At 33.9% G+C, this 144,179-nt stretch overlaps 1 protein-coding gene across 3 annotated transcripts; it reads right to left on the bottom strand.

Annotated features, from left to right (window-relative positions):
- Nucleotides 1-24,741: 24,741 nt before the first annotated feature.
- Prkacb (protein kinase cAMP-activated catalytic subunit beta) lies at nt 24,742-134,373 on the bottom strand. 3 transcript variants are annotated; one of them, XM_026406143.2, is made up of 10 exons: nt 134,097-134,373; nt 54,933-54,994; nt 53,135-53,263; nt 47,915-48,013; nt 46,890-46,972; nt 43,990-44,116; nt 42,204-42,299; nt 38,942-39,064; nt 32,352-32,516; nt 24,742-28,063 (listed from the first exon to the last, which is right to left on the bottom strand). In XM_026406143.2, exons 1-10 carry the CDS (start codon nt 134,140-134,142, stop codon nt 27,938-27,940), a joined length of 1,056 nt encoding a protein of 351 aa, XP_026261928.2. In that variant the 5' UTR covers nt 134,143-134,373; the 3' UTR covers nt 24,742-27,937. The 3 variants fall into 3 exon arrangements, with proteins under 3 accessions (XP_026261928.2, XP_077647294.1, XP_026261927.2); XM_077791168.1 differs by lacking the exon at nt 134,097-134,373 and adding an exon at nt 111,505-111,540; XM_026406142.2 differs by lacking the exon at nt 134,097-134,373 and adding an exon at nt 86,275-86,488.
- Nucleotides 134,374-144,179: the final 9,806 nt, after the last annotated feature.

Below are 144,179 nucleotides of genomic sequence, written 5' to 3'. Positions count from 1 at the left end.
GAGGACATACAATCAATCAACAAGTACATGAAAAAATGCTCACCATCTCTAGCAAATGCAAATCAAAACCACCCTAAGATACCATCTCACTCCAGTAAGATTGGCAGCCATTATGAAGTCAAACAACAACAAGTGCTGGCGAGGATGTGGGGAAAAGGGTACACTTGTACATTGCTGGTGGAACTGCAAATTGGTGCGGCCAATTTGGAAAGCAGTATGGAGATTTCTAGGAAAGCTGGGAATGGAACCACCATTTGACCCAGCTATTCCCCTTCTCGGTCTATTCCCTAAAGACCTAAAAAGAGCATACTACAGGAACACTGCTACATCGATGTTCATAGCAGCACAATTCACAATAGCAAGACTGTGGAACCAACCTAGATGCCCTTCAATAGACGAATGGATAAAAAAAAAATGTGGCATTTATACACAATGGAGTATTACTCTGCATTAAAAAATGACAAAATCATGGAATTTGCAGGGAAATGGATGGCATTAGAGCAGATTATGCTAAGTGAAGCTAGCCTATCCCTAAAAAACAAATGTCAAATGTCTTCTTTGATATAAGAAGAGTAACTAAGAACAGAGTAGGGAGGAAGAGCATGAGAAGATTAACATTAAACAGGGACAAGAGGTGGGAGGGAAAGGGAGAGAGAAGGGAAATTGCATGGAAATGAAGGGAGACCCTCATGGTTATACAAAATTACATACAAGAGGAAGTGAGGGGAAAGGGGGAAAAAACAAGGGGGAGAAATGAATTACAGTAGAGGGGGTAGAGAGAGAAGAGGGGAGGGGAGGGGAGGGGAGGGGGGGATAGTAGAGGATAGGAAAGGCAGCAGAATACAACAGACACTAGTATGGCAATATGTAAATCAGTGGATGTGTAACCGATGTAATTCTGCAACCTGTATATGGGGTAAAAATGGGAGTTCATAACCCACTTGAATCAAAGTGTGAAATATGATATGTCAAGAACTATGTAATGTTTTGAGCAACCAACAATAAAAATAAAAATAAAATAAAAAAATAAATTTTTTTAGTTGAAGATGAACACAATACCTTTATTTTATTTGTTCATTTTTATATGGTGCCAGGGATTGAACCCAGTGCCTCACACATGCTAGGCAAGAACTCTACCAATGAGCCAAAAACCCATACATGTGTTCTTATAATTATGAAAAAATTGTGAAGGTAACTTTTTCTCAAGGTAGGTAGGTTTGTTATATTCTTGCTTGGCTGCATTTTGTCTTTCTGTACTAAATTTACATTACCTGTGTATTAAAGAATACATGTTCATTTGTGTACAACCAGAGAAATAGTGTCTACCGTCAGCGCAAAAGGCAGGTGTTTTCTTTCGTTTTTGTTTGTAAAAATAATGCCTCTATCCCTTATAATAAAGATAAGGTCCAGCAGACTTAATACCCAGTATATACTTCTTTTCTTTTTTCTATTACATGAAATATATATTACATGAAAGAAAGAAAGTTATGGAACTTCTCATCAGGGTTTATAATTGGTAAGGTGCTTATATTGCCCATCAGAATGCATTAAGGTAAAAACACTGGACTTCGTAAAATGGGATAAGCATAGAAACAACCATGGAAAGACTGCCGAACTGAAAATGAACCCTCATCCCAGAAGGCCTACAATAATAAAGTCAAATGCTAAATACATGAAGATTTATATGACATACTAGCACATTATTACCACAAATTCTATTACTAAGTCAGCCATGGGAAATCAGCTCAGGGCCAAAACGAAGTCAATCTGCAGACAAATTCAGCTTTTAGTTTGAAACTCTGCCACTTGCCATAATGAAAGGAATCTTTCAGGCTCTGAATGAGTCAACCCCTATTGGACATTAGGGTTAGGACATTAGCAAATGTTGGCTTAGCAAGACCTTAGTGAAAATTTTCTACTTGCCTAACTTGTCCAAGGTTTGTATCATTGTCTTTGTAATGCTACTGTTATTAACTTTTTCTGTTGAAAAAAATCATTTGATGGTGTTGGTAAAATAGAACTTTTCTGAAAAGTTTTCAGAGAACAGAAATTCCCTAAATATATTTAAGTGCAGAATCTGGTATTTGGTATCTTTCCCCTTCTCAGGGATACTTCTGGCCTGGAAGAGCAAATTCCCCACCCCAGGCATGGCAGGAATATTTAGGCTTGTGCTCTGTCATTCTTAGGTCCAAATGGAACCAACTAGATAGAAGCTCTAGCAATCACATTGACTGCACTTCCTCAAATTCGCCAGTTCATTAGTTCTTCCAATTTAGCAGCTCTGTTACAGGTGATAAGTTCTTCCTTCTTCTATATTCCCTGTCTGTTTTGTATCTGATTCATTAATCTGAAATATGTTTCTAATACTAGGATCTCTCCAACCAGTATCCCTGCTGCCTCAATGAAGTCTATCTAAGGATTCGGGGAGTCTTCAACCAGCTCCTGGGTTTCTTGTTCTGATTTGAGGATTTCTGACTCTCCAGGTTACCTGCATCCCAGGTGAGACATAGCATTTGTGGTAAGTGTAGTTCCACATGACTCACAAGTCCAAGTAAAACACTCCTATGCAAAAAGCTATTCTTTGCTCCAAAAATATGATGGGAGCTCACTTGAGATGAGACCTATGTCCCAAATGAATGTGAGACATACAGTGTAGTCCAGACAATCAGTGCTCACCTGGCCAGTCCTCAGTCCTGTGAACTTTGGTAGGGACCTCACATTCCAAGAAATAATACCAGAATCCCCAACCTTTTTCAACTTTTTTTTTTCTCCTTTACTGCATTGGTTCTTTTAGTTTTCTTTGGATTCCATAGCTGTGGGCTTCTTGGGTGACATAGTAATCTACTGCTTGGATGGGGCTCTTTAAACCCTTGTGTTAGTTTCTTTTTGGCTGCTGTAACGAAATGACTGAGGCTGAATACTTCATAAAAGAGAATAGTTCAGCTTGCAGTTTTGCAGACTCAAAGTCCAAGATCACACAGCCCCATCTCTTCAGCCCCTGGTGAGAGCCTTTTGATGGATGGCATCAAAATGGTGAAAGTACAGCAAAAGAGATCACAAATTTGGAGTGTAGGCTCACTCTTTTCATAACTGTTCACTCTCATGGGAAATGAGTTCTATGATAACTACATCTATCCTTCAGAAGGCATGCCCCAAATGACCTAATCACTTTCCACTAGACCCCACCTTTTAAAGGTTCACCACCTCCATATTGCTGTTCCAGGATCATGCTTCCAGCATATGAACCTTTGGGTGACACACTCAAACAGTATCAAAACCTTAGTAGCCCCTGTTCAGGTGCCTCCTGTGTTGTCATGGACATGCTTTTTGATGAAATGCAAGCCCCGTATCACTCCATAATCCAATTTTTTTCTGAGAAAACATAGAAATTCAGTTATTTATTATTGTAATAAAATACACATATTCCATATCATACTCCATTCCCCAGGATTTGGCTTCTAAGAGACTGTAACTTGATATAAGTGCTGGCCTCTTTTAAAGGGGGATTTAAACACTTGGGCACTATAGCACAGTTTGCCTACAATACATGGGCAAAATTTGGGGGAAAACAAACAGGTTACAGAACAAGAAAAATAATGTAAATAAAGATTGGGGACCATAAATAAGAATATCATGATTCCCTGATGTGTTTCTACTTCCTGTTCTAATTGTTTTCTGAGGCTTGGCTATTTGGTCCATTGATTCTTTAAATCCCCAATATTAAGCCTTTTTCCCCTTTAAATATATAGATCATAAAATTTTCCATTTTAACAATTTTTTAAAATCTTTTTTTTAAAAGAGAGAATGAGAGAGAGTGATAGAGAGAATTTTTAATATTTATTTTTTAGTATTTGGCGGACACAATATTTTTGTTTGTATGTGGTGCTGAGGATCGAACCCAGGCCGCACACATGCCAGGCGAGCGCGCTACCGCTTGAGCCACATCCCCAGCCCCCATTTTAACAATTTTAAGTGTACAAATTATTGGCATTAAGTACATTGACACTGTTATGCAACCCTCACCAACATCTACCTCCCTAACTTTTTCATCTTTCCAAACTGATACTTTTTACACATTAAACAATGACTTCTCATTCTTCCTCCTTGGGCCTGTGGCAACCATCAATCTACTTTCTGTTTCTATGAATTTGACTAAGAACCTCAGATAAGTGAAATCATGGAATATCCATCTCTTTAATGGCTGTTTTTTCCCCCTACTTAGCATGTGTTCAAGGATCACAGTTCAAGGTTATCGCTTGTGTCAGAATTTTCTTTTTTAAAACTAAATAATATTCTGTTGTATATATGTGTGTGTGTGTGTGTGTGTATATATATATATATATATATATATATATATATATATACACACGTGTGTGTGTGTGTGTGTGTGTGTGTGTGTGTGTGTGATGCTGGGGATTGAACTTTGTGCATGCAAGGAAAGCACTCTACCAACTGAGCTGTGTCCCCAGCCCTGCATATACCATATTTTGTTTATCCATTTATCTGTTGATGGACATGGGTTGCTTATACATTTTGGCACTTGTGTATAATGACACTATGAACACCAGTATACAAATATCTGAGACTCTGTTCTCAATTCTTTTGTGTATATGCTGACAGGTGAAATAAATTTCTAATAATTGCACATTTTAATTTTTTTTGGAGGAGAGAGGGTTCCAGGGATTGAACCCAGGAGTGCTTAAGCACTGAACCACATCCCCAGTCCTTTTAATTTATTTCTTTTTATTTTGAGATAGGATCTTGCTAATTGCTTAGGGCCTCAATAAATTGCGGAGGCCAGCTTTGTTAATTCTATTTGTAACTCCCAGTGGCACTTTACATTCCCATCAATAAATCAGTGTTCCAATATCTTCATATCTTTACAAACACTTGTTATTTTCTATTTTGTGCTTTTGTTTTTATTTTCTGTTTTCCCCCCTAATGATTAGTAATGTTGACATTTTTTTCATGTGCTTATTGGCCATTTAAGTATCTATTTGGGATATATCTCTGCTCATTTTTTAATATTATTTTATTTTTTTATTTGTTCTATTTAGATAATCTCTGCTTATTTTTAAATTGGGTTGTCTTTCATTGTTTACTTGGTTCAGAAATCTGATTTTTGATCATGGTCTTTCCCAAATGTTAAATATTGATTACTAATTAAAAATTTTTAAAAATACAGTGGTGGAGAAATACTGGGGAAGTCAAACAAAGCACAATACCTGGGTGGCTCTGGCCTGAGTGCTGTCAGTTCACCCCCTACCTTTCTTAGGTACTAAGGAGGGGAGTTGTCCAGAAAAGCAAGCGTGATGGGACAGACCAAATGATGGGTATTGGCTCTGTGGTCTTCCTTGTTTAACACATGTGTCACTTTCTCATGTCATATTTTCTTCCCCTTTAATATTAAAACCGAAATCCAAATACCTAAACTGTGCTTGCTTTAGCAATGGAAGCAAATAACATATTTGGCTTTATTGAAGGGAGGGTGTTTCCTAGTAGCAGGGCTTCAGAGAAAACTTGCATCAGTTGAAGGAGAGATATTGAGCCCTTTGCCCTGACTGTACCACTTTTCATCAAAGAATATTCCTTTGCAAGACGTCCATTGACTCGCTCTATATACAGGAAGAGGAAACAGCACACTGATATAAAAGTTTATTAACTAGATCATTCAAAGAGACAGCAGCTGACCTCTACACTGATCCCTTCCAGTTGCAAAATGGGCTTCAAGCAGGCTCGGTGGAAGCATCCTGATCAGAAGGGCCTAAGGTTGATTTCTGCCCCTGCTACCATATTGCTGTGCAAAATTACTGCTCTGAGCTTAGTTTTATCCCCTATAAAATAGGTTTAATAATATTTCCCTGGTGGGCGTTATGGCAAGAGTAGGAAAGCTATTTCTTTTTTCCAACAGTGGAACTGGTTTTAAATGTAATGTTCTCTGCAGCATTGGTCAACCCTCCTTTTTACAGGTCCCCCTAGCCTTGGGGCAAGCATGGGAGTAGGTGACATTTGTAGTGGAATTTTGTCTGAGTGTGAGTGTCATACTGAAACTCTGAGGTCTGCCCTGATCTTGCTCTTTGAAGACTAATGAAGCTTTTCCCCCTGCTATAACCATTGCCCTTGACATCCTCCTCTGGGCAGCCTGTGTCCCTCCTCCTGTTGCCTCAACCCACCCCTGGTAAAGGCACTACTGTGATTAGCCAAGGTGGCCCCTGTCCCTTGTGCTCCACATTACAGCAAGCTCAGTTCTTGCTCCCAAAGTTCCTTTATGCACCTGTTCATGGTAAATGTGGGTGTCTCCCCACATGTGAGTCCTATTCTCCAGGTCAGAGGCTTAGAAAAGCAAGTACAGGCTCTTTAAAGGAGAACATTTTCACAGACCTTAAGGATATGTTGGGAGGGCTTTCAGGAATCTTTGCATCCTAGTTTAGGGAATAGTGTTCATTCTAGAACCCTTTTCTGGATATTCTATCATGGGAATCTGGAGGTTATTTGGCAGACAAAGCAATGGCCTTTCTACACTCCAGCCCTTCTCCTGGCTGACTGTCACCTTGGGCAAGTTTATGAGCATATTTAGCTTCTGTAAAATTAGGGTAATAGGGGGCTGGGGTTGTAGCTCAGTGGTTGAGCGCTTGTCTCGCATGTGTGAGGAACTGGGTTCGATCCTCAGCACCACATAAAATAAATAAATAAAGCAAAGATATTGTGTCCATCTACAACTAAAAACAATTTTTAAAGATCAGGGTCATAGGAGCTTAGGGATGGTCAGCTCTTTGACAGCAAACGGATAGAGAAAAGTTCAAAGGGCAGGGCTGTGAAGGTTTTCCCAAATGCCAGCCAAAGCCAAAGGTGCAGCCTGAGCATTCCTCTTCTCTGAGATGCCAGGGACCATTGAAAATGGAGGCTGTTTATTTTTCTACCTGTGGAAACACATAACATGGAGGAGTGAGCACCGTCTTTGCTACCACATGAATGTGATTGCCTGAAAATGAAACTAACAGGAAACCTAAAAGAAAGAAGAAGAGAGAGACAGAGAAAGAGAGAGAGGTAGCAGGGAAAGGAAGGGGTAGGTTCAGGGAGAGAGAGAGGGAGGAAAAAGAGGGAGAATCCTGACAATATTTTGCTGAGTCTCTGGTGGCAGGGAAGCCTGGTTTTTTTTCAGTTATTTTTCTCTCTTGAGCTGGCTGGGTTTCTGTTATCTGCAAATAAGAGGACTGAAAATACACGGTCTTCTGGGCTGTCCGTGGCACTAGGTGAGGATTGTTATCTGTCTGTGCTTTGCATGGCTGGCACTTAGGACAGTGCCTGCCACATCATAGATGCTTGATAAATATTTATTGATGAAGCCCACCTGTGACTGTGTTGGTCCCGTCTCTTTGTTTCTTTATCAGTTCATTTCCTGTGTTTTAAGTCTCTCCCTTTCTCAGGCCATATAATTGCTCAAGTCCCCTAAAAACAGAAACCAGCAAATGATAACCAAACAAAAATTTTCTGTTGTTATGGCTATTCTTTCCAGCACCCTGACCTACTTTCCTATCTTATCTGAGATTTTCAGAAGCATATTCTTAACCCACTGCCATTGGCTTTTATTCCAACTCTTTCAACATTGTCACAGTTGTTCCTGACATCACTGATGAAAGCACACAGCACTCTCTGACAGCCACTCTTCTGATTATCTGTACAATTGACCCTCTTTCTCACAGGAGGCAGGATGTCCTTCAGAATTCTCCAGACTCTGTCTCCCATCACGGTACTAGGAATTGAACCCAGGATGCTCTGCCACTGAGATACATTCCTCATCCTTTTAATTTTTTTTTATTATGAAATAGGGTCTCTACGTTTTCCAGGCTGGCCTTGAACTCATGATCCTCCTGCCTCAGCTTCTCTAGCTGTTGGAATTACAGGTGTGTACTATGGCACCAGCCCATGGCTCTTTCTTTTAAATGAAAGTTCAGCTGAGAATTTTAGCCTTCCATTAACATGGGGATTTTTTGCTTGCATTGGAACTGCAGCAGCGTTACACCCTCTCTCTTTGGCCTTGGTAGTTTGTCCAATGGCAAAGTAGATCAGTGTTATTGTTTGGATGTGAGGTGTCCCCCAAAAGCTCATGTGTGAGATGATGCAAGAAGGTTTGGAGGAGAAATGATTGGGGTATAGCCTTAATCTGATCAGTGAATTAATCCCGATAGGGATTAACTGAGTGATAACTGAAGTGGTAGGGTGTGGCTGGAGGAAATGGGAACTGGGGTATGGTTTTGGGGTATATATTTCTATCTGTCGAGTGGCATCTCTCTCTACTTTCTGATCATGATGTAAACTGCTTCTCTTTGCCACACTCTTCCACCATGATGTTCATTCAGCCTTCACCTGGAGACATGAGGAATGGAGCTGGCCTTCAGTAGACTAAGACCTCTGAAACTGTGAGCCCTCAAATATACTTTTCCTCCCCTAAAATTGTTCTGGTCAGATCTTTTAGTCACAGAAAAAGCTGACTGAAACAATCAAGAATCCATCATCTACCATATCTGTGGCCCTACAAACATCAAGTTTGGCACATGCTAAAATTGAGGGTGGCTACTGTGGCTTGGTATCCCCCAGACTTGTGCACTCAGCTCCACAGGTGTCACAGGCCAGTCTCTGAGGTTAGCTTGGAACTGGCAATATTCTTTGCAGCATTCAGGATTAGGAGAGGTGGATTTCATTTTATCTAGGCTAAAGTATTACTACCAAAGGCAACTTCAGGAATGGAACTGCAAAAGGAAGTGTCCTGTCACACTGATCCTAGAGCCCCTCTGGGGATTAATCCTGGCTGGTTCTGATAAGCTGACAAATAGCAGAAGATTCTAGGCATCTAAGCAGAAAATTAGGACCCCACCTGCATAACAAGTGGATGTGAATAAGTAATCAGAATTACTTAATTTGCAGAGGCTTTAGAGAAATGATCTCTGCTCATTCTGCTAGCTTTGGAAAACAACAGAGTTCTCAAGTAGCTATATTAATTTTATTTATGGACTCAGCAAATATTTAGCAAGCATCTACAACCCGCAAGGAGTTTATTATCTACGTAGGCACAAAAACCATGCAGATAAACAACTTTAATATAATGTGGACATTAAATTCTAAATGAAATTTCTTCAGTTAAATAGCTGTATGGGGCCTTAAAAGTAAGAGTTAAGTCAACAAGTATGAAGTGTATGTTAATTAATAAAACACCAAGTCATATTATTCACCTATGGCCAAACCTGGCACAAGGCAGAATCTAGAGCAGTAGTTTGGGGTGAACCCTGGGAACTGGGCTTTCTGACAGTGTCCTTTGGTGATTCTGATGAGACCTTAAGAAGGGAAAAAAAAAGAGAGAGAGAGATAAGTGTTACCGTAGTATGGGTAGACAATAGGGATAAGAGGGGAGGGGAGGGGAGGGGGGGAGAGGAAGGGTAGCAGAATACAACTGACACTAGGATTGCTGTATGGATACACATGGATGTATAACCAATGTGATCCTGCAATCTGTACATGTGGAAAAATGACAATTCATACCCTATTTGAATCAAATGTATGATATGTCAAGATCATGGCATTGTCTTGAACAACTAATAAAAAATAAACAAAAATTTTTTAAAAAGTTTGGTCATTGATATAGTCCATCCTTTGCCTTCCCAATGCATTCTATCTCTCACTGATGACCACGGATGGCATCTCCTTCTTAAAAATGGGCCACGTCTTGATTTTTTAATGCTGTTCCACTTGGTTTTTGGTAGTCTCTTCCCCCGGCCACTCCTTTTCTTCCAGCCAGGTATTAGTTTTCTGTGGGTGCTCTAACAAAAATACCTCACATTTACTTGAAGTAATAATTATAATTTGGAGGGACTCACAGGTTAAGGTCAAGGTGTTGTCAGGGCTGCATTCCTTCTGGGAGGCCTCTGGCCTTTTCCTGCATCTGGATGCTGCCTATTCTCTGGCTCATCCTGCCCCATCCTCCTAGCCTGTAATGGCTGGCTGAGTGTTTCTCACACGGCACTGCTCTGACTACCTTTCTTAGTCACATCTCTCTTTCCCCTCCTGCCTCCCTCTTCCATTTGAACACTGTGCCATTCCTCCATGATAAAAGCCAGCAGCCCTGGAACCATCCTTCTTAGGCAGTACCACTCCCACCTCTCCAGTCTCCCTGATCCACCTTTACAGACTTTTATGATGGTATGAGGTCCACCCGGGTAGCATCCACTTTAAGCTCAGCTGAGGAGCAATCCCAATTCCATCTGCTACCTTCATTTCCGTTTGCCATTTATCATCAGCTAGTCACAGTTTCCAGGGATTTGGACATTTTTGTTGGCTATTCTGTTACTGCAATCCCCTTTATTGTTGTTGCTCTCTAATCTTATCTCTGCAAACTCAGGCTGTCAGAGGCCAACTAGACAGTGTAAGATAGTGAAGCTGGACAGGAAGACAAAATTCTAGAACTAGATGCTGTCTTTTAAAGGTATAGTGACCGATCAATCCTGACCAGGTGTTCCTATGTAAAGCTATGGGCCCAGCATCGCCAGATCTCCTGATTTTTTTCAGAAAAGCCAGAACTTCAGATTTTCTTTGTAACATCCTCCAACTTTTAAATGTTGGCAATGAATGTGAATATTTCAAAGCATTATGCAAGCCAAACCAAACATATCTGCTGCTGTATTTGACCTGGGCTGTTCATTTTTAACCTCTGCTCTCTATATTCCCCTTGGAGGTGATCTCATTATGTCTGAGGAGTCCACTATTACCTGTGCATGATGACTTGAGAACATATCTGTCCACTTCTCGGATGAGCTGAGAACAACACCCCCAACTGCATTCTGGGCAGCTGTACCACCTCATGGTCTTGTCACACAGATATGGTTCTTAAGGCTGAAAGGTGGGAGTCCTTCACTTTCTAATCCAATAGTCATTCAGCCCTGCAATCTGTCCATTCATATGCACTTAATTTCAAGCATTAATCACGTCTTTGCTGAATTAATATAACACTCATAACTCATCCTGATGATCCGTTCTTCCTCCCTATTTCAGCTTGTCTTAGTAAGTGCAGGTGCTATCACAAGATACCCTACTGGGTGGCTTATAAGCAATTAAAATCTGTTTCTCATAGTTGTGGAAGCTGGAAGTCTGAAATCAGGGTGCCTGCATGGTTGGGTTCTGGTGAGGACCCCTTTCCTGGCTGTGGACTTGCTCACATGAGTATTCTCATGTGGCAGAAGAGAGAGCCAGCTGGTTCTTGGGACATTTCTGATGAGAGAGCTAATCTCACTAACGAGAGCTCTGCCTTTACAATCTACTCCCAAATTACTCCCAAGAACCTGACTTCTAGGTATCATCAAATTTGAAAAGACCAATTTTTGGGAAACATGAGCAATTCAGTGATAAAGAAACTAATCTCTAAAATGCAAAGTAGATCATTTCATGTCTCTCTTCTACACAACAGACTTCAATGTTTGCAACAACCTGCAGGATGAAGTCCAAAGTCTATAGTATGACATTCCATACTCCTCATGATAGAAATCTGAATTAAGTCCCAGCCTCATTTCCTACCACTTTCTCACTGCTATCTAGTTTTCCAGTTTTAAGAACGTTAATTGTAGTTCTGTGTACACAATGGTGTTTAATACTTGTTCCCTCTGATTGGAATGCCCTTCCCCATTGGAGTACATGGAAATCTTCTGACCCTTAAACCAAAGTCCAGGTTTTACACTGCAAAATATTCTCCAATTCCTTCCCCTTTGGCCCTCCACATCCCTCCCAGCTCTCACTGTGCTTCACTTATGCATTTTTTAATTGCGCCTACCCCCGTTGCTCATTTTGTTCACAAACATGTTTTCTGTCTTTCTTTCATAACATATTTGTATCACAAGCACAGGGACCTTGCAAAATACACATGTAATGTTTCTGAGTGGATAAATGAATGAATGAAGGAGTCACGCTAGACAGATGGCATCTGTCCTATTTATGATCGAAATTACCCCAGGGAGGTGTAATTCTTTGATGAGTTTCTCATTCCTCTCCTCAAATAAGTTGCTATCTTCCGCCAGCTGCAGAAGCTCTTTGAATGGTTTAAAATGCAGAATTCAAAACTGGCTGCCAAGAAATGCCACTTCATTTCCTTTTTAGAATAACGTGATTTTCCTCATGACCCAGATGAAACAATAACCCTTAGCTGAAGTTTCATAAAAAAAGGGGGCTTTTCTACGGGGCATCGAAGAGTTAACAGGAATAGAATTCAGTCTTGCTTGTTTTCTCAGTGTTCCCTAGGTATTCGCCCAGGTGCTCCTATGCAGGTGCGACCACCCCTGTTTAGAGTGCACAGGGGCAGGCCAGTCCAGGTTAGGCTTTTAGTTTCATAGGGACGCCACCTCAGGAAGTGGCAGCACCCTGTGAAACTCCACGGGCCTCTGCAACACAGTCATAGATCTGGGCAAGGACCACAATTTACAAAGCATTGCTCTCTGAGATGGAAAGCAGATTAGTCATCTTTCTAAAAATGGGGTAACAGATACAAAGGGGCCCTTGTCTTCACAGGGAGCCAGGCCAGCAGAGCCTCCAGACCTACTGGAAGAGTTGGGCTGAAGAACACCTCAAGAGCAATCCCACAGTCGCTTACAATCCGTCCAGCTTTAGGGCAGACACCAGGTGCAAAGAAAAAAATAATTCCTGGATCCAGTTACCCAGGCATCACTTTTGAAATATGTGATGTTGTCTCTCCATGTCCCTAGGCAGACTGTCTATCCATCTTCCTTGAGGCAAAAAGAGGAAGGGAAGGAATGAACATCCACTGCCTATCTAGCTTGAACTAGAACATGTGTTGCGAGCTTTAGATGCTTTTTCTTTTTAAACTTGCTCTAACTTTCTATGTTATTTTTATTTATTTATTTTTAACATATATGTTTTTAATTGTAGATGGACACAATATCTTTATTTTATTTATTTATTTTTATGTGGTGCTGAGGATCAAACCCAGTTCCTCACACTTGCTAGGCAAGTGCTTTACCACTGAGCCACAACCCCAGCCCATTTCTGTGTATTTTTAAGCTGTATTGTACAAGCTGGGAGTCAGCAAGTGTGTCATTTGCTGGGTTCTATGAAACCAGCAGACAATAGGGCCTAGATTATACTGGAGAAATGTTATTTTGAGGTCTATGCTCATTTTATTTATGCTGCTTCTCATATAAAAAAATAATCATCTTTGTGCTTGTTTATCAGAATTAATAGCTTATGTTAGTTGGTCCATCTATTTATGGTCTATAGGGTCAATGTGTTCTTAGCCCAGCATTTGGGCAATCAATCAATACATATTATGGGAAGGGGCTGCCAGGTTGTTCCAGAGAGGCTGAAGATCCTGCCCCTGCTGCTGGGACTCCGTTCTATCTGGTGAGATGAAGCCAGTAAGGAATAACTCACGAGCTATGTAATAATAGCACAGCTGTCTTGAATAAGCATATCAGAAATTCTGCCCGTGTCTACCATGACACATATGATGCTGATGATCTTGTGTGTGACACATTCCCCTGGGCATTTGTAAGAACATAGCTGTCACTCTTCTTTTGCCCTCTCATGAAAGTGTACTAGAATACAAGTATTTGGGAGACTGTCATAAAAAGCAGAACTCAAATCTGCTCTAATGTTAAATGAAAATAAATCAATAAGAAGCTTTGATATTTTAGTTATTGGAGACCAAATAGCAGCTGCTATAACAGATGATAGTGCATCCATGTGGTCAGAACCATGGTGCCTGGGAATCACTGCATGGGGCAGCCTAAGGTCTAGTGTGGACAAAAGCTGTTGTGATCTGGGAGGAGGTGGAGCTTGAGGAGGCTGGAGTAGACCTGCACGTCTCATAGGAAGGAGTGATGGCTTAGGGCCATATATTGCAGGGCCTGACATGTGGAGGAGTTTAACAAAGGAATTGAACTGAAAAAAAAATGTAAGGCATATATGGACTTTCTGCTGAAGAGCAGCAGATGCTGACCACTCATACCCAGAGTCCAACTCAATGAAAGACCTTCTTTCTTCAATGTAATAATGACACACAGGAAAGCCCTCCTCCTCGCCCTACCTGTAGACATATTATCTCAGGTGTAGAGTCACATGAAAGGGGTACTCTCTGAGACACTATCATCTAAAGTGACTACTTGATTTAGCAGACTTGATTATGCTTGAAAATAAATAGCATATGAACAAATTATTTCTTCCCTTGACCAAACAGTTGGAGGTTTTCTGGGGGGAAAACCAGATCAATAAGAGATAAGAAAAAAAAACAGATCAATAAGAGGAATAACACAGGGGCTGTGTAATAATAGCATAGCTATTTTCTCTCCTGTGAGTGAAGTAAGAGATAATTTTTAACTAAGTTACATTTTTTGTGCTATTTGCTGATTTTTAAACTTTAGATATTATTTTATAATTTCAATTCCCTTTCTCTTTATCATAATTTTTGATGTTTATTAATTTTATTGTTAGTTCTTCTGCCAATACCTCTGTGTAACTTTAAACTATATTTATTAAATGTCTTTTTTCTTGTTCCACCAGCTTTCAACTTTCAACAATGACTCTGAGCTCTTGTTTTGCAAGATAAGGACACTCTTCCATCTGCCACTCCTTCTGTGTTAATGTTTATCTTCTGTTCTATAATAATATTTAGTTTTATTTTACATTATATGTAGGTTGACTCTAAAAAGTTGAGAACCCAAAATAAATTCATGCTATTTAATAGTGTGGAAATATTTATCATGGCAGAGCCACATGTCAATTACATGACTCCTGCTTCTCTTGGTTTATAGCTGCTGCTGTAACAAATGACTACAGACTTAGTGCCTTCAAATTGCATAACTCTGCTTTAGTTCTGGGAGTCGTTATTCTGCTATGGGGTTCATTGAGCTAAAATCAAAGTATTATGGCTTGAATGTGAAGTGTCCCCCAAAAGCTTACATGTGAGACAATGCAAAAAGGTTCAGAGGAGAAATTATTGGGTTATAAGAGCCTTAACTTAATCAGTAGCTTAATCCCTGATAGGATTAACTTGAGTGGTAACTGGAGGCAGGTGGAGTGTGGCTGGAGAAAGCGGTTCATTTTTCTTCCAAAATTTGTTCTGGTCAGATATTTTAGTGACCGCAGTGAAAAAGCTGACTGAAACACAAGGAGTTAGCAGGTCTAATTCCTTCTGGTGTCTCTAAGAGAGCATTTGTTTGCTTGCCTTTTTCAGCTACTAAAACTCACCTGAATTTCTTGTCTCATGATCCCCTTCTTCCATCCTCAAAATAAAAAGCATTGCATTTCTCGGACTCTTCTCCCATCATATCTTTCTCTGGCCATAGATTGGAAAGATTCTGTTATTAAGGACTCATGTGACTCAATTAGGCTACTTGGAAAATCCAGGAAATGTTCATCTCAAATTTTATAACTTGAATCACATTTGCATATTCTCTTTTGCAGTGTAAGATACTATATTAATTCTCAGGTTCAAGGATTAGGGCATGGGCATCTTTGAGGAGCCATCATTCTGCCTCCCAGAGAAAATAAAATGTTCCTAATACTGAGAAAGAAAGAAGGATTCTCCTTCTTATACATTATCAACTCAAATCAAAGAACAGTTCATCAAGGCAAATTATAACCAAACTATCAAAAAGCAAATACAAAAATAGAAAGAAAGAAAGAAAGAAAGAAGAAGAAAAGCAAAAGCAAGCAACAAGAAAAAATCATATCACATACAGGAGAGCTCAAACACGGTGATCAGCAGAATTCTTAGCAAAAACCTGGCAGGCCAGAAGAGGGTTGAATGATATAGTCAAAGTGCTAAAGGAAAAAAACTGTCACCCCCAAATACTTTACCTAGCAAAACTGTCCTTCAGAATAAGATTTCTCCGGATAAACAAAAGCTGAGGGATTTTATCACCATTTAACCTGCCTTAAACATAACCTTAAAATTTATGAATCAAATAATTTCATCAATAAAAATTTAAAATGAATAATATTCTGGAAGAAAGTCTTGTAATATATATCACAATTAGCATAATAATTAGTATCACAATTATTGTAATATATATTAGAATAGTTATACAATTTTATGTATAGTAGATTAATTTTCACTATACATAATAATAACTCTAGCAAAAAAACAACCCAAATACAAATTAGATAAAATAACCTCTACATTTCATAGAAAAAAATCTAGCTGGGGTTGTGACTCAGTGGCAGAGAGCTTGCCTCCCACATGTGAGGCACTGGGTTTGATCCCCAGCACCACATAAAAATAAATAAATAAATAAAATGAAGGTATGTGTACATACATCTACAACTAAAAAAAAAAGAAAGAAAAAATCTAAATTGCAAATTTTAAAAAAAGTTCAATCAATTAGGAATCAGACACAAGGAAATGTATGTGAATACAAAAGGATGAAACACTGTAAAAGTACTAATTTTTTGCTTTGGTGATTGGGGGGAGATATATATATTTATACACACACACACACACACACACAAATATATATGAATGGTGTGGGAAGAAATGGTGGGAACAAATCCAAAGTGGAAACAGCAGCTGGCTCAGAAAACATTTTACCCTATAAGTCTCAAACTATTTTCCACATTTTTTCATTTCTCTTTGCTGCATTTCAAGTTGTCTATTCAGTTCTCCTTTCCAATTTCCAGTTTCTCTTTTTGCCTGTTTATAGCTTAATTTACAATGGTCTTCTGTTTAACCTCCCAATGGCTACATGTTTTTTTTTTTTTTTTTTTTTTTTAAGTTCCATTAGTTCTTTTCCGGATCTTCCTATCTTCTTAAAATTTGAGGACATTTTTACTGCATTTTGCTGTCGTTTTGTTTGATTACCCAAATTCTAGGAGTGCTGATTTTTCTATTTTATTTGATTTGCTAAAACTCCCTCAGAGCAGTCAATTTATTTATATGATTATAATTTTTTAAATTTATTTTGTATTTGTCCTAGTTAGTTATGCATGACAGTAGAATGCACTTTGATACATCATATATAGATGGAGTGTAATTTCTTATTCTTCTGGTTATACATGATGTAGAATCCCACCAGTTGTGTAATTATGTATATATATGTACCTAGGGTAATAATATCTGATTCATCCTACTATCCTTACTATCCCCACACCTCCTCCCCCTGATTATAATTTTTTCATATTACTTTTAGATGTTTTATTGGGGAAAATTACTGAGTTGTGGAAGTGTTGCCATCATGTTTTTAACAGTAACATCTAACATAGGAGTTTAGTCTCAGACAAGATTTTATGTCATTTTCTCTGTTTGATGTTTCATATGACACATTTGATCCTATATACATGTGAGTTCCAGGCTAGGGCTAATATATGGGATAGCCTTGCTTTATAATAACTTTATAATACTTCGCTTTATAATAACTCATTACAGAGACTCACTCTTCAGAGACACCATCTACATGGTGAGAGCATGAATACTCTATGACTTAACTACCTTCCACTAGGCCCCACCTGTTCTTCCCATCAACACCACTAAACAGGGGATAAAGCTTCCCATACATGAACATTTGAAGGATAAGCTACATCCAAACCAGAGCAGATGGATACTCAGATGGGTTCCAGATTTTTCTTATAACAAGTAATTTTGCAACAAACATTATTTTATTTATGTATTTTATGTGATGCTGAGGATCGAACCCAGTGCCTCACACATGCAAGGCAAGTGCTCTACCACTGAGTTACAGCCCCAACCGCCTCAAACTTTATTTTTATACAATACCTCCCAATGGAAAAACAAATGTCTCTAGGTTATATTCCTCCAAGTGAAACTGATGGTCACAGTTCATGTACATTGATATTTTACTAGATTTTTCCAGATTTTTCTTCTCAAATGGTTGACCAATTTACATGCCCAATGGCAGTGTATAAGAACTTCAACTGCTCCACATCTTTGCCATAATTATATCATTAGGCTGTTGAGTTTTGCCCAGTTGATGTTTAAGCAAAATAACCTTATTTTGATTTTATTCATTATATTTTTAACAGTTGGGCACACCTGTTCTATTTATCTAATGCTGCATAAAAAATTACCCCAAAATTTGTCCTTTGAAAACAATAAGTTTATTCTGAGCTTCGTGGATTTTGAATTCAAATAGGTAAGAGCAGAAATGTTTTATCTCTACTCCTAATGTCTGAGGTCTCACCTAGAAACACTAAACGTCTGGGAGTAAATGAAGGGGACTGATATCATCCAGGTGACTCTTTTCATGTCTGGTGGATGATGTTGGCGATTGGCTCAGACCAAAGATGAGGATGCTAATGCACATATCTACCTGCAGTGTGGCACTGCAGGTTAGTTAGTGGAACTTATATGGTTCTCCGGGTTTCTAAGTTGGAACGTCTCAGTAAACAAAGTAGAATCTGTGTTGTTCTTTTATGATCTAAGGTTGGAGTTACACACTGACATTTATCCTGTACTCTGTCAGTTAGAAGCAAATCACTATAGTAAGCATATGTTTAAGGACAGGGAGACCTCATTTCTCAATGGGAGGAATGTCAAAAGAGTTTGTACACAGGTTTAGGACTGCCATAACCTCCCACAAGGGCTATTTGTTCATTTTCCTTAACGTAACATTCAGTTAACTGAGTGATTTGTTTTGAATAATAGTTTACATTAGTTACATATTTTTTGTTAAATTTCACATTTTGTTTTTAAAAATGTCTCCAAGAAGTTGACTAAATAATAAAAAGTAGTGATGAAATGACAAAGTAAATACTTTACCTCATAATTTTTAAATCCTCTGTAATGAAGTGGATTATTTTGAGAATATTAATTATAAATTATCTATTGGGAGAAATGAGGATTGGGCAATCATTTGCTGCTCTTGTCCATGATGTTGTTTATTAGGCTAATTTCGTAATAGTAGAGTATTAGTGAAGTTTGACATCCAACACTCAGGTAAATCCATACATCTTTTCTGGAATAATGGAAAGTAATTTTTATTGTATTCTTCTACACAAAATCATAGGGTTTTTGTTTTTAACGACACAGTAGAGATTTTACTGAACAGCAGCTATCTTCCTGTCTGGCTGGCACGTCTTTTTTCTGGAGAATACTTTTCTCTCAACCCACATAGTTCGTTTGAGGCCATCAAACACATATTTCCTTGCCCAGGCATAGAAAGGGACCCTGAGCCAGGCTGGGCAATTTGAGCTCCTTTGTGGGTGAAAGACTATAGACACCTCCTTCTCCTTTGTCTGGAACCCTTAACTCTTTTGAAAGTGTGAGCCTGGAGTCGCTGGTGGTTTTACTTTTTGCCCAGGGAGAGTGTCCACGGAAGACAGATTCAGTTGCAATGGAGTCCCCTGCATGTCCTGGGCATAGGAGAGGCAAGGTGCTCATGAAGTAGTTTGATCTTTTATATCTCGTTTTGACAGAAGCCTTCCCTCACTCTTCCTGGTGATGTGAGTTGACTGCTTTCCTTTCCTTTTCTTGCCGAGACCAGGTATATGGTCATCCCTGGCTAGTAAGACCCTCTTGGCTTCTATCAATTCCAAAAAGTACAAAAGCCAGATTCCCTTCGTATGGCAACAATTATAAAAAACATGAAGGATTCAGCAAAGTATGGAGGAGAAATTATGAAATAGCCTCAAATCCCATACCATCAGTAACATTTTGGCAGTCTCCACTGTGTATAGATAGAGATAGGAGGGTAGGGACAGATAGAAAGGTACATAACAAGACAACACTAATTTTCCAAAAATGATATGGTATGTTTTAGCAGAATGTATTTAATTTAATGATACTATAAATTCCAATTTACCAGAAGAAACTTGAAATGAAAATAAATGTAATTGAATTTAACACAAGAAAAAAAAGTGGAAGTGAAAATGAAAATTGCTGATAAGGTTTCCTTCCCCACAGAGAGTTACCAAAAAAAAAAAAAAAAAAAAGAGGTTAGAGTCATTATCTTAACCACATGCGCTAATTTTAGACTTTATTAGTTGACTTCCTGCCATAGTAAGTAAGGAAATTAGAAGACTTCTATCTTCTCTCACTTCCTTCTTTCCCTACCTTCTAATTTTGTTAGTTATATTACTCTAAGTTGCCAAGGTTTAAAACATTTGCATTTGCTTCTATAATTGTAATTACCACAGTTGTTTATAATTAGTGCGTCATTTAGACAGATTCAGTGTTTACCATGGGCTTTGTGTCACTGTTTCTCCATTACTAAGTTCTTTATTTTGATTCAGGTCCAGCTGGATGTGAAGAGCTCATACATTTTCTGTTCTGTTCTTTAGTTATTAAAAGGGATCTGTCTTGTGCCTTTAAATTCAATGCAATTTGGGTGTAATACTTTTGGCCCATGCTTTCTTTTCCCTAGACCTTTCTAGAGTCATTGTCTAATCATCTTCTGGCATTGAATATTGTTGTGGAGATCTGTCTCTGCCAGATCTCCTCTTCCCTTCTCCTTACTTGGGGGAGACTTGACTTTTTTTGCACATAATTTTAGTTGTTGGAATTCAAAACCTTCAGGATATGGCTTAGTGTTGAAAGTTCTAGGTCAATTTCTCCTGTGAAACAGTGCTCTTTCAACATGTAAATTCAGTTCTTCCTTCAGTTTAGGGGAAAGTTTCTGTATGACACGTTTGAAGTCTTCCTCTATTTCATTCATTCGTTTCTTAATTCAGGAATGTCTACGGTCGATCATCTTTGTTCTCAATATCCATTAACATCTCTAAAATTTTCTTTAACCTCATTTTTTCTTCTGCATTGTAATGTTCTCACTGCAATAAAAATCTATGTCAGTAAGTCTGTGGCTTCAGCCTTCATTTATGACTTTGTATTTCCATTCTGTATCTGGTCTGGGGAGATGTTTATCTTGTTTTCAGTGCAATGTAAGTCATTAAAGATATATAAAAACACACTTTATCATGATATGTGTTTAGAGACAGAATGGAAAAAGAGAAGGTGGGCTTGTGTTTCTCTGATATATCAATCTGTCCAGAATTCTCTTTTAACTTTTAACTTGGCAATGGAACAAAAGCTGTCTAAGCAAATGATGCTAAGTAACATCCAGAACTTTGAATACATTAGTTTTTTTGTTTGTTTTTAACTTCTGATGTTTCCTATAAATAAGAAATGATTCTTTTGAAAATAATGCTTCCCCTTCCCCTGAAAGCTAATTATGACTTTGTTGCAGAAATTTTAAGAGGGATACATGTAGATATGCTTATATGAGAATGTATGTTTTTTAATCCTGCTTGGCAATATACAGGCCATGTGATTAGAAGACTTGAGTCTTTCTTCATCCCAGGGATATTTCCTCTGAAAATTCTGTACTTCCTCTTCATTTTGTCTAATTCCTCCTCTTAGAACTATTGGACAGTTTTGTTTTTTTTTTTTTGTCTTTCAAAGAGAAACTCCCATGTTTTTTAACTTTTCTCTCATATTTTTCTATCTTTTGGATACTCATTCTGAGAGATTTTGTAGTCTATATCCTCTAGATTACTAACCTATGCATATCTATTCTAAAATTTATTTCCTTTTTATAATTGTTTCTTTTAATCATTCCTCCTGAGGTAGGATGTACTAATTTTAAGTGTACAATGAATTCTGACAAATATAGACAACTAAAGATGCTTTTCAGATGTCTTCATCTTGTGACTTGTTTCAGTGCTTTATTCTTTTTCCTTGGTGAGCAGTATCCCATTGCTGTTGTGCTTCCATTTGTTGATTATTCACTGATTGCTAGTCACTTGGATTGTTTTCAGAGTGGGGTTGTTTTAAAGCTGCTATGAACATTCATATATTTGTGTAGATGTATGTTTTCATTACCTTGGGTAAATAACTAAAAGTAGAATGGCTGGACATATGGTAAGTAAATGTTTAACTTTATGACAAACCACCAAATTATTCCAAAGTGCATTCCCTTTAGAAATGCATGGCATTCTAGTTGGTCTACATCCTCACCAACATGTGGTATTGACAGTCTTTAGTTTTAGCCTTTCCATTGGGTCTACAGTGGCATTTAATTGTGGTTTGAATTTGCATTTTAGTGAGTGTAGAAAAGGTTTGCTAATTACCAATCCCAAGGGAGGATTCCTGCTGCACTGAGGATAGCAAACAGCATTACTATGCCAGTCGGCAGGATCAGGCATCTAAACACTGCCCACTGCATCTTAGGCTACAGTTTTACCACTTGCCTGAAAACAGACTGAACACGCTCATATGTGCCAGTTACATGAAGCAGGTTGATTATCTACAAATAGGCAGCCAATGGAAGTCTTGGATCCATTGTAAGCCAGTCCCCCATGGCTAGAGAAAGTTGCTTAGGACAGATGAAGTCTCCACTGAGCATACCACACTTGTGCTGTAGCTGAGAGACCCTGAAAAGTATCGCACCCTGGGTTATATACCTCAGGGGCAACATGACTCACTGCCAAAGCTCTGAAGGACATCCTGCTTCCACTGCTGGGAGGACTAAGGCCTGGGATGTCCCGGCAGTACCTCCTTAACTTGAGATGTTACATTTCCTAGAAGGAACAGGAATAAGGTCTGGGCTATTTCCTATGGTTCAAACTTAAATCAAGATTTTTGCATTCTCAGGTTATTCTGTATTTATTCTGAGATCTGTATGCAGGAAAAGGGAAGGGGTAGGGAGAAATGGGTCAGTCCAATGCCACCTGGAAACATTTCCTGCACTGATGAATAGTGATGTCGAACATTTTCATGGCACTAGGAATTGACATTATTACTCATTAAGTTCTATAAAATATACTTGAATATTCACAGAATGCTAAGCATTACACTTCAGGAAAATCTCAGTTTAAGCCCTTTTTTTTCCTTTGAATTGTGAAAGACTGTCTCTATTTCCATCTTTCAAATAATTGCATTTTCTACCTAAAATAATATTAAGTGTGGTAGTAGAATAATGCCTCCTTCCTTCTCCTAAGATGTCCATATCCTAATCTAGAACCCATGAATATGTTAGGATATATTGGAAAGGAGAATTCAAGTAGCAGATAGAATTAAAATTGCTCATCAGCAGATTTTAAAATAGGGACATTTGCCTGGATTATCTAGGTGTGCCTAATGTAATCACAGGGGTCTTTAAGTGAGACAGAGAAGCAGAAGAGGAGCTAAGATTGATGCAGCATGAGGACCTGGCCCAACATTACTGGCTTTGAAGTTGGTGACCCTGAAAGCCGGGAAAAGCAAGGAGCCAGATTCTGCTCTGAGCCTCTAGAAGGGAATGCAGCCCTTGAGATCTTAATCCAGTGAGACTTATTATAGACCCCAGAGTTGTGATAATAAATTTGTTGGTTTAAACCATTTAGTTTGTGGAGATTTGTTAGAGCAGCAATAGAAAAGGTAATCATTTACTGTGAGCATTACTAACCACCAAAAAATCAGAAGATGGTGATCTAACTAGGGTTTCCTTGTTGACCTTTTATTCCTATTCCCACTTCTCTTTGGTTATTTCATTGTTAGTATCACCATTAACAGATGGTAGAGACTCTAACCTCAATGAACTTGGTGTTCAGTTTTATGTTGTTGCATTAGCACTACTTTGAGAGGACAACTTGGTGATGAGGGTGTCTGTCCGGGAGGTAGTAGTAGTTTGAGTTACCCAAGTTTTCTCCTACTCTCAGTATCTCAGTAGCTAATATATACTGTTTTCTGCTTGTATTCTAGGACAGAATAGGAACAAGATGGCAGGTGCACTTGTGACCACACTGCAACATTTGAATTTCGTTCACTACAAAAGTTACATTTCAGTCCCTAATAGTGGGCTCAAAGGCTATTGAATAAACATAAAAAAAATTTGTCAGAAAAACTAAAAAATTAACTTCACATCCAATATTTGTGCATAAAGATAAAACTAAATGGATTTCAAAGGATGATAGTTCTGGAGTAAAGACATCCTTAGATTTTTATAATTAGTTTTATAAGGAAATGAGAAAACTGGAATTTATATTAAGCCCTGATAATAGTATAAAAATAGTAAGTACCATGTTACAAAATGTCAATGTCTCTAAATGTTTGCAATAATAATCCAACAAATGATAAACCATTAAAATAATTATCTAAAAATAATTATTTCTTGCAATAAAGAACAACTGGAGAAATGCATACTAATAAACCTGAGTAAACTGGGAGGAGGTAGTGTGAAGCTCTAAAGCACTCCTAAAAAAAGTATGCATTTATGGTTCATTGTTTAAATATGAGAATGAGGGCTCATGCAGTGTTGTGCAGTATCAATCATAGAAATATGAACATTTCCAACACTGTGTTAGGAGTAATTTGGACCAACATGAGAAAAGGAAGAAGAAATAGAAACACTTTTTAGAAACTGTGGAATGAGTCTAGCAAGTTCTTTTTTCTTTTCTTGCTTTCTTTCTTTTTCTTTTTTTTTTTTTTGTGATTGGACACAATACCATTATTTTATTTATTTTTGTGTGCTGCTGAGGATCGTACCCAGCGTCTCCCACATGCTAGGTAAGCTCTCTACCAGTGAGCCACCACCCAGCCCAGAGTCTAGCAATTTCTAGCAAATATCTAGTTTGAATAGATTGGTGGATATTCCTCCTCCTAATGCTCTGCTCTCACTACAAAGTATCAATCCCAATATGAGATGATATAGGAATTTTTGGGCATTTGTAATAGCAGCAGAACATAAATCAGAAGATAAGGGTATCTAATAGAATACAAGACTCAACAGTTTTATCCTTTGAAGATACTTTAATTTTGCAGTTATTGATTAATTAAAAAACACGGTTGTTTTCAGCATTTCCTAGCTATGGTAGTGACAGGAAATTCCATTCTAAACAAAGAAGTAATTAATGAAGTAACAATACACTTTTACATTTTACATTGATAGCTTACAGTTTACAAGGTGCTTTCACACACATTATTTCATTTGATTCTTACACAAGCAGAAAAAACAATTAGTGGGAAAGAAAAATGATTTTTTCCAGGCCTAAAATGAATATTTCCAGGCCAGTGGGCAGTCAGTACAAGAACATACCAAGAACAAGACAGCGATACCCAAAAGCCACAGTATTTTTTTTTTTTTTGGTAGGTTGACAGTTTGATAGCAACTGTGTATTTAGCATCAGTGAATGAGTAAGGAATCAGGACATACACAAGGTTCTCAAGATATTCAAATAATTGTAAGAACACTGTCAGAGATAAGAAGAAAGATGCCCAAAAGTACATCACATGACTGAGACTTATTTGAAAGCATGATATCCCTTCAAAATATCAGAAAACAAGAGATAGAGAGAGGAGAGAGAAGGGAAGAGAAGAGAAGAGAAGAGAAGAGAAGAGAAGAGAAGAGAAGAGAAGAGAAGAGGGAAAATCTTGTCATAACACAGGAAAGTTAGAAGGGACCTCAGAAAATGCCTAATCTAATCCTTCTATTCTACAGGTAGGAGAATGGAAGCCAGGGTCATTCTGATAGTTTTCTGGCTTTAAACTCGGATGTCTTGACCTTCACTCTAGGACTCCTTCCCATACAATGCTATCTCAATTATTTATTGGGCAAAAACATAACTGTTTCACATAATGTAATTTGAGATTATTACTATTTTTTGCCACTTTTTAAAATTCAAGTTTTTAATCTTGTTCTTGGCTATACTGTGGCTGAAACTGAGAACTTCATATACTTTAAAAATATTTTAATTTAGTGTACTTGATTGATCAGAAATAGACTCCCATGACATTTGACAGTTTGCTCATATTTTTCAAATAGTAAAATGGAATGGCAGAATAGCCCTCAGAAACCAATGTACACCTAGGGGTCGTCTACTTGGGTAGATTCTATAGTTGGACACTAGTAATTTCATAGAAAAAAATATTTTTTGAATTTATAGAAATTTTTCGATTACTGAAAACTAAATTGTAATAATCAAAGCATCATCCCCATGATTTATTGAAATAATTTTACAATAATATACAACAAAGCTACCATAGAATTTGTAGCATATATATATAGAATGCAATGACCAGCATGTTCTTGGTTCTAAATGAAATACAAAAAAAATTAATTAAAATATTTTATACAAATGATGTTTTAAATCTATTAACATGATGATATATCTTTGTTACATAAAACTTGCTATGGCAAAGTGTTTCAAATTTTACTTGCACATTTAAATATAGGTGAACCAACTGAAATCAGCATCAGCCTTATGTGACATTACCATGCAGAAACACTTGACACTGAAAGGACATACAGATTGGTGGACAGAACATTTCAGACAGTATTATTCACTGTCTTCAAAGGTTTTATAAGGGGCAGTATAGATGAGATGTGGTGTCAGTGACCTACTTGCACCAATAAAGAAGCAAATAGAACAGTAATATACAAGAAGATCAGTTGCACTATAAACAGTTCATCTTTATGCACATAAATTGATCATTAAAAAAATGAACAAAGTTTAAGCGATTTTGGTGTATTGTTTTAAGATAGGTCACTGAGACACAGAGATAAAAACCAGATAGGGAAAATTAAAAGGAAAGAAGAAATATAGTAAAAAAAAAAATTGAGTTAAGCCATGGATTCTCAACAAACACTGAACTAAATGTGCAAAAGTGCTTTAAATTTCCATATGACAGCAACATTAAGTCAGTTGGCAAAAAGTATAAAAAATAACTAAACTCAAATACTTAAATTGTATCTGCATGATCATATAATCTCTTTACCAAGAGAAAAGGTTAGAAATTACAACATCTAAAAATATCACACCCCAAAATTAAAATACAAATGTGGCAATTTTATGAATTTTGTCCCCTTTCCTCATTGCTGAGGCATGGGATGAAAGCAGAAGTTGCAACAGTGCCCCTACCTTAGGCTTAAAAATACAGTACACCAGAACAATAAGCAGATAACAATTTCTTTTGTTCTTAATATAAAGCAAAACAAAGAAAAAAAACCTCACTTAAATAGGAATATATATTGTTTTCAAGAATTAAGCCATTTGTTTGACTTAGCAAAGTATTCATCCAAACCAATACTTTTTTAGTTTGCTTCTTTTCCTTTAAAAGGTTTATAGTGAAGACTGAAAATTTAAATTTGCCACCTGTATTAATCACATTCTGTTAAAATACTGGCTTCAACCCTTATGGGAAAGTTAAGGTTTAGAAACCTTAGAACTCTTCTCTAATACCTACAGAACTGTTGGTATCAAGTAAGAAAGTCTGGGCCATGATCCATCTCTTTTATTTTTTTCTTGCGGAATGAGACACATCTGTCATGCTATACAGACTGTCATTTAATTTCTTAAGGAGAGAAAGTGAAGGGAAAAAGAACCTCGGGTTTTAGGAAGTTCTATAGGAATCCGGGAATCTAAATTGCTCTGTCAAGCTATTCTAAATTCATTGCCAGAATAATGAATTCCAAGAAATTTTTGTCTCAATTTGTGTAATCTCCTTTGGTGATAAGGCATTCAATCCTCAAAAAAGTTAGGAGTTTTGGCAAAACTGAGTCTAAGTTACTAAAAGTAAAAATAATTATTAAAAAGTTTGTCTTGAAGCCACTGACCAATAAAATATTGGCAAAATCCACTAAAAGCAACACTTATCCTTTCTTCCAAATATCACATGACCATAACACTGCCCATCTAAGATACCACCAAAATAAAATGGAGCACTGTTTACAGAAAAACTAAGGAAAAGGAAGAAATGGATGTAGGAGGGGGAGAAAGACAACCCAAAAAGTAGGGAAGTGGTCTCTACTGTGTCATGGCACAGACAATGCTTGCTTAGTGGTGCCTTATTACAGAGGTGGATGCAGAGAGCACACAGGGGTGATGGCAATAAAGACCTCACTCAGTCGCTGGAATGAAGGAATAGGTAACTGCTTCAACAAGGACGGTCTCAGCTCCACCTTATATCTCAACAGAGCGTAAAGATTGAGTGTAAGCTCTGGCGGTTTCCTGTTCCTCTCTAAAATTCACTAAATTCCTTTCCACATTTTTCTGTTATAGAGACACGGATATCTTCTTCTTCATAGTCGTCAAAGTTGCTGGTATCTCCAGAGCCTCTAAACTTTGGTATGAATGGAGCTTCAACCTATAAATGAGAAATAGAGAGGGGGGGGGAGGAAGAGGGAGGGAGGGAGGGAGGGAGGGAGGGAGGGAGGGAGAGAGAGAGAGAGAGAGAGAGAGAGAGAGAGAGAGAGAGAGAACGAACATGGAAAAACAAATTCCTGAGAATTTTCAAACACTAAGGAAAATAAATTCCCATTATTACTACATGCTGCCATCCTTAAGTCCCTCAAATAAAATCCATTAGAGGAAAAAACAAATAGTAGGTGAGCCAATAATCTCAACATTTTCACCCAAGGAATAGTGCAGGTCAACAGAATACTTAAGACATTTCTAGGATAATTAACTGCTAGCATCCAAATGCTGGCTCCTAAGATTAAGATTACAGAACTCTACTTTTTTTTTTTTTTAAATCAGTTTCTTAGTTCCAAAATCTTTATTTTTTCTTTCCTCTATTTTAAAAACTCCTTTCTCCTGAGGTTAACAAATAAATCATGGACCTACTTTTAATCTCCTTTCCTTTTTAGTTCCCAAATTAATTTTGTGTAAAATATCTAGCCATCAAAACTTTCTGGTAAGTTGGAAAGAAATATAGCATTTTTAGAATTATAGAATTGTCAAATTTTTATACATTTTCTTCTTTGACCCAGTTTTAGATATGGTATTTTATGAAGATTACATAGGGTATTGAATATGCGTGAGGAAAAGATTTTAAGAGCTGAAAAATAATATTGCAATTCACATTTACATACATGACTATACTAATATAAGATATACACAGGCATTTTAAAAGAATGAGGAAAAAATAAGTTGGAATGGAAATCCTATTATTATCTCTTCACTTGCCACATGGTTATCTTGCATGCCTTGCTTTGGGACTGCTGTCATACACTAGAGAAGAATGAGCTAAGCAGACAGTTGCCTCATTTTTAGCTAGACAGCAATTAGAATCAAACCTGTGGGCAACAAACCATCTCTAGAGAATGAATATACAATTTGAGTTGTCTAAGCCACTTCTGTTTTTCTTTCTGATATATATATCAAAAAATTTCATCATATATACATATATATATCAAGAATTAGATTTCTGATATATGTATCAGAAAAATTATATATACATATATAAAATCATCAAAAATTAAATACACAATATGGATAGATTTGTAAATGTTTCTGAATAATAGCAGACATTTTTACTTAATATAAACACAAAAATGATTAAAATACATCATGAATCTTCAAAGTACTAATAAAATTGATAAACCACAAACATCTAAAAATATACCTAAATATAGCATTAATTAACAATAAGTTTAACAATAAAGATAACAAAGAGTAATAAGTATTAATGAATGTAGTTATTTTAGAGGAAAATATAAATTTCTAAATCTTATGTAAGAAGACTCAGGATATTTTTTTGTTAAAATTTATAAGGAATAAGATAATTCTGTGTTCCTGAATTGTCTGAATTAAAAAACATGGAAAATAACCAAACTCATTTTATGACTCCTGCCTAATCTCAACTTCAAAAAAGCAAAAAATACAGATCAATAAAACCTATGATTATGGAAATAAAAATCCTAAATCAAACAGTTTTACAAACTGTTTTCAGATGAATATTAAAATAATAAAAATACCCCATGATTAAATGGTGTTCAAGGATGTGAAGATAGAACAATGATAATTCATCATACTAATATATCAAAGAAAATATTTGAAGAATAAAGGTTATTTCCTTAATCTGATATAGAATATCAGTCTTAGCAAAATAGTTGGTTTCAGATTTGTTAGTAAAAGATGAAAGGAATTTCCATTCAAAGTAGGAATAACAGAAGAAAGCACAATAGTCTATTGCTTTAACATATTGATCTAGATATTTTAGCATATATAATAAAACAAAATGGAAATAAGAGATATAAATATTGAAAAAGAAAAGGCAAAATGATACCCCTGCTCCTCCATGAATATTAACAAAAATTCAAAGGAATTATGGAAAAGCCTACGTGAATCCATAACAGATTTAGTAAGGTGATTAATGATAGTATATAAACATAGAAACCATATGCTTCCCTCATATGCTACTATAATGGGAAAGCAAACTTTCACAATATCAACAAAAATATAAATTTGGGGAATAATTTTAAGACATAAATAAATACGAACTGTTTGAGGGAGGAGAATATCAGAAAAATAATAGTAACTGCAGAAGTATAGTATGTTTATTATGGTAAATTCTCAAGATTAAGGTTTTTATTAATATGCAACTTTAACACTAACTGAAATCCCTAAATAAAACATAAATCTTTACAAAGACCAATAAAACAGACAATTAACTGGCAAATCTAATTTTAAAAAAATGAAAGGGAAATATGAGGTAAGTATGATTTTCTAGGAAATATTATATTTCTTTATATTTACAAATATTTACTAATACATTAAGAGAATGGGAAATTTGGAAGAGGAATAGAAAAACTAGATCTTTTAATATTAAAGCACATTATTAAAGTTACATAAAATGGTGTAGAATACAAGAATCGACAAAAAGAACTTGAATACTGAGGGGACAGTTTGGATAATTATTATACAATAATAAAAAGTTAGATTTCAAAAAGCATTAGGAGAACATACAGGTTAAATAACACACTAAGAGTGGAACAGACTATTTAAGAATGATTGTATAATCTTGAATGGAACTGTGTAGTAAGTAGCAATTTTGATATAAAGGACTGGAGTAGAGGGGAAAGTTCAGGGTTGGAAGGAAAGCTCAGGGAGGAAGTAGATCTTAGGTGGTCACTGAAGTCATGGAATGGACTGCAGTGATGGAGAATAGGGAAAAAAATGTGAAAAACATATGAAAAATGTTAAGAGGTCCTATCTGGATGGTGAGGATTTTGATGATTTAAAATTCATTTACTTAATAAATTTCCTGATTGTAAATATATGAAACAAACATGGAGCCTGGACTAATGTATCTCATCTTTCCTTCTATGCAACTCTTCCCTTTGTAGTTAGTCTCTGACTTTAAAAAATTTTTTAAACTTTTTTCTAATTAGTTATACATGATAGTAGAATGAATTTTGATACATCATACATAAATGGAGTATAACTTCTTATTCTGTATTCTCTATCTTAATCCAAAATTTTAAGAATGATAAAACTGATGCTTTATAATTCATTCAAGATCATTAAAATGGGTGGTTGATTTGGCATTTAGATATCTATCTAACCCCAGAATTCAAGTTCTTTCTTTGCTGCCTTTCTTTTTTTAAAAAAATTTTTAGTTGTATATGGACATGATGACTTGACTTTATTTATTTTTATGTGGTGCTAAGGATTGAACCCAGTGCCTCACACATGCTAGGCAAGCGCTCTACCACTGAGCTACAGCCCCAGCCCCTCTTTGCTGCCTTTTGAGACAGTTTGCCTCCCCTCTCAAAGCATAAAAGTTACATAAAAGTTCATGAAGATATGAAATATCTATGAAGATCTTATAAAACAATTCATTGTTCAGTGCTTTGGAGCTTCACCTTAATTCATGTTAAAAGGACTTTAAAAAGGGGTAATGTGATACTGGAATTGGGAATCTAAAGAACTTGGAATCAAATACAGGCATTATTTAGCAGCTGTAAGATTATGTTTAAGTTAACCTATCTGAGCTGATTTCCTTACTAGTAAAATGGGGAAAATACCACTGCCTGTTTCACAGGATTATTTCAAAGACTAAAATGAGAAGTTACAAAGAGTTGCTTTAAAACTATGAAAATACAAAATGTTGTGTTTTTTTTTTTGAGATCTAAAATGTTTTTAATCACTATAGAGTTTATTCTTGACTACATAACACACCTATTGGAGATAATGATATTAACAGCTAAGTTTCATGAACTAGATGGTTTTGGGCCCTCTCTCCTGAGATATGGAGGCTTTGTTGCCCTAATGCTTTTTTTGCTTTGTGTATTTTCTATTTGTTGCATTTAAATTCTTTTGTTCCTCTGATTTTATAATCTTTTCAAAAAATCATGAATTAGAAAAACTGTGCTTTTAATATTTAATTAGAGCATTAAATATTTCCCCCTAAGGAAATCCATTCATGTGGCTGCACAATATTATAGAAGATGGCAAATCTCTAAAACATGACAAATTTTGGTTTTATGAAAAATACGATGAAAAAATTCAGCAGGATGAAAATACTATTCATGAAATTATTTTTAACTTGTCACTTAAGAAGGAAAGGGGGAGATAAAAGTAATTCATCATAGTAAAATCTTTTCTTAAATTTCTCAATTTATTATATTAAAAAGAAAGTAGAATCTTACCTTCCTCTGGTAAATAGCAATCCAATCTGTTGTGGCAAACCACTTGTGAGTTTTTATATCACTCACACCGTTTTTTAAATTTCCAAATCGCTTTGTCAGATCCACCTGGAGCAGGTTCCTTAGAAGGTCCTTGAGATCAGAACTGAAGTGGGATGGGAATCGAACCTGCACAAATACAGTATGTGGGAAAACACACATTCCAATATTCATGTTTTGATTTCATAAATTTTTTGTTAAGGTGACAGGTATACAAAAAAATTTAGCGATGATCTTCAAAGACCTTTTAACTACACACTACAGTCCCTGTAGTAGTCTTGAAGAATGATTTAGGTTAATAAACTAAAACACTGTTCTCTTCTGGTCTTATTTTAGTTATGGGCTGAGTGTAGACCAGTCTCCAGAAACTAAATGTGCATACATACAAACTTTTCCAACAATATCAGAAACCTCACCCATCTTCAAGAGATCCTCTTGTATTTCACATTACAAACCTCTGTCTCAGAGATGTACAATATAAACAGAACAAGCTGAATATGGAAAAAAATCAGTATGTACATTTTCAAAGATCTATCAAAAAGTAAGTCTATGTGTACAACCAGAGAAATAAAAAATTGTGCTCAATTTGTGTGCTATGAATCAAAACACATTCTGCTGTCATGTATAACAAATTAGAATAAGTAAATAAACCCATACTGCCTTTCACAACACAGAAAACTATTTTTCATTTATTAGTAGTTGATTTTTAGGCATAGTTCTGCTATTATGCTGCAGTACAAAAGTGAATGGAAGAGCTGGGGTTGTGGCTCAGTGGTAGAGTGCTTACTTAGCACATGTGAGGCACTGGGTTCTATCCTCAGCACCACATAAAAATAAATAAATAAAATAAAGGTATATTGTCATCTACAACTAAAAAAAAAATTTAAAAAGTGAATCGAATAAACTCGGAGACAAACATGGTAAAAAATGAAGATTTCTGGGGCTGAGGTGTGATTATTGTGTCTACATTATAGAGTGAGTGAAGCTACTGAGAACTACAATGATTAAATAATTTGCCCAGGATTATAGAGCTAATAAGTGGTAGAGCTGTAATTCCAAACAAGTACTATGACTCCAGAGTATAGACTTCTAGTTATTCTCTATTGCTTCCATGATTCAAAAACCTGAAAATAGTCACTATCAGAAACCTTCTAAAATACTGAATTTTTCATCTTAATATATTTTTCTGCATTTCTCCTCATTTATCCTAGTTGGAGTAATAAGTAGAGAATAAGCAATAGTAAAAGGCACACTATTTACTGTAAAAATAATATGATATTTTTCCAGTGGTTATATTAGCTTAGGCTTTTCTTGTGGTATATCTAAACTTTATTGCAATTCCAAAGAAAAAAAGCATATTTGAAGTAGATCTGTCTTTGCTTAGAATAGAATTTACATGAATTATTCAATCATAATGTGCCAGTTAGCCCCTTCATGATGTTCAGAATTGCAGACAGTAATGTACTATACATAAATTATGTTCTAAATTCAGGTCATGTGCAATGCAATGCATTAAGAATATAAGTATCTTTATTAAGTTCTTCTTTATTTTGTAATGCAGATAAAATCATGGTCTGAAAAGTGCGTGCGTGTGTGTGTGTTTGTGTGTGTGTGTGTGTGTGTGTGTGTGTGTATGTGTTTGCTTCATCTTCAGAACAAGGATTCTCAAATGGGGAATGGTGGTGGCTTGTGATGGCTGATATCAGCTTCACTTGGGAACATTTCAAAAAATAAATTCAATTATCTTCACCACCAAAAAAATTCTACCAAGCTGTTTCTTTTTTAGATTCCCTCCCCCAGTCCTAGGAGACAGGTCTTGCTATGTTGCCCAGGCTAGCCTCAGACTCCTGGGCGATTCTCCTGCCTCAGGTCTCTAGCAGCTGGAATTACAGGTGTGCACCACTCCATGCAGCCAAGCTATTTCTTTATTAGAAAGAATTCCTGGGTGCCAATCTCAACTCTAGTTACATACATGCAGGACAAACCCTTTAACCTTTTGAGTTTCAATTTCCTCATCTATAAAATAATGAGATTATATTTTCATCTGGTTGGTATAAAAAGAAATTATGAAACTATCTTGCATTATAATCACTAATATCTTATAGGCAGTAATTCAATACATTTTTTTTTTTAGGTTTTCAACCTTCCCATTAGAACTGTTTTAATGATCTGAAGTTGAATTTTTGAACATGGAAACAAGTCTATAATCGATGTTTATGTTTCCAGGTTACACAAGGACAGTTTTGTTAGGAAAGTTATCTGGAATATGTAGGAAGTTTCTCTCATCTTTCTGGCTCATCTTCCACCTATTTATTTATTGAATGAACACTTCCACCTTTTCTTAAAGTCTTAAATTTGACAGAATAAGGAGAAAATGGATGACTATAACCTTGTTTTATAAGATTGTGAACATAGCTGATATCTTAAACTACTTTATCAAATTACATTACACAATATGTTAAACTATGAAGCTCATTCTGAATTGAGCAAATTTAATATTTGTTCTGCTTTCAGCACCAATTATAGAGTCATGTACATTTCAGTGTTAGGAATGACTATTATTTTCTACAAATATAAGATGAAGTTACTTCCAAAAAACAAATCAGTTCATGTTGTTATGGTATTCATGACTTAAATTCACTAACTGGTTTTACTGACTTTTTTTTTCTTTAGAATCAAATCAAATCAAATTTGTCTATAATTACATAAATTATAAAGTTGATCTTTGGCTGATAGAAGGGAAAGATCTTCCTGACATTCTGCAATTATTGGCAGGGGAAAGGACTGTTTAGTAATGTTATCTTTAATGCATTGGGATAAAATTGGCTTAAATGCTTCAAAAGGATTTGCACACAGCTAACAAGCAATAACCAATAACCTATTAGCTTCTGTTCACAAGCATGTTGGAAAAAATTTTAAGAAATTACTTCCCTAAACTAGGTACAGTAAGTTCTAAACCATCAGCAGTCCCCGTAAAGGATTTATTTAACAAAAATGATCATATATATCAGTCAATTTTTCTAAAGACAGAACAGCTTTTCACATAGAAGGCTTTCTATAGACATGTTGCTAAGCATCACACTGCCTAATAGAACCCACAGCAACTTTAATCAGCCAGGATTCTATAAATAAAACGTGCCAAGACACTGAAAATATTTATAATATTGGTACTGTGCCTGTATGCTCTCTAATTTGTTCCCTTACCTACGCATGAACAGCAGAAGATATAACAAATCTAGATGGCTGCAGAGAGCTACTACCCACCTGATCCTCACTCCCAGTGAGTCAGTGTTGCAATCATTTGCTCCTTGGACTACCAGAATAAAGGGCTGTCTCAAAGTATTAAGGAGAATTTTAAATGACCACAGCAAATTGTTAAAAAAATAGTCCTTTATGCAAATATTAGAACTGCTTTTGCATTTTATGAAGATGACTTCTGAGTACTTTTATGTCTCTAACTATAGCCATAGCTAAACAGAAAATGGCATCTAAATTTCCCCAAAATGTATTAATGATGGCATCTTAGAAAAAGTGTAGTTGTATATGTGCATGTGTATGCGATTTAGAAAATAGAACGTGCACAGACAAGTTAATGTAGAGGACTGATTTGCCATCCTTAGAGAGGACTGCTTGCAAGTTGACAGTTGGCAGGTATTTGGGAACTTGAATGGCACTCGTTTCTTAGATTGGATGAAAATATCTCTTAATGACAAGAGTAGCTCACTGTGTCTAGTCTATTTGTATAAAGAATATGGTCTATGCTAAACATCTATTTTCATTCTGGGATTCTGAAAGTTTGGTGTATGTTAGGTAGAGAATGCATATAAGACCAGCTCTCCAAAAAAACATGACACTTGAGTCTCATGAGCTTTGCTGGTACCTAACATTTCATGTGTTTCACAATTTGTTGCTAGAAGAGTCATGTGCATCTCTTGTGGCTCACCTGGGGAGGACTTTTGAAAGCTGGTGACTACTTTCTCTGGACTTTGTCTGGACTATCTTTAAAATGCTTTGCTGATTTTGCTTTGTATCTTACCACTGTAATAAGTCTTAACTGTGACTACCAACATAGGCTGAGTTCTGTGAGTTCTACCAGTTAATCACCAAACCTGGACTTTGGAAACTCTGACACAGAGGAAAATTACCATATGGCTACTAATCAATTACCTTTTAGTATATATTAAACTAAACCAACTCTTGATCATTCAGTATATATTAATGTTTATACTGTGTATAGTGTCTCCTTGTGCATTCATGGTGCTCATTACAAGGAACAATATTTATATTAATATTTACATTATATATAATGAAGCTAAGAAATTTTTTTAATTGTATAGGTCACAGATTCTACAATTATGGTTTCCATAACAGCTCTCACTTGATTACTTTATTTGCAAGTATCATTTTTGAACAAGATATTAACTTTTGTATTTCCATGGGTAATGCAGCCAGATAGAGTTGTTGTGGAAACCACAACTGATTCATGTCATAGGGTGGATGGCACTGAGGCATGAAATTTAAAGATTATACAGAAACTCAGCATATATCTCTAGGACAAGGCATAGTGAGAAAAGAATTATAAATCTTTTCTGTTAACTATGCATTTCTAAACCTGAACCTTAATATTGCATGACTAATTTGACATTTAAATACCACCTCCTCTGTTTTTTTAAACACAAAATATGTGTAGGAGAGAACCTAACAAGCTGATTGATCATCTTTCTGTGCATTTAAAATTACCAGCTTGAGTTAAAATATTGTAACAGAGAAAGAACTTAATAATCTAACATTCAAATATAAGTGTTTTATCAATTCAATTAATCATTTTATTTTACATTTGATAAGTCATGTATACTTATAATTATTTTAGCATGGTTTCAGAGTAGAAAATATAATCAATAATATGTTGCACTAAATAATATTCTTTTAAAATCAGAAAAAGCAGTTCTGAATAAAAAATACTCTTACATGATACTGCACATCATTAAAACCATTAAAAATGTAAATGCAAATAGAGACTCCACAAATATGAAATGAAAATTGGATTTTTTAATGATTTGAACATTAAAACATTTAAAAACTAGTTTCCAATTTGGCTTTTAGTTACTATCTGGAGAGGTAACAATAGCTTTGCAAGGTGGGTACAGTGTAGTTTGGGTATTAGAACAGTTTTACTGGGAAAAAGTGAATATGGTCTGTGTTTCACATAATACAGATGCCAGAGATCACTTAATGGCACTATTCTACCTCCATGAATAAAGGGAGCAAAGGATAGAATCAAACATACACAATACAGGGAGATAATCTGGAACCTTTAGTTAAAAATAAAAGTACACCAAACACCCTGTCATATTTCTAAATAAATAAAGGGAAAATATTCATATCATGATATGGTAAGTTTTTATACTGTTAGTCTTCTAAAAGACTAGAATTTAAACTGTTATAATTTATTTATTTAATTAGTTTTAATTTTATTTATTCTTTTTTTGTGGTCCTGGGGATTGAACTCAGGAGTACTCTAGCACTGAACTACAATGCCAGCCCTTTGTAATTTATTTTGAGATAGGGTTTGGCTAAGTTGCTGAGGCTGGCTTCAAATTTCCAATCCTTCTGCCTCAGCCTCACAAGTTGCCACGACACCTGCTTTAACTATTATTATTTTAGAACATATGCAGAAGATTGGATATAAAATATTAAAGTTGATATGAAATAAAAACCTTTTCATAAATAGCTAAAAAACTTATACCTCAAAGTAGAACAGTTGTCAAACTGAGGCCATTTCACATTTATAAAAATACACTTATTTTAATGAAAACAATTTTTCTAAGTAAATGTCATTTTAGTTATAATAACATCCTTTTCAAAGAATCTGATATCTTTATTAAGTCAAGTAAAAAAAAAGGAATATAGTAAGGATTCAATTAAATGATTAAGATTCAATAATTTGAAAATATTAGTATATTTTCTATATTCTTAGACTTTGTATTAATAAAATTCTCTTCTCATTTGTATTTTAATATATTTTAGTTCTCTCATATGACCTTTGGCCCTTATTCTCCCTTAAATTTAAAAATTTACTGCTCAAATTCTTAAATAAATAAATCACTAACTTCCCTGTTACTTTTTCTCAGCATTTTTATTTTGTTAATATCAAAATTTCTTTTATTATGACTTATATCCTACAAGAGAAAAACAATTATATACAAAGATAAAAGATCTGAAGCTTAGAAATCTACAAATGTGACAAGAACAGCAGTGATAATTATTTAATGTAATTTCTCCATTCTGTCTTGCTGTATTGCCTTTATCATTGTAAATCTTTCAATACCTAACTCAGTTTATTTATTTGTAAGAGGCATTTTTCTGTTTGCACAGTTAGGGTATAAATTAGGGTATAAGTTCTTCAGTAGTTCCCTTATTTATAAATACTGACATAACATAAAATGTAGTAAAATACATCCCAATTTAGGATGAAAACAAATATGGTTCTATTTTTAAACCTTAAAATTCATATTTAGAAATAATGAATAAAAATAACAAAATGTTTTACTTACTTTCCCAGAAACAATCTTTTCATAAATCTGAATTGGTTGATCTGCGAAGAATGGTGGGTAGCCAGCAGCCATTTCATAGATTAGCACTCCCAATGCCCACCAATCCACTGCCTTATTGTATCCCTGGGGTAAACCAACACCAATGTCAATGATCACTTAATTTGCTCAGAGGAAAATGAAATCACAGGTAAATTCAAAATGACCTGGAAGCTATGAAACATTTTGTAAGCAGTTGCTAAACAGCTATTCTGGATAGAATTTTTAAAAAGAACAAAATTTATCAGGTCAAATTTAAGTTAAACAAAAGGGAGAATTTCCAGATATTGGAATAAGATTTAGGAAGGATTATTAAATCATCTTCCTAGAATCATTAAGAATATTATTGACAATGAAATGTTTCCTGTTTCACTGGAATAATTTAGTTGCTCAATAGTAGAAAGGGAGTCAGACCAAAATCCCTCCAAAGCCCATTCTAGGTCCACAATTGTATGAATTGGGTTTTGACCTAGACAGTTCCAAACTTCTGAAACAAAATAGGCGTACTAAAGTGGTAAATAGTGAAGTTGATTGAAAAGTATAATACATTCTTGGAGTTAGGAGGGTTAATATTCTATGGATAATCATATCTATTTCACAGTATCTCATGAATGCTAAAAGTTTAGTGTGAAATTCAATTAATACTAATATTTAAGTATATTTTACTTTTGTAATTGTCTATTGTTTTGCTTCTCATCTCTAAAAGGTATAAAGAGAAGAAAACTAGTTAAACTAGTTCACGAGGGTTGTTTTTTTGTTGTTTGGTACTGGGGATTTCACCCATGGGCACTTAACCACTAAGCCACATCCCCAGCCCCTTTTTTTTCTCCTGCCTCAGCGCCCCCCCCCCCCCCCCCCCGCACCTGAGGCACTGGGATTACAGGCATATGCCACCAAGCCCAGCTGGTTTTGTGAGTAATATATCAAAATAAAGGGAATAATATGGATAAAAAGTGCTTTAGAAATCAAATATACAATTCAAAAATTTGTTTAATTAGGTTTGGCTTTTTTATATTAAGCTTATTAAAATTAAGATCTATAAGTATTTATAAGAAAACAAATATTAATAACATGTTTATACTAACATGTTTACATCAAGGTTTTTTTTACATCAAAGTTTTTGAATAAACTTTGTTCTGTGTCAGTTGGCACAATAGTATGGGAATAAAAAACCACCACCACTTGATCATGGACAGAAATAAGCTGAGTTCTTCTCAGACTTTTTATTCTGCCTTTTAATATACCCTCTAATTGCTATCATTCCTCACCATACTCCACCCTTTTTAAAAATATTAGCTTTATAAATAATTTAGTTTTCAAATTATTAGCTAAAATATGGTGTCATAATACAGCAGGTTTTTTTTTTCTTTTTTCCTGATTCTATGTGTTTTTTAAAAGGAGGGAGTGACATAATGGGAACAGCACTTAATTTTGCTGATGGAAATGGGCATCACCGTTGCTCAACTCTCTAATTTATATGCTTTCATTTTTTTCTGTTTACAAGTAAATAGGCCAGGTACAAGAACAGCCTCCGCATAGAGAATTAAAACAAATCAATAAGAAACTCACTAAATTGCAATAGATAATAGGCAAAGGACACGAACTAATAATTTATACACACACCCAAAGAAATACCAAATGGTTATTAAGCATTTGAAAGAAATCTGACAATCAAAGACATGAGAATTAAAACAATGACATATTAGTTATTGCCTATTAAATTAGTAAATTTTAAAAAAATGAGAATACCAGTGTTGGAAAGGGTGTGGTAGAATAGGTACTCTCAAAAGACTACTGGTAGGAGTATAAACTGGTACAACCTTTTGGAAAGCAATTTGATAATATGTATCAAGAGCCTTAAAAATGTTCATACCCTTTGACCCAGTAATTCCACTTCTGGGAATCTATCCTAAGGAAATAATGTGAAATACAGAAAAAGCTTTATGCACAAAGATGTTTATCACAATTGTATATAATAGCAAAAAACAAACACAACAACAACAACAACAAAAAACCCAAATGAACAACAACAAAAACTTCTGAAAACAACAATTAAAAAAAAAATCTAAATATTCAATAGAAGAATGGCTAAATACTTTATGGTACATTTGCATACAAGCATTAACACCACAAAGACAAAAAAAAAAAAAAGAATGAGGTTTGCATGCTTGTTAACATGCAAGTGAAAAAAGCTAGCCACAAAACTATACATTCACTATGATCTCAACTAGGATATCATGCATAAAAAAAAATGTCAAAAGGCTGCCTCTGGGTGGTGGGATTGTAGGTTTTAGGATTGTTTCTTTATATTTTTCTCCATTTCCAAGTTTTCTGCAATAAGCGTCTATTACTTTTATAACATATACACACTTGTACAGTTTTGGTGCTTATTTTGTGGTTACATTATTTGCTGAGTGCATTTTATAAAGAAGAAATGTGTTAATAGCATGATATTTAGATTATAAAAGACTAAAAAGTTATATGTGATTTAAATTATGAAAGATAATAGAAGAAAAGCTAAAAGAAAATTTTTACTTTAACATTCCATAGGTTAACCAAATTTCAGTTAGTTAGTTTGTGACACAATAAGGCCCATGTCTGGTTTCTTTCACTTTCCTTGCTCCTATTTATGGTCAGTTTTTGTTAATTTCTCTCTTCTAGCTTTCTCCATCAAGGAACAGTGAGGAAAAGAAAAGAGAAGTTAAACATTCTTTTAAATATGGTTGTAGTTTCTCCTCCCACATTTCACTGTTTGAAAAGTAGGACTGCTTTCAATAGATAAACTATTCAATTGCTGTAACATCACTATTAAGCTAAAATTAAAAATATTTTTACATATTCCTTTCATTAAATTGATAAATTTGAAACAAAGGAAGAATTGACAACTGTATATTTCACCACTAGATTTGCCTCTTGGCAAGGCTTACTGGTTTTCCTGTTACTGGGAATAATTATGAAAAGACTGTATTTGGCTTCAAATATGGAGCTAGAGGTTAGATTTTTTCCACTCTATTTCTCTAATATCCATAGTCAAAATTGATATAATTTAGGGGATTAATGCTAACTCTAAATAGTTATTCCTGAGTAATCATGCACAAATAGATTTAAATTCATAACTTAGATCAAATAAAAAATGTAAAATTAGACCCATAATTGTTTACACAAAAATCCACAGTGATGCATGCCTCATGTTGCTTCTTCTTACAAACTAACATTATAAATATACCTTGCTGAGGATTATTTCTGGAGCCAAATACTCTGGAGTACCACATAATGTCCAAGTTCTGCCTTTAACTCTTTTGGCAAACCCAAAGTCTGTGACCTATAAGAGAGAAAAAAAATGCTTGTTAAAATTTATCACTTCATGATAAATGTTATTTATGGTACCCAAATTGAAAGTTAAAAATTCAGGGTATGATGTGGCAGTGGACACCTGTAATATCAGTGACTCAGGAGGAAGGAGAATCATGAGTTCAAGACCAGCCTCAGAAACTTAGGGAGATACTGTCTTAAATAAAATAAAAAAAGGGCTGGGGATATAGCTCAGTAATAGAGTAGAAACCCTCTGGGTTCAAGCCTTAGTATCAGTGTGTGTTGGCGGGGTTAGAAATCCAGGATTAAAATGAAAATCGTGGAATTAGGTCAATATAACTGAGACTAATTCCTGAAGTGATTATTTAGTGAATAAAGGTTATTAAAACAACTCAAATTGGAAACCCCTTCTCCCTCTCAAAACAAAGAAACAGATGAAAAACAATGATAAATGCTTTGTAGTTGTTATCATAAGATTCTAGACTCAAGGAATATAAATAAATAAATGAATAAATAAAAGGTAACAATAAATTTAAAAAAATGGAACAATGCTGTAAGTATTCCTTATAGTCAATGTGTCCTCAGTCATTAATTACATCATCAAAGTATGAAGCATTATTGGGAGAACGTACAGACAAATTTGTAGAAAGGGATATATCACTCTGTTAATAGAAGAAATGGAAACGAAACATTGTCACCAGTTCAGTTTTGGTAATTGGGGCTGCTGTAATGATAAAAAGCATAGACTCCAAGATCAGACTACCTGTGTACAAATTTTGACTCTACTATTTAGTGGCTCTGTCATCTTGCTATCTCTTACGTATGTTAACTTAAAATGAGCATAAGAATAGTATTTACACTTCATGGAGTTGTTGGGATTAAAAGAAATAATACAAGTGAAGTATCCCTTATCCAAAATGCTTGGGACCGAAAGTGTTTCAGATTTTGGATGTTTCTAAATTTTGAAATATCTATATATACAAGTGAGATATTGATGATGTTTTCCAAGTCTAATATGAAATTCATTTATGTTTCATATGCACATTATTGTCATAACCTAAAGCTAACCATATAATATTTCTAGTGTATCTGTAATTTGCCTGTATCCTTCATACGAAATTACATGTGCAATTTTCTACTTGTGGTTTCACATTGATACTCAAAAAGTTTCATATTTTGGGGCTGGGGATGTGGATCAAGCGGTAGCGCGCTCGCCTGGCATGTGTGCGACCCGGGTTCGATCCTCAGCACCACATACCAACAAAGATGTTGTGTCCGCCGAGAACTAAAAAAAAAATAAATATTAAAAATTTCTCTCTCTCTCTCTCTCTCTCTCTCAAACTCTCTCTTTAAAAAAAAAAAAAAAAAGGTTTCATATTAGGGATACTCCATCCTGTACATGTAAAACACTTGGAATATGCCTGGCACCAATAAGTACTCACAAAGTTAGCTATTATCGTTTGCTTATGCAGGAGTCTATATTCAGTTCACAATTGTTATAGGAGATTTGAACAGTTCCATCCTTGATGTGCTTTCTTGCTTCTCTGTAATAACAGCAGAACTAAAAACTCGATTTGAGCTATTAGGAAACAGTGATTGTCTCTCTCTCAAAAAAGAAAAAGTTCAACATTGACAGTTGACATAGACTTCTTACTTAGTATTTTCTCAAATATGTTATATAAGATATGTTCAAGTCATACCTGGATATAACCTTGATGGTCAATTAAGAGATTTTCAGGTTTTAGATCTCTGTAGATGAGGTCTAATGAATGGAGGTACTCAAATGTTAGCACTATCTGAGCTGCATAGAACCGCGCATGGGGCTCACTGCAAAAAAACCCAAAACATTGATTTTCTGTAAAATGGATAACAATCATGAGTTAACAGATTATACATAAAAATTACTATAACACAGAATGGAGGTATTTGAGGAGATAAATGCATTTTTTTTCTTTTAAATGTATATAAAGAATTTTGTGTTTTCAAATATTTAGTAAATTTCCAAATTGTCTTCAAATAATGTTTTGATACATTTAGGGAACATGTTTTTCTCTATGCACCTGTTATGTAAGGTACACTCATCATCTTATTTATGTTGAAGAAAAGCATAACCTTAAAACAATTATATTATTTTGAATTATTATTTCCCATATTATAAAGACAATAATGTCTTTATAATTATGTCTGAACTTGAGAATGATTGAAAAGTTAATGTGCTAATTGGACTATCTATCTCCAATTAATTAGGTTCTATCTACTTTTTTCACAAATTTCAAGTGCTTAAAGAATTTCATTGTATACAAGCTCTTTAACTTCATTAATGTGAAGATTAATGCCATTTTAGCCATTTTGTAGTAGTTTCTATTACAAAAATAAGATATCCTCATTACAGAAATCACAAAATATAGTCGAAGAATAAACAATTATAATCCTATCAAATCCTATCCTATCCAACAAAATATGCAATCTTAGCAAATTATTTTTTTACCATGGATGTATATGATACACTGACATATATAATCTGTATGCTTGTGTAAACATGCACAGTTCTTGTATGCATAGATTACATCTATATGTCATTGTAATTTTAACAAATCAGTATATTTTTCATGCCACATGAGTATTATTACAAAAGGATGTACCAATTTTCTAAATTAAATTTATAATTAATTTTCTAGTATGTTCATTGAATTCTGCTAATCTGCCTGATAAATTCCAAAGTCATTCCAATGACTTTCTTTTTTATATATCTTCAATAAACAGTTTAAACTATTAGTAGGATTTCCCAAAAGATGGATGGCATGAATTTGATCTGGTAGCATCAGAAATGCTTGTTACTGAAATTCCCAATTCAGCCTGATTTACATCAGATGGCCCTTAAATCTTTGTTAAATGAATGAATATGAAAAGAAGAACACTTTGGGGATAACATTTCATAATACTCTTTCAGTTTCAGCCCTATCCCAACATTGTAACAATCTATATCCTATGTCAAATGATAAAGGATGAAGGGAAAATCATAAGAAATTGGAGGACTCATTCCCAGTTATTGCAACAAGTATCCTTAAACTTGGAAACATGTGACCTGAGAGGTCTCCCATATATTTTCTCTGTGTATCTGTAAATATACAATATACTTCACATAATGATTTATCGCTAAACACTAATGCTTGCCCAAAGGAATACAGACAACAATTGAATTGTTCAAAAGTGATAGCAAAAAAATTCTAAATGCCATTTGTTATTGGGTATTTCTACTAAATATTTAAGGAATTGCAGGAAGATATCAGGAAGGTTTAAAGCTGTGGCAGCTTTTAAGTCTTGACATCCTCTGTTTAAGTAGAGAATCAGTTGACTTCACTGCTTCTGATCAAAGACACGCTAAACTATATCTCAAATTCTTGTTGCCTCAAAGTTCCTAAGGTGAGAATAAGAATTATTTAGAGTGTATGTGTCTTATGTGTGAAAACTCAGAAAAGATAGTATCTCTGAGTGAATGATTTCAGTCAACTTGCTTTCCTTGCAGTACCAAGTCAAATATTAAAAGCTGAGTGTGAGGAGTTACAGAGCAAAGAAATGAGCAGTTACAGAAAATGGGCAGAAAACTTTCAGAAAACAGGTTTAGGTGTGGAACTTCAGTGAAAACAACGTGACAATTCTAAGCCTGCTTGGACAACAGGTTGGTAGGGACGTGAAAAGGAAGTGAAAGTCCCTGACACATTATGTGACTTACATATTACTGGTCAATAAATAAAAATATGACTTAGTCCCCAGTTAATGCAAATAACTAATGCTTGCCTATTATCTGATATCATCTCATGATAGTCCAAGTCTATCATTATCTCTTTATGAATCAAATTACCATCATCAGCCCTGTTTGAGCTCATACTAATGTTTAACTTAATTCTTATATCTCGAGAGAAGCTGGACCTGCTCTCAGTTTCAGCCTCATTTTATTTTAGATTGCTAATTATCACTGGTAGCTTATGAGCTATTATACACGGATAAAACTATCAGTATCTAAAACCAATTTTCACAACTGAGATCATATTAGTAATAACCTGATAAGAAACTATAAATTTCTCTTAAACTATGTATATATTTCAAAAATTCAACATAGCAAAAACTTTAAGAATTAAATTTGTGAACAGCACTTTTATAATCTTATCATGATATCACTATTATCATTTCTTTAGTCTTTTCTCATGATCATCCTTATGCAAACCTGTTTCAAATATGGTCATCATTAAATATTAATTATATTACAATATGTTATGTACTATGTCATTACATAATCTCAAATATTTGTTCAATAAATATTGGTATTTTAAAATTTAATTTGTATTTTCTGGAAACTCTTCAAATAATCTCACAATATCTACCAACAGAATATTAAATTGGTTTCATATTGCTTTTATTTGAATTTTAAAAATCATGTTTGGTATGTTTCTGGTTAAGAGTTTTCACCTAATGCTTCATATAACTAAACCATTGTTTAATTAAATTAAATAAATTCTTGACATTGGTATTAACTAAAGAATCTGATTTAAAATAAACACAAGCACAATAAAGATGCAAGAAAGGAAAAGGCATTAGTTACCTGAACCTTCCAATTCTTCTTAGATGTGAAAACATTTCACCCCCAGGGACATATTCCATAACCATGTATAAATTAGAATTATCCTATCAACAAATAAAAAGAAATATATTAAAATGGAAAATCTAGGTAAAAGTATTTTAAGATTATATCATTTTCAATTAGAAAAAGAAAATCAAAATCCATCTGACAGGTTAATAAAACTGAGAAAAAAGAGAATAAATGGGAACTCCTATATCTTTCCTATACTGGGACACTCATCTTGTTTTTCTCTTTTTTCCTCCTGGCATTCTTGCCACAAATTAGTCTGGAACTTTTTGCTCTTCCTGTTCTTGGAGACAACATTTAACACGGAGGCAATAATAATAATGCTACAGCATAGGCAAAGGAATAACAAAGTTAAAAAACAATTTTAAAAAGTGAATAATATTTATATATTATGTCTGAGAGATTAATGATTTTAATATCTTGAATACATAGGTTTTCGTTTGATTTAAAGAACAAAGGGGTAAAAAAGTTACAATGTTTAATAGATTCAATAGAGTAGAGAAATGCCAAGTATCATTCCAAAGAGCTGGAAAACTGCCAATTTAAAGAATAAACCCTTTGTACTTTATCAGACACTTGAACAGGGGAGGAAAACTGTGTTGGTTTATGCAAGTAACTTGTATTCTACAAATTATTAAGTAAGAAATAATAGTGAGATGATGGTCTAAAGTGTTTAAGAGAAGTGGATTCATTTGCAGGAGGCATATTGTTACTAGTTCACTAAAATTTTAAATTTTGCAATACCTCCCAATGAAAAATTATATATGTCACTTTGAAAAGTTGTCCTGGGAGAGCTAAAACTTTTTCATTACCTAAGTTTATAAGCACAATAGGATTGTATTACACAAAATCTAAAAATATTTCCTTTGTTTACTCATGTTCTCTAGTTGTATCATCTGGTTTAGAATTTTATCATAGCTTTACATTTTTAAAAATACATGAGGTTGAAAATATCTTATTTAGATGTTATTAAAATTTACCTTGAAAGAATACTCCAGTCGAACAAGAAAAGGAAAATTCACTGCCTGTAATATTCTTTTCTCATTCAAAGTATGCTCTATTTGCTTCAGTTTAACAACCTGCAATTGAGAAATAAATATACTTGAGTATACTTAAGCAAAATTTAAAAGATACTATTATTTTAAAAGAAAAAAAGTGTTTTCCATACAATAAAAAACTTGAATAAGCAAAACTGCTGGACTTTAATAAGAAGCATAATAATTACAAACTGGGCTCATGAGATTCAAATGAAAAGAACCTAATAGAGGACTTCAACCTTGGTCTTAAGAAGGTAGACTATGGACTGGGCATGGTGGCGCACCCTTGTAATCCCAGTGCCTTGGGAGACTGAGGCAGAAGTATCACAATTTCAAAGCCAGCCTCAGCAAAAGTGAGACCCTGTCTCTAAATAAAATACCAAATAAGTCTTGGAATGTGGCTCAGTGGGCAAGTGCCCCTGAGTTCAATCCCTGGTACCAAAAAAAAAAAAAAAAAAAAAAAAGTAAACTATGAAGTTAAAAAGTAAGAACTAAGTGGGAATAAGGAACAGACCCATAAAAAAATACTAAAAATTAATTTGGAAAAAGTCTTGGTTCCAAATGACTTACAGTTAAATCACCATATCACTTCAGTAAGTAGATATTGATTTTAAATACTTCAGAAGATCAGTAAGGAAATTAAGGACTAAGGAAACATTTAAAAATATTAGGTAAATATAATCTGTTCATTTTATAATACCTGAATAAATACAGGTACAAATTCTAAAAATTCAATTTACACAGTCACAGAAGAGGACACAGAAAATATTAGCAAGAAAATACTATGTCTTCATGAAAAAGAGGTCACTTAGGATTAATCAAGCTTTCTCCGGATTGTCTACTCAATAGAAAGGGAAAGCAATTTATCCTGACTTCACGAAGACCGTGTTCTATTCTACTTGGAATTTAGGAAAAGGTGACCTTAGGAAAGCATAAATAAGTGTCTTATATTTGTGTAAATCATTAGAAAGTGGCATTCTTTCTTGCTAGAGGCTTATATTAATATGGGGATAGTCATAGAAATCACCCAATTGAACATGAATAAGAAAGGTACTTAAAGATATCAGCCAGTTATTGGTATACTATGTAAAATTAGGAGTACACAAATAATACTGAGCAAAGAATGGTTGCCAGAAGATCTGTGTTCTAACCTAGGCCTTTTATTTCAGACAACTTTATAAATTGGAGATGTTATTTCAAGTCTTTGAACCTCAGTTTTTAAAATCTGTGACATGAAGTGGTTGGGTCACTACTGTCTACATTTTAACAAGTTATAGAACCAATTAGTCCATAAATATCACAATAAATTATATAACACCAGCTGGAGAATGACGGTTGCTTTGTGTTTACTTTTGCATTTATAATATAGCAGGTTTTAAATTAGGCCATGAACAATGTGTGGGCTTGTGAAATAAATAATGAAAAGTACAAAAGAGGCTTTCTGTATTAGAGCCCTAAGCCAACTATGTATATGTGGGACATAATACAATTAAAATACAAATGAATTCCAGGCATATAAACTGCCAAAGTATATATGTTTAGCTAGTTTGAAAATTAACTAGCTAAAAATTCACCATTTATAATTAATTTATTTTACTTTTAAATGTATGTATCTACTACATATAAAGCATAATGGATGTTACAGAGATAGGGGCAGGAGAAATCGCATTCTTACTGCATAAACTCACTTGAAACTAGGATGTATGAATATGTTAATAACAATATATGAATAATTGCCAAATTAGAGTTATAATAAGTTGTCAAAAGAGAAAACATTTATTTAAGGCCAAGTACATAATCTTTCTGAGTCCCAGATTCTTCACCTATTAAATGCTACAGTAAGACCTACTTTAAGAGTGGCTATGTGGCATAATGCATCTCAAGTTATTAATATAGTACCTGGCACACAGTAAAAGCTCAATACGTGTCACTTCTTATTATAATCTATTCTAAAAGGCAGGGGTTGAGCTGAGTCTTTTAAGATGGATGGATGGATAATAAAGATAAGGGCAAGACAGAAGAAAGTTCAGTCAGGGTTAGTATCTAGAACCAATACCTGAGGGGGAAAACATACAACAGTAAGTCTTGAATGGTAGTTCCATTTGGCTATAGCTTAGGATAGTGCTTCTCAAAATTTCATAGCAAAATGTTCTTAAATGGCAAAGGAAAATTAACAAGTATCCTTGGAGATGTAGTTTTATGTTCAAAATTAATATAAAGTTTATGTTTGCTTCTTAATATTTCTGTTAGTTTATATATTTAACATAAATTTAAAAAATGATTGTCACCAGCTGATTTTTTAAGTCAAGTGCTTGAGGAATTATTAATAAGGAAGATAGGCTATCACCCCTGCCCCACCCAGAACAGCACTACAAGGTCAAGTTTCAAGTCAGGGAAGTAGAGCATGGAGTTCGAGTAGAGAATAGAATAAGAGACTACTAAGGGTTTGAAAGTAGGCCCTTGCTAGGTAGCCTGAGTTTGGACTTCTTTTAATGAACATCATGAAACTTTTTGATGGATGAGGGAAATGATATGATATGGTTTAAGAAAACTTTGTTGACAGTGAGGAGGATGAATTAAAGGTGAAAAGTCTGGGGTTGTGGAAATTATGATATTATTGTAAAATACCAGTTGAAGTTAATTAGGGATCAGACTAGGTGTTGGTAAAAAGGATCTCAGAGATAACAAATACATTTTAAAGGAAAAAGTAACAAGAAAAAAAAAAGGTATAGAAATCAGAAAAATGTAGAACAGATTCTTGCTTCAATTTACTACCTGTTTGAAAAGATTATTTAGTTAAGTAGCGAGGTTATTGGCATAAAAAGGAGATTAATGCCACACAAAGCTATGTGTCTTCACTGATACAATACATTCAAAAAGTGTTTAGCAATGCTTGACACATAGCATGGAGTGAAGAAATGAGATTTCCTTAATTCCTGCCTGATTTTTTTATTTTTTCCGTTCACTCCCATATACTCTAAGATAGAGAAGCCAGACTGGTTTAATTGGAAGATTTGTGTGATTTCATATACAAAAGAAGGGGTTAATCATGGAGTGTCATTTTAACACTCAGCTTTAGTAAATTAAATAAACTGGACAAATTTCAGAATATAAAGGCTTTTGTCATAATTATGCATGGACTTAGAACATTGAAATAATAGAAATGATATAAAATAGCAATTATTCTTCTAGGAAATACTTGTTGGCCTTAATTTATCCGTAAGGTAACTGGCTCAGTAATTTATCCAATAAGTTGCTGCCTTAGCAAAAGGAGGAATTAAAAATGTCTTCTCTAAATACTTAAAAGCATAGATGATATAGTTTGTTATCCTCTTAATATTTTGTTAGTAAAGCACATTTTATAAATTCCTTAAGAATTATAATAATATACAAGAGGCTACCCAGATAATAGCATTTTGCTGACGTATTTAATAAACAAAGATAAATCTAAAGCGTCTTCTTGTTGTGCTACCAACAAAAGTATACAAGTCACTCACCCTCTCTGAGACCCAATAACCTCATCTAGAAAAGGAGGGCAGGAGCTAAAAGATCTCTGGGAGATCCAGGCTCAGACCGTACTAAGCAAGATCAGAGAACATAAGAGTTGAGCCTGTTGGAGAATAGATAGGGAAAGAGTAGAAAATAAGCAGAAGGCAAGGGGAATAGTCCAGAACTTAGGGATTTATTAGCAACCTTTAAAGAAAAGAACAGAGAGAAAAATGATTTTTTTTTTTTTTTTGGATTGGAACCAGCGGTACTTTACCAGTGACCTACACCCCACCCTTTTCATTTTGATACAGGGTTCTCATTAAGTAGCTTATGCTGGTCTTGAACTTGTGATACTCCTGTCACAGCCTCCTGAGTCACTGGGATTTCAGGCGTGAGCCATTGCACCTAGCTCAGACAGAGGAAAAGAAACAAACAAAAAACAGGAACAGGAAAAGTGACAAAATAGGAAGAACCCGGAGAGGTGAAGGCATGATCAGGAGAGAGTGACATTCTAGAAGTCAGAACAAGAGAGTTTCAAGGGAGTGTTCAGCACAGTCACATGTTCTAAAAATGTCAAATAAGATGAGCAAAACGTCCACTGGACTTGACTCAGTCACTGGATTGGTGACACTTGGCAGGGCTATTTTAGTAGAGTAGCAAGATGCAGGATGTGAATGAGGAGGCAAGTAAGCTGTTGTGTGTACACTGAAGACTAATAAGAAGTGAGTTAGTGGATAGAGTGATTAAACTATTTTTTTCAAGAAGCATGGTTAGAAAAGATATGTAAATGAAGGCAGTAAACAAATATGTAGAATTAAATGTGTATATGGATATATATAAATTTTAGAGCGAATTCAGTTGTTACCTCTTATGTTAGAAGTCATTGAGCTATTAAATAAAATGTATTATTAAAATTAATTTCAAATTTTTAAATGTGGTTATTGGAAAATTTTACAAGATATGCATGGCTCACATTACATATCTATTCGATAGCATCAGTTGAGCTGCTGTGAATTTCTAGTCTATTACTGCTTCTTCCCTTTCCTTCCAATATACCAATAAGCCAAAAAGTCATTCTTGGAAATATAACTCTAAGGTAATATATCAAAATTTAGTATTATTCTTTTTCCTTCCCTTAACTGTTGATTATTAGGAAAATGGAAGCTTAATATTTAAAGCATAAATACTTCAGATATCTTCATTCGTTAGCTACACCAAATGGTGATAAATAATTAAAAATTGTTTTTTATAGTAAGTAGATCTTAAAATTTGACTGCTATGACTGACATTTTAAATTTACCAAATACAATCATGTTAAATAAGAGAGCTTCTACCATAAATTAAAATATCAAAAAACTAAATTTCTAAATTTCTGTTATGCCAATTTAAGGATTAGGTAATTGTTTCCTGTATTTTTCCATAAGCCAATATCTAGTAGAAATTCTGTTCTTTACATGTTGACATTATATATTTTATTGTTAAACATATATGTATTATGTATAACTACTGAAATAATAATGTATCCTCATATGCTAAAATTTTTAACTGAATCATATAGTCACAATTTAAGAATAAAAATTGAATGAAACAATAAAATTATCTTAAGATATCAACTAATGTTAATGCTAATAAAACTGAAGGTTAACCTGTAGGTAAATAATAAGAAGCACTAACCTTCTGCTTATCTAAGATCTTCATGGCATAATACTGTTCAGTGGCTTTATGTTTCACCAGCATGACTCTTCCAAATGAACCTGTTCCAAGGGTTTTTTTCCTTTCAAAATCCTCGAGTCCAGCATTATTCTACAAAGGAATGAAAAATGAAACAAATTTAAAACTTAAAATTTTCATACAACTGTGATAATTACAATCACTGCAGTACATAACCAGAATGATAATATGGGTTACAACTATTCATGTAGAAAAAATACAAAAATACTATTCAGGTTTCAAGTTATTGGTCCTACTTTCTCTACTGAATAAGAAAGGATCCAGTAACAGAGGAGAGAATTATATTGCAACATAGAGCAGCTGAATCAGTAATGGTCATTTTCTAATATAATTTCTAGTACTAGATTTCTAATAAATCATCTCTGTATTTTAATAATTACAAACTGATCAGAAGTATACCAAAGAGGAGTCACGTAAGCCATACAATCTTAGTGCACTAGTAAATATTGTAATAAAATGGATAAGCTGAGAGATCAGTCTTTTCATTAGATTTACCTATGAAGAAGCACTATCAAACTTCATTTGGATCTTTATTCAAGCTTACAGAGCTAAAGAACAGCATGAGAAAAAGCCACTAGGCCTCTCTCTCTCTCTGATGTTATAATAACCCAGTATTACCTAAAACAGTAACAATAAGGAAAGAAGAGTTCCTCATTCCACAAAGAACCAAAAGCTAGAGTCTCAGAACAATAATCAGACTCTTTTTCTCCATGAATAGATGTTTTGTTACAAGCAAACATCTTTGTTTGGCTTTGACTACAGCACAGAAGCAAAGAATTAGAGGCATCAATCTATTGAATTTGTTGCTGCCACAACAAAATGAAAATTACTAGGAACAAATTATGTGCTAAATAGCAACAAGTAGTAATTGCAGACCCAATTGTTTAATAATTTTAATCACAAAGATATCCATGAAAATCATGGAAAATATTTCCAAGGCTTAGTCTGTAGAGCTTTTAGCTTGAGAAAAGTATGGTGCAACATGATTCTTGTATATGTGATGAATCTGGATAGCAACTGGAGTTCAGTGTTGTTGAATTTATTACAAACAAAACTCAGCTTGTTAAGCAACATCATGTTGAATTATTACAGAGCAGGAAATCAACCATGTTTTACTTAAGAAATATGCTTTTTTATCATTTTAATTTCATACTTAATGAGATTCTTTATCAATGCAGAAAATAGCCCTTAAAATTTCAACTGAATTAATTTCATGAGTTAATAGTTAATTTTTCATTTTACTGATAAAATGGACTGAAATGTTTAATATAATCCCAATTAAATAATGGAAACAAAGTCCATTAATACACAACAGAACATCTGTTTACACTAGTCATACCTTTTCTTTATATGATGAAATATATGCCATCTTCTTCACCTCCCTTCATGTTTCATGTTATATAGTGTTTACCATTTTATAATCACAAAGTCCACCTTTGGTGTATGCTAACAAGGACATCATTCAACATTAATATGAGATTAGAAAACACCAAAACGTGCTAGTGTCAAAACCTATTTTGAGTATTATATGATAAATTAGTACCTTCTTCAATTTAGATGTATATAAAATTATCAATTAATTAATTAAAACGTAACATTGTGGTATAATTCCCATTTTAAATTTATGCTTACTAAAACCACTTGAAACTTAAAATATCTGGAGTGGTAATTACTTAGGCAAGAATCATGATTTTACTTAACAAAGAAATTTTAATTGTAGAAAAAGTTAAATATTTCTTACCGGGGGTGGATTCTCCCATTTTTTCAGAAAGTCTTCTTTGGCTTTGGCTAGAAATTCCTTCACTGAAAACATATATGAAAAAAAGATTTTTGTCTTGTAGGAATATTTACATTACATAAGAATATTTATATTATATATATTTAAATTACATATAAATATTCTTCCTTTAAAAAGCAGAAAATGTGCATTCACCACTGTGGTACACTAGAGAAGTAGTTAGTGTCTCTAAACAAGAAGCAAACACTTTCTCAGATTTCTAAGAATCTCCAATATTTTTCTATATGGAGATTGCTTTGATAATTTCAAATCTAATAACAACAATAATGCTTCTAAAAACATATCTGAAAGTAATGTAAAAATTAGAAATCAATCTAGGAAAAAAATAGTGGCTTAAATAAATATGCCAGCAGTGATAGTAATAGAGACTTAAGACACATGAACTGAAAATATCTGAAGAACATCAGATATCTGTGGAGTAACAAGAATAATTGGTTTTGAAAAAAGGACTGTTTTCAGGTTATGAGAATTTGTGTTATTAGATTTGCATTCTCACTACTAAAGGAGAGAAAAGGAGAAACCAGAGACTAACAACATATAAAGGATATCCACAGTGGCTTGAAAACAAAACAAAACAAAACATAAACAAAAAAATCTAAACCACTCTCATTCTAAATATTTGAATGACTACTTTAAAACTTGCACTAAAGCAATTCAAAACCAGATGCTTATATATTGATCAATAATAACCACATATTTTATAGAGCTGTGGTTTAAAGTTTTAAATTTGTTAATTAAATGACCAATCATTTAAAAGTATTCCCTGCTTATCTGTCTTCCCATAGATAAAATGTCATCGTCAAGATGTGTTCATGTTCTTGTAGTTAGGAATGAGAATAAAACCTGATTACACAAAAAATAATTATTTTAATTTGTTGTTCAGAAATTTCCCAATATTTCTCTATCTCAATCTATAAAGAAGAAAATGATAAAAACAGGATTTAAGTAGTGTTGAAATAGTAAAAAGTTGAAGACAAAGTTAAAATTGGATCGGCACGTTGGCATTTATTTCAGAAATACTGATTGATGATCATGACGATGAAGACAGAATTAAAAGAGGAAGTGAAGACTCACAAATTCTTTAAGATCCCTAATTATGAAACTGTTTTAAATTGAGCCATTCTGAGATGCAAATTATTATTGCCTTCTTTATCCTCAATGTAATATCTTTGGAAAAGATCTTATTGTATCACTGTAACTAACCAAAAAAAGCTGTTGGCATTCTAAGATGTTTTGCAATTTAAATGATGTTGACAGGCATCAGAAGCAGACATTAGTTTTTAAGTAACACTAGGGTATGCATTTCTGAAGACATTATTTTATTACTTTCTATAAACTAGCATTGATATAAAATATTTTCAGAACTATTTTAAGAAAATTAATTTTTAAAATTAGAATCTTTTCATTGTATAAAAAATCTCATGCACCAAAATAATGAATCAAAGAGTTGCATATAATTAACCAAATATGATCTAATTCCTCCCAGGGTGGAAAATTCTTACATAAAGGGTGATTCAAGTTATCTTACTTCTAAAAGCTAATGTACTATTTACAATTGAAGAAGAGTGGTTTTATAAGTAAGTTGGGTTTATGGTTGTTTGTATGTTTGGTTTTTGTGAGTCTTTTTTTTGGCCTGGAACAGACATATCTGCACATGGCCTTGACTTGGAAATGGCAGGTATAAAATAAATCAAAACATAATTAATTACAAAATGTAATGGTCTTTTAAGAAATCACAATTTGTGAACCTCAAAAAATATACCTCAAATTTCTTTTGAAAAATATTTTAGTTTTATATATAGAACTTGCACAACAAGTTGAAATATAAATTCTCCAGATGCCTGTATTAGAATTTGAAGACAAGGAAGAGAATCAAAGAAAAATGTCTAACATCCTACTTCAGCTTCTCCTGTCATTTTATGCAAAGTGGATTTAGAGTTAAGAAAAAATAACTGATCAAAGAAAGGAATGGCAGTCTTTACCAAAGATAGTAAGTAGGAAAAAACAAGATTTTCCTTTTCCAAGTCTGGTGATGAGCTATAAGAAAAATTTCTGGGGTTTCTTAATTTTATTTACTAAGATGATATTTGGGAAATTCTTTGGAATACTCTTGGTACTCATCAATATTCTGACTTACTGTCAAGTAGCACTGTAGAAAGAAAACAACAGATCTCATAAAGGTTTCATGTAGAAAATTACTTAAAATATGTATTAATCAAAGATATTAAATTTTGTGAATTTATTCAACATATAAGGCAATTCCTTTTTTAGAGTAAGGATGGCCATTAATTACGTCATTAAATAATTCCATTAAAAAAACTGTTCCTGAGAAATGTTTTTGTCTTATAAATATATATACAAATATGAAATCTCTAATATATATCTCTTTATAGAAACAAAGATAAATACAATCAACTCTTTGTAAAAATAAATTGATAAAAACATACACCTAATAAATAGAAGAAAACATAAACATAAAAAGTAATATTTTTCACAATACACTGAATTATGAATAATCCTAAAACAAAAGAACATCAAGAACCACATGATTTACTGTAAATTTTATTATTTTTAGACATTGGTGGATTTAATTTCTAAATGCTTTTCTTTGGTTATTTTTAAAATTTCAATCCAAGGATACATGATGTTATCAGTTAATAAAACAAGAGGTAGGAGCGACAGCCAGACTCAAACACTGTACTATATCACAATTAATCCAGAGTTCCTTTAAAAGCATATGTTTTGAGGTTCTCAATTTTTTAGTTTGCTTATGTTCTAATATATAAGCCTTATCTATAGTTAATCACTTAAACCACTGTGATAGCCTGAAACAGCCACAGTTTTTGGAGACATAGATAGAATATCGGCTCTAATATTTATCTGTGTGTTCATGGGTACCTACCAACAAAAGCATCTTACAGTAATTAATACTTCTCCTTAGGAAAAAGTACCTCAAAGGTTTTTCTGAAAATATATTTTATTCTGTATTGGTTAATAATGGGGCAAACTAGGTATTACAAAAGTAAGGACACACCAAAAACTAACTCAATTCATTATTTTGCTTTTACAATTATAATTGTTTTCCAAATAAATTAATTTTCTCTTCAGTTTGCATCATTGCATTCTGAAAGTGATAAGCTTGCCAAAGGAACCTATATGTTCACTCAGGTGAATGTTCCTGTGCTTGTAAGAATATTCACCCATATTCATGAGGTGAAGGAAGAAGAAACAAATATTTATATGCATTTCCACAAGTCCAAAATCCACAACTTAATTCTTACCTCTCCTTGCTTTTCACAATATTTTTGTGTGTTTACACACAGGTCATAGTTAAAAATCAGATTACAAAATTCATTCTATTTTTTTTTTAAACTGGGGATTGGACCCAGGGGTGCTTTACAACTAAGCTTCATCCCCAGTCCTTTTATTTCTATTTTGAGATAGGGTCTCACTAAATTGCTGAGATTGTAAATTGGCTGAATTTGAAATCCTCCTGCCTCAGGCTCCTGAGGCCTTGGGATTACAGTTGTCATTGAACCTGGCTTACAAAGTTCATTTTAAACATTAAGAAAATTAACTAAAAATTCAAGTGTGGTACAACTTTATCTTTTATTCAGATAATTCTACAATGAATGTTTAATAACACTCAGCAAATTTATTAGCATTTTGCAATACTGTGTGAAATATGCTAGATAACTTCTTATCAAAACAAAAATATGTAGTGAGTTATAGTGTCCCATTATTTAACTCTTAAAAGAGGTTATCTTTTATATATGAAGAATTTATAAGTGTATTACTATGCAGATGACAACTACTCTAGATGTTGAAGGCTCTGGTCTCTTAGTAATGTGATAAATTTTACTTCCCTCTTTATGGCCTTTTTATAATAAAAGCACAACACTATTCAACTTTATTCAATGTATGTCAGAAAAATAGAAAGGAAACAAACTGAAAATAGAAAAAAATATAATAAAAACTTCTTAAAGCAAACCCCAAATAAAATGTTAGCTATTTCACTCAAAATTTATAATAGTATATGGACATTTTTTTTAAATATTCATTAGTTTGGATAATCTCACTAGGTAAGTGGTGTGTAATAATCTACCTTCTGCTACTTGGTACAACTTCCTCTGCTTCATGGTACGGTACTTATCATTTATAAAACATCATCACATAAAAAAACTACAATATCTGTATAAATATATAAAATCCAACATTAAACAAAGCATTTCCTTCACCAACCAAAGTATTTTATTAACAATATGCTAAATAAAAATACTAAAAGAAGAGAATAAAAACTCGCAAACAACCAAATTAAAAGTTTTAAAGGTAACATTTGTTTTATTAAAAAGTAGTTGCCTACCAGATATTTCTGAAGAGGAGGAAGCTGTGTCCAGAAAATAAATTAAACAATGATTAAATTACACTCATAAAAATGACATATTAGCATTAAGTCAGTGATACACATTTTCCCAAAATAATATTTGCATAAATAAAATGTTAAGGTAGAAACTCAATTAATTGCATGTTTTCAAGTAGGACATTTAAAAATTAAATGGTAAATAAAACTAACAACTATTGTTTTGTATCAGAGTCAATATCATACCAATTTTCCTTGAAAACAAATTTAACTCCTCATTGCAATAGAGCTAACAGTATGAAGAAGCAAATATTAAAATACATATCCTGTAACTATTGTAAAACCATCTCTGGACTTCTGTTATTCAGTCAAACTCTACTACAAGAAAGAAATTTGTTATACCCTTTTGAAAGACACATCTTTCAAGGTATTCCACGTTTTGTGCTGGTTTATTGAGCATCTGTTAGTACTGTCTGATATTGATGGAGACTCTGAATACTCCAAAGAATAAATATAACTGCCATTAAGGAGATGAGAAACTAAAGTGGGGAGACATTATAAAGCAATGTGGCAAGTACTAAAATGGAAGGCAATTACAAGACTGTTTGCAAGAAGAAATTCTTCCATAGTAACATAAGCATAACAGAGTACATAACATTCACATGCAAACTTGAAAAATAAAGGGTCCCTCTGGCAGATAAAGTTACAAAAGAAGACATTCTAGATGAGGTGATCTGTGTAAAACACATGGAGGAGAGCATGGCTTAACTTGGAAATGGCAACTGACTTGTGACAGATGGGGCATAGGTTATGAGTGCACAACAGCAGTGGGAGGTGAAGTGCCAGCAGGTGCCCAATCATGGACATACTTGTTTGTCATGGTGATGGTTTTCAGTGTGTGGGAAGGAAGGGGAGTAACCTGTTTGTTCACAGTTACTAGACTCATTTCTTCTGGGATATAGAAGGTATGAACACTTGCTAAGGGAAAGAGGAGACAGATGAGTAACGTAGGAATGATGGGGGAACAGCTCTGCCTAAATATTTTATTTTTGTAGTGCTGGGCATTGAACCCAGGGCCTCACACTTGAAAGCCCTCTTCCACTGAGCTACACCAGCCTAGGGTCTAAATATTTTAAACTTTTATTGCTAATGCAGGGAGTAAGGGAAAGGACCATTCCTCTAAAACTTCCTATTAGGAAAAGAGCAAGTACTATAAACCATTACTGTGTATTTTTACTGGTATCTTTTTTTATAGTAAGTGTTTAAAAATTTATTACTAAACAGATTGTAATACATGTGTCTCCTATTCTCTTTGCAATTAAATCATCATCTCCCTGCTTCATCTTATTAAAAGCACTATTCTATTTAAGAGTTATTTAGTGTATGCCAGAAAGCAAAAACAGGATGGAAACTCAAGTAAGTTACCTATGAAAATACCAAATTCTATTAACAAATAACAGAAGAGGACAATCTCTTCCAAACCCTCTGGAAAGTGTAATCTAATAGAATATATTAGTGTGTCTTCTGCCACCCATCCTTCAAATATTAAACTCTTTAGAGTTCTCTACTTGGTATATTTCTGAGAATACTGTCTCCTCCTCACATGTACACAGTGTACTATAAATCATTTGACAAACAGAACTCATAAAAAAACTAAATATAAAATATTCTGATTGCCACAAAGTACTTCATAAAAAATGCAACTTATCAAATCAAAGTAATAGGATTATTCTGTAAAAAAGTGGTTTCCTACCAGATGCATCTGATGATTTGCGTGCTTGATCAAAAAGAATATAAATAAATTTAAGATTAAATAAATAACATATAAAATAACATACTCACAATACATTACCCATCCATATGTTTGCTGGTATATTACACAAAGAAATAAAATATAAAAATACTTGAGCACAGATATCAAAAATGTTTTATATAAGGATTACAAGAAATTCTTTGGAGAGATGTATATTAACCAACAAAAACACTACTCTGGAAACTTGTTAACAAATTATAACATTCTGTCCATTAAATCTGAAGGATAATTGTATTCACTTTGCTGAGGGGTGCTTTGTTTGTTTCACCATATTCAACCATGTTCATTCAAAGCAAATTCACTAAATCTTAAAAACCATAGTGGCTATAAAAGCAATTTTAATGCTGTAATTATATTTGTGCAGTGTATTGGATAGCACCATGCCTACTTTTGATTTCTAAGATATCAGTCTTTCTATAAAGATTAAAGTAAAGCATTTGGAAATTTAGTAAGAAATAAAAGTTGTATTTCCTATGCTAATGTCTATTTCACTCTTTTGCTTTCCTATTAGTTGATTCTTTATCAAGCCTTGGTTACAAGTGAACAATATAACTGATTGACTCACTAAGCCTAAGCCATGGAAGCCCTTTGTTTATAGTTTTTATACGGAAAAATATAAAACCTTTATGAGACATATGTTTGAATACACATTAAATATATATGATTATAAATAAATCCTAGAAAACTATATTAACTTATTTGGTTAACATATATAATAACAGATGAATACACTAAATCTGCAGTGTAGTCATTCACAACTTAGCATATGTATGTGCTTTCTCTCCCAACCTGCTCTCTTCCTGGGGATGCATCCATTTAGGCCATCTAAGATATATAAGGAACTTCCTGTAGGATTTTGTCATGAAAGTTTATACTTAGCCATAAAACTAATGACCCAGGCAATCTTTGAAATGCAGTTTAATTCCTTTTTACTGAAATTTTTCTCATGGAAATATATCTACCATAATTATATGCTGAAGATTTTCCAGACAGTTCTGAATTCAAATATTCTTTTTTGTTGCCCAACAGTGTAGAAGTAGGATTGTACCTCTAGAGGATAGGGAATGCACATTATCAACGTAGTAACAAATGGCTCAATAAATTGTTAGGTTAATTTATATTCCCACATCTTTAAGGTTTCATATCCTCAATAAAACATGTTAATGTCAGACTTTTCAATATTTGCTAATCTAATGGGTATGATGACAAATCTTGTAACACTAAATAAATATCTCAGGAAAAAATATATATTTTTTTCTGTAAAGGACTTGTTACTTTTTTATTAATTTATTCCTAGGTTCTTTAGGGTTTTGGTTGCTATCGTAAAAGGGAAATTCCTTTCTTTCTTTCTTTTTTAATTACCTTTTCTGTTTGTTGCTGATGTAGAGAACACAAATGTGTTTACAAACTGATCTTTTACCTGGCAGTCTTGTCAAGACTCTTATCAGTGCTAAAATCACACTGGAAGTTTCTCCTGAATTTTCTGTGTAGACAATCACACAGTATCTCTGATAATGACAATTCTGTTCTCTCCATCTTTTTCTTGTCTTACTGTGCAGGATCTGACTAACAGTTAAATGGTGTAGAAACAATGACAGTAGGCCTCTTTTTCTTATTTCTCACTTCAGAGAAAATTTTTTAAACTAAGTTGCTTTACCTGTACTGTGCTTGTAATACTTTACCAGACTCAATAAATGAATTAGAGAATACCTCTTTTTCAATTCTAAGGAAGAATGCACAATACTGAATTTTTTGTTCCCTTATTATTTCTTAGGATTTTACTATAGCACTGTCTGATCCTAATTTTGTTATGTTTTAAATAAAACTTTAACTGACTCAATTTTTTAAACAGGCATGGTTCTAATCAGTTCTTTAAAAAGCACTTTCCATGAATTAAACTTTGGCTCTTATGTACCTTTGTTTTCTATTCCACTGATCTTTGCTCAGTCTTTTATCAGGTCTTTTTATCAGTTTTTCTTCCTTTGATTAACCACCCTGTGATTTTCCTAACTTGTTTACCTGAATTCTTACATCATGAATGTCTCTCTTTTACGAAGTTATACATTTAAAAATTCATGTCTATACTCCATAGTTTTGGATTTAAATTTCTATTGAGTTAACACTTGAATCAAATTATTTGAATTTTTAAGTCTTCACATATGCAGTTGTATGTTTATTAGTTTAATTAGTCTTTGATTATTGAGTGCAGTTAATTGCCTTGTGGTCAGAGACTGTGACCTGTATTCATTTTTTTGCAATTTGTTGAATATTTGGTTATATAATCAACTTTGTAAATACTCTCCAATTGCTTGGGTAAAAATTCTTTCTATATATATCTATAAATCTTATATTTTATAATTTTTCCTTTTAAGTGGGTCTGTTTTATATATTTTGAGGCTTTATTACAGATGTATACAAAATTTTTTTTATGTCATTATTTTTAAATGGTAGTCTGTCCACCTGTGACAATTCTACTATCTTACATTCTTCTAAGAGTCTAATACTGTGTATGAATATCATACGTAGTCAATGTATATGTGTGTCTGTTTTATTTCTGGACTGTGAACTTAAAGTTCAGTGGAGCTTTATCTGTGGAAAAACCTGAAGGGCTTGACTGAGGATTTATTCCAGTACAGGATTTTGTACTAGCTTCTGTATATATTACTAACCTAGAACTGTTTTGATGATGTATTTTTATTGGTGCTTCCTTGACCACACTATTAATACAGATTAAAATCTGAAACCCACTTGAGGGGAAGCAGATGGTTATAAATACTCAGGAGAGACATTCCACATCTACATGTACACATTCCTTTCCTGCCTCCAGGAACCCAAGCTAAGATATACAGCCTTCCCTTTTGCCCTGTGTTTGCAGAGGTTGTATTTTCTAATATGTGATTTCACTGAGGTTATGATCCTTGCAGGACAATGGCTTTATAAAGCAGTCAAAGAAATCCCAAATTGCATCATCCAAAGAACTTGTCTTTTATCTTTGTGAGATCATTTAAAATGAAAGTCCTTTGGTCAACAAGGGATGAAAATCTGACGGCAAAGTATGCTCCCCTTATAGCTGTGGGTTTTCATTTACCACTTCCTTTTTTGCACTGGGACTTCTTTAAATTCAGGAATTCATTTAAAGAGATGCTTGTTATAGCTTATTCAGCATGTTGAGGTGCTGTTGCATTTCATTAGTTTTTTTTTTTTTCCCCTAGAAAGATCTTGTCTCCAATCTTGTATTTTTTTTTCTTTATAGGACAAGTTTCGTGTTAAGCTGTAAGATGCAAAGAACTACATGTTTGTGGAATTCATTTAATATTCTTGAAAACCAAAAATTTCTCCAGGATATGCTTAAGTGCTGGGGTCTTTGGTAATTTTGTTGAAACACAATGAGTGTTTTTAATCTACAGCTTCAGTTTTTTTCTCTTAAAAAAGTTTTCCTGCTTTGGGTGTATAGATGGGTTCATTCTCAGCACACACACACACAAAGTTTTCTGAAGTTATTATGTTGTTTTGTTTTTGTTTTGGTACTAGGAATTGAATCCAGGGATGCTTCACCACTGAGCTATATCCCCAGCATTTTTTTTTTTAATGTTTTGAGGCAGGGTCTCACTTAGGGTCTCACTGAATTGCTGAGGCTGGCTTCAACTGTGTGATCCCCCTGCCTCAGTTTCCTGAGCTTCCAGGTAAAGTCCTTTTTTGTTGTTGTTGTTGCTTTTTTGGTACTCGGGATTGAAATCAGAGTTCTGAACCACTGAGCCATATCACCACCCCTTTCTAAAATATTTTATTTAGAGACACGATCTCACTGGGTTGCTTAGGGCCTAAGTTGCTGAGGTTGGCTCTGAACTTGGGATCCTCCTGCCTTAGCCTTCCAAGTCACTGGTATTACAATGTGCCACCACACCTGGCTAAAGTCATGTTTTTTATTTCTGTGTTTTTTATATTCTGAGAATAACAGAATAATTCACATCTGTTTTATGAGAATGTTATTCATTTCGTAGAATGTCCTATGTTTATCTAACACACTTTTCAACTCATAATTTTTATTTTGTCCATTTCCCCTATATTCTGGAGTGCTGATCAGGATAGTTCTTTACATAATTAATTTACTTTCCTACAGTGACTATTGTGCTCTTTATTGTCTTTACTGCAGATTTATATTCCATTTATGGCAGGTTTACTGGCACCACAGTAAGCCTTTCACATTATTATGCTTCTTTTCCATTCCTGCCTGATTCTCAGCTCTTCTCATCCTGGTCTTGTTTTATCCTTTCTATCATGTGTTAACTTACAGATTCCATGTTTGCTTGATATCCAGATGCTCTCTTTAATTTTGTATGTTTAGACCCTTCCATACAAACATTTTTAAAACAATAAGTTTATTCCCTTCCTTTTGTAGGCTGTGATTTTTATCCTTTAATGGTCTACAATTCGTTTTTAGGCTCCATATAGTTGCTTTTCTCATTTTTTCTTTCATGAAGAATGATAAGTTTTGCAAATCTTGAGTAGTTTTGCAAATCTTTATAAATGTTCCCAAATAAGGTAGTTGAGGGCTGGGGATGTAGCTCAGTGTAGAGTGCTTACTTAGCATGCATGAGGCCTAGGATTCTATCCCCAGTACTATAAAAAAATCTTCAACCAAATAAAGTACCTATTTTTTCTTTGGATGCTTTCACTTCCTATTTAGGTACTTTTAGAATCAATTTATCCAACCTTTCAGTTTATACATATTTACATTATCAGCTGAATAATCCAGTGAACTTCAGCACTGTGAAGGTAGCAGAACTATAGGGTTTCTTTGCTGGTGGTGATACACATCATATCAGGGTGGAGCCCTGTCATAGCTGGAAAAAGTGAGATCATGTTTTCAACTTGAAATAACCTAATAAATTCTTGATTGTCCCAATATAACTGTTTAAGAGTGAAAGCAATTAGCAGTGTTGGGTCTTTTACTCACTTTTCCCACAGTCTTTTTTTTAAGCTTCATCTTTCTGAATTAGTGAGAGTAAAACAATTATTTCTTTCTTTTCCATGAGGGCAAACTACTCAAAGTAAAACTGTTAGTTAGACTTTAGTAGTTGATCATCCATGTGATCCTTACATTTCTGGGCAAATCCACCGCCTGCTCCCTGCCCCACAAACTTTAATTCCAGGATGTGGTTTTCCCAGTTTTGTGATTTTATATTTCGATCAATATCTACACAGCAGAATTAACTGCTTGTGCTCAAGTCTGGAACATTCCTGGGATTCATAGCAGATTAATGCCTTTTTCAGAGATTTGCCTCAATTATAGCTAGGCCAGAGTTCTCACTTAGGATATTTTTATAGGAGACCATGTGATGTTTTGATACATGGATACATTGTAGAATGTTCAAATCAGGCTAAGCAAATCTATCTCCTCAAACTTTTACTATTTTTTTTTTTTTTGCAGTGAGAACATTCAAAATTCCTTCCTTTTGCCTTTTTAAAAAAGTATTTAATACATTATCATTTTCTATAGACACCCTATTGTGCAACAGAACACAGCACTTATTTTTCCTAACTGGAATTTAGTACTCATTGACCACCCTTTCTCTACCTCTTCCTCCCTGCTATTCCTCACCTAGGTTTTGATATAGTGATGCTAGTTATGTTGATAAGCCAGGAACACACATGGACTCCGAATCTGTCAGATGACTAAGCTCAATCTTGCACAAGCAGCAGAGAAACCTGTTCTACACTGTGAAGATAATAAAGCAGATACAAGGAGAAAATAAAGAAGTCATGTGATCTCTGAGAGAAAAACCGAGAAAGGTGCTGCTGTGATTCCAGGCAGCTTTCCAAATCCCAACTGGTAAAGCTCAACTCTACTTTATGCCTTTGAGCTGCATGAGATAACTCTGCAGTCTCATAACATCTGCATTTTTGTCTGTTTTAGTCTAGTCGAGTAACTGATAAATTCTTCTAGTCAAAATGGCCTTAAGACAATTAAACTGATTTTTAGAGGGTTTTATAAATTTCTTGACAACACTTGTTTCCTTAGTAGGAGCAAAAGATTCACAAAAAAGGAGTATTGGTGAGGAAAAAAATTTAATTTTTAGCTCTTTTTAGACTTACAACTCATATTTTAAATACTAGAAAGATAAAAGTTCTGATTGGTACTATTTATTTTATTAATCATTTTATCTGACTTCATGCTACAACGATGATGCCGGAATGATAAGTAAACATTATGATTACTGTATTTTCTGAATCAAAACACACAACTGACAGTTTTCAATGATAACATGAGAAGTATTCTTATTTAGAAAAAATGACTACTATTTAGTCATTCAGTTATTCTACAACATTTATCGGATCCTTATTATGTAGGAAATACCAGGGTTGCCACTGAAAACACACATAAACAAGGCACTAGCCTTGACTTAAGGAGTTCAAAATTTAGAGATCAGACACCAAATTGTAAATTTATAATTCAATATAATATAATAATTTTTATAGTTTAAAGCTACTTTGAGAGTATAGGGAAATCTCCTAATTCTACATGATCAATAATGGAGGCATTGCAAAGCACAGTGATTCTCAGAATTTTTATGATAAAGAATATAATATAAACATGTAAACGTAGCAAGGATCTACATATAGTAATGTATGGCTAGGTTAAAATTTATGAAAACAGATTCAAATAAAGTAACTGGAAAATTTTCAATTTGGGTTAAGAAATGGCACATCAGCAATTCAAAATTTGTAGTGTGAAAAATGATCTGGAGTGATATAAACTGGAAGCTGGAAGAAGAGTGAGACAGTTATTGCAATAGGGTTGAGAAGAGATATAGAATGTCTGATCTAGAAACATTTTCATTGTCAGGTAGACTGGAGAAAAATGGAATGATTTCTGAGACATTTCTGATATACAATCAATAGAACTAATAACTAAGTGCGTGTCTGGGAGTAAGAAACAAGGTTTCTGTTTTTACTTCTTTCATGGAAATGAGATCATTAACAGAAATTAAAATCAATGATAAAGCAACAAATTTTGGGATGGGAGACAAAATTCACTTTTGAACTGAATGTTCAGGTAATGATTGAAGATGTAGCCATGGATGAGATCATTCAGAGAGAACGTAGCATTATAAGAAAGCCAAAGCTAGATTCCCAGAGAAAACTAACCTTTAATTATCAGAAAAAAAAAGAATAGCTTTATAACTAGAAAAAAATACCACATACACATAAACACCAGAGGCATAGTTGTAGACTTAGAAAAAAGGTCTAGCATTTGCTTATTTCTACAAATAAAACCACACCTCACTTGTAATTTTCCATATTTTGAAGTGGCTAGGGCATTTAACCACTTGCAACAAAAGTAAAATTAGTTGAAATTGAACAATCTTGGAAAAATTGAATGTCGATTTCTTATCATCACCATTATTGTGGTAGAAAAAGACTATAATGAAAGGCCATGATAGAAAATACTGTCTCTAGTCCATAGCTTTAAAATGAAGCAATAGAGAGGCAGCAACAATTTTCTTCAGCCAAAAACAACACATCATATTATAAAACCTCCATAACTCATAGTAGTTACCTAAAGATTCTAGGTTATATGCCCAACTTTCAAAGAAAAAACACACATTGTACTGATTCAAAGACAAGTAGCATGACCAGGTATCCTCGTTTTCATATTATAGAAATTATGCTCACATGTTGATTTTATAATATTAGTCCAGACTTAAAACACTAGATTAGAAGGTCTGTATTGAAAACTGAAAAATAATAACCTGGGCAATTCTTAATATTGTACATGTAAAAAAGATGTTCTTTTAGCATATGATATCACTCTGTAAACAAATATATAATAGCGGTGAAGTGGTTTATGTTGTACTGCAGCAGGATAAAGAATGCATTGGTGATAATGAGGTGATCTCCAAGAAAAGGTTTCTTGACTTTGAATTTTATCATTTTACAACAAAAACCCAAATCTCCTAGGTCAAAATTCCAATTCCAAATCTTTTCAATACAAATTTTAGAACCATTATGTTATCAGAGAAATCATATATTACTTCTAAAAATGATATCTGAATCAGAGGTTAACTTATAAACAGCTTCATTTTTAGTTAAGTGAAAAGATGCTAATGAATTATGCTCTGAGCAAACATTTCTCACTCTAACAACAGGATATCTATTTTTAGCAGCAGGTTTGGCTTGAAAGGAACAGCTTTTGCCCTAAGATAAGCTGCAGTATATACTGTAGTATATTTTCTCCAAAAGAAAAAAAGAAAAGACTTTTGGACATATTTTAAAAAATAAATCATATTATGATAACAAAAGAAGACTAGTCATCACAAATGTACTTATTTCAATAAACTATTTCCCAAATGAAGTATTTCTTAAAAATTGTAACAAAGCCTCCAAAACCAAAATGCATCTATTTCATTATTAAATCCCAATTTCTCCATGAATTGTAGTTAAAAGCAATCCAAGAAAAAAGAAAAATCAACAAAATTTTGGCAGCATTTTATTTTCAAGATGGGTATTCTTTTAAAAAATATAGTCACAAAATAAGCTAACAAAAATGAGTATTAGGATGACAAAGCTAATCAAAGCAAAGTTAAACTATCTTGAGGATCAGATACTAAAAACAAATTCTCATTATGGGTAATCTTCCATTATTCAATGTATAACAATAATATGCCTAATGAATACAGTAAAGCAAACCATAAAGAAAACTGAAACTGATTATTAATAGACTACTAATAGTGATATTAATTTTTCACAGTTCTCAGTGGCTTTTAAAAGCAGTATACTATAATGGCTAATTGCAAAAGCATCAACACAAAATGTAATAATTCATTGCAGTCCTGACTTTATAACTGTCTCTTTAAAAAATATTTTTCTTCTTAGAGTTAATTTAAAAAAAATATATATATATATATACATACATATACAACTGAAGAGTCTCAGAGAGCATACTTACCACTCATGATGAAAATCAACCCTTCCAAAACATATTGCTCAAAACAACAATCCAACAGCAAAGGGAGTTATGCTAATCTCTAGAGGTAGAAGAACCGATGGTGTAAACACATACACTGGAACATGCAGCACACAGAAAATGAGAAGAGCTTTCTTTTGTTTTAAAAAGAAAAACCCCTAGAAGCAAAGCATAACTGCCCAGCATGAGATAACACCAGTAAACATCAGATTAATGCCAACAGTGTGTATAACTAGATTTAATTTCTTTCAAGCTAGTTATCCTAGCCTCCTTCATATACCTCCAGAACAACTCAAAATGGCAGGGAGAAAATGTTCGAGCCAGGATGTATAAGATGTTCTCAATTATATCAGCATGAGTTGTTACCACGGCAACATTAGACCAGAATTATCGGTTCACTTGTAACCAAGGAGTAGCATTTCTAAAGCTTTAATCAACCACAACAAATAAAATACCTTTTTCTTTTAGAGCTACATGATTTTAAAATTACCATATTCTTTACATTTAAGCACTGATCTACCCTTTTTAGATCTTTCAAAGATATAGAAAAATCGCTGTTTTCTTCAAATACTCACACAATCCCATGTTGAATCTGGCAAGGAACAAACAGCAGAATGATTGCACCTAAACGTCTTTCAATTACACCAGCTCTTACTGCTAGCTGTGGACCTCACTGATATTAAAATGCTGTGTGCTGTTGCTAGTGACTATTGGCGATGAATCTTATTGCCCAGATCGCTGATAGCTTTCATTTTTCATGAGCCAGAAAGCTATACTGCAGCACAAATGTTAACCATTTAAACATTCTGTATTATGACAGAGACAAAATATAATGCAATATATACATATATTTACACATATACATGCATTTATAAAGGAGGACTAATTTATTTATAAACTTCCATTAAATTCAGCATTGCAAACAGAATCAGATGCCATCCATATGCTACTCAAAAAAAGACAATATAGAAAAAAGTTACTGGCAATTATTGTTTAAGTATAAAATACCTCACATTAAACAAGAATAAGATGACAGGTTGTACAGCAAGATGGGCAGACTGGATGGCATCGTGAAAGGCTGTTCTAATCCCAGATACCCCAAGTTTTTTCAAAAATGGTACAAAGACCTAGAGAATGGTGCCTTGTTAGGTAGAACTTCAGAAACCAAATTTACCAACTTTAAAAGTTGCCAGGTCAAATGAACCAGATAGACATTTCTCAAAAGAAAAACTTTGGCCAATAAATATATAAAAAAATGTTCAACATTTTTAGTAATCAGGGACAAGCAAATCAATACTACACTGATTTCATCTCACTCCAGTTACAATAGCATCCATACAAGAATACAGTAATAATAAAATCTCGTAAGGATGTAGGGAAAAAGGAATGATTGTGCTTATTGGCTGTTGTAGGACTGTAAATTAGTCCAACCACTTTGGAATGGGTATGAAGTTTCCTCAAAAGACTAAGAATGCAGCCACCATATAATCCGGCTATCCTACTCCATGGCATTTTTCAAAAGAATTAAAGTGAGTACACTATAGCGAGTTTATAGCAGTGAATTTACAATAGCCAGTTAAGGAACAGCTTAGATGCCTGTCAACAGATGAATGGATAAAGAAAATATGGTATATATGCACAATAGTGTTTTACTCAGCCATAAATAAGAACAAAATCATGACATTTGCTGAAAAATGGATGGAACAGGAGAGCATGATGTTGAGCAAAATAATTCAAATTCAGAAAATCAAGGGTCTTATGTTTTCTCTCATATGTGGAAGCTAGAGAGAAGAAAAAATATATGTGTGTGTGTATATATATTTATATATATACACAATTATCTATATACAATTATGAGAATTATGTTATGTGCATGTAGGAATATGCAACAATGAATCCAAACTATTATGTATGATCAAAATGTATTCATTAAAAAAAAAATGCTGCCCGGTAAGGCATGACTTCTGAAATTCTGGAGATAGTACTTTAGAAAATCTCCCCCTAGAAATGAATTGTCAAGCTAGAAAAAATTGTCAAAAATAATGGTTTTATTGTTTTGATAATCAAGCAAACTGAAAGCATTTCATTAAATAATACTGAACTTTGCATGAGAATACTGGGAGTTTGTGGTGTTCTTGTCCATAGCTACTCATATTTCTTCACAGCTCAGTCAGTACAATGCTTCTATCAGAGTAGAGCTGGTCATCAAAACTAGTATTTTCACTACTAGAGAAGTTATGAGATTTGGACTTAAGACTCAAACTCTACATTAGTAATACTGTCAATTAAAAAAAAACTGTAAAGAATTAATGGGAGAAATGCCCAGATTCACTATTCTAAGGTTATGGGCTTGCAAGAAGTAAACAGCAGACTGGTGGACTAGCAATTTAACAAGGAAACTGGAAATGAGAGAGGGTGGAACTATTCACATGTCACTTGCTGATTAGGAAGCTGTGACATGAACAGGGGAGACCCAAGAGGGCCCATTGGAAAGCTAAAGCTGATACACACCTAAAAATTGCCTGAACATTAAATATGCTCCCAATTCATACACAGTTCCATGAGTACAGACTAGCTGAAACTGTTTGAACACAACCTCTGATTGAACATTATACAACTAAACTCTGGAGACAAGAAACCCTTAGGAAGCCAGGTTAAAAAAATTAAAACTCTAAGGTGGAGGAAAAAAGACTAAAAATAGAACAGAGAAATCAGCAGTCACACATCTGGGGCATACAGATTCCATAGATTAAGACCAAGATGTTATTAAAATGAAGTAAAAGATATATAAAAGTAACCCACAGAGAAGAAAAAAATAATCAGAATTCAAAGATGGTACAAACACATTTTTTTTTTTAACAAAAACTATGTGATCCCTAATGAGGAGAAAAAGCAGTCAAGAGAAAATGCTCCTGGATGAACTCAGATGTAGAATTTAGCAAAGATTTCAAAATGTCTATTATAAATAGGGCCAAATAATTAAAAGGATATTATGTTCAGAGAATTAAAGGAAAATACAATGACAATTATACAACAAAGAGAATATCAATCTATAAAGAGAAACTATTAAAAAAACATGACTTGAAAAGTCAATAATGAAAAATTTAAAACTTATTATAAGCCCCCAGTAGCAGATTTGAGAAAGTAAAAAGATCAAAGCAGTGGATTTGAGGATAGATCAACAGAAATAATCCAATATGAAGGACACAAAGAAAAAGGGAGAAAAAGGAACAGAATCTGAGAAATTTGTGCAATATCAAGGATATCAACATACATATAATAGGAATTAGGAGAGGAGGGGACAAAGGGTAAAGAAAAAAAACACTTGAAGAATATAATAATTAAAAATGTCCCAATTTCAGAGAAAACAATATCCTACAGAACCAAGCTGTTTAACCAATGCCAACTAGGACAAATACAAAGAGATCCATATCTAGACACATATCTAGACATATCTAGACACATCATATCCAAGTTGTTGAAAAATCAAGGCAAGGAAAAAGTCTGAAAAGCAGGAATAGCAAAATCATGTATAGGGGGAAAGTAATGTCATTAATGATGACTTCTTGCTAGAAATAAAGAGACGGGAAGGCAACAAAATGACATGCTCAAAGTGCTAAAAGAAAAAAGAAACAAAAGTGTTCACTAGCAATTCTCTAGCCTGGAAAACTATCCTCTAAAACAAAATGGGAATAGAACACTCACAGAGAAATAACAACTAAGATAATGTTGAAAACAGAAACAAATAATTCATTAATAATATTTCTCTTACTATTATTAGGAAATTTCATTGTTGTACAAACATAGAATAGTTACACAAACTTAGATAATGTAGACTACTACACACTTAGGCTATATGGCCTAGCCTATTACTCTGCCAGATTGCTCTTGTCAGATTTGCTCTGGCAAGTAATTTTCCTCTACAATGAGCTTACATAGAGTTTGTAAAAATTCTTCAGCTGCCATCACATCAGCACTTAGATTCACCATTCATTTTCACATGTAATGTAATGAATAATGATTCAGGAATCCTTTAAACTACCCAAAGCTAGCAGTAAATTCAACTTCATAGTTAAGTCCAGTCTTTTCTTTCAAGCTTACATATAATAATTTTGCTTTGGTCATGGTCATCATGGTGCTAAGAGGATACCTTCTGTGCTATTGAGCGCTTTAGAAGTTTCTCCATAATTAATACAGGTTTTTGTTAAATTTTTGTTAGTCTCATTTACTTCAATGAAGCAGATCCTTTAACATTTTGCACTTTGTTCTTGCTCTTCAAGCTCACAGCTATGGTGGGATGGGACTAGTGAGCAATAACCACCACTGATTTTCAACTTACATAGTCCCTAATAATTTTACATTTCCAGGTCAGGGCTTGGTCCCTTAGTGGCAAAATTCGCAATGGATTTCATGCTTAGGGGCCATTAAGAACAAAATAACATGAAATTAAATCAAGCACAAGAAAAAATTATGCAATCAACGGATGCAGTAAGGGGGGGTGCATGGTGTACATGAGTAATCCCAGCTACTGGGAGGCTGAAGTGGGAGGACCACAAGTCTAAGGTCAGCCTGGGCAAACTAACAAGGCCCTGACTCAAAAAAAAAAAAAAAAGTGTTTGTGGGGGTTGGTGAGGAAGAATCTTAGTGGTATAGTACCCCCAGTTTCAACCCGCAGTACTAAGGGGGAAAAAAGAGAGAGAGAGAGAGAGAGAGAGAGATATGCTGTAAACACAAAACATGATATATATGATACTGCTGCTGGTATAATCTGGCATGTTTTACAGTAAACTTTTTAAATATATAAGCAGAAGGAATACATTCTAAACTAATGAAAAAGAGTATAATATAGGAAATATATAAACCAGTAACCTAGTAGTTTATTATTATTATCAAGTATAATGTACTGTACATAATTGTGTTTACTGTATTTTTATATAACTGGCAGTGCAGCAGATTCATTTACACTAACATTATCACAAAGATGTGAAAATGCATTGCACAATGAAAATATGATGGTTACAATATCAATAGGTGATAGGAATTTTTCAGCTCCACTATAATCTTATGGGTTCACCATTATATATGCTGTCCATCATTCACTGGAACTTTGTGATGCAGAACATGACAAAAATTGGAGATTTTATACTTCCTTCTCAATAACTCATAGTGAAACCAGGAAGAAAATTAACAAGGATATATAAAATTTTGAACAATACCATAAAATTTTGACATAATAAAATACAGACTGACATCATCAGAATGCACATTCTTTTAAAGTACACACAAAAATTATATTCTTGACAATATAACAAGATGCAATTAATTTGAAAGGATTGTTAAATCTTTCAAAAATATATTCTGTGATCAAGCATAATTAAAATAAGAATCAGCAACAGAAAAATTTGGAAATCCCCAAATACATGGATATTAAATCACAAAGATATCTCAAGGGAAAATAGAAAATATTTTGAACTTAATGGAAAACTTTGAACTTAATGGAAAACCCTACAATGTATCAACATTTATGGGATGCAGATAAAAGAAAAATTGGAGGGAAATTCATAGCTTTAAACATTTAGATAAGAAGGAAGGTCTCAAGTCAGTAATTTAAGTTGCCACCTTAAAAAATAAAACACAGAAGAGCAAATCAAATAAAAAACAAAAAAGAAAAAATTGTGAGTCAATGAAATTGAAAAACTTCATGAGAATATATACAGAAGCATCATTCCATAAATTAAGCCATGATAAACTAAGACTAGAAAGAACTCCCTTAGACAGATAAAAGAAATGAGGAGGGTGAAAAACTACAGTAGCTCACATATTTAATGGTAAAATATGGAATATGTTCCTCTTAAGACTGAGTATGAGACACTCCCATTTGTATGCTACTTTGCACTGAAGGTTTTAGCCAGTTCAACATAGCAAGGAAAAAAAAAGCACTAAAGACATACAGATTGATAAGAAATAAAACTTTTTATGTAAAGATAATGTCATTTTATCTTTTGAAAATCTAAGGAATCTACAAAGAAACTACTAGAACTAAAAAATTATCTAGCAATAATAAACAATCCAAAATGAAATTAAGGCACAACTCCATTCACAATAATATCAACAGAAACAAAATGCTTAGAAAATAATTTAAGGGCTGGGGTCGTGGCTCAGCTGTAGAGCACTCACCTAGCGAGACCCAGGCACGGGGTTCAATCCTCGGCACCATATAAAAATAAATAAAATAAAGGTATTGTGTCCAACTACAACTAAAATTTAAAAAAAAAATAATTTAAGAGCATCAACATAAAAGGACAGACATTTCACATTCATGGATTGAAAGATTCAATATTGTTAAGATGGCAATTCTCTACACACAAACCAATTTGTAGGTTTGACATACTATCTATGAAGTATGTCATAGAAACCAATGAGCTAATCCTAAAATTGATTTAGAAATACAAGATTTAGAATAGGAAAAAAGAATATAAAAAAGAAGAACAAAGAGGACTTATATGCCTTGAGGCATATAAGTCCTCTTTGTTCTTCTTTTTTTATAAAGTTTTTATAGAGTAATCATTTTATAGAGTAATCAAGACACTGTGGAATTAACATAAACATAGATTTAGTTTGCTGGCACATAATTGAGAATTCAGAAATGAACCTATATACTTATGGCAAATTGATTTTTGACAAAGATATGGAGAAAAGAAAGTCTTTCCAACAAATGAAGCAGTAAAAATTATATAAACAAATGAAGTAGTAAAAATTATATATAATATAATTATATATATAATTTCTACTGCTTCATTTGTTGGAAATGAATATATATATATATATATATATATATATATATATATATAAGAATTTTGATTCATAGCTAACACCATATACAAAACTTAACTCAAAAAAATGGACTATAGGAGAAAGCACAGATTAAAAATATTCATTCCTTTAGGTTAGAGAAAGATTTTTTAAGTTCTTTAACAATCCACAAAGGGAAAAAGGATAAACTGAACTTTACTGAAATTACTAACTTACTTTACAAAAATATTATTTTATAAAACAATAAGACAAGGAATAATGAAAAGAAATATCTCAATATATTGAGAAAATATATACTTTCAGAATACACATATTTATATATTGTGAACTTGTATTCAGTCTAAATTTCTGAGACTTGATAAAAAGACAACTCAATTTTTGAAAGTGGACAAAAGATTTGAAAATACAATCCTCCAAAATTTATACACAAGGGCTGGGATATAGCTCAATTGGTAGAGTGCTTGCCTCACATACACAAGGCTCTGAGTTCAATCCCCAGCACCATAAAAACAAAACAAACAAAAATTATATACAAATGGCTTCTAAAAGCATGAAATATGCTCAATGTCATAGCTGTTAAGGAAATATAAACTGAAACTATAATTGTGAAATACCATTTCCTACCTGAAGAATGACTGTAATAAAAAAGACTGATGATACCAAATACTGATGAATACATGAAGAAACTGGAACCTTCTTACATTACCATAGGAATGTAAGATGGTAAGTCACTTTGAAAAGCAGTTTAGCAGTTTCTTGAGAATGTAAATATAAACTTATATGAACCAATAGTTTCCCTTCTAGATAACTACTCAAGGGAAATAAAAACACATGTTCACAGAGACTTGTTTTTAAATGTATATATTAACATCCCAATAGCACAAAATGGAAAACAATTCTCTTGTTTTTAAGAAGAATGGATAAAGAAAATGTGCTATAGCCATATAACATGGTCTAATTCAATGAAGAACTAATTGTTTATTTATTCTACAATATAGATGAACCACAAAAGTATGTGAAGTTAAAGAAGTCAGAAACAATAGATTACAGAGTATACGTTTCCAATTTTATAAAAAGTCTAGAAAAGGAAATTTAAAGGCAGAAAAGTAGACCAGTGTGTATCTGAGGTTGGGTGAGGTGGGGATTGGTTACATCTGGGTACCAAGAAATGTTTTGGAGTGATGAAAATTTTCTAAAGCAACTGTGGCAATGGTTGTACAATCCTATACATTTACTAATCAACACCGAATTTTACATTTATAATGAGAGTGTTTATGACATGTAAATTATATCTCAATTTTTTAAAGAAAGTGTCTCTCTACTTAAGTACTTGAAGCTGGTCTTCATTACTGTGTGAAGAATCACTTTAGTGGACAACTTAATTATGGCCTAATTAGTGATAATATACAGCATTAAACAAAACATATCTGCTAGCTGTATTTGGGTCACAGACCACTAGTTTGCTATTCCAGATCAAAAAAGGAGGGTAGATTGTGGTACAGTGTAGAAATGGGCTAAAAGGACCTTCTCACACATCCAACCTAGCACGGAAGCCAGGATGACTAGGTATATGAACATAAATTAAACAAATAAAGCCCTGTGATACAGCCCTTGAATGAGCTCAATACTAAAAAGAGTTCATCATCCTCTCATTCAGATTCACTAAGGTCAGTGGCATCACATCAACAAGAGCAAGAATACATCAAATTTGTTGGGAGCAGTTTTGAACTATGAAACCATGCAATAGTGACAAAATCAGTAGTAGCTCAAATGATATCCAATTATCCATCTCTTTCTTCACCTAACAGCTGGAAAGCTTAGTCTCCTCAGAATGAGCAAACTCCCAGAAGTTTACTTGAAGTGGACTCAAAGAAGGCCCCAAAGAAAGAACTACTTTAAAATCCTGCTAGTTTGAGTAAATGGGTTTGTCAGTGATTAATTTGAATATTTAAAAGATGGCACCTAATTTGTATTCCAAGTGGGCCATACTTTTTTAAAAAAAATATTTTTAGTTATACATGGACATAATGTATTTACTTTGTTAATTCATTTTTTTATGTGTTACTGAGGATCAAATCCTTTGCCTCACATGTGCAGGCAAGTGCTCTGCCACTAAGCCACAACCCTAACCCCTAAGTGGGCCATACTTTTTAAGTAGCATTCCTGGACCCCAGAGCTAAAAGCAGACATTGTTTTAGGACTTGCAAGTAATATTCAAACTCTATAGAGAACATATGTTCTTCCAGGTTCATTTTATTATCTCCTTCTAGAGAATATTGTGGGGAGCCATTCTCACACATGACTGGGCGACTCCCGGTTTGGGTCTGAGGCGCTCTGGCTGTGTCGGATCTTTCCCAGCCCTCTCCTGATGAGAGAACCCGTCCGTGTGGGGGTGTGACTGACCACTGACCCCGGGGGCCCAATCACTGACCCTGACCTTGGAGTGCAGCCCCCCTCAACCTTCATTGGATGGAATTCTCCCCTGAATTTCTTGTTCCCCAATAAAAGGCTACTCCCTAGCATGCTCTCTCTCTCTCTCCTGCTAGCCCTGAGTAATCCTTGCTGCCCTATGGGTGGTTCGAGGTGAGAGCCAGAGAGGGGAGCCGTCTGGGACCTGGTCATAGAATAAGGTAACTGAGTCTGTGTGTTTTATTTCGATATGGCTAGCTATCTTTTATGCCAAGAACCTCATTAATGAAACCATTGCGCTGGTCGCATGGTGGAGAATATCTTATTTTCAAAGTTTGACATACATATCTAATGAAATGATGTTGAAATTTTTCAAATGCTTTTTATCTATCTACTGAAATGATTGTAGAGTTTTTATCCTTCATTTTGTGTTGTATCACATTCATTGATTTGCATAAACATAAGTTGAACCAACCTTGCATTTCAAGGATAAAAAACACACTTGATTGTAATGTATAATCCTGTAAATATGCTGTTGAATTTAGTTGCTAGTGTTTCATTAAAGATTTTTGGATCTATGCTCATTAGAAATACTATCCTGTGATTTCCTTTTCTCATAGTGTCCTTGTCTGGCTTTAATATCAGAGTACTGCTGGCCTTATAAAATTAGTTTGGAAATATTCCATCCTCTTTAGTTTTCTCGGGAGAGTTTGAGAATTGGCATTAATTCTTATTTAATGTTTGGAATTCACCAATGAAACCAGGAAGTGCTGGGATTTTTTTTTAATTAGGGATTTTTTTGGAATACTGATTCAATCTCCTTACTTGTATTGATCTGTTCAGATTTTCTATTTCTGCATGATTCAGTCTTGGTAAATTGGTAAATGTTTCTAGGAATTTCTGTATTTCTTCTACGTTATCCTAGAAGAACAAAACTAGAACCATCACACTACCACATTTCAAAGTATATTACAAACTTAGAGTAATCAAAGCAGCGTGGTACTTACATTTTAAAATAAGTATGTAGACTAATGGCATAAAGCAGAGAGTCCAGAAATAAACTCAGACATTTACTGTCAATTATCTTTAATAAAGGTGCCAAACACAATTGCAATGGGAAAAGTGCCATCTCTTCAATATAGTGTTAGGAAAACTGGATATTCACACACAAAAGATTAAGTCAGAACCTTACTGCATATTATTTATAAAAATCAACTCAAAATGGATTAATGCCTTATATGCAAGACCAGAAACTGTGAAACTACTAGAAGAAAATATAAGAAAAAAATTTCTTGGTATTGGTTTGAGTAATAAATTTTAGATGACCCCAAAAGTACAAGCAGTGAAAATAAAAAGAGACAAATGGGACTTCATCAAAGTAAGAAGCTTCTATACAACAAAGGAAACAACCAATACAGTGAAGAAACAACCTATGGTATGGGAGAAAACGTTTGCAAACTACACCATCTGATAAGAGATTAGTATTCAAAACATTTAAGGAATTCAAACAACTCAATAGCAAGAAAATAAGTAATCTGATGAAAAAATGGGCAAAGGACCTAAAGAGAAATTTCACAAAAAAGATATGCCAATATATAAAAAAGATTTTCAATATCACTAATTATCAAGGAAATGCAAATTAAAACCCCCAATTGATGTCACTTCACACCTGTTAAAATGGCTACTATCAAAAAGACAAAAGATTACAAGTATTAGAGAAGACGTGGTAAAAGGGGAATTCTTGTATGCTGTTGGTAAGAATGTAAATTAATATAGTCATTATGGAAAATGATATGGAGACTCCTCAAAAAATTAAATATAGAACTATCATATGATCCAACAATCCTACTTCAAGGTATATAGTCAAAGGAAAGGAAGTCAGATGCTGAATAGATATCCACACTCCCACATTGACTGCAGCATTATTCATAATAGCCAATATATGTAATCAACCTAAGTATCCATTGACAGATTAATAGATTCTTTAAATTTGTCCCATAAAATATAAACATAATCTGGAATATACATAAAGATTTAGTTATAAGGCTGTTTATCACAACATTTTTAATATAATAGCAAAAAGTTAAAAACACAAAAATACTAACAGTAGTTATCTTTTGGCAGGATTGTGTATGATTTTTTAGTTGTCTTTGTTTTTCTATATTATTTCCTAATTTTCTCCTGCAGATATATTTACAAATAAGATTTAAGTGTTATTAGGGAATAAGTGCTTTTCAAACTTTAATTATAATATGAATCAGCTGGGGAATCTTATTGAAATGTAGATTCTGACTCAGTAGTCCAGGATAATTAGAGATACACAAAAAACAAGCATTTGAACAAATTCTTCCCTGATACTAATGCCATACTTTGAAGCACTATCTAGAGTACATATATAATAATCTGCCTTTTCTAGCATTGTCCTATGGCTGTTTTTACAAAGTACGATGAGGTAAGAGGATCTCATTATGTTAGTTATTTGACATATTACTTCAGACTCTGTGGAAACATTTTCTAATTTCAAAACATTTAATATTCCAATCAATTCACCTTTACAATAAAGCCTTTTGATTGCTCCAGTTATAAATTATAAAAATGGTAAAAAGTATACAGGTAACACAGAAGTTTCTGTATATTGAATGTGGTATTTACCAGGATCAGGTCAGCATTTTGCTATTTTTGGTTAATGTCTATAGGCCTTTAAAATAAATTGCAGGCCAGGATCCTCCAGTGACTCAGGAGGCAGACAGGAGGATCCCAAGCCTTAACAATTTAGCAAGGCTCTATGCACTTTGACCCTGCTCAAATTTTTTTTAAAAAGGGGTTAGGGATATGGCTCAGTGGTTAAGGACCCCTGGGTTCAATTCCTGGCACCAAATAAATAAATACATAGATAAATAAATTGCAAAGATCATAACAGAAAAAAATAGAGGCAACTGCACAAGTCTGTTGTGTATTACATGCTAATCTAACCAACAACTCAACATTTATTGAGAACTGTGCTGGCAATACCAAAATAAACTGACAAGTTCTAGGCCTTCATGGAGTTCAAAATCAGAGGGAAGAGAGATAACATAAGGACTAATAGTAAAAATAATTTTAGCACTATAAAATAAGTCGTATTAAAAGTAAGTAGAAGGGCTGAGGTTGTGGCTCAAGTGGTAGAGCACTTGCCTAGCATGTGTGACGCACTGAGTTCAATTCTCAGCACCACATATAAATAAATAAAAAGGTCCATTGACAACTAAAAAAAATATTTTTAAAAAAGTAAGTTGAAGATGATATAAGAACATAGGAAGGAAGGAGATTATGAGTTCTAATAAGGATGAAGGACAGAAGAGTAGGACTCCTTAGTGATATTTGAGAGGAACATTAACTAGGAGCGAATCTCACTATTGGTAGAAGTAGGAACAGGAAATTGCAGATAAAAGTATCTTGCATAAGCACTATTATAAAGGGAATTCCTTATCTGACTATTCATTGCTATGTTCTGACTATTCATTGCTATAGTGTCAAAAATAAGGGCCTGGCATAAATAAGAAAACAAATGATACTTATGTGCATTTCCCTAAAGTAGAATAGGCAAGTTAACTTATCCTGTATTCTGCAGACTTTTCAAATTAAAGTTGCATTATATTATTTCCCACTTTCAAAAACTGCAATGGCTCTTTTCTATTAGAATGTTGCCTGAAATATTAATATCAATATGCCTTGAATATTATGTTGTTTATGTCTGTTCTTCCTACTTTTATTTTGGGGAGTAAGAACTGGATCTTATTTTCTTCCAAACCTTGTTCATAGACTATGAAGTAGTAAATACTCAAAAAAAAAAAAACCAAAAGGTTTACCAAATGCATAGATATTAATTACTATTGATAAACTTATAAACTTCCATATGGAAAAAAGTAGATGAAAAAGACAATATGTAAAGTCTTATAATTTAGAAGTTACAGTAATACAGATTTACTGGACTAACAATTAGAAAGTAAATTGTGTAAAAAATGTACAAACTTCAGAAAGTTCATATTGATAAGACAGTCTATCATAGTCACTTTAGCTATCTAATTCTACCTGAGAATTCATATTTGAAATTGCTTATTTGTTCAATATAGTATTTACACCAAAGAGTCACTAATCCGGATTTGTATCTATAAGAAAAATAGCCTGCCAATTCATACAAGGTCAAATAAAGTGCTTTGTGGTATTGACCTATTTACTTCTTAAAATGTTGCAGTTAGACATTCATTAAGTATATAAAATCAGACTTAAAACACAAAAAACTTCTATTAATTTCAACATCATATAACTTACCAGACTACTTATGATCAAAGGAAGATTCACAAGCTAACCATAACAAATTTTCTAGAATGTCAATTCTTTCGTTAGAGTCAGAATGAAAAGCAGAATTTCTCTATGCTTTTCCTTTGAACTTCATGCACTTATATGTGCAGATTAGTCATTACATATTTACGTTATCAAATATGAATTTCTGTGATTTAATAATAAAAGGTGAAACACCTAGAAACCAATGTGACCTTTGTTCTGCATTTCTTCCCATAAATGTTACTGAAAAAGAACCTTGGATTAAAGTTGGTTACATTTCATACATGACTAAATTAGTAATTGAGCTTTACTCAGTATATGAAACTAACTTTTTAAAAGTTACAAACTGTTTTTGCACTTAGTTACTTCTTTTTTGTCTTTTTTAAAAAACTTAATCGTTTCTTATATTGCACTTTGAAACAAGTATATCCAGAGTATCACCAGGAGATATTACATGCGTTTTTCTTGTCAAACAAATCCTACAAGTAAATTTCTTCAAGTAGCCTTGAACAATTGTGTTTTCTATGAAAATTTCATATGCCCAAAACTTCTTCCCTAACTCACAGAACAAGGGAATTTGTTTTCACCACAAAAAATAAATTTGGAATTTTGAAATGACAGGATTTCTGTTTCTGTTGGATCAGTGTTTTCTCCTTCATAGCAATACATTTCATATGAACAAACTAGACCTCCATTCTTACCATACTCTTCCTTACTTATAAAATGATTTTGTGCATTATATTTTTGGGATATGAAAAAGAGAAAAGAATGAAGGAATAGTTAGTTGATGAACATTCAGTTGCTCTTTAAATATTTCTTACGTCACGACTATTATTCTTACAGGGATACAAGATTTGTTCACAACTTTATTTGTCTTATTTTTTGACTTCACAATAAAGAATCATGTTAACAACATTTTATCAGTCTGTTTTTCTAAAAGAAATCATGGTTCATGGTATTAATTTCCATTTCTAGACTGTAAAATGTTTTTCAGAAATATATAGGGTCCATATATTTTAAAAAAACAGTGAGAGTTTAGTTCAAACATTATTAAAATCCCATGCAATTCATCAAAGAATCATTTACTAAACATCTACCACGTGGAACCAGTATTGGTGAAACAGAAATTAATTCAATTCTACCCTGGTTCTTCATCTAATTTTAAAAAAAATTTAAATGCATAAAAATGATTTCAAAAAGGACTTTTGATACTGTATTTTAACAGAAAAGGATAAGTAGAATGAATTAAAAGTTTTATTACACAGAAAATTTTAATAATGTATTATTATTTTACTACTTCACAGTTCATGAGATTTCTCACCTGTCAATCTGCTATGTAGTAAAGACCAACTATAATCAAAAAAAAAATTGGACAAATAATGTTGTTCCTTACTTTTTTCAAAAAAATAGCTCAAAAAGGGTTAGAAAAATTCTGATGTAGTAAAAGAATAAATCAAATAAGCTTCTACAGAAATATCTAGGTGCAATATAAACCACATAGTAAATTTTGTAAACTTTTTTTTTTCAACTTAGTTTTCTTACTTAACTGCTTGGGAATCTATAATCTAAAGAAGTAAACCCTAGGGCTGGAGATGTGGCTCAGCGGTAGCGCGCTCGCCTGGCATGCGTGCGGCCCGGGTTCGACCCTCAGCACCACATACCAACAAAGATGTTGTGTCCGCCAAGAACTAAAAAATAAATATTAAAAATTCTCTCTCTCTCTCTCTCTCCTCTCTCACTCTCTCTTTAAAAAAAAAAAAAAGAAGTAAACCCTAGTGCTATTTGATGATCAAACACACACACCAAAAAGGGCAACATTGCCAAGGGTAATTCTACTGTTCTTTTAATCAAAGTGAAAAATTACCTTGGGGAGAGTCCAAGGTGATATATGGAATAAAAGCACTGGTATTGTTGATATGTTAAACTTACTCTTTAAAGTGCAAGCTACCAAAAATGGTTTAGTATACTAGTAAGTCCAAACATTTTAACATGCCTGGAAAGAATGTATTGCAAGCATAAATAACTTTCCCTCCTTAACCCTATTTATAAATAATATAAAATACAATTATGAAAGCTTGATATACATAATTTTATAAGTTTAAGAATTTATATAAAAATTATACTCTACTTTTTGAAAGTCTTGCTTATAAAAACTAAAATAATTTTTACATATACATTTAAAATAAAAGATGGAAAACATAATAGAAATTTAATTATAAATCCAAAAGCCTTTTTGCCTTTCAAATTTTAAAGTTTAAAAATACAAGAAATTTTAAAAAGAAAACAGATCATTGTTTAAAAGTTTTTCATATTTATGTAACAACAACAAAAAAACCAGAGTAACATAATAAAATAACTTAAGAACATTGCAGAAATTTTTCTCATTGATATTTAACTTAAGAAGTTATATATAAAACAAAACAACTACATGATTCAACTCAACTTATAATCAAGTTTTTGTGGAATTCTTTCAACTCTGTCTTGCAAAATGTCCTTGTACAAACCATAAAAAGACAAAACATGGTTGTTTATGTTTGATTCTAAAACTCTAGTACTTTAGCTACTAGTTGTAATGTATCAATTAAAAAAAAAAACTTACTTGATCTGTCCCATAAGGCAGTATGTTCAGAGAAATGAAAGCTGTCATTTTCCAGAGCTGTTTTCTGATCATGTGCAGTACCTTTGGAGTGTCTATGAAATAATCGGCTAGCAAAACCTTCCAGTTTCTGAAGAGCAGTAGATGTACCTGTACACTGGTTACAGGATAGATCTCTATAAGCTGCCATTCATGTGCATTTACACTTTACTTAAAATAACTAAAAATATTTCCAGAAGGAGCTCAACAACTTCTTACACAGAAGCTAAGAGCTATGCATGTGTCAAACTTCCTGTTTGCAGGGTATTCAAACCACTACTGCTCTTCTGTTTCCTGTTAATATAAAACAGCACATTACTGAGCTTTTCTTAGCAAAACTCTTTTCATCTCAACTACAGAGGGGATTTTAACAGCTTGCAATATCTGCCTAGAAGGGTCTATGTATGTTTTGATATTAATGTTCAGATTAAAGAAGGCATTATATAAAAGTTATGTAAATATACATAGTAAGCTGAATTTTTTTTTAAAAAAAGGGAAACTAGTTAAACATGTATTACAACTCTATAAAAACAACTGAGGGACGAATCACCCCCCAAATATAACATGTTAAAAAGACGGACTGTATTTTCTCAGGAAATAGGCCAATTACAGATTTTATGAATCCTTACAAGCAATTAATTTTTCATCAAAAATTAGTATGGAATGGATATGACAAGGCTCTTACAAAATAATATGCAAGTTAAACTGAGAAAAGAATCTGAGCTAGCAATTTAAAAAAAGAATTTAATGTTGCTAACTCATTGACTTAAGTCTAATATATACAAGAACCACAGAACATAGCTTATCAACTGACATGTGTCTGCCTACAGGTAGTTATATTTTAAAACACTCTAAAATTTGACATGTTAATTTCAAAACCTTAACACAGAAGATGCTGCTTACTTGACCCATTGCTTTAGTGATCTCATTTAGTATCCCCTTCAACTAAATGCCAATAAAATTTTCTATCACCAATTTTGCCTTTTATTAAAGGATGAAAATTTTCAGTGTTTCTCTTTGGAAACTCTAAGTAATAAGAGAGAAGGAAAAAAAAGGAAGGAAAGGAGAAGAAAAAGATCCTAAAAACTTTCTAAAAAAAATATTTTAGTTCAGATTTCCTGCTAACCATTTGACAAATACAATCAACAGAAACAATAATCTTATCAAATTGTGGCGATGAACAAAGACACGAAAGTTCACTAAGGAAACACTGACCAGTGAATTTTGCCATGTAACAGCTCATCTGTGTACTGTTTTGTGTAATAAAATTAGTATTAATCTAAACAAATGGGCAACAGTATCTGTAAGACTAACTTCTTAAATTGCTTATCTTTAATATTATGTGTGTAATAACAGAAAATGTATTACCCTCTGGTAGTGTCTTACAAAATACAGACACTAAATAACTGTCTGTAATGTTTAATAGAATAAGTTTCTGTAGTGTTTAATAAATATCCACAAAGCATGGACTGACTCAGTATGATAAAAAGTGTATAAAATTCCTTTGACTTGTTCTTCTAACAGAAATTCTATTAATCTTCAAGGCTCACTACAAATGTTACCTATTTGGTCTCCTACAGGAAAATAAACTGCTCTTTCCTATTTCCACTGAACTTATGGTTTTATGTAAAAATTGGTTGTTTATGAATTTGTGTACATAAACTGAGTTACTTGAATTCAGAAATGCAATGTATGCTATTACATATTCAGTAAATATATGGCAAATGAAGTATTTATTCCTTTTACCAATTTAAAGGTCTGAGTAGAATCATCAAATAAATATTAATTTCTATAATAACCTCTTATTTTCCTTGTTCCAGTCACCACTGCTAACCTTTCAGCTCTCTGAAATATTAGCCTCCCCCAAATATTACACTCATGGTATTCCTTTGCCAAAGACACAAAATAATCCCAACATTTCATCCTGACCCTATTTATTTTTAATACATGTATAGCCATATTTATCTGCATTCAACATTGCTTAAATATGGAAATCCCAGATTCCCAACTACAACACTGAGATTAATTTATTTAAAACAATGCATAAACTTTAAAACAAAATTGCCATAGAAAAAAGTAAATTTCACCAAGTCTCTTGAAAAGAACTACGGTTAAAAATCTGTCTTTATTCAATTAAGCTGTTGCCATTTACCACACAGCACTTATAGAAAATAGACTGTTTAGTTCTAAGAGCAAAGTTTCTATATATGGTAATGTGACCAAGGAGCTGTTGCTATGGAACTGCTTGGGCAATTTTATTTTTATTTTAAAAATAAGAACTCTACTGGCATCTACTGCTAGAAAGAAACAACTACAGTATTAACAACTATGATGAATTCCTTCGTAATTCAAATTAATCTTAAGAAGTATATTGTCATTCTTCCTGATGTTATTTTCAGAATTTTAATTTGTACTATAACATCTAACCTTATACCCCAAACTTGCCATAACAGCATAACTTGTAATGAAATAATGTAAAATTTTAAAACTTAATAATAAATTATATCAGATTATAAACTTCTTCTCATTTTCTATAATACTTTTAGGAATAAGGAGCAATTTTTAGAGTAGAACTTGCTTTAACTGTCATAAGAATCCACAAAATACTAATGCATTTCTTTTATTTAGTAATAGTAATTAAACATTTGCCAAGCAATTTTCAACATACAAAATAATGTGCATTGTAAGATCATTGTGAAATTATTGTAAAGCTCATGAAGTCCTTACCAATGAAGTAGGTAGCACAGATACTATTATCTCTATTTTAAGATGAGAAAACAAATATTAAGTGACTTTCCCCAAAGTCACCTATGTCTTCTAACTCCAAGATCAGGGCTCCTTGGACTGCATGACCCTGATTTCCCATGAAGAAGCAAACCTTTTTTACAAGTGCAGTATTTTTCAAACATTCAGGAGAAGTAGGGGGTGAAAACAGAGTGCAAGTGGGGCTGTTCTTAGGCATATTGTCCAGGGTCTGAGAATCTGTTGTGAAAATGTTTTCATTTAGATGGTCACCTTATAGCCTTTCAGTTTCATTGCCCACATTTATGTTTACAATCATTCTGGGGCCAAGTAGAACCATGTACTCCAGGAGTCTGAAGGTCAAAGAAAAAAAAGTAGAAGCATATTTAATATGTAAACAATGTATTTCCTTTATGTGTAGGGCAATTGGCATGACATTGACCCTGTTTTTTAAATAAAGGTTTTAGAATAATAGCTTTATCTTTTTGAGAATGTTATATAAATCAATTCATACAGTATATAATCTTTTAAGACTGTTAATCTTTTTAAGTTCCTTTCATTTAGCATGGTATAGCAATTAAGATTTCTCCATGTCATGAGTCTAACATTTCTCTTATATTTTTATAGTTGAATAAGTATTCCACTGTACAGATTTACCACGATTATGCATGCCCACACAAATAAATTTATATTATGCATGACAAAAATCAGGCTGGGATTGTGGCTCAGGGGCAGAGTGCTTGCCTCGTACATGTGAGGCACTGGATTCAATCCTCAGGACCACATAAAAATGAATAAACAAAATAAATATATTGTGTCCATGTACAACTAAAAATTATTTTACAAAAAAAATCAATTGACCATATTTGTGTGGGTCTATTTCTGGACTCTACTCTGTTACACTAACTTATGTGTCAATTCTTTTACCATTACCATACTGTCTTGGTTACTAAACCTTTTAAGTCTAATATTTGAAAGTGTAAATCTTCCAAATTTTCCCCTTCATTATCTAGTTGTTCTGGCTACTAGAGTTCCTTTTATTTATTTATTTATTTGGGGTGCTGGGGATGGAACTCAGGGCCAAGTCAGCTTGGTCCTGTTCACACAAATAATCTTGTTGGGATTTTATAGTGATTTTGTTCATTGGGATAAGTACCATCTTTACTGTACTGAGTCTTCCAATCCATGATCCCATTATATTATCTTCATTTACTCTCGGGTCTTTGATTTCTTTCATCAGTGTTTCTCTTTCATCAGTATCTTTCATTTGTTTTCACCATGCAGACCTCGCAGATCTTAGGTTTATTTTATTTTTTTAGTTTAAATTTATTTTTAACTGACACATAAAAGCACAAAATGACATATATTTATAAACATACTGAAATATTGTATAGTACCCCAATTTTAAATTGAGTGATTGTAAATGGTACTTTAAAAAAATATTTTGGGCTGGAGTTGTGGCTCACTGGTAGAGCACTTGCTTATTTATTAGCACATGTGAGGCACTGGGTTCAATCCTTAGCACCACATTAAAAAAAAAAACAAATAAAAGGTATTGTGTTCATCTACAACTAAATTTTATATATATACATATCATATATATAAATTATATAATGTTTTACAGTTGTTCATTGTTAGTATATAGACATATGACTTGTTTTATATATTGATATTGTATATTGTTACCTTGTTAAAATCACTTATGTTTTCAGAATCTTTTTTCTTTTTGTAGGTTTCCTGGGATTTTTAACATAGAGAATAATGCCATCTTTGAATAAACTGTTTTGTTGTTAGTTATTTTACTAATTTTATGCCTTTATTTATTTTTGTTGCCATATTACATTAAATAAAACTTTCAGTACAATGTTGAATAAAAGGGTAAGAGTGAATAACTCTGCATATTCCATGTCTTAGGAAGAAAGCATTCAGTTGCTTGTTTTTTGTGTTTATTTTGTTTTTTCATTAACTATAATGTTAGTGCTAGGCATTTTTTGGTAGGTCTCCCTTATTAAGATAATGAATTTTCTTTCTATTCTTTGTTAGCTGGGAGTTTTACATTGGAGGGATATTTAATTTATCTAATATTTTTTAAGCGTCTTTTGATATGATCACATGGTTTTACTTTTTCAGTTTGCTAATATGATGGATTATATTGATTAATTTCCAAATCCTAAATTTGCCTTGAACTCCCAGAAGAAACATCTCTTGCTCTTGATGTACTATTTTTTTTATATATTTTGGGATTCAATGTGTAAATACTTTATTGAGGATTGTTTGTCTATGTTTACTAGATATATTGTCTCATAGTTTTATTTCATATATTGCATCATTTTAGTGGCAGGTTAAGATTTACATCAGAAAATAAGTTGGGAACTATTTCATCATCTATTTTCTAGACAAGGTTGTGAGAATAGTAATCATTTTTTCTTTAAATGTTTGGTATAATTTGCCAGAAAAACTATGTGGGACAAGAGTTTTCTTTTTCAAAATACTACAAATATTTTTTAAAGTTCTTAATATAATTGAGATGAATTTGTAATCTTGAATGAGTAATTATGTTAGTTTGTGTCTTTCAAGAAATCCATTAAGTAGTCAAATGTATGGGAATAGAGTCATATCTAACAGCCCTTATCACAACTTTAATGTATGTGGCATCTGTTGTGATTACCCTTTCATTCTTGATATTGGTAATTCGTATCTTTTTTTTTTCTTGGTCAGTTTGGCTAGATGATTCCAATTTTGTTGATATTTGCAAAGATCTACGTTTTGTTTTCATTGATTTTTCTCCATCAAAAAGTTTTCTCCTTTTGAGTATTTTATTGTTCTTAATTTTTTTTCTTCCTCTATTTTCTTCAGTGTTATTCCCTCATCCTCACCCGCTTCCAGTTTCCTAACAAGGAAGCTTAGATAACTATATTAAGACTTTTCTTCTTTTCTAATATACAAACTCTAATCCTATACAATTCCTCCGAAAAATGCTTTGGGTGCATCTGACAAAGTTTGATGAATTATCTTTTTGTTTTCATTTAGTTCAAAATATTTTTGAATTTCCCTTAAGACCATGGATTATTTACAAGTGTGTTATTTAAATTTCTTTTTCTTTCTTTCTTTCTTTTTTTTTTTTTTTTTTCTGGTACCAGGGATTGAACTCAGAGGCAATCAACCACTGAGCCATATCCCCAGTGCTATTTTGACAGGGTCTCACTGAGTTGCTTAGCAACTTGCTGTTGTTGCTGAAGCTGGCTTTGAATTCAAGATCCTCCTGCCTCAGCCTCCCCAGCCACACAGATTATAGGCTTATGCCATCCTTCCCAGCTAGATTTCTAAGTATTTGAGGATTTTCCCACTTATTTTTTTTTTTTCTGCTGGTGGTGCTGAGGATTGAACCCAGGGCCTTGTGTGTGCAAGGCAAGTACTTTACCAACTGAGCTATATCCCCAGTCCTTCCCAATATCTTTCTGTTACTGAAATTTAAATTAATTCCATCAGGGTCAGGGAATATTTTGTATGATTTTTAATTCTTTTAAGTTTGTTTTTTTTAAGTTTGATAGTGTTATATTGTGTATCTTTCCCTCCCATTCTTTTGTTTTTAAACAATTTACATCAAAATATTGAAAGTATAAAAGTATAGCACATAGCTGGGTCTTGTTCAGATCACTTATGTTTAAAGTAACTACTGGTATAACTGGACTTAAGTCTACAATCTCTTTTCTGTCTGTACCCACCCCCCAGTTTTTAAAATAATGAATAATAACTGAAATACTATAAACTGTACATATTTTAAGTTAATACATTACAGTTTATACAACTGTGAGATCATAAACACAATTAAGATAATGAACATATCCATTATCCCTATAAGTTTTCTCATGCTTCTTTGTAATTTCTCCCTCCTGCCATATCCCATATCCCCACACAACTGATGCTTTTTGACAATACACATAATTTGCATTTTCTAGACTAGTTCTATCTAAATAGAACTTTTGTTAAAATAAACATTTTATTTTACAACTAATTATTTAAAAAATACAGAAAGGACACCAGTAAAGCAGAAGATAGAGATCAGGGAAAGGGAGGAAAGGAGGGAAAGTGGAGTTACTGGGGAATGAGATTGATCAAATTACATTTTGTGCATGTATGAATATCACAATGAATCTCACTATTATGTACAATTACAATGTATCAATATAAACCATAAAATTTTATATTTATAGAAAAATTGCAAAGATTTTAAGTACAGACATTTGCCATATAACTCATACCCAGTTTCTACAATTATTAATATTTTACTTTTTATGGTAGATTTTTTTAGAATTCATGAATCTATATTGATATTCTATAATCAGTTTATTCAGATTTTCTGATTTTTATCTGGTGTCCTTTTTCTGTTCCAGGATCCCATCCATGATACCACATTACATTTAGTACTCATGTCTTTTCTTCAGCTTTTCAGCTATGATAGTTTTTCAGACTTTCCTTGTTTTTGATGATCTTGAAAAATTTAGGGAGTATTGGTCAGCTATGTTGCAGAACGTCCTTCAATTGGAATATGAGTGCTTTTTTCATGTTTAGCCTAGGGTGATGGGTTATTAAGAAAAAGACCACAGAGGTAAAATGACACTTAATATCAAGGGTTTATGCTATCAACATAAATTTTACTGTGGATGGTGACTTTGATTGCCAGAGGGAGGTGGCTTTTGTCAGCTGTCTCCACTATAGACACCCTTTTCCCCTCTTTGCATACTATACTATTTTTGGAAGGAAGTCTCCATACATAGCACCCATTTAATGAGTTATAATCCACTTCCTGTGGGCAGACTAGAATTCTGCATGGGCAATGTGTTGCTTTCCCAGTTTATTTATTCAAATTATCTATATCAGTATCAATATGGACTTGTGAATATTTATTTTATACTTTGGGCTAAAATACAATACTATATTATTTATTCAAGCTTTGACATTGGAAGCTCTTTCAGTTGCTTCCTGTGTCCCTTTGATATACCCCATCTTTGTGTGTGTTGTATGTTTGTACATATATACATGAGAGTTTGAGCATTTCTTTACTTTCTAGCACTACAAGATGTCCTGTGCTCATGTTGTATATTTCCTCTCCCATTCCTAGAATCAGCAGTTTCTCCAAGGAACCTTTTTCTCATTTATTGGAGAATGGTATTAGAAATCAAGATTTGGGAACAAGGTTTGTTCATTATTACTGAAGGGTGCCACTGAAGGTGAGAGAACAAGGACATATATGTGTGTACTAACATGTAGATTCCTCTAAGTATTTCTATATGTAACTCTGCTTATAAGCTAAACATGAGTTCATCCTGATATCCTCAACTCTAATTCATTATTGCATGATTTCATCTAGCTTCCTCCCCTTTCTTATCTGTAAATCCCTGCACTAATAGTAAAAAACCTGGGTTCTAAAATCCATCATCCATTTACTTACATATTCAATTTTGATACAAACAGATAGCAATCTCAAAATTGTTAACCTGGTAAGTTAACAACTTCATCCATTAGAGAAACAACTTTATCAACTAGAGTATAATACTATGTGCATTTTCATTTTGCTTCTAGTCTTACAGACGCCCCTTGTTTCAGGTTACTTAGGTCAGTATCTTTTACCCCCTAGTCCCTTCAATGAGGTTGTTTCATATATTAATAACAAATTATTTTGTCAAAAACAGATTATTTTGTCCCATTAGGATTCACCAACCTTTGAAAAGATTATTTTAAATGTTGCATACATTTAGGTTTACTCTCTGTGATGTAAGTATTATGGGTTTGGACAAATGCATAGTTATGTATCCACAATTACAGCACCATAATGTTACCATTCTAATAAATCTCCTGTGATTCCCTAGTACTTGGCACTCACTGATCTTTTTTCAGTTTGTTAACCATTGCCAGAGTTTTGCCTTTTCCAGGAGATAATATAACTGAAATCACACAATATTATGATTTCTGCTCTAATTTTTATCATTTTTTCTTTCCTTCCTTCTTTTCTTTTCCCCTTCCTCTTTCCTTCCTTATTTGTACTGGGCTTCAATTGCTTTTCTTTCTCTAATTTTCTAAGGGAACTTTATATATTCATTTTAGATTTTCTTCCTTTTTAGTATATGTATTTATGGTTATCAATTTCCCTCTATAGCTATAATAGTACTTTTGCTAAATCCCATTTTGATAAAGTGTATTTTAATTATCACTTAAGATATTTTAAAATTCCTCTTAAGACTTCTTTTTTGACCCATGTGTTATTTAGAAATGAGTTCTTTAATTAATTTCCAAATATTTAGGGATTATCCAGCTGTTTTTCATTGATTTCTAGTTTAATTCCACTGTGATCTGAGAATATACTTTCCATGACTTCTCTTTTTAAAAATTTGTTAAAGTGTACTTTACAGTCTAAAATATGGTTTAACCTGGTGAATGACCCATATAAACTAAAGAAAAATTTGTATTTTGCCAGGGTTTAATGTAATATTATGCTAATGTCATTTAGATCTTAATAGCACTGTTCAGGTCAACTACATACTTGATCAATCAATCATTAAGAAAAGTGCTGTAGTTTGCAACTATAAGAGTGGATTTATATATTTCTCCTTTCAATTCTATGAGCTTTTGCTTCATGTATTTTGAGTGTATGTGTGCAGGATTATTAGGTCTTTTTGAAAATTGACTACCAAATACATATAAAATAACCCTTTTTATTCCCTAATAATCCTCACTGTTCTGAGGTCTGATCTTTCTGAAATTAATATAGCTACTCCAGTTTCCTTTCAGTTAATGATATTATGGTATATTTTTCTCCATCCTTTTTCTATCTGATTCTTTATATTCAATGTGGACTTCTTATAGACAACACATAGCTGGATATTAGTTTTTTTTTTCATGAGTCTTGCTTTTATATACTCTGAAAATCTCTTTTAATTGGCATGTTTACATTATTCTTAAAAGTGACTATTTACATAGATTTAAATCCACTGTGTTAATCAGCTTTTTGTTGCTGTAACCAGAATACCTGATAAAAACAAGTTAGAGGAGGAAAACTTTGTTCGGGCCTCACAGTATGAGATTCAATCCTTGGTCAGCCGACTCCACTATTCTGGGCATGAGGTGAGACAGATCATCGTGGTTAAAAGGCATGTGGAAGAAAGCTGCTCAGCTCTTGGTAGCCAGGAAGCAAAGAGAGAACACAAGATACCAGGGACAAGATATATAATCCCCCAAAGCTGGATTACCAACCAGTAATCCATTCAAATTATTAATCTATCAAATGGATTAAACTACTGATGAGGTTATGGCTCTCATGATTTAATCATTTCACCTTTGATTATTCCTGTATTGTCTCACACATGAACTTTCAGAGAACACCTCATGTTTGTAACTATTTCTACTTACTACATTTTTTTCTCTTTTCCCCCTATTTTTCTACCTCCTCTTATTTTGACTGAACATTTTATGATCCTGATTAGTTTCCTCTCTTAACATCAATTCTACCTCTTAAGAAATTTTTTTACTGTAAAACATTGCAAAATTCCACCTTCTAATAGCATTATACTACTTCCTTATAGTGCACGAACTTTTAAACACATTATTCCCAAATTATTTCTCCTATCCCTTATGAAATTCATGTCACTAATTTAATTTGTATGTCTGCCATTATTACACTGTCAATACAAAGTTAGTATTAATACATTAAATAGTTATATTTTAGATCAATGAAAAACAAAAAAAAAAGATTATATTTTGCCATCTTTTGGTTCCTGATAATGTTTCTTTTAACTTATTTCATTTTCCTTCTCTCTGAAAAACTGTTTATCACATTTGTCAGAACAGATCTGCTGGCAATAAATAATCTTAGTTTTTGTTTGTCTGAAACAGTCTTTATTTTTTCTTCACTTCTGAAGGATAATTTAAAGGGATATAGAATTCTAGGTAAATGGGAATTTTTAAAATTCAGTTTCTTAAATATTTTACTTCACTCTCTTCTTGTTTGCATAGTAATAAAGAGTCTATTATAATTCTTATTCTGTTCCTCTATAGGGGAGAATTTTTTCTCCCCCACTTATTTAAGAATATGCTTAAAGTTGTTAATTTGGTACACATTTTACTTGCTGATTTCTGAAGTTCCTAGACATGTCTTTTGAAGCCTGTCATTAATTCCATTATATTCTCAGCACTTATTCCTTCAAACATTTCTCTTGATTCTTTTCTCATCTGTCTCCTCTTGGTATTCCAATTATTCATTTTATGCTTTTTAAAACTGTCCTAGGGCTGGGGATATAGTTCAGTTGGTAGAGTGCTTGCCTAGCATGCACAAGGCCCTGGGTTCAATCCCCAGCACCACCCAAAACAAACAAACAAACCAACAAAAACTGTCCCACAGTTCATGGATTTTCTATTTTTTGTTCATTGTTCATTGGTTTCTTCTCGATGCATTTCAGTTTTTGAAGTTTCTACTGACCTACATTCAACTTCATTGATTCTTCCCTCATCCATATCCATTCTAATGATGGGCCTATAAAAAGCAAACTTCATTTCTCTTATAGTTTTTTCATATCTACTCTTTCTTAAAGTGTCTTTTTTATGTCAGTGACTTCTTGCATGCATCATATCCCTTTTATTAGAGTTCTTAACATATTAATCATGATGATCATTATAGATTAGTAATGATATGATTACAATATCAGTAATATCTGAGTGTGATTCTGATGCTTGCTTTTTCTATTTACATTATTTGTTCTTTCCTTTGGGAATGCCTTCTAATTTTCTGTTGAAAATTCACCATGCTGTAATAAGAACAGAAAAAAATGAGAATTTATAATATAGATTTAGTAAACTGGCCAGAAGGTAAGCTGCATTTGATGTTTGCTATTGATATCCTCTATTTTTGTCTCCCCTACTGACTTTGGGCTTCCCTCAGTACTCCTTCTTAGAGAAGAGTCCATGCTTGCCGCTCTTTCCACTGTAAAATATCATTATATTCTGCCCCTGTTAGTATGGTGGTAAGGTATGGGAGATGAAAAATAACAATTTTCAGATTCATTATCAATTTTTAACTTTGCCTCCTTTCCTGGGCAATGATATTTACAGGTATCTATTTAGTCATGTATCGTTTCCCCTCTATTCAATTGTGGAAGACTAGAGAGAGCTGGAATGGGAAGAATGCTCTCCCCAAATTGGGATATGAATGTGGTAAAATTTTTTTCCCTCTACAGAGTAGACTATTGCTAGAGAATGCTATGGGCATATTTCATTATTATTATTGATGAATCCAGCCTAATTCCATCTTAAGATTGGGAGCCATCTTGTCACAAAGTTATGAAAAGTTAATTTCTGTTTTACTATAAATTACTGCAATTTCTAAACTTGTTTGGAATTCCTGCCCATGCCTTGAACTTACCCATGCCTGGCTCCCCCTGACCAGATAACAATCCTCTCTGAACCTCAGGGGCACTTCATAAATTCTGATGGTGGGATCTGAATTTACTCCCTACCTTGAAATATCATGCCCTGCAGATCATTAACCTACTATCTGCCTTTGTATTATGCTTGTCAAAATCCTATTAGCTGTAAGTTCTCAAGACACCACCTTTGCAACTTTTTATGCTATAAAACTTTGTTCCTGGAAAGCTAGGGGGTTGGTCTCTAGCCACATTAGGGAGAAACAGCCTCTGATCAGCTCTCTTGGCATACAAAAATACAAGTTTGCCTTAATTTGATTTAAAATTGGAGCCAGTGGTCTTTGCGTCGGGGTTCAACAATTATACTCCCTCCTTCTCCAAAATCCACAAGAGGACCTTTTCCAGGATCTTCATCTTAAAAGCGTGATGGGAATTAGTGGAGTCAAAACCCATCAAATTATAGGGGCCTCCCTAACACTTCTGCACTAACAGTTTCATACTCTCATGCTAGTTCACACTTAGCCTCCAACAATTTGTCATAATTATCATTTAAATGTCCCCACCATTTATGGCTCTAGTGGCTTCTAGGTAAGCAGATCTCATCTGTGGTCCTTTAGATTTGCCTATAGCTCCACAATTCAGGTTGATAGTGGCCCTACAATCTTATTAGTCTGATAAGTACAGAAAAATCACTTATTTCTCAGTGCATTTAGCTTTTTCTTCTTATAAGAAAAGATAATTTGTAGGATCTTTATATATCAATGCAAAATCCTGAGTATCTTCCCTCTATTTTTAATTCCTCTCTTCTTTTAGATTACTTGAAACTGCAGATTGCATGGTTGATTTTCTTTTTTGGTTTTCTAGAGATTTGGTTTTTGTTTTTTTTGGATGTTATTCTAGATATTTTAATATGTATACTTTGCTTTTATAATCTATTTAGAATCAAAACTGTACCACCTCAAGAGAAATTTGTGAACTGCATAAAAAATTGGAAACTCAGCAAACAATGTTATTTTTATTTCCACTAGTAAACCTATCATAATGAACCAAAGAGAAGAAAAACAGTAATATTTAACCAAATACTTATCATTTCTGTTGATCTTCTTTCCTTCATGAAATTCCACATCTCTCTCTAGTATCATTTCTTTTCTGCTTGAGAGCTTCCTTCATTTAGCATTACTTTTAAAACAAGAGTACTAGTGATAATTTATCTTTGGTTTTCTTAAATATGAACATGATGTGTCTTTACATTCAATGAGCTTCTTAAATCTGTAAAATTTACGTCTTTTGCCAAACTTGGGAAATTTTCAGCTATTAGAGTCTTTAAGATGATGATGTTGTTTCTTCTCCTGTTTTGACCAATGGCCTGTTAGACATTTCTATATTGAATCACAGGTTCTTAATACACTTCCTTTTTTTGAAGCAATTGTTATTCCATTGTTTACCTTAGAAAATTTCTTATATTCTAATTCACTGACTCATTTCTGTGTCATCTCCATTCTGTCTCATAGATCTAGACACCTGTGCAGTTACTCTGCTATCATCACTATTTCAAGAGTGTAGTGCAGTAGTATATCTTGCCTTGAGGAAGGATCAGGAAAAAAATTAAGCAAATGGAATTTCCTTTACTTTTCCTTTCCGTAGGGACTTCCCTTCCAGATTCTCTCATCAAAAAGAGACAGTTTCTCCTGGAAAATTTGCTGTCTGAATCCATTGCGCAGTTTTAGGATTCAGATTGCCTTGAGTCTAAACTGGGAGATGTGGGAGGAATTTTATTAAACCAGGAAGTTCACTTCCATAAATATCTCTTTTATAATTTTTATCTCACTTCCCAATCTGCCTATTATTTACTTTTTAAAGTTTTTCTATAGTACTTTAAGTATTCTGCTTAAGGATTATAGGTGTAATCAATGGAAGAGATAGGGTAATATGCACTTCCTTCATTTTAATTGAATCTAGAAGTCAATCCCATCATTTCTGATTTTTAATAATTTAATAACAGATTTAGAAATAAAAATTTTAAAAGATGCAGCTTGACTTTCATTCAATATGCTCCATCTTGATCATGTGAAATTAACATATAATCCTTTAAATAAATCACAGTCAAGTTAAGGTCCTTTTGTCACAAAATTTTATGTAACAAAAAGTTAATATTTGCATAAATTGATTTCTATATTTTGTATAACATAATTACTATTAATAAATTTTGTATAAAATGATTACTACTAATAACAAAGAAGATGCCGTTATTAATATAGAATTGACTGTTTCATGATTGCAAAACTGATGTCTTTTCAATTACCTAAACAAATTTTCACAATCACACTCTATATTTTTATCTGTGGATTCTCCATAATGCCTAAAATAACACATAGTAATAAATCTCAAAAGTTCAACAATCTTATAAAGTTTATAATCTTGCTAAGTCTTACGTCATTCCAAAGCAAAACAAACTCAAATGATTTCTCATGGTCTACAAAATCTAAACCTTTAGCACAATAATCAAGTACTTTTACCAACCTAGGTGCCATTTCATTCATTTATAACTTGCAGTAGTATCACCTAACTGCCATTTCATGTCCCCTCTAACTCTATACTTCTTTTGATGGGAAGGGGAATACTGAGGATTGAACCCAGGGGCTCTTTATCACTGACCAATATCCCCAGACTTCCTTATTCCTTCTTTTGAGAGAAGATCTTGCTAAGTTATTGAGCTGGCCTCAAACTTGCTATTGTCCTGCTTCAGCCTTCTGAGTCACTGGGATTATAGGTGTATATCCCTGCGCTGGGCTTAAGTACAAACTACCACACATACAATCTCCCATTATGATTCAAAACCATACTTGGGAATTAAACACATTTCTGATAAGCTAAAGGCTGCCCTCTTCCATTATTCCTATGTATTCCCTGGAACCTGTGAATATGTTTTAATTCATGGGTTTTGCAGATGTAATTAAGGTTACTAATTAATGGCCTTAAAACAGATTCTGCTGGATTACTCAGGGTGGACCCAACCTAATCACATCACTCTTTAAAGTGGAACACTTTCTCCAGCAGGAAGCAGAAGGAAGACGTGGCAAGAAGTCATCAGATTCCAAGCATGAGAAAAATTCAAAGCATCTTGGTGGCTCTGAGCTAGTCAGGTCCATGAACAAGCATCAATGAAAGGCCTCTAAGGAGCTAAAGGTAGTCTCCATATGATAACCAGCAAAGAAACAGACATCTCAGTCTTATAACTAAAAGGAACTAGATTCAGTCAAAAATATATGATTGGAAGTAGATTAATTCCCATAAATTCCAGATATGTGCCTGAAATTCTAACCTTCAGGTTTATTATGTTTTTAAACCACTAAGATTATGGTAATTTTTATGGCAACAACAGAAAACAAATACAAGACTTAAATGTAATAAAATGAGAGGGGTAGGGAAGGGAGACTCTATTTCCAGAGTATTATGTACATTAAATGTGGAAATAAGGAATACCTAATCATATTTGATGCAGGGACTATCTTCCTCTAACACTTAAAGTCCTTCCTATTAATGATAACTTTTCCAGTAATCTACTGACATAATAGCCAAGATGATGACCAGGCAGCCCACTTAAATCACCATGGAGGAGCTCTAAACACCTGAAACAGAAGTGAAAAAGATGAAACTTCTTTCAATTCCCACTACACACAAATGAAGCAGGGCACTACACAGCCACTCCTTTAACTCACAGGAGAGCCCTCCACGGTGTGCATAAGAGTAAGTTTCAGACTTCAGGTATTTCACTACTAGTACGGCTAGTCCGACCTTATAGAATATGGACAGTGAAGATAGGGATATATAGGCTCAGATAGCAATATTACAAATGCCCACCCAGAAAAACACATTTTACTTTCTCTTAATTAGCATGATAAAATTTGGTCTTCCCTCCTAAATTTAACTTGAAAACTTCATCCTTCAGGTGATGTGTGGAAAGTATTCTGGATATGAAAATCTATGTAGTAGTACCAATATTAAATGTGAGAAAGTATAGATAAATCAGTAGTCAGACCCACATTTTAGAACTGACCGCACTTCACAATAATTACGTTTTAACTTCTAACTCTTCTGTGAACTTTTCACATAATTTTCTACCTCTGGAATATAACATAATATTAATTATATTGTTCTTCACATTTCATTTCATTACAATGGATTTGTTTATCTCTGCATTCCTTGTGCCTATTGTGGGACCTAGAATACAATGCTAATCACAAAGCCTTCAATAGTTTTTGAACTGATCAATTTCATAGACACCATAATTCTTCTATATGAGTTTTAGGAATCTCAAATTAAAACTAAGTCACAGACAGGGGCAAGGGGCTCAGGCTGTGGCTCAGTGGCAGAGCACTTGCCTAGCACATGTGAGGTACTGGGTTCGATCCTCACCACCACATATAAAAATGAGCAAATAAAATAAAGGCATGCTATCCATCTACAACTACAAACAATAAAAATTTTTAAAAGTCACAGACAGAAATAAAGGACTCGGCATTTGACATATATTTCTATACTATAGGAAACTATATATTTCCCCTATTTTCTATTTCAGTTTAGTTTGAGATATACAACAGTAATAAAATATAAAATTCATGGTGTAAAAAATTCTGGAATCTATTTGCACAAATATATTAGACTATTTAATACATTCTCAAAGTTGTAATATGGATGATAATAATCCTAACTTATTATATGTCAGACTTTATTCTACGTGTTTTACACAAAGTAGTTAACAAATTTATTCCTCATAAGAACCTACCTTTAGCTTAGGTATCTGATGAACCCAGCCTAATTCCATCTTAAGACTGGGAGCCATCTCGTCACAAAGTCATGAAAAGTTAATTTCTGTTTTACTATAAATTACTGTGATTTCTAAACTTGCTTGGAATGCCTGCCCATGCCTTGAACTCACCAATGCCTGGCTTTACCTGAATAGATAACAAGCCTCTCTGAAACCTTAGTGGCACCTCATAAATTCTGGTGTTGGGATCTAAATTTACTTCCTAACTTGAAATGCTGAACCATTTAGATCATTAACCTATTTGCCTTTGTATTATGCTTGTCAAAATCCTGTTATCTGTAAGTTCTCAAGACACCTCCCTTTTGCAACTTTTTGTGCTATAAAACTAAGCTCCTTGAGAGCTGGGGTTCTCTAACCCAAGGATTTCGGGAGAGACAGTCCCGGCTGGAATTACAACCTTGCTTTAATTTGATTTAAAATTAGAGTCGGTGTTCTGGTCTTTGCATTGTGATTTAACAATCATTATTCCATTTTCTAGAGACACAAAGGTTAAATATGTTACAAAGAGTCACAAAACTAGCTGGGTGCATGCCTACAGTCCTAGTGGCTCAGGAGGCTGAAGCAGGAGGAACAGGAGTTCAAAGCCAGCCTCAGCAATTTAGCAAGGCCCTTAAGCAACTCAGTGAGACCTTGTTTCTAAATAAAGTATTAATAAGAGGCTGTGGCTCAGTGGTTAAGCATCCCTGCGTTCATTCCCTAGTGCAAAAAAAAAAAAAGTCACAAAACTGAAATTTCCACAAAGTATTCTATTTTAATACCTTCTCTCTACCTTCCCTTATAAAGTATATTAAACTTATTCAAAATAAATTACATTTTGAAAGTTGTAAGCCTTTTCCAAAATCATTTTATAAATAACTTGGAAATACTTTAAAAATGTGGAAATAAATTGAAGCATCACAAAATATAAAGTACTAAGGTTTTGTTTAACATGATATGGGTCATCCTAGCATTAGTTTTGTTAGGGAAAGCTTGGTCCTTGCCCCATGTTGATCCAACAAAAAGGACTGCTGTTTTGAAAAAGGAAAGAGAAATTTTACTGCTTTGCTAGCAAAGGAGGAACAGGGAACTCCTGTCCCAGAGGCAATGATTCTTCCCACCAGAGGGAACAAAGGGTTTTTAAAGAGGTGATTCAAAGATTACATTGCAAATGGTGGGGGGCTGTCTTAATTCACTAGCTAATCTGGGAGCTGGATAATAGAAAAAACTTGTCGTGTGTGTTGTTTTAAAAAAAGTCTCAGTGACAGAGCAGCTAGGGGGTTCAAACTATTAATTGGACCCCTGTTACAGTTTCTCCATAAGAATGACAGTGATTTCAGTAACTTTTATTTTTATATCGTTCTCCAAATAATTTTCCTGTTGCAATTGTGATAAATAGCTTACAAACTTGATGCAGTTTTTTGTTGTTGTTGCTGTCTTTTTTTAAAAAGTTTTTTTTTTGTTGTTGTTGTTGTTTGTTTGTTTTGGTACTGGAGACTAAACCCAGGGTCATTTTACCACTGAGGCAAATCCGCAGACCATTTTATTTTTTGAGACAGCGTCACACTAAATTGCTTAGAGCCTTGCAAAAAAGTTCCTAAAGCTGGCCTCAAACTTGTGATCCTCCTGTCTCAACCTCCAAAGTAGCTGGGATTACAGGCATGAGCCACTGTGCCCTCTTTGATACAATTTTAATATCAAGTAATAGTTGAAAACTCTTTAGTGTTGTGAAAAAGTCAAAAGTTAGTAGTCATAACTACATACTCTAGGGGAAACTGCCCCACATATCACCATGTGATATCCTTTCCAATAAACTCGTTTTAGACCTGGGAAATAAATATGACATTATACCACTACAACTATGACATTGATTAAACTGATCCCACTGGAAATTTCTAGGACTCCTAAATAAATGATCTGGTGCCAAAGACGGCAGGAAAAAGTAGGTGACACTTGGCTTCCCAGCAGTATAAAATATGGGCTTAGCCAGAAGGTGGCAGAATAGGGCCATTCAAGCTTCACATACAGGTCCAGAAAAATCTTTTATTGTTCTTACCTTAGTTTGGGGTATATAAAACACATTTTTAGATGCTTATCCTAATAATTTGATATACTGGAAATACTCAAGAACATTATTTCATGCATACAAATCAAACTATAAAATTCTCACATAGATCATCATATCTGAAGACTAATCCCCATCCTCCTCTCTCATAAGTCAATTCACAAAATTTTATGAAAAAATAAAGGCCTCCATATCATTCCTACATTGCATTTATTTTCACTAACAACTTAATGAAGAATTACTAGTAAATGTTGCATTTAATTTATTTAATTTTATTAAATGTTGAATTTAATGTATTTACTTTGGTAAGGTCCAGAGTAGTTGCTATATAATAGCAAGGTAAATTTTCTATTAATTAATTTATTTTAATTAGGTATATATGATAGAAGAATGCATTTTGATTCATTGTACACAACTGCAGCACAATTTTTCATTTATCTGGTTGTATACTATGTAGTGTTGCACCATATGTACAGCCATACATGTACCTAGGGTAATGATGTCCATCTCATTCCACCATCAAGGTGAAATTTTTTAATAAGATTTCATAAAACAGGGCTGGAGATATAGCTCAGTTGGTAGAGTGCTTGCCTCTCAGGCAAAAGGCATGATCCCTAGGTTGGATCCCTAGCACCACAAAAAAAAAAATCCTATAAAACTATTTTTAAAAGTTGCTTTTACATTATTTAAGAGGATTTGGCTACATTTCTTCTGACAGATTCATTATATTGTTCTTCACATTTCATTTGATCCATTTACAATGGATCTGTTTACTTCTGCAGTCCTGATACCTATTATGGGACCTAAAATGAATAAGCCCTAAAATAATCCTCTTAAATGAATACAAGACTCAAGGAAAAAACTGAAGACTGAAAGCAATTAAGCAAATACCTAAGAATGTAACCTTTATTAAAATAGTTCTCTTTGGGGCTGGGGCTAAAGACCAGTGGCAGAGAACTTGCTTAGCATGTGTAAGGCATTGGGTTCGATCCTCACCACCACATAAAAAATAAAAATATAAATTAAATAAAGGCATTCTGTCCATCTACAACTATTAAAAAATAAAATAAAAAATAGTTCTCTTTATTTTTCCCTCAAGTGACAAACAATAGGTTTTATACACACACACACACACACACACACACACACACATACACACACACATATGTTGTTGTAGGTGGACACAATACCTTTATTTTATTTATTTGTACGTGGTGAACCCAAGGCCTCACATGCTCTACTGCTGATCCACAACCTCTGCCCCAAAACAACAGGTTTTAATTGCCCTCAGATAGGGACTGATAAGGACTAAGTCATCTAGAGAGACAAACCAGGATATTATATTTGCCAACATTAGTCAATTTACATCAGAAGGAGAGGTTGAAGAGTCCTGGAGAGAAACTGTTGTGAGGAGGATGCTTCATCCTCCTCTCACAATCTTTGTGGAGCTTCAAGGGAACCACCTGCTCAGAGACTTCACACATACCCTACCCTCCAGCGTTCCTAGGAGACGGAGGCTGTTTGGAGGGACTCAAATGTCAAGGTACTAAATGGAGGATAAAGCCACCTCCCCACCCCACCCCAGTGGCAAAACAAAAAGAGTTGTATTGGCAAGGAAAGCTCCACTTTCAACACCAGGGAAAATGCATCAGTGTCTCAAGAACTGTAGAAAAGGAAGTGTGATCATCCAAAAGAAAGGTGTTCCCGCATAAAGGAAACTGAATATGAGGTCCACAGAAGAGTTACTGTAAAACTAAACAAGCTTCAGGACCCCTCAAGTGGCAATGCAATCTTCTAACACTCCGGGAAGAGATTCTAGTATTGTGTTCACAAGGACCTAAGACTTTGTCATTTTGCAAATGTACAATATTTTAATTGCATTCCTTAAGACTGTTCTCACTCTTCACCCCAAGTTCTCACACTCAAGACTTTCCACTCTATCAGGTGCTAATGGAGTGGCTGCAGGTATTTTTAGAGATTCTGTTAAGTAGAAATTGGGATGAGATTAGGCCATTTTGGCTGTCTTTGGGGAAAAGTTTTGTAATTTTTCAATAAAAAAGTATAAAATTACTGATTCCTCATTTCAATGTGTATTAGGAACACTCAATTTACATATTAAGAAATCAAAATAAAAATTTAGACAGATTATAAAGATGAGCCATAAAATCAATGAAAATAATCATACAGAAAACTGAATCATAACATTTATACGTCATCCAAAGGCAATAAATTATAAAAACAAAAAATTTCAAAAATAATAGACACTTTGTTTCACAATCTAATTAATGAAGAAAATATAAACATGCTAAAAGAAGATTTTTAAACCTTTTGCTGACTGACACATAATATAAACAACAACAAAGATAGAGAAAGCTCATAATGGCCAGTAGGAAAACAATAAAGACAAAGGATTAATAAACATTGTTAATTTAAACATTATTTAAGAATAGCTACTGCATAGAAAACTTGAAAGACCCTGAAATGTTATATTTCATATATGAAAGAAACTTCCCAGGGACCAGTATATAATGTTTTTTCTTTAAATACAAAAATATATCTGGGAACCAGAGGGTAGAATGATGAGTGGTAGATCTCACTACTCTATTTCACTGAATCTAATAATATCAATTGTAAGAATTATCATTAGCTAATCACCACCAAGAAAGAATAAGGAATGTCCAGAAATTAAACTACATGCTTTCTTGATTATAATTTTTATTTTTCTTAATTTAAGACAACCATTTTAGATTTAGACATAACTTTTTTGTCACCCTTTTACAAACACAAAATGAAAAAAAGAAAAAAGAAATGGTTAAGAAACTCTTATAACTTCTTCTCATTCTGAAGTCTAATTCTTCCAAATTATTTTTTAACTAAAGTCTTTATTTGGTGTTCATATAATTATTATCTTTTATGATATCAGAAATATGACAGTCAATACCCAAGTATCCTTGAAATGCTCTACTATACTTTTATATTTTCTTTCAAGCTATGGATATCCATTTCCATGTTTGGGCATGCAACAATGACAGTATGTATGAAGAATGGCTGATTTACCATAACTAAAAATACCTCTAAATTTAGCAAGTATCCTCATATCAGAAACTAGAGGTTGAAAATATGTATGTGAGAATTAATTAAATATAGTATCATATTTAATTACCCAATGAAAAAATTTCAGAGCTTTGGACTCCAATGGTTTAGAAATCTTAATACCCATGGAAGGGATGCTTCTATCAAGGCAATGTAACAATAAATCCCTTGAACTGGAACGGTCTTCCTCATTTCAGTGAAATAATAGCCAAAAAAATGGGAGTTACTTTTGTTTGTGTGATTAATACTAAGTATTAGTGAGACACTGTCATAAAACTGAGGCAGGGAGGAATGAGTCTGGAACCCAAGAGACTTTGTGGATACCTTCTTGTAATTTCCATATTGAGTGGTTAAAACAAATATATAACTTCAGCAATTCAATACAGATGGTCCTTGACTTACCATAGTTCAACTTAATGATTTTTCAACTTTACAATGGTGTGAAAACAATACACATTCAACAGAAGCTGAAATTCAAATTTTGAATTTTTGTCTATTCCCAGGCTAGCAATACACAGTAGTACATTCTCTTGGAGATGCTGGGCAGTGGCAGTAAACTTCAGCTCCCAATTGGTCTCATAATAATAATGAGAGTAAACAAAACAATACAGTATACTGTGCTTCTAAGCTATAACATTTTGTAGATAAGGTATGTTAAATGTATTTTGAACTTAAAACATTTTCAATTTACAATGGTTTTGTTGGGATGTAACCCCATTATAAATCAACCAACTTCTGTATAGAAAATTTAACCAAAGTCTCACAGACTTAAGAATGAAGGTCTGAACTACTACCATGAAAAAGCATCCCTTTCAGGTTATATGCTGGTGTGAGAACATGGAGTGAGCAATAAAGTTACAAATATAATGAAAAGTTACAAATATAATAGCAACTCCAGAACAATGGTTGTATCAGCCACCCATAAATATTACCTTGTTCCCCTATATGTGTGCTTACGTGTATATCTATGGAGAGCCATCCATGGATATGTGTGGACCAAACCAGCATCATAGCCAGTGAATAGGAAAATCTGGTATTAGGGAACTTCCAGCGGAAATTCTACTGGTAAAGACCTCCCAGATACATGTGAATATTTATTCAGTTCTGCCAGGTCCCACACAGTACCAGAGATGGGGTGACCTGCTGTAGCCACACAGCCTCTCATAGATGGGTGTAGCTTGCCAAAATGCCAATCAACCTGTTGACTGCAAGACATCATGAAGCAAGACTCCATACCTGAAACCTTATCCCTGCCTTTGATGTATCCCCTTAAATAAAACCACCAGAGCCATTTTCTTATTGTTTTGTTCTAGCTCCTAGCAGGACTCGAAGAATCTAGAAGGTGCTCCATGCTTCTTAAAACTATAATTCTGATTTTGTCTTATTTCTTTACTAATTATTTCAGACTGATTATCTCAGGTGGCTTATCTCCTCCTGAATAGGAAAAATTACCCTGGTGAGGCGCTGGCGGCCTCCCAATATATACTATATAGATAAACACATCAATATATGTGTTATTTATACACACATACATACATACATCAATTTTCTGCTCTGTTTCTCCCAATATTTTTATATAAGGTATGATGGTATGAATGTGGACATTATTTAGCACTAGGGCTACAAAAACTCAAGGTGATACTGTTATGAGTGAATCTCTTCCAGAGATTGATACAGGAACTGATGAAATTTGGGGGCTCCCTTTTTCCTTAAAAGTTTGACATGTTTTTATTTATATGAAAGACCATAGCACTAACTTAGGTATAGCATATTATAACTATTCTTGTCACTTGGAACCATCAGAAGAAAGGCATAAACAGGTGAGGAGTGACTTCAAGAGTGAACCATGCTGGACGCTACAAATTGGATCACTCAAAACCCTTACTCCCATTCTCTTTTTACAATAGTAGGAGAGGCTAGAAAGCTATGTTTCCTGGGCACCCTGTTTCTAAAGTTTTAGATGCAAATTAAGTTCTCCTATGATATCTGTAATAGATTTGTTATGGTAAACATGGTCATGGAAATAAGAGTTCCCAGAAGCGATATTCCAGCGCCTTCTAGCTCCAGCTTCTCAACAATCAAATTGTATCACTACCATATGACAGAAAATTTGAGATGACAAAAGCAGAGAGACAAAGAAAGAGATATAAATAATGACATGATTTAAGGTCCTGATATTGCCATGCCTAAAGTCCATTTCACTACTTGAATTTTCAAATTACTTTAGAAAATTATTTACCTTCCTATTTTGATCAGTTTGGATTAGGTTTCTGCCCATTGAAACTGAAACTCAATAAACACATATGCCAAACCAAAAATAATTTTCAGAGTCTTTTTTTTTAGATATATCAACTACTTTCTATACATAAACTTATTTTTAAGAGCTGCTAAGTAATGAAAAAAGTGATTTCCACCTTCCTTGACTGAAAAAGTGAATAGTATTATAGGTGATTTGAAAAACAGTCAAATTTTATAAGCAGATTAAAGTTGTCAAAGAAGTAGAGAATGGCAAGTATGGCACATGTGGCTATAAAATATTCAAAATTATTATACTCTATAAGGTTTTCTAATAACATTATAGCCTTTGCAAATGAAATACAATGATTCCTAAGACTGCTTTGTCTCTAGGCAGAGCATAGGTTTTCCTACTCTAGTGACAAATGCTATCTTAAAAAGTCAGTGACCATGATGGCAGCTGTTCTCCATTCTTGCTGTTTTCCAAGCTCTGCTTTGAGCACACAGAGTTATCAATGTCATTTTTGGGTTTTTTTGCTCACTCCTTATTTCCCCCTAGCCAGAAATACCATTATTGAAATTTTGGAATATTTGCTTCAGTTCATATCTGTTTATACATTTAAAAATTATATAATTTTGAATACAGTATCTATTTGGAAATTAGAATATTATAAATAACACCAAAGGCCCTCCTTATCCTCATCCTGATTGTTCTTATTGGCTCCCAAGAAGCAACCACTATTCTGAGTTTGTTTGTAGCCTTCAATTTTTAAAAATACTTGTACATACATGTTTACACAGAAAATATATACATATATTACTATTTCTTTAAAAATATACACCTGGAGGCTGGGGATGTGGCTCAAGCGGTATCACACTTGCTTGGCATGCGCGGGGAGCTGGGTTCGATCCTCAACACCACATAAAAATAAAATAAAGATATTGTGTCCACCTAAAACTAAAAAATAAATACTTTTTAAAAATAAATAAATAAATATATACACCTGGATAGCATCATACTCTATTTTTCAAATTACTTTTTGCAAAGGTAACATATTATATCTGTTTATCTATTGATGAACTTTTAACTATTTCCAGTTTCCATTATTACAAATAATTTGATATAATTTGATAATGTATCTCCTCCCCGTCCCCACTTTTTCCATTTTCATTACTTCTCCTAATATCAAGGTATACCTCTAGCCATGATTTCTTCCAGCTGTCTTTCATGCAAGTGTTGTCCTATCATCCTAGGCTATAGAAATATTTTTAAAGTCCCTAGCTATTTATCATTTCAAAGAGTTTTATTAAGCTATAATTTATATACCATAAAATGCACCTGTTTAATGTACATAAAACTGTGCAATCATTACTACATTAGAACATTTTGCCCATCACCCCAAAGAGAAACCTCATGCCCATTTGTAGTGCTCCCCCATTAACAACTCCCTCAGCAACCACTAGTGCACTTTCTGTCTGCACAAATTTGCCTTTCCTTTTCAAGTAAGAAAAGCCACACAGTCTTTTGTATCTAAATTCCTTAAATTCTTTTATGTAGCACGTTTTTGAGGCTTATCCATGATGTAGTATGTTTGAACACTTTGCTCCTTTTTATTGTTGAACAGTCTTCTATTATGTTGGGTATATCACACGTTGTTTCCTATTTATCAGTTGAATTGTTTCTATTTTATTACTATTATGAATGATGCTTCTATAAACATTAATTTATAAGTTTTGTATGGACATTGCCTTTATTTTCTTGAATATATTCCTAAAAGTAAAATTGCTAGATATGATCATTTGATGCTTCACATTTTGAGAAACTTTTATTTCCAAAGTAGCTGTGCCATTTCATATTTCCACCAGCAATGTACAAAGGTTCCAATTTCTTATTATTCTCACCAGCACTTGTCCTTTTCTTTTAATGTATATTTCTTTTTGTACATGTATATATTCAGAAGATGTCTAAAATGCATGTTGGGTCACATTTTATACCCCTTTTCAATTTTAACTGATTTAAGCATTTTGTCTCAAGAGTGGCTAACCCAATTTCCACTTAACATATTTGTCATACATGATTCTGTGTAATTTTTTTTTCATCTGATGAATAAAAATGGCACCTCTTTTTAAATCACATTTCACTGATTACAAATTCATTACATTATCTTTAGGTATATCAATTAATCAACTAAATTTTGTGATTTATCTATTTATATCTTTTACTCTTTTTGTTTCCTTTGTCTCTGTTGACTTATAAGACATTCTTTTTTTCTAGATAATAACCTTCTGTTCATTTTATACAATGAAAACATTTCCTGCCAATATCCTTTCTTAAGGAATTATTAACACTATTTTTCAGAGTTCTTCCATGCAAAAACATTTCTCTGCACTATCAACCAAAGTCATAGGTTTCTTGATTCCTCTGCTTAAAAATTTATCCATCCAAGAGTATTTTCCATTGGTTTCCTGGGAACACTACCAGACATGCATACAAATAAGACTCCTAATGCCTTTTCTGAGAGGACAAGTGAATAAAGATCTTCTTTAACCTCTATATCAGTTAGAGTTGTTAGTTGCAAAACAGTAAAACAAAAACTGACACTAGTTAGTTTAAGCAGAAAACAAATTTATTAGATGAGTATATACAAAATGAGTACAAAGACTGGAAAACCAGATTAGGTTAGGAACCAAAGGAGGCAAGACACAGCTGAGAAGCAATCCACTTAGATCATCATCATGCATTGTGATTAAAAACATGCCTCAAATGCTGATGCGAATATCACCAATGAATATCAATTGCTACATCACTATATTCTCAATTTTGCAAAAATAATCACTGTTTAATCTTGTGTTTCTGAGTCACACTCACAAAACTCATTTGCAATATTAGTTTCTCACCAAGACATTCTTTTTATTTATTTATTTTTGGAGAAGTACTCAGGGTTGAACTCAAGGGCACTCAACCACTAAGCCACATCCCCAGGCCTATTTTGTATTTTATTTAGAGACAGGGTCTCACTGAGTTTCTCAGTGCCTCACCTTTGCTAACACTAGCTTTGAACACTCCATCCTCTTGCCACAGCATCCCGAGCCAATGGGATTACAGGCATGGGCCACCACACCAGCTCAAGAGAATCTTTTTAATATAACAAGCAAACTCTGGCCCAAAGTTGAAGGAAAGGGGTGTCACTATTTCCGGGATCATAATGAGTCTTCTCTACCACCAAATAGAAGTACCTTCCCAATCTTATATTAGAAATAAATACAAAATAAAAATTGTTAGTACTAGCTGGCACACTTTTCTTTAGTGCCTATAGAGGTTTTACGAAAGTCATTTTTAAATATATCTAAATTGCCATGACCATATATAAAACTAACATCTCTCTAAAAAAATCTCAAATGTATCCTATTTTGCCTTTCAAAAAAAACTATATTCATTTATTCATCAAGTATTTCCTGAGTTCCTATTATTTGCCAAGCCCCGTACTATAAGTTAGATTTCTGTGATAAGCAAAAACAGACATTACAGTGTGTTGAATAAGACTGTAGAAAATGTTGCATGATTTTATGAAAACATACAATAGGAGATTTTAATGTAATATGGGAAGATCTCACATCTTTCATATTTAATTTCAGTTATACTTTCAGAAAGGCCTTCTATTTTCTTTTCTTAATAGAAAAATAGGCAAAAGGCTCAGACACCACAACTAAAAAGGATACTCAAATAACCAATAAGCAAATAAAGTACTCAATATTAGTCATTAGGAAAATGAAAATTAAAAGCATAATTAGATACTGAAGTACACCTACTGTGGTGGTTAATTTTATGTGTGAACTGAAGGATGCCCAGATAGCTGATAAGAACATTATTCCTGGGTTTTTCTGTGAGGGTTTCTCTGGAAGAGATTAATATTTGAATCAGTAGACTGAGTAAAAGAAGATCCAACCTCAACAATGTAGGGTATTATCCAATTTGTTGAGGGCCCAAACAGGACAAAAAAAAGTGGAGGAAAGGCAAATTTTCTCTTTGTTGAAGCTGGGATATCCATCTTCTCCCTCCCTTCAGTGTCAGTGCTACTAGTTCTAGGTCCTTCAGACTCAAACAGGGACTTATACCTTCCCCTTCCCTAGTTCTCCATCTGCTTCCATCCAGGTGCTCAGACCTTTTAACCTAGCCTGAATTCTTCCTGGCTCCCCACCTTGCAAATGGCACATCATGGGGCTCTTAGTTTCCATACCCATGCTTTATTATGAGAATAATATATTCTCATTTTATACACACACACAGAACCTCCTATTGGTTCTGTTTCACTAGAGAATCCTGACAATTGCACAACTCAAATTGGCTAAAACAAAACAAAACAACACCACCTATCAATACCAAGGATGATGAAGTAGTGGAGCAATAGGAACTCTCCTATACTACTGCCATGAATGTAAACAACCTCTTTGGAAGACTGTTTGAGGTACCTACTAAAACTGCACACATACTTTGTGACTTAGAAATTCCACTTATAGGTTTACACCTAACAGAAATGAGTAAAGATGTATAAAACAGACATAAAAATGTCCAGTCAAGTCCATAGAAGTTTCATTCATAATAGTCCCAAACTGGAAAAGAACCCAAGTGTCCATTATCTGTAGAATGGAAAAATAAATTTTAGTATATTTATACAATGGAATACTAAACATCAAAAAATAAAACACTGCTATGCACAACAATACGGTTAGATTTCACATGCTTAATGTTAAAATAAAAATTCCAGACACAAAAGAGTAAAACTGAGATTATAGTGACATATAGATTAAAAACAGGGCTGGGGTTGTGGCTCAGCGGTAGAGTGCTGGCTTCACACATGCAAGACCTCGGGTTCGATCCTCAGCACCACATAAAAATAAATAAATAAAATAAAGGTATTGTGTTCAACTACAACTAAAATATATATATATATATATATATATATATATATATATATATAAAAGATTAAAAACAGGCAAAACTAATCTATAGTGACAGAAATCAGAATAGTAGTTACCTTTGAGGAAAGGATGTTTATTGACTTTGGAAGGATATAAGGAATTTCTAGAATACTATTACCTTGTATACTAATCCAGTTATGGTTATGTGGGTAAATTTATTTGTAAACTGTCTTTAGCATGTAAACTTAAAATTCACAATTTATGTTATAATTCATTAGTTTCACCAAAAGGGGAAAAAAAACACTAAAATGGGACTTCTGCTTTAATAATGTGTCTTATACTAGAAAAAAAAATCTCTTGCTGAAAATAACTGTTATTTTTGTAACAGTTGGGGGAAAGGGCAACAGTTATTTGAAAGTATTAAAGCAAACAAGGCAGTAGGTCTTGAGAAGCCAAGATCCTGAATGATTAAAGTGGATGTACATTTTTTACTGCCCTCAAAGTATTTTCTCAATTGATTGGAAGACCAAGCAAAAGCTAAGGCTCAGAAATTTACCATCACACTTGGCTTGAGAGACAAATTGGAATCCAGATCTCTTAAGATAATCAGGGCTTTAGAGGCCAAGATCCCAGAAATGAAAATCCAGTATTATACATTAGTTTTTCTTCTTGAAGCATTCATAGATGTCTAAGATACCTGGAACAGGAAACTAAAAGACATGCAGTGAGAAGCAGCTTTTCAAGAGGCTTTTCTAGCAATCTCACAGTGTTAGGAAAACAAAAAGTGAGATCCAGACCTAGCAAAGGAGGAAAGGCATTAATATCCTAGGTGTTATGGTTTGATTATGAGGTGTCTTCCAAAAGCTCCTGTCAATGCAGAAATATTTGGAGGTAAAGCGATTAGATTATCAGAGCTGTAACCGTCTATCCATCCTAGTTTGAATGGACTGAGTGGTACCTGTAGGTACCACTACTATTGAGACGCCAGGACATTCCTCTCCTTTCTCTGCTTTCCAGCTACCAAAAAGTGAGCAGCTTTGCTCCACCATGTACTCCCATTATGATATTCTGTCTCACCACAGATCAAAAGCAGAGCCAGCAAACCACAGACTGAAATTTCTGAAACTATCTACCTAACAATGTGGTACAAAAGCCTTTGAAATTGGTTTGTGGGAAGAATTTGGAAAAGTTTGGAGTAGGACAGAGAAAGCCTAGACTACTGTAAGTAGAGCTTGATATGCAATTCTAGTCAGGGCTCAGAAGACCAAAATAGTGATAGTAAGGAGGAGAGTAAAGGCCAGGTTTACAAAGTTTCAGATGGCAATGAAGATTCTACTGGGAATTAGATCAGAAGCTACATGTGTTACATTCTGGCAAAGAACTTGTCTATATTTTGTCCACGCCCTGATACTGTGTGATGATGGACAAATTAATCTGAATGGAGAAAATTTCAATGCAGCATAGCACAACATTATTTTAGCACAGGCAGTGGCATGGGTACTGCTAGCTACCCTGAGCTAGATTTACAGTAAGAATCAGGAGCAAAAACCAGACCAGAAAGATTTGAAAAACCTTCCAATTTGGCCAGAAAAGGAGTTATGTTTAAAGTGGCAGGCAATGAGGGTGTGGTTGCTAAAGAGACTAGCACTATTCAAAAGAAGATGAGTACTGTGCAACAGGACAATAGGAAAGATGCCTTGAGGGCATCTCAGGAATCAGCATCCATCACAGGCTCAAAGACTTTTTCAGAAGAGTCTCAGGGCACTGTGCTTGCACCAGGCTGTATAGGGAACTGTTTTCCTTGTGTTCAGCCTTCCAGGCACTCAGAGGCCCCTATAACCATGATTCAAGTGAGCCTTAGGCCAACAGTATTCCTTGGCATGTCCATGTGATGTTAATTTCCTCCAAATGCAGAATGCAAGAAATATGGCATCATGGAAGCTTCCACCAAGATTTCAAAGAAGGTCTGGGAAGGCAGGCGGCGGCAGGGTCAGAGTCCCTGCAAGCACCTCCTGACAGGATGATGAATAGTAAAGTTGTGAGACTGAAGTTGAAGCTACACTGGAGACCTCAGGAAGTTAGAGATGCCATGAATGTGAAAAATCTATGAAGCAAAGCTACAGGTAGCAAGAAAGAGAGAGGCCATGTGGCTATAGACAGCAAAGCTATGGGGACAGAGGTACCCAATCCCTTTGAAGTTCAGATCATGCCACCATGTGCCCTAGATACTGGATGAAGAACTTCAGGATTTAGTGTTTTCCAGGCTAGGATTTTTATCTCACTTTGGTCAGATCCTTCCTTTCCACGACTCTATTCCTTACCTTTGGAATGGGAATGTTTACCCTATGTCATTGATCTTGGAAGTATGTAACTTTCTTTTTGATTTTTACAGGGGCTCATATCTAACATATATGAGTTTGACTTGAGTCTCAGAGGCAACTTTGGACTTGAACTTTTCACCAATGCTAGAACCGTTAAGACTCTAGGGTCTCTTGGAGAAAGACTAAATACATGTCACACTGAGATAGAGTCATCTCTATCTCACTGGCCTTTGGAGGCCAGTGGCAGTATATTATGGTTTGGATCTTAAATGTTCCCAAAGGCCCAAATGCTAAAGACTTTGTTGCCAGCCTATGGCACTATTGGGAAGTGGCAGAACCATTAGGAAAGAAAGTAGGTAGAACTTTTCTAGTGGAAAGAAGTAATTGAGAACATGATCTTGAAAGAGATATTAGGACCTTGACCCCTTCCTCTCTTCTTCTTTGCTTCAGAGCTGTCATGAGGTAAGCAGCTTTGTTCTACCACATGCTCCCTGCTGTGATGTTCTGCTTTACTACATGCTCAAAGCAACAGAGTTAGTCAACCATGAACTGAAACTGGGGACCAAAATAAACCTTCCACCTTAAATGCTGGTTTATTCAGGTATTTTTCCACAGCAACAGAAATCTAACTAATAATTATTAAGCATTATCAATGAAAGAAACTGTTAAAGTGAAAAGACAAGCAATGAAACAAGAGAAGATATTTGCAAAACATACTTCTGGGAAAAGAACCTGTATCCATAATAAAGAACTTTAAAAAAAATTCTTTTAAATAATACCCCCAAAGAGGGGAGAAGGATAACTGAAAGAACATTTTCTTAAAATGGCCAATGCAGATATGAAAAGTAATCAACACTATTAATCATCAATGATATGCAAATTAAAATTATAAGCATATTCACAATAATATATAACAATTAGAAATATGAAAAACACCAAGTTTGGGAAAGATATGGGATAACTAAAACCCTGAGGCACTGCTGGTAGGAGATAGGTTCAACCACTCTGAAAATTTATTAGGCCGTATTTATCAGTCACATACTGTATAACTCATAAATCCAGCTATCAATTAAATTTCAACTTCAATGTCTATTTTTCTATGTGTACCCACACACATACACACATACATGCTTATACATATATATATATATATATTATGTGTGTATATGTGTGTGTGTATATACATATAACATATATTCAAATATATATTCATCAAAGCACATATATATTCACCAAAAATCATGTATAAGAGTAGTCACAGAATTATTCATAAGATATTCAACCTGGAAACAACCTAAATCATTTCCATCAACAAGAGAAAAACAACAACAACAACAACAACAAAATAGTTTGTTATCTTTATATAATGGAAATTAATGAACTACTGCTAACACAAATACATAAATAAATGTCAAAAATATGTTGAGTGAAAGAAGCAGACACAAGGAATACATGATGTGATATTCTATCTCTTTCATCTAATAATAATTGGGATAGAACTTTTGGGGTATCAGTAATATTTCATTTCGTATATATATTTTATATGGGTATTCACTTTATCAAATCCATTGATCTAATAAATTAGGATCTTTAAATACTTTTCAATGTGTATTACATTTATAAAAATATTTTATTTAAAATATGACTAACATAGTCTCACAGTTCTACTTTACAAAATATTACAAAGTAGATTCCCACAAAAAAGCATAAAAGCTTCCTTGTGCCCATTCTTGTCCACAGACCCATGGTTGTTGTCATAGACATCATTGGGGAAAATGTTTGGAGAATCTTTGGATCACTGATGCCTTTGAGTTCTGTTAAGATTGAAGATTAAAAAGTCATTCAATGTTTGTTTCCCATGCTTAAAGTGTATGAGTAATAGAAGATATTAAACCCAACCATAAATAAAACCAAGAATCTGTTAGGTTAAGAGAAGCTAAAGGTATTTTAAAGTAAGTCCCTATTTCTTAAACTGGATTATGCCTATAACACAGTTTGGCATTTTTTATGTTGCTACATGCTTAATACAATTTCATGTTCAATACTTCCGTATTAATAAGGAGACCACAATTTTCAAACAAGTAGCATTCTAAAAGGTGAGCTGCATTAAATTTAGGTTAAATCCTCGGCATGTTGATTATAAATAGACACAGTATAAATAGAAAAGAAAAAAGAACATTCCCCTCTTTTCCCCCTGGTCTCATGTTTTACCTAAAATAATAAAATCACCTGTGTGGCCACCAAAGTCACCTGATTGGACCACAGCACAGGCCAGTTCACACTAGATGAAAGATGAAAAATGGAAAGAGAAAATACAGTGAAACAAAAGAACTGAAAGCTAAGGAAAAATGGGTGCATGTTTTCAAAATGAATGAAAAGTCAGACTGAATTTAAAAAGAAGAATACCCATTAACTTATGAAACAGGAGGGGAAAAATTCCAAAGCAACCATGGAGGAATTTAGCTTTCCAGAGAAAAATATACAAAGTGGTAGTTTAACAAACTAGTCTAAAAATTCCTCTATTTCCTTCCATCAATGGATTTAATCTACTTTACCTTCTTTTGAATATGGACCCATCTAAGTGAGTCACTTATGATGAATAGAACACAGAAGTGACATTGCTTAACCCTGGAGGCTTGGTCATAATAAGTGATAGGCCTTCCACTGGCTTTGCTCACTCTTCCATGAATTTAACCAACGATATACCAGGAGACCCAAGCCATGTCAGAGGTCATCCTGCAGAGAGTCTCAGCTAAGATTCAATCTATAGCTAGATTCAAAAGGAGACATGTGCTGAAGACAGTGGTATGCACCTGTAATGCCAGCAACTCAGAGGCTGAGGCAGGAGGATTTAGAGTTCAAAGCCAGCCTCAGCAATAGCAAGATGCTAAGCAACTCAGTGAGACTCTCCCTGTCTCTAAATAAAATACAAAAAAGGGCTGGGTTATAGCTCAGTGGTTGAGTGCCCCTGAGTTCAATCCCCAGTATCCCCAACTTCAAAAAAGAAAAAAAAAGGAGACATGTAAATAAGCAAATCTTTAGGTGACTCTGGTCCCTAGCCTTGAGCTGAGCTAGCTGATGTCAAATAGAGTAGAAACGAGCTGTCTTTAATGAACTCTGTTCGAATTGCACTTTCATATACAGATAAATGTGGTCATTGTTTTAAGTTACTAAATGTAGGAATGGGATTAATGATTCCTCTGATATAGCAAAATAAAAAGTAAAGTTAAAATACAATAGGTGTGAATGAGATAAAAAAGCTGAAAAGTGTTCCCATTTGATAGCTTTTATTTTCCACTGGACATCTGAGGCAAAATCATCATTAGAACAAGAGACAATAGAGAAGTCAGAGAAAAGAATGAAAATGAGATTTATGAATAGGAGACACAGTTGATCAGAGAATTGTGGTAGAATTGTCAAGTCATGTTGACAGTCCATTTGAGAATGATGACAGTGAATCCATGGTATCCATCACTGTGGCTTTCCCAGCGGTGCTTAGTTTTTCAATGAAACACTAAGTGTGCAGATAGAGTTGCATTTATCAGAGTTAAATTTTTATCACATAGATATGATAAAACATAAATTCCAGAGGGTTTGGGGGATCATATAATCTAAACTGTTTAAAAAGATAAATGAAGAAGTGACAGGTCAGATAGTTGATGAATAAATAAGAAGTTCTGATGAAGAATAATGATAGAGGAAATATTTTTAAGCAAACAAAAAGAAGACATTGTGACCAGAGAACGACACATTTATTTTTAGGCAATTAATGAATATGACAAGGTTCTTCATACAACTAGTTACCTGAAATAAAATATAGAGAGGGGTTTTCGAGGTCAGGAGCACAACCATTTTCTCCTAATCCAATATCTTCCTACATGACTGAAGTGAATCTCTACCCAATTAAAAGTGGTATAATTTTGATTTAAAAACATCAAATAAACTATTATGTGCTAAAGAAAGGGAAAGAGGTATCCTCTTATCAAGTAATTGGTTATTATTCCCAAAGAGTTAACATATTTCAGAGAAAGTTCCTCCAACTTGGTGTGGGAGGGATGGTGGTAATGAACATTTTTAAAAAAAGGTTGAACTTTTTTCCATTTAATTATCTATGATTTTAGCTTCCACCATGACATGAGCCAAGAACTGTCCTACATTCTAGGGATTAAAGCACTAAACAAAATACTTTTTCTGACCCCATACATCATACTGTGTTGCAGAAGAAACAACTAAAAAAGCTACAACTATAGATGTATACATGCCTAAAATAAATAGAAAGTAGCTTTCTATTGCAGTCAGTTTCAGCCTATTTCAGAAATTCTGTACTTATTTTTATATATTAACCTTAATGTCACATTTTCATTCTATTATCAATTGCAGGCACCTATATATCACTGTATACTTTATCATAAGTATTTGTAAATATCTATCTCCCCATTTAAGGAAGAAATCAAGTCTTATTTTTATCTGTATCTATAGACTAGCACAGTTCCTGCAACAAAGTAGCACTTAATAAATACAAAGAATGACTGAAAGACTGATGAATTAATGAATGACTGACAAATAAATGAATATTTTCTCTATCATTCTGAGTTGAAGTAATGGCGCTCTTAGTGACTTTGAAACTACAGTCTAAAGTAGATTTCATATTCTCTCCCATTTTAACCTTTCATGATTCTACCTAACCAGGAAGCTGAGCTACGATTGGAGGATGTAAATTATCAGCATAGTTGGACCCTGTGAAAGAAACTGAGAAATATCAGTATTCAGCTGGGGTTATAGCTCAGTTGCCTCATATGCACAAGGCCCTGTGTTCAATTCCCAGCGCAAAGAAAGAAAGAAAGAAAGAAAGAAAGAAAGAAAGAAAAGAAATGTCAGTACTAACATGTTCTTATCCAAGTTTATGTCATACATACAGCAATAACTTCCTAATGTTATATGGTGACCTACTTAAAAAGAATTCAGTATATTTGTTGACTGATTGTATTTCTTGTCCTGTGAAGTGTCTATTCAGTTCCTTTGACCAGTTATTGACTAGGTTGTTTGTTTTAATGGTGTTAAGTTTTTTGAGTTTTTATATATCCTGGAAATTAACACTCTGAGATGCAGGTGGCAAAGATTTTCTCTCATTCTGTAGGCCCTCTCTTCACATTCTTGATTGTTTCCTGTGCTTGATTCCATTTGCTGATTCTTGATTTCACTTCTTGCACTTTAGGGGTCTTGTTAAAGAAGTCAGTCCTAAGCCGACATGATGTAGTTAAGCCCACTTTTTCTTCTGTTAGGTGCAGGGTCTCTGGTCTAATGCCTAAGTCCTTGGTCTACTTTGAGTTGAGTTTTGTGCAGGGTGAGAGTAGAAGTTTAACTTCATTTTGCTACATATGGATTTCCAGTTTTCCCGGCACCATTTGCTGAAGACGCTAGCTTTTCTCCAATCTATGTTTTTGGTGCCTTTGTCTAGTTCGAGATACCTGTATTTATGTGGGTTTATCTCTGTGTCTTCTATTCTGTACCATTGGTCTACATGTCTATTTTGGTGCCAATACCATGCCATTTTTGTTACTAAAGCTCTTAGTATAATTTAAGGTCTGGTATTATGATACCTCCTGCTTCACTTTTCTTGGTAAAGTTTGTTTTGGCTATTCTGATTCTCTCATTTTCCAGATTAAGTTCATGACTGATTTTTCTATTTCTATGAAGAACATCATTAGAATTTTAACAGGAGTTGCATTTTATCTGTATAGAGCTTTTGGTAGGATGGCCATTTTAACAATATTAATTCTGCCTATCCATGAACATGGGATATCTTTCCATCTTCTGAGGTCTTTTTCAATTTCTTTCTTTTGTGTTCTGTAGGTTTCAATGTAGAGGCAAATATATGAAAAAGTGTTCAACATCTCTAGTACTTAAAGAAATGCAAATTTAAACTGCAATGAGATTTCATATCACTTCAGTCAGAATTGCAATTATCAAGAATACAAGTAATAAATGTCGGTGAGAATGTGGGGGAAAGGTACACTAATACATTGCTGGTGGTACTGCAAACTGGTGCAAACATTCTGGAAAGCAGTATGGAGATTCCTCAGAAAACTTGGAATGGAACCACCATTTGACCCAGTTATCCCACTCCTGGGTATATAGCAAAAAGCCTTAAAAATCAGCATACTGCAGTGATGCAACCCATTAATGTTTATTTAGCTCAAGTCATAATAGCTAAACTATGGAAACAGTCTAGGTGCCCTTCAACAGATGAATGAATAAAGATACATATATACATATGATGAAATATTACTCAGCCATAAAGAGAAATGAAATTATGGCATTTGCCAGTAAATGGATGGAACTGGAATATCATGCTAAGTGAAATAAGCCAATCCCTCAAAACCAAAGGGTGTTAACTCACAGTAAAGGTGGGTGGGGAGTGGAGGTAGGGAAGAATAGAAATACTTAGGATTAGACAAAGAGGAATGAAGGGAAGGGAGCAGGAATGGGAATAAGAAAGATAGTAGAATGAATCAGACATTACCTTCTTGTGTTCACATATAAATATACAACCAATGTAATTCCACATCGGGTATAACCAGAACAACAAGAAGTTGTACTCTGTGTATGTAAGTCAAAATACATTCTACTTTCATACAGCTAAAAAGGATAATTTTTTTAAAATACGGTATAAAAAACTAAGTACTTACTGATACTAATTAAATATAATGACACAGTCTTTTTAATTTTTTGAGGACAAAGTCCAGATGAAAAACAGATTTGTCAGACCTAAACCGCTGTCTTACAAGAAAACAAGTTTTAGCAGTCACCAAAAAATTGCAGTCAAAAGTAAATATAGTATCAATCTATGGCCATAAGACCTAGGATTTACACATTGATACAGCAAGCCAGATAAAAGATATGGCATCTACATTGGGTATTCTACAGCAGAACTAATTTCAATCATGCATCAACAAAATTAGTGTATTTCTGTCTTTAAAAGAATCCCAAAATTTCATTCATAAAATCATTTGCTTAGATACAGAGCATTACTGAATCTAATTTATAACCTTAAAATAAAAACAAATTATCACAGAAAATATCATATACTCTACTTCCTAAGATTGTCATATTTGTGTTTTTACTTATCCAAATCTCTGACTAAACAATAAACTACATGAAGGCAATTCTTTATCCCCATCCCATATATTAACACTACACTAAAAGTAATTTAAGCTATACCTCCATTTCAGTAGAAACACTATTATTTATATAATAGTATTTCCAATATTAGCAAGAAAAAAAGACCTACTTTAGGAATATTGGTGATTATTTTGGCATTGTAGGGAGTCCAGATAAGGTATAAAACTTATAAAAAGAATAAAACCAAAAGAGCATTAAATTTTCCTACATTTTCAAATGGTCAAAAATACTATCTGAAAAAAGAAAAACACTACCTGAATTTATAAGCACAGATGTTTTCACCTTTAGACATAAGTGATGACTAATCAGTAATATTTAATCTCTAAGCCCAGTTTATATCAAGGTTTTACCATTCCATTTTTTGCTTAAAAAAGTCTTAAAAAATAATTCATGGGTTGTAGTGTTTCAGTTTAGGTGAATGATCCTAGATTTTCTCTGCCTATTCTACTTGATTTCATATACTTCAATTGTGCAGCCCTGATTTTTCCTGATAGAGGAGTTCTATTTTTTAAAGTCTACATCATATTACAGAACTTCCATTTTCCAACTTATTTGAGCCACCTGTGATCTAAACTGTCTCTGGTTTTACTACATGTAAATATGACCAAGTATATATACTATGCTAAGGGTTTTAAGAGTAGACCATTATATGTTTTATTTCCAATACTCTTCCTCGATGGCCAACATTTAGATGGTTCCTTTACCTATAGTAGAATATGAAAATATCCTCAGAGATCAGTACAGTAATTCATAAATTTCTTTGGTCATAATTCATACTATCATTCTTTAAGTATGAATCAAGAATTTTCCCTCAAAATGTTGCCTTATTTTTATTTGCTCATATTGAGGTTCATTTGTCACTTCTCTGCCCACACTATTTTTTTAATTATTATTTAAAGGAGAGAGAGAGAGAGAGAGAGAGAGAGAGAGAGAGAGAGAATGAATCATTTTTTTTTTTTTTTTGGAGATGACACAACACAATGCCTTTTTATTTTTTTATGTGGTGCTGAGAATTGAACCCAGGTCCCGCCCGTGCTAGGCGAGTGCTCTACCACTGAGCCACAATCCCAGCCCCCACACAATTTTTAAGAGATTCTATAATTTATTTCCAAATCCTGCTGCCTTTCTTTTACTTTGCAGTACAAATACTACTACCATTGAGCTCCCCACCCTCAAGCCCTTTTTATTTTTAAATCTTGAGATGGTCTCACTACGTTTCTTAGGGTCTCACTAAGTTGCGGAGACTGGCCTGGAAATTTGTGATGCTCCTGCTTTAGCCTCTCCAGTTACTGGGATTATAGGTGTGTGCCGCCATGTACAGCTCTAGATCTTGTTACTTGTAAGCACATATTTTTTCTTCTAATAAATCAATGGGAACTATTAGATTATGAAGCTGAAAGAGATACATGTCATCATCTAATCCACCCTTTCAAATTTATACAATAGCTTAGAGACTTTAAAACATCCAAGGATTGAAAATACAGTTCAGTGGTAGAGCACTTGCCTCACATGCACAAGGCCTGGGTTCCACCCCCACACCATAAAATCAAACAAACAAAAAACATGTAAACAAATTAATGTACTAGAATGTATTAGAAAACAGAATTTAAGTTGTTCTTATTTTTGACTCATATTTTTTAAGATTAAATTACATCTGAATTTTTTTATCAACTATTTTAAAGAACTTGGGAAGGAAAACTGATAATTACTTAGCAAATAATATAGGTCAGTACCAACTTTACATGTGCTTTCCATTATTACAGCTCAGGTTGTATATTTATCTAAACAATAAGGATAAACTTTTAGCATTTATTCTTCTTAATTTATAGAAGTTATGCCAGTTGTAACCATTTCTCTAGTTTCTAAACATCTGGTATTGAAAAGAGGATTAAAACAAGGATGAAATGGAGAGAAGGCCCCTTGTCCATCCATGGTCATTTTCCACTCATGGCTGGGAGAACAAAAGAGAGCTCACATATACAACAATCAATAAGACATTATTTCTCAGAGATGCCATGGCATCCTGAACTCAGTTTGTCCTTCCCCTGGCAAAATCCATTCTGCCCTGAATTAATTTCCTCACTCTTGCTGAAATCACAACCCATTTCACCAAGATATGAAAGCTAAAAACTTAAGGAAAATTCTTTTTTTTTTTCCTTCAACTCCTCATACAGGTAAAATGTAGTCTGCTCCATTCTCCCTTTTCTTTATTCCTCATATGGGTAAAACATAAGCTGCTAATTTTTATTTTCCAAATTTCTCACAATTCAGATATTGAAAGGAGATTCCTGACACTACCATCTGAGTTTGGGCTCTCAAAGTCCCTCATCCAAATTACTAGAGAAGTCTTCTTGCCTCCTGTTGTAGTCAGCTATTTTGCTGCTGTAACTAAAGGATCCAACCAGAACAACTGTAAAGGAGGAAAGGTTTATTTAGGGGCTCAATCCATAAACAACCAGCTTTATTCCTCAGGACACCAGGTGAGGCAGAACAACATGGTGGAAGAATCTGGCAGAGGAAAGCAGCTCACATGTGATCAGAAAGCAGAGAGCACTTGCCAGATTTAAAAATATACCCCAAAACTATGCCCCCAACTCCCACCTCCTCCAGCCACACCCTACCACTTCACTTACCACTTAGTTAATCCCTATCAGGGGATTAATTCAGTGATTGGGTTTAAGACTCTCACAACCCAATCATTTCTCCTCTGAACCTTCTTACATTGTCTCACACATGAGCTTTTGGGGGACACCTCACATCCAGATCATAACACTCCAACTCCATTTACTCCATCATGATTCTTCTTCACACTGCCAGCAAAAAAAATCTCTTTTAAAACCTAGTTTGGAGGCTGGGGATGTGGCTCAAGCGGTAGCATGCTCCCCTGGCATGCGTGTGGCCCAGGGTTCGACCCTCAGCACCACATACAAACAAAGATGTTGTGTCCGCCGAAAACTAAAAATAAATAAAAAAAATTAAAAATTTCTCTCTCTCTCTCAACAACAACAACAAAAACCCCAAGTTTTATTATGTCTCTCCCTGACTTCAAAGTCTGTAATAGCTTTATGGTATCTACAGGATAAAATTCAAACTTTCCATTATGTGCCTCTCTCTTTCTTCAGTATCATTTTTCAATTTACAATCTCTCTTTTTTCTACCATCAATCCCATACTATGCAATTTAATCACATTGGAAAACTTCCTTTGTGAAGTTATGCCATGAAGGAAGTTATGCCAGATGTTAACTGCTTCTCTAGTTGCCAAACATCTAGCATTGAAAAGAAGAATAAAATGAGGATGAAATGTAGAGAAGGCTGGGGGGAAACAGGCTGTTTCATTCCTCTGAATCTCTGTGTTCTCTGTACTCATCAAACCTTTCTTCTAATAATTCTGCTGGTGAACATTTTCCATGTTCAAGCTCAACTTCAGGGATCTTTTCTTTGCAGTCCTTTTTGAAGGTCATCCTCCTTATCCCAGTGGAACTGGGCTTTCTTTCTGTTGGTTCCCACACTTAACTTGTATGCAATCATCTGTTTGTTGTCTCTCCCTTCCTTCACTCCTTTATGGAAGGGAAAGACACGCTGGAATAGGTACTGTGTCCTAGTCAATCTTTTTCCTACAGTCCTGCATAGTTTGTCACATTTTAGCTCAATTATGTGTACTGAATTAATGAATGAATAAAGCAACAAAGAACTATATCAGATACTCTAGAAGGAATATTTTTTAAAGATTACATATCAAAAATATTACTACCTATGTATTTTTACCTCCCATAAGTTCTACATTTTTCTATTTATCATTTTTCATTAAAAATTTAAGATTTAATCATCTGAGACTTGATCACATATGTATACTACCATTTATTAACATTTATATACAAAATTTCAAATACTGTACTAATTGTTTTATTTATTCATTTATGGAATATCAAAATGAATTATGGTTAATTCTTAGTTGTTAGGATCTTAATAACTACCCTGGCTTACCTAGGATTTTTTCAAGTGCTACTTCTGCCATTCAACCATGGCTTACTCTTTAAGCTGGCTTTCATGTCTCTTCATTATCCTGCAACCAGCAATAAAAAACAACTATCTGTCTATATCCTAACTAGAGGACCCTGAGTAAAGAATAGGAGAAATGGTTCCTGAATACAAGATAATTTTATATAGCAAAAAAATCTATACAAAGAGAATTATAGAATAATAAAAGAAGATGAGATCATATGTATTCATCATCACGGATGCATAATTTTTAACTTTCTCTTTTTGTTTTTTTAACCCAAGGAAGACTCTTTGCCAGTATACTGAATTAAAACAATATCTGCTACTGATTATACTTAAAAAGCTTGAAACAATAAAATATCAGAAAAAGGAAAGAAAAAAAGCAAGCTTGATAAATAGAAAGTTCAAAGACATACGAGATCCCTAAATTTGTTCCTAACCAACATTTAATTCTACAAAAAAGTTTTCAATACAAGTATGTTCACTGAGATCCACTGTTAAAAAGTACAAAATTGTAATTCTAGCCTAGAACCCCCAAAGAATTTAACTTTGTAGTTAATTTTATAAATTATTTATATACAGATTACTAAACTATAATAATTTGTTCACTAAGTCTATAAATACTTATTTGGAAGAAATGCTGAGGAAACAAGTTACAAGAAAATTAAAATCTAGAATTTTTTCTACACATACCTGTGTCGTCCAAATTACCAAGATTACAGAAAGACTATGTTCTAAATCTGTGTTGTCCAACATACCAAACACTAAATCATGTTAAGTTAAAATTCATTCCTTCAGTGGCACTAGTCATGTTGCAAGTGCTCAAGAGCCTCATGTGGTTAGCCATTAATACACGTTACTACAAAGGTGGGGAATATTCCATCATCACAAAAAGTTGGACTGGACAGCATTATTCTAAACCATGGTAAAATGCAATATTTTTAAATATTTTAAATGTTGATACAAAGAGCCAAATGGGGTGGTGCTCACTTATAATCCCAGCAACTTGGGAGGCTAAGGCAAGAAGATGGGAAGTTTGAGTCCAGCCTCCACAATTAAGGGAGACTTTGTCTCAAAATAAAAAGGAGATATAGCTAAGTAGTAAAGTACCTTTGGGGTCAATCCCCAGTACTGGGAAAAAAAAAAAGGCAATACAAATTCAAATAATAATTTTGGGGCTGGCTGTTTAACAGGAAGGGAAGGCATACATTTTCAAATAAGAAAAAATCAAACATCAATGGGAATAAGGTCTTTAATTATATAAATAATTTACATAATTAATTTGAAATTGTACCATATTTAATTAAAAGACTTTCAAGGTAATTTAATCCATCAACCTTGTTTTTACAGCTGATAACAATCCAGAAAATAGCACAGGAAAAAAAATAATCTTTTTCATTTAGTTGATATATCCAAATAAAGTCATTATTGAAAGAAACCAAAATGTGCTATAATTGATAATAAATTGGAACAAAGCCTAAAGTGACTTAGAATTTGCTTTTCCGTTGGATACACTGCTTGTTGAACAAAGGAGTTAGGATTTCAGGTTCTGGAGTTAAGGTGCCTAAGTTGAATCATGCTCCTTGACTTACTAGGTGTAAAATCTTAAATAAATCACTTAAGTTCTTTGAGTCTCCATTTCCTTTCTGTAAAAGGAGAAAGAAATTATCTACTTCACAAGGTTGGAAAGATCAAGTAGAACCATGCATACAAAGCACTTGGAAAACCGAGTGCATATGGGTCCTCAAAAAACATTAATTATTAAGAAACTTGCATTTTTGTTGAACCTAATCTATTGATAACTTTAATTTCCATTCACCTTCAAGTTCTTAAGACCAAAAGAGTCTCTGGAAAATATTCAAGATATATAATCACTAAACTAAAGGGTGGCCTTATAACTTGGCAATCATGGGAGAATCCACATTCAAATCTTTAACAAACACTTTTCTTCCTTTAGTGTCAAAGCCTTTACCATGAGTGTGTAATGCAAAGATCCACAGGCAGCCTGTAAATGTAATTTTTTTTAAAAAAGAAAATAAACAAAAACCTGTCTGGGGTTTAAAAAAAAAAGTGGCATTTGCTTTCTATGTTGGTGACTACGGGTAAGTAAAAGGTAGGAGACTTATTGAATAAAACAATCTTGAATGATAACAGTTAAAATATCTAAGAGAATTGTACATTATATTTCTAAAGGTTTACGCTTCTGTATATTGGCTGCTCTTTAAATAACTATGTTCAATTTGAAAAACACTTATTTTCAAGAGTATTTTTTAAAAATACATAGAACAATAGGTAAGTAATGATTAAGAACTGTTCTTTCATTAAATTTTGAGACACATCAATACAATTTCCTAGTTTACCACAGCAGAACAACAGGTACCCAAATTAATGCCATTTCAGAAATTAGACATGAGAATGAAATCTCCCTGGCTTACAGATCTTCCCCAGAAAATATCTATTTTATGAGTTAGAGGGATGGGCTTTGATAAAGTACAATAAACCAAAACCCTTCTCAAATATCTTTAGGCCTAATTTCATTCTTCAGGAGTATTTTTAGAACCAAATTCTAGAATCACCTGCCTGTGTGAGGTCGGGCCTTAAGCAAACCTCAACTTTTAAGCAACTTGATAATTTTCAATCAGTTCTTCACATCAAATACTCTTATCAGCAATTTTCAGTGCTCTAACTTCACTTCATGTTAGCATTTACATTTTGACTTTCAGTTAACTGTTACATTTACATCTTCTCTCTCATAAGAGATAGTAAAATGTTTAAACTTTTATTTACAAGGTCCCCAATTAAAACTAAAATACAAGGTAAATATTTGCAAAGTATATGTATTCATTGATTATGGAATAATGAAAAGAGTCAAGGCATCAGATCTATTCCTTACTCTGTTATTATCAGTAGTATGATCTCAACCCCAGGTTGTTCAAAAGTCAGATTCTCTGGCTTTGAATGAAATGATTGCACAGGCTGATCTCTAGGATCACTTATATTTCTAAAAGTTTATTCTATGTATCAAAGGAAGTTTAATAACTACATTCAGCTTTTGAAAACAAATTTTCAAGAGTAATTATTTTAAAAAATACAAAGAACAGTTAGGTATGTAATGAGGAGTTAACTTTCATTAAGTTTTAAAACATAATACAATTTCTTTGTTCACTAAAGTAGAACAGTAACACATACCTGATAACATTGCTCTACATGAAACTACAAACATTGATCAATACATGTGATATTTCGAATAACTCTTCTTGGACACATCATCAACTAACCTCTTTTGTCACAACTTTTTTTCAAATTATTATAATGACCTTCAGTTTCCATAAACAAACTTACAGGAAAAGCTAGCTAACATACCTAATGGCTGCCACTAACACTTAAAACTTTGGAAATAATTAATAGAAATAATTAAAATATGTTTAGATAAATATTTAAAGTTTCCATTCTGTTTTCTACAAATAGTTCAAGATTATGTCACAGATAGAAGTTTCAAATTAACACTCTTAGGGGGGAAACTGGTTTGGTAATGTAACAACAAATGTATAAAACACAAAGGAGTATACTACCATTATTAAAAATATAAACACTGTATAGATTCTTGCTAATGAAAATCAGTGATATGATTCAATTACCAAGCACACTTTTGACACAAAATAAGGATAGTTAAATCTTTAACGGAATTTAAAATTAACAGAGAAATGACAATTTGTAAGGTACAAGTAATTCTTCATACTTTCCAAATTCTTTACACTTTATTATAGTTGGTTACTACATTTGTGTAATTCAAGAAAATAATGCGTTCTACATTGACTATGTAAGCTTTACATATTGCATAGTAAAATATGGTCACTAATAGTTTGGTAGTTCTGAAACTTTTCTGGAGCTCCCGAAATTTACCACCAAAACCTTATTGAAACAAACCCTATAATCTCATCTCATTATCCATATTAAACAAAATGAATGACTAAACCCTTCTACTTTATTTGTACAGAAAAAAAAGCTATTTTCTTCAAGCCAAATTATAAAATTAATCCAATTCTTCTCTTACAAACATAGAAACATTAAAAGATATTTACATGAACTTGATTGAATAAATTACCAGGTTCATTTTAAGTGCTGAGATATCAATTAACTCCTGGTGATATAACAAACAGCAAAAAAACTATTATTTAGTCCTTCTGAATTATAACATCTAATATGAATCTTACATTTTTCTTTCACAACCATTCTGCTATGTGTGTTTATATATAATCCTGATAGCCATACAGAAATTCCATATCCATGATTTTTCCCCCCATTTGGTGTAGTGTTGAACGCCCGCGCTTTCAGCTCTCAGAAGATATCAACTGTGTTCTGGAAGCACTTCAACTCCAAAAGACCTTTAAGTTTTTACAGGCATCGTAGTAGATTCTCGGACGTCTAAAGAAAAGGCAAACCTGTCTTGCTTTTTTCTCTAATGGATAAAGTTGCTGTTTGGTTTTATGTTTTCCATTTCTAATCTGAAGAGACAACGATCTCTGGACTCAGGATATCCTTACCTGCGGGGCCGCACGCGCAGCCCTCACCTTGTTTAAGATGGGGCTGGACCCAGTGATGGAGGGAAAAGAGCCAACTCTACCCACAGCACTACCTGTGGCTCACTAGGACGGGGTCGGGATGCTGTGGAGGACCTAGGGGCGCGAAGACACAAGGGACTTCTTTCCCCGGACCATATTTGGGGAAGTGCTGAGTTTGTGTGCGGTCCTCCTGGCTCCAGGGAGAAAGGGAACCTCGGGGACCACGGTGCCCCTGGCTCCCTCCATCCGGCCCTTGGCGCACTGCCCGCTCCCCGGAACTGGGGGAGGGGGCGGAGGAGGAAGGCGGCCAGTCCCCGAGGCCCCCTGGGAGGGCTCCCAGCGGCCGCTGCTAGGCCCCGGCCGTGCGCGCGGCCTTGGGGGCTACGACCCGGGGGCGCTCGGTGCCCGGCAACGGCCCCCACCGCGGGAACCCAAACCCATCGACTCACCGCTTTCCACCTCGCTGCCTTTCTTGGCGGTCGCCGCGTTCCCCATGATTGGGGCGATGGCAAGAAGGGGTCAGGGAGGGGAAGAGGGGCTGGGGCCGCCCCGCCGCTCCACAGACCAAGGCAACTCCCGCTTTTGCACCCGTCAGAGCGATGAATGCGCCGGTCGGTGGGGCCCGGAGTCCAGGCGGGCAGAACCGGCCGGATCTGAGGAAAGGGCTTCAGCGAACTCCCAGGCAACAGCGGTGGCAGCCGTAGTAGTGGCGGCGGTGGTGGCGGTGGCGGCGGCGGCAGCAGCGGCGAGCAGACACTCCCCCTTTCCTGGCCCGCCCTCCCTGCGCGCCCCCGGCAGCCGCGCTCCTGGGGCTCAGCATTGGCCCCTGTAGGTCTCCGCGGGTGCGCGCGCGCGCCGGAAGTGACGCGAACCCGGGACCCCGGGGGCGGGCGGTGGACCCCAGCGGTGCCGGGCGGAGGCCGTGTGGGGCAGGTCTCTAGGCTTTAGTTGCTGCAGCTGGCTCTCGGGCCCGTGCCCCGAGGGGAGGGAGGCGGCTTGGAAACCGTTAGCTTAGAAAACGCAGATCCCCCTTCAGCTTGGAGCTCACTTGCTCTTTAGAGGAGCCGCGGGTGATCGTGCAGGGATGCAGTTTGCTTACGTTGTGCCCCGAGTCTCGGAGGCTCGCCACTCAAAGACTGCCTTCTACGCACAGCCCTGGGCCAGAGAAGAACCTCTCTATCGGGCCGGAGAACACACGCAGGGGGGAAACCTAGGATCCTTCTGACCCTACTGTCAGCATCAGTCTTTGGGAAATGCTTGGTCTTTAATCATGGCTGTGAAAGGAGCTTCCCTTTCTCTTCCACCAGCAGGTACTCACTAAACCCACCACGTTGTTGCTCTGGTCCTTGGGCTTCAGTCACAATTTCTCAGATGCATTGAGTGCGACGGTCACTGGCCATGGCCTTACATGATTGCTCTCAAAGGTTTTGTCAGGTTTCCCAGGAGAGACAAAGGAAAACATTACTATTTTTGCACAATTTCTGTTGCTGTACATCATCAGATTTAGCAACCTTTGGTGTAGATTGCAAAACAAATATATTCCCCACCACAGTTGAGTTCTTATTAATATACATCTTAGAGCGCTTGAATTTGCTATAAACTCTATTCGGTCATTTATGTAGCCTTCTAGTAAATTTTTCTATATCCCTTTAAACTTTGCTCTGTGAGCATTTATTCCAAATTTAGAGTAGAAAAATTAACTTCTGGAGGATCCAAGGTCACACACATTTATTTTGTGTCTTCAGAACACCAAGCCCCGTGTAGGTATTTATTGGGTAGCGACTGACTTGAAGTAAGTGGAGGAAATTACTCATAATTTAAAAAAAAATCATTACTAATAAAACAGAATGGTAACTGTAGAAACTTTTCTCAGTAATTTCTTCCTGCTATCTCTTTTTGTCAATTCCATTAAATTAATAAATATTTATATCATATAAACAATATTCCAAGTATTGTGATCCTAAGAACCCTATGAGATTTATAGTATTACTATCATTGTTTAACTTATGAGCAAATTGAGGCACAGAAAAGTAACTTGCTACAGGTTGCACAGCTATTTTTCAAGAGAGGCAGGATTTTAACAGAAGCAATTAAAGACATGCCACCTCAAAATATGCCAGATTGGTATATTAATATAAAGTTAAAATCATTTGAGCAACTATAAATTTAGAAAGGGCCACCTGGCCTTTCACTACATACAGCAAGTCATATTCTTTTTGGAGGTATGTTCTTCACATACCAAGGCTGGAAAATAGCCTCGGGTACCAGACACTGATAATTGAAGCTGCAATGAACCTGAATAAACAAACTCTTTGACCTAACCCTTATCTTCTACTAGCTTCTTGTTTTAGTCTGCTGTTTTGCTGCTGTGACCAAAAGACCTGATCAGAACAATATAGAGGAGGAAAGTTTATTTGGGACTTAATGGTTTCAGAGGCCTCAATTCTATTTCAGTCCATAGACAGCCAATTCCATTGCTCTGTGCCAGAGGTGAAGCAAAACATTAAGGCAGAATGGTGTGACAGAGGAAAGCAGCCCAGGACATGACAATCAGGAAACAAAAAGAGTACTTCTCTCACCAGGGACAAAATATGTACCTCAAAGGCACAGCCCCAATGACCCACCTCCAGCCACACCTCACCTGCCTACAGTTACCACTCAGTTAATCTCTATTAGCAGATTAGTGCACTGAGTAGGTTAAGGCTCTCATAATCCAATCATTTCGACTTTAAAGATTATTACATTGTTTCACATTTGAGCCTCTCTGGGATGTAACACTTTTACATTCCCTACATCTATCTCTTAGTAAAGTCCCTAGAATTTATTGCCTTTGTTCGGATATCCATTTATCCTGTCCTTCCTTCACAAAGTTGTTGTAGTTTATCTAAAAAGTCCAAAAACATCATGATTTAATCATTTCTTCAGACTTCACTGTTTGGGGAAGATCCCATATGCATGTAAAATGAATACAACTTTTATGCTTTTCTTTTGTTAATTAGCTCTTGCATTTATTAATTGGGTTCCCAGATCCAGCTGAAAAATTCACATAAGAAATTAAATAGATTAGAGAGAATTTCTCTATAGGATCTAGGCAGATTTTTGTCCATAATGTTGATCAGACAGCTTTAGATGTAGTGATAAATTACATTCCCTCCATCTGAAATCCTATTGACTTGAAAAGAAAGATGAACAAGTTTACTATCTGAGGATATTCTATATTGATCTAGTATCACAGTTTACTGAATTATTTAATGTATTTATATCCATTGAATCTAAACAAAGTAAAACAATAATAGGAAAGCAATGATTTGAACTAAAATAGGAAAGCAATGATTTGAACTAAATGATGTGAGATTTTTGTCTCAACATGCAATAGTGCTATTTCTTTCTAAACACATTTTTGTCTCAGCATGCAATAGTGCCATGTCTTTCTAATAATATTAACCTTTGCATATGTGATATTCTGCTCTACGTATGTAAAAAGTTTAATAAGTAGCAACAACCAGCTATATACCAAATTTTTATTTATTCTGTCCTAGAAAGAATCTTTCTAGAACTTAGAATACTCATACTATCCTCACTGGGATGGGTTTCAAATGTAAGCCTAATAAAAGAGTGTTGTACGCTTAATTTGTCACTTTCCTTAGCATTATTTTGAACTCTAGGTCTCTAATAAGAGAGCAGCCATCTGTTTAGTAAATCATTAATTTGCAAAGAAGATGTTTGATAGCTCTTAAGAACTTAGGTACAGCATAACCATATCCTAGAAAATTCATAAATAAAGCCAAAAGTCAGCCTTGTAAAATTATCTCCTTTTTCAATTTAACTTCATAATTGGATAAGGAAGTAAATTATTTGTTAATAATAGAGAAAAATGATCAGCAATTTATTTTTTTTTTAAAGAGAGAGTGAGAGAGGAGAGAGAGAGAGAGAAAGAATTTTTAATATTTATTTTTTAGTTCTCGGCGGGCACAACATCTTTGTTGGTATGTGGTGCTGAGGATGGAACCCGGGTCGCACGCATACCAGGCGAGCGCGCTACCGCTTGAGCCACATCCCCAGCCCATCAGCAATTTAAATTGCTTGCAAATTTTCTTTATACCATTATTTCTGTTTCTTAGTTTACATTGTTGTTCTGGTTAAAGGAGATTATACTTTTAAAATATGGTTTAGTAAGTAGTTTTTGACTGGTTGACACTAGTAATCACTAACTTGTAATTACTAACTTATAATCACTAACTTGTAATTATATGCCTGTAATCCAGTGGCTGAGGAGGTTGAGGCAGGACAATCACAAGTTCAAAGCTAGCCTCAGCAACTTAGCGAGGCCATAAGCAATCAACAAGACCTTGTCTATAAATAAAATACAAAAAATAGTCTGGGAATGTGGCTCAGTAGTTAAGTGCTCCTGAATTCAATCCTAGGTATGAAAGAAAGAGGGGAAGGGGGAGGGAGAAGAAAGGGGAGTGGCAGGGAGGTTGGGAGGGAGGGAAAAGCATTGTTGGAATTGATTGCTTATATAGCATCTAAAAGACTTGTTTCTACTTTTCCACCTCTAAATTCTACAAGGGGCAGAAATTTCATTAATTGTCCAGTAGTTCTTCAGTGATTAGAGCTAGCATGGGACAGTTGCTCCATGGCCACTGATGGCTTTGCTATAGATAAACATTGAGAATAGTATCTTGTAAGTATCAGTATCACAGTAAGAAGGGAGTTGTACAGAGAAAAGACTTTGAGTCTACCCCCATATAATATTTTTGTTAATCTGAGAACATGCAGCACTATGGAATAGAAAAAAAAATTGTACCAGTAGCAACTTCTTTATAATTCATTATCTGTTTTCTAATACTTCACAAAAAACATTTTCACATGTCTTTAATATATCTGATCCCCACAACAAAACCTTCAAAAGCAAAACATCTTATATACATTAGTCCTGCTGTACAAATGAATAAAACAGAAGTTCAAAGGAATTAAGTAATTTGGCCAAGGTAATTCACATGGTAAATGACAGAGCATTAGGTGACATGCCATCACTGTGTAAGACAAAGTTACTCTCAATCCTCTTTAAGATTAAATTATATTATCTATATTTTACAGATGAGAAAACTAAGGTTTAGGAACTAAGAGCCTTTCCATCTTCTTCTTAGAGTTAGATCTTCACTTAGAAGTGAGAAAAGGAGGGAAAAAATGAATCAATTGTTATTTATACTTATTTTCTAGTTTTAACTTACATTGCCAACTTCTTATATTACCTACTTGATTTCATAGTACTTTAAAATAAAGCACCTTTGCTGGGCATGGTAATGATAGAGGCTCAGGAGGCTGAGGGAGGAGGATACCAAGTTCAAAGCCAGTCTCAACAACTTAGCAAAGCCCTAAGCAACTTGGTGAGACCTCTGTCAAATAAAAAGGGCTGAGGATGTGGCTCAGTTGTTAAGTGCCCCTGAGTTCAATCCATGAAATAAAAAACAAATAAATTAAAAATAAAAATAAAACACCCTCAAATACGATATATAGAGAGAAATACTTGTTTTTACTTTACTAGGGCAGATAAACTGAAATTGGCAATTCTTAGAAAATATGATCAAGCAATTTTGCTTTTATATTGTATTTTATACCAAATAAGTGCAAGTGTGGGATTTATTAACCATTAAAAGATTATGAGTATTTTATTTGTTTATTAATAATCCACCTAATCTAGTATTTCATTAATTAATAGTATATCCTAAATCAAATGATACCAAATTAAATATCAGGCAAAGAACAGAATGTTTCCAAAATGAAGAGGAAATGTCATAACTAATAAATGACAAATATGATAATTGTTCAAATCATTCTAATTCAGTACAAATTTTTCTTGGTGAACATATTTTTAATCTCTTTGCTCAATTACTAATATTTTATCCAAGGCTTAGAATGTATCTTTTCCCATATTTCTTCACAGGTAAGGAAACTGAAAGAGTTGACTGTGATCTGGTAACATGCTCAAAGACAACAAAAGTGAGGGACTGTCAGAGTGGAAGTTCAGTTTATCTTTGCAGAGGGACTAGAAAACAATCTGAAAATGTCAAGAAAAAGAAAAGGAAACATGGAGGGGAAGGAAAATCAATAGCCTCTTTTCCCTTTCTTAATGCATAATATGCTCCAAAACTGTAGTGAGATCTCTGGTATTTGAGTTTTGAGCTGTGCATCTTCTGATGAGTATCAGTAGAACAGTGCTAATACCTGGATTTGCAACCCTTTGCTCCTTTATGAAATCACTAAACTTGACACAAGACCTTTCATGAAATTTCAACCCTTATATTTGGAGCCTGTCTATGACCAAAGTGAAAGGGCAGAATCTGGGCTAAATTAATTCAATTTATATTCATATTATTGATAGTGACAAGCCAGAATATGTGTAGTGAGGTAAAAAGAGAGTGTTAGGGACAAAAACCCTCTGAGATTATGCTCTGTTTTTGCTACTATATGTGACCTCTACTTAAGTTACTTAATTCTTTTGGCTGTAGCTCTGTCTCCTACTCTTAATTATATTCTTTTATTTATATTTCAACAACAATCACTCAATAAATTTGGTTACAGTAAGTTTAATGAGTTCCTACTAAATGCAAAGTACTATGGGAGATCCAAAGACAAACAGAATCTGTTCCCTAGGCTCAAGAAGTTTCTGTGTAAGACAAGAAGGACTTACAAGTAATTATGTAAAATAAGACAAATTAAATGTGTACTATAGTGTAAATATAATACAGTAGTAATAAAAGATTGCAAATTATTCATAGATTTTGTTTCCTGTGTGACAGAGCAACAGAGATTAGAAATGAAGATGATAAAGCGTTTTTCAATTAACAACATGTGTGATGTGAGTTATACCTAGTGTGAGGTGGCTACAGTTTCTGATTCTTACTCAGAACAAGGCAAGTAATTACCAGTGTCATGAGACTCATTCATGAGGGATCAGAAATTTCCCATTTTCTAAAGAAGATGGAATAGAAATTGAAATATTAGAAGAAGAAAAAATGTTTACTACAGATACCTACTACAGTTTATTTAACAAACTGAGTAAAGACAAATATTTCTTAGTGGAATTGTCTTATAATGCTCCATCCCCCCTCCAAAAGATGTGGTGTGTGGTGGGCTTTATCATAAAGTCTTAGTTTGTTAAAGATGCTGAAGATACTCTGTTAACTGATATGGTAGTAAGAATAATGCCTTCCCCAAAATGTCCATGTTCAAATTACTAGAACCTGTGAGTATCTTACCAACTATGACAATGGGAATTAACATTTCTGGTTAGCTGACGTTAAAACAGGAGATAATCCTGGACTATCTCTGTGGGTTCTGTGCATTCACAATGGTCTTAAAAAATGGAAAAGAAGCAAAAAGGGAGGTCAAAATGGTGTGATAGGAGAAGGACTCCATGTCATTGCTGACTTTGAAGATCGAGGAAGGGAACTAAGTCAGATAATATGGGTAACCTCTAGAGGCAAGTTAAGGTGAGGAAAATGATTCTACCCTCATGCATTCAGAAGGACATATGGAGCCATATTCTCTTCCAGTGAGGTGCAGGTCACTGGCCTAGCTTGATGTAAGAAAATTTTACATTGCTTTGAACCACTTAGTTTTTGCTAATTTTCTAAGGCAGAAACCTAAAAGTAATCCATCTCATCCCATTATAAAAATAGAATAAATAGAAGGTTAAGTGATTTGCTAAATTAACCAAGACTCCCAGTTTCTAAACCAGTAGTCATGGGCCTTCATACAGTTGTGTTAGAAATCTTACCACTTAAACTCATGATTATTTGGAAACACAGGATAATCTCTTGTTTTAACTAAGCTAACTAGAAATCTTAATTCCCTTGTGATAGAAGGCAAGATATTCACAGTTTCTAGGATAAAGAATACATAAGGAAAAGTATGTTTAATTTTCTTCTATCTTATTCTTCAAAGTCCACGTAAAGAAAATGAGAATAAACATAATTTCTTAGTTCTTATGACCTGGAAGTCAAAGGGGTTAAATTCAATTAAATCTATTGAATATGGTAGAATTATTATAGAAAATTAAGGTGATTTTCATTTCTTTCTTTTACTTTAAATATGACAACTACATTCCAAAATTTAGTTCCAAACACTTTAGTTTTTATTTATATGCTACTTATAACCACAATTACTTTCTTAGAATTCTAAATAAAAGATTTTTTTTTTTAATGAATAACTATAAAAGTGAAGGGGTGGCTAGAGAGAGCTGCATTCCTCTAAGAGAAAATTCAAAATTCCAGAAAGGAAGTGAGGAAGAAGGCTAGAAAGATTATCAAGATGTCAAGACACTGACATATTGTATGTGGTGGTACAGCCAATGCAGATAGCAGATCTAACATGTAATTGATTCCAAATTGTTTATAATGTAGCACTTAAGATAGCCCCTCAACCTTCAATTAAAGTTCTGCTACATGCAACAGTCTTGTCATTGTAGTTACTCTGAAGAGAAAAAAATAAAGGGTCATTTTTGCCTTTCACTTAAATTATGACAAACGAATAACTGTGAAATATGGAACAAAGAACAAAACTTTTCTGAGAGGAAGGAACTGAGAATCAGAAAATCTATTAAACATATAACCGCATCAAAGGTGCATATAAAAATATAATCCCTCAAAGGTGTGTATAAAATTATGAGGAAATTTTGATCCTGAAATCCATATGATCAGGATTTGAATTACTTTTTTGTGGAAAGTTAAATATCTGGTTGATACCAGCTCACTAGTGTTGAACACAATTATAATCATTATGACCAATAATTTTAATCATGATAACTAAAATTTATAGGAAGTTCTTTACTAACCTCTGCCCCAAAATCTTTTAAATATATTACTTTATAGAATTCATTGAAGAATTCTATGAAGTAGTAACTATGGTGACTTCCATTTCTTTTTTTTAATATTTATTTTTTAGTTTATCTTTATTTCATTTTAATGTGGTGCTGAGGATCAAACCCAGTGCCTCACCTATGCTGGGTGAGCACACTACCACTGAGCCACAACCCCAGCCTATGGTGTTTCCATGTCTTAAGATGAAAATGAAACATAAAAAAAAATTTGCTTGCCCAAGATTTTATGCACTTAGAAAAGGAAGAACAAAACACTTCACTTGAACTCAGATTTGTCTCATTTCACAATGGTAATGAGTAAAACCAGTGTTTCCAAAAATCTAGTCTAAATCATTTGTTAATATGATTGGATACTGTTTTATAAATGCAGACACTTGGACCTTGTCTAAACTTATAATTGAAAATTAAGCCCTGTTCAAGCCTATTAAATCTTCTGTGTGAAATTAAGCTTCCTTTTAACAAAATATGATCTCTCTCTCTCTCTCTCTCTCTCTCTGTGTGTGTGTGTGTGTGTGTGTGCATGTATGTTGTTCTTTATTTGTTTAAAAGTGATCATTATACATATTTAAGCTTAAGCACTACCACATTCTATCATATCCAAAATCTTAACTGCCCTAGATCAACTGTCGTAACACAGGATTGTGCAAAAACCCTTAAGCATACTGAGGTTGTACTGGGCTTCTGGATTTGGCACTGAAAACTTATTTAGTGTATTTTTGCAATCTACTTATATACATGTGAAAAAATGATTGAAGAAAGAAAATTGACACTTACTGAATTTCACTTTGGGCATGTATCAAGCAAGGCACTTACATTAACTCATTTAATCTTCAAATTATTATCAAACTGCTTCCCTCCCCTTCTAGATGAAACAGAACTTCAGGTCTTCTTCAGATTTCTCTTGTGTAGGTAACTATATTATTTATATCTTGTAACTATTGTCTCTACCACTTATCTCCTTTCTCCCACTCTTTCTGTTACATGTTCTTAAACTGTGAAGTGAGGCATACCAAACAAAGACTGTATAAATGTAAATATACAAATTCAGAAATAATTACAATAAATCAAAATTTTTTACCCACATTCAGGTCAGAAACAGAATATCATCATATTTCAGATGTATACTATGCCCCCCCCCAGATTTATTTTCTCCATCCAGAGACAAATATACCCTCAATTAATTAGTTGCCCCATTCTCTTGTTCTCTTTTATCATTGTAGGTTTGCTTGTTGGGTTTTCTGGTGGTGGTTTTGCTACCCAAACATAACAGCTGTAGAAAAATAACTGGCTCCATTTTGCCTGATTTTCAAATTTTTAAGAATTCTTTTGTAACCTGGTTTTTTATACAATGTAAAATATAATCATATATATACATATATTTACTGTAATTTACTCATTACATGTCTATAATATTTTATGAATGAATTATTATATAAACATACCATAAATTTTGCATCTATTATTTTATGAATAGATGTTTACAACGCTTCTAGAATTTATATTTTAATGGTGTTTCCACATGGACTTTTGATTCTTACAATCTAGGTACATGGGATGGCTTCCAATTGTTGTGTTTCCTTCAATTTCCATCATCAATGTTTTATAGATGTCATGATTTCTAGTTCATATAATTTGTTATTGATGTATT

This window comes from Urocitellus parryii, chromosome 11, assembly GCF_045843805.1.
Source record: "Urocitellus parryii isolate mUroPar1 chromosome 11, mUroPar1.hap1, whole genome shotgun sequence".
NCBI classification, from domain to species: domain Eukaryota; kingdom Metazoa; phylum Chordata; class Mammalia; order Rodentia; family Sciuridae; genus Urocitellus; species Urocitellus parryii.
This window is presented reverse-complemented; position numbering and strand designations above follow the sequence as displayed.

Coding starts and splice junctions, on each gene's coding strand:
- Prkacb (XM_026406142.2), bottom strand. CDS start 86,461: ATGGCAGCTTATAGAGATCTATCCTGTAACCAGTGTACAGGTACATCT. Junction 46,973..47,914: donor GACTGGAGTATTCTTTCAAG/GTAAATTTTAAT, acceptor ATTTGTTGATAG/GATAATTCTAATTTATACAT. Junction 39,065..42,203: donor CAGAAATAATCCTCAGCAAG/GTATATTTATAA, acceptor GGTTTACCCCAG/GGATACAATAAGGCAGTGGA.